The sequence below is a fragment of the Lissotriton vulgaris genome, chromosome 7, assembly GCF_964263255.1.
Source record: "Lissotriton vulgaris chromosome 7, aLisVul1.2, whole genome shotgun sequence".
Taxonomy (NCBI): domain Eukaryota; kingdom Metazoa; phylum Chordata; class Amphibia; order Caudata; family Salamandridae; genus Lissotriton; species Lissotriton vulgaris.
Window position 1 is genome coordinate 1,569,679,301 of NC_141695.1, and position 144,179 is coordinate 1,569,823,479.

Consider the following 144,179-nt stretch of genomic DNA (forward strand, 5'->3'; position numbering starts at 1 on the left):
ATGCAGACACCATCCTTCTGACCCACAGGAGCACTGCAGGACTGTAATGCACACACCATCCCTCTGCCCCACAGGATCACTGCAGGACTGTAATGCACACACCATCCCTCTGCCCCACAGGAACACTGCAGGACTGTAATACACACATCATCCCTCTGCCCCACAGGAGCACTGCAGGACTGTAATACACACACCATCCCTCTGCCCCACAGGAGCACTGCAGGACTGTAATACACACACCATCCCTCTGCCCCACAGGAGCACTGCAGGACTGTAATGCACACACCATCCCTCTGCCCCACAGGAGCAATGCAGGACTGTAATACACACACCATCACTCTGCCCCAAAGGAGCACTGCAGGACTGTAATGCACACAGCATCCCTCTGCCCCACAGGAGCACTGCAAGACTGTAAAGCACATACCATCCCACTGCCCCACAGGAGCACTGTGGGACTGTAATGCACACACCATCCGTCTGCCCCACAGAAGAACTGCAGGACTGTAATGCACACACCATCCCACTGCCCCACAGGAGCACTGCGTGACTGTAATGCACACACCATCCCTGTGCCCCACAGGAGCACTGCAGGACTGTAATGCCCACACCATCCCTCTGCCCCACAGGAGCACTGCAGGACTGTAATGCACACACCATCCCTGTGCCCCACAGGAGCACTGCAGGACTGTAATGCACACACCATCCCTCTGCCCCACAGGAGCACTGCAGGACTGTAATGCACACACCATCCCTCTGCCCCAAAGGAGCACTGCAGGACTGTAATGCACACACCATCGCTCAGCCCCACAGGAGCACTATGGGGCAGTAATGCACACAGATCCCTCAGCCCCACAGGAGCGCTGCAAGACTGTAATGCACACACCATCCCTCAGCCCCACAGGAGCACTGCGGGACTGTAATGCACACACCATCCCTCAGCCCCACAGGAGCACTGCAGGACTGTAATGCGCACACCATCCCTCTGCCCCACAGGAGCACTGCAAGACTGTAATGGACACATCATCCCTCAGCCCCACAGGAGCACTGTGGGACTGTAATGCACACACCATCCCTCTGCCCCACAGGAGCACTGCAGGACTGTAATGCACACACCATCCCTCTGCCCCAAAGGAGCACTGCAGGACTGTAATGCACACACCATCGCTCAGCCCCACAGGAGCACTATGGGGCAGTAATGCACACAGATCCCTCAGCCCCACAGGAGCACTGCAAGACTGTAATGCACACACCATCCCTCAGCCCCACAGGAGCACTGCGGGACTGTAATGCACACACCATCCCTCAGCCCCACAGGAGCACTGCAGGACTGTAATGCGCACACCATCCCTCTGCCCCACAGGAGCACTGCAAGACTGTAATGGACACATCATCCCTCAGCCCCACAGGAGCACTGTGGGACTGTAATGCACACACCATCTCTCTGCCCCACAGGAGCACTGCAGGACTGTAATGCACACACCATCACTCTGCCCCACAGGAGCACTGCGGGACTGTAATGCACACACCATCCCTCAGCCCCACAGGAGCACTGCAGGACTGTAATAAACAAACCATCTTTTTGCCCCACAGGAGCACTGCGGGACTGTAATGGACACACCATCCCTCAGCCCCACAGGAGCACTGCAGGACTGTAATGCACACACCATCCGTCTGCCCCACAGGAGCTCTGCGGGACTGTATTGCACACACCATCCCTCAGCCCCACAGGAGCACTGCAGGACTGTAATGCACACACCATCCGTCTGCCCCACAGGAGCACTGCAGGACTGTAGTGCACACACCATCCCTCCGCCCCACAGGAGCACTGTGGGACTGTAATGCACACACCATCCCTCAGCCCCAGAGGAGCACTGCAAGACTGTAATGCACACACAATCTCCCTGACCCACAGGAGCACTGTGGGACTGTAATGGACACACCATCCCTCAGCCCCACAGGAGCACTGCAGGACTGTAATGCACACACCATCCCTCAGCCCCACAGGAGCACTGCAGGACTGTAATGGAAACACCATCCCTCAGCCCCACAGGAGCACTGAAGGACTGTAATGCACACACCATCCCTCTGCCCCACAGGAGCACTGCTGGACCGTAATGCACACACCATCCCTCAGCCCCACAGGAGCACTGCAGGACTGTAATGGACACACCATCCCTCAGCCCCACAGGAGCACTGCAGGACTGTAATGCACACACCATCCCTCTGCCCCACAGGAGCACTGTGGGACTGTAATGCACACACCATCCGTCTCCCTCACAGGAACACTGCGGGACTGTCATACACTCACCATCCCTCTGCCCCACAGGAGCACTGAGGGACTGTAATACACACACCATCACTCTGCACCACATGAGCACTGAGGGACTGTAATACACACACCATCACTCTGCCCCACAGAAGCACTGCGGGACTGTACTGCACACATCATCCTTATGCCCCACAGGAGCACTGCGGGACTGTAATGCACACACCATCGCTCTGCCCGCAGAAGCACTGCAGGACTGTAATGTACAAACCATCCATCTGCCCCACAGGAGCACTGCAGGACTGTAATGCACACACCATCCATCTGCCCCACAGGAGCACTGCGGGACTGTAATGCACACACCATCCATCTGCCCCACAGGAGCACTGCAGGACTGTAATGCACACACCATTGCTCTGCCGCACAGGAGCACTGCAGGACTGTAATGCACACACCATCCCTCTGCCCCACAGGAGCACTGCAGGACTGTAATACACACACCATCACTCTGCCCCACATGAGCACTGCAGGACTGTAATGCACACAGCATCCCTCTGCCCCACAGGAGCACTGCAGGACTGTAGTGCACACACAATCCCACTGCCCCACAGGAGCACTGCAGGACTGTAATGCACACAGCATCCCTCTGCCCCACAGGAGCACTGCGGGACTGTAATGCACACACCATCTGTCTGCCCCACAGAAGCACTGCGGGACTGTAATGCACACACCATCCCACTGCCCCACAGGAGCACTGCGGTACTGTAATGCACACACCATCCCTGTGCCCGACAGGAGCACTGCAGGACTGTAATGCACACACCATCCCTCTGCCCCACAGAAGCACTGCAGGACTGTAATACACACACCATCCCTCTGACCCACAGGAGCACTGCAGGACTGTAATGCACACACCATCCTTCTGCCCCAGAGGAGCACTGAGGGTCTGTAATACACAAACCATCCCTCAGCCCCACAGAAGCACTGCAGGACTGTAATGCACACAGCATCCCTCTGCCCCACAGGATTACTGCGGGACTGTAATGCACACACCATCGCTCAGCCCCACAGGAGCACTATGGGGCAGTAATGCACACAACATCCCTCAGCCCCACAGGAGCACTGCAAGACTGTAATGCACACACCATCCCTCAGCCCCACAGGAGCACTGCGGGACTGTAATGCACACACCATCCCTCTGCCCCAATGGAGCACTGCAAGACTGTAATGGACACATCATCCCTCAGCCCCACAGGAGCACTGCAGGACTGTAATGCACACACCATCCCTCAGCCCCACAGGAGCACTGTGGGACTTTAATGCACACACCATCGCTCTGCCCCACAGGAGCACAGCAGGGCTGTAATGCACACACCATCCCTCAGCCCCACAGGAGCACTGCAGGACTGTAATGCACACACCATCCATCTGCGCCACAGGAGCACTGCAGGACTGTAATGCACACACCATTCCTCTGCCCCACAGGAGCACTGCAGGACTGTAATGCAAACACCATCCCTCCGCCCCACAGGAGCACTGTGGGACTGTAATGCACACACCATCCCTCTGCCCCACAGGAGCACAGCCGGACTGTAATGCACACACCATCCCTCAGCCCCACAGGAGCACTGCAAGACTGTAATGCACACACAATCTCTCTGCCCCACAGGAGAACTGTGGGACTGTAATGCACACACCATCCCTCAGCCCCACAGGAGCACTGCAGGACTGTAATGCACACACCATCCCTCTGCCCCACAGGAGCACTGCAGGACTGTAATGCACACACCATCCCTCTGCCCCAAAGGAGCACTGCAGGACTGTAATGCACACACCATCGCTCAGCCCCACAGGAGCACTATGGGGCAGTAATGCACACACATCCCTCAGCCCCACAGGAGCACTGCAAGACTGTAATGCACACACCATCCCTCAGCCCCACAGGAGCACTGCGGGACTGTAATGCACACACCATCCCTCAGCCCCACAGGAGCACTGCAGGACTGTAATGCGCACACCATCCCTCTGCCCCACAGGAGCACTGCAAGACTGTAATGGACACATCATCCCTCAGCCCCACAGGAGCACTGTGGGACTGTAATGCACACACCATCTCTCTGCCCCACAGGAGCACTGCAGGACTGTAATGCACACACCATCACTCTGCCCCACAGGAGCACTGCGGGACTGTAATGCACACACCATCCCTCAGCCCCACAGGAGCACTGCAGGACTGTAATAAACAAACCATCTCTCTGCCCCACAGGAGCACTGCGGGACTGTAATGGACACACCATCCCTCAGCCCCACAGGAGCACTGCAGGACTGTAATGCACACACCATCCGTCTGCCCCACAGGAGCTCTGCGGGACTGTATTGCACACACCATCCCTCAGCCCCACAGGAGCACTGCAGGACTGTAATGCACACACCATCCGTCTGCCCCACAGGAGCACTGCAGGACTGTAGTGCACACACCATCCCTCCGCCCCACAGGAGCACTGTGGGACTGTAATGCACACACCATCCCTCAGCCCCAGAGGAGCACTGCAAGACTGTAATGCACACACAATCTCCCTGACCCACAGGAGCACTGTGGGACTGTAATGGACACACCATCCCTCAGCCCCACAGGAGCACTGCAGGACTGTAATGCACACACCATCCCTCAGCCCCACAGGAGCACTGCAGGACTGTAATGGAAACACCATCCCTCAGCCCCACAGGAGCACTGAAGGACTGTAATGCACACACCATCCCTCTGCCCCACAGGAGCACTGCTGGACCGTAATGCACACACCATCCCTCAGCCCCACAGGAGCACTGCAGGACTGTAATGGACACACCATCCCTCAGCCCCACAGGAGCACTGCAGGACTGTAATGCACACACCATCCCTCTGCCCCACAGGAGCACTGTGGGACTGTAATGCACACACCATCCGTCTCCCTCACAGGAACACTGCGGGACTGTCATACACTCACCATCCCTCTGCCCCACAGGAGCACTGAGGAACTGTAATACACACGCCATCACTCTGCACCACATGAGCACTGAGGGACTGTAATACACACACCATCACTCTGCCCCACAGAAGCACTGCGGGACTGTACTGTACACATCATCCTTATGCCCCACAGTAGCACTGCAGGACTGTAATGCACACACCATCGCTCTACCCGCAGAAGCACTGCAGGACTGTAATGCACACACCATCTATCTGCCCCACAGGAGCACTGCGGGACTGTAATGCACACACCATCGCTCTGCCCGCAGAAGCACTGCAGGACTGTAATGTACAAACCATCCATCTGCCCCACAGGAGCACTGCAGGACTGTAATGCACACACCATCCATCTGCCCCACAGGAGCACTGCGGGACTGTAATGCACACACCATCCATCTGCCCCACAGGAGCACTGCAGGACTGTAATGCACACACCATTGCTCTGCCCCACAGGAGCACTGCAGGACTGTAATGCACACACCATCCCTCTGCCCCACAGGAGCACTGCAGGACTGTAATACACACACCATCACTCTGCCCCACATGAGCACTGCAGGACTGTAATGCACACAGCATCCCTCTGCCCCACAGGAGCACTGCAGGACTGTAGTGCACACACAATCCCACTGCCCCACAGGAGCACTGCAGGACTGTAATGCACACAGCATCCCTCTGCCCCACAGGAGCACTGCGGGACTGTAATGCACACACCATCTGTCTGCCCCACATAAGCACTGCGGGACTGTAATGCACACACCATCCCACTGCCCCACAGGAGCACTGCGGTACTGTAATGCACACACCATCCCTGTGCCCGACAGGAGCACTGCAGGACTGTAATGCACACACCATCCCTCTGCCCCACAGGAGCACTGCAGGACTGTAATACACACACCATCCCTCTGACCCACAGGAGCACTGCAGGACTGTAATGCACACACCATCCTTCTGCCCCAGAGGAGCACTGAGGGTCTGTAATACACAAACCATCCCTCAGCCCCACAGAAGCACTGCAGGACTGTAATGCACACAGCATCCCTCTGCCCCACAGGATTACTGCGGGACTGTAATGCACACACCATCGCTCAGCCCCACAGGAGCACTATGGGGCAGTAATGCACACAACATCCCTCAGCCCCACAGGAGCACTGCAAGACTGTAATGCACACACCATCCCTCTGCCCCAATGGAGCACTGCAAGACTGTAATGGACACATCATCCCTCAGCCCCACAGGAGCACTGCAGGACTGTAATGCACACACCATCCCTCTGCCCCACATGAGCACTGCGGGACTGTAATGCACACACCATCCCTCTGCCCCACAGGAGCACTGCAGGACTGTAATGCACACACCATCATTCTGCCCCACAGGAGCACTGCAGGACTGTAATGCACACACCATCCCTCTGCCCCACAGGAGCACTGCGGGACTGTAATGCACACACCATCATTCTGCCCCACAGGAGCACTGCAGGACTGTAATGCACACACCATCCATCTGCCCCACAGGAGCACTGCGGGACTGTAATGCAAACACCATCGCTCTGCCCCACAGAAGCACTGCAGGACTGTAATGCACACACCATCACTCTGCCCCACCGGAGCACTGCAGGACTGTAATGCACACACCATCCATCTGCCCCGCAGGAGCACTGCGGGACTGTAATGCACACACCATCGCTCTGCGCCACAGGAGCACTGCAGGACTGTAATGCACACACCATCCATCTGCCCCACAGGAGCACTGCGGGACTGTAATGCACACACCATCGCTCTGCCCCACAGAAGCAATGCAGGACTGTAATGCACACACCATCCCTCTGACCCACAGGAGCACTGCAGGACTGTAATGCACACACCATCCCTCTGCCACACAGGAGCACTGCGGGACTGTAATGCAGACACCATCCCTCTGCCCCACAGGAGCACTGCAGGACGGTAATGCAGACACCATCCCTCTGCCCCACAGAAGCACTGCGGGACCGTAATGCAGACACCATCCTTCTGACCCACAGGAGCACTGCAGGACTGTAATGCACACACCATCCCTCTGCCCCACAGGAGCACTGCAGGACTGTAATGCACACACCATCCCTCTGCCCCACAGGAACACTGCAGGACTGTAATACACACATCATCCCTCTGCCCCACAGGAGCACTGCAGGACTGTAATACACACACCATCCCTCTGCCCCACAGGAGCACTGCAGGACTGTAATACACACACCATCCCTCTGCCCCACAGGAGCACTGCAGGACTGTAATGCACACACCATCCCTCTGCCCCACAGGAGCAATGCAGGACTGTAATACACACACCATCACTCTGCCCCAAAGGAGCACTGCAGGACTGTAATGCACACAGCATCCCTCTGCCCCACAGGAGCACTGCAAGACTGTAAAGCACATACCATCCCACTGCCCCACAGGAGCACTGTGGGACTGTAATGCACACACCATCCGTCTGCCCCACAGAAGAACTGCAGGACTGTAATGCACACACCATCCTTCTGCCCCAGAGGAGCACTGAGGGTCTGTAATACACAAACCATCCCTCAGCCCCACAGAAGCACTGCAGGACTGTAATGCACACAGCATCCCTCTGCCCCACAGGATTACTGCGGGACTGTAATGCACACACCATCGCTCAGCCCCACAGGAGCACTATGGGGCAGTAATGCACACAACATCCCTCAGCCCCACAGGAGCACTGCAAGACTGTAATGCACACACCATCCCTCTGCCCCAATGGAGCACTGCAAGACTGTAATGGACACATCATCCCTCAGCCCCACAGGAGCACTGCAGGACTGTAATGCACACACCATCCCTCTGCCCCACATGAGCACTGCGGGACTGTAATGCACACACCATCCCTCTGCCCCACAGGAGCACTGCAGGACTGTAATGCACACACCATCATTCTGCCCCACAGGAGCACTGCAGGACTGTAATGCACACACCATCCCTCTGCCCCACAGGAGCACTGCGGGACTGTAATGCACACACCATCATTCTGCCCCACAGGAGCACTGCAGGACTGTAATGCACACACCATCCATCTGCCCCACAGGAGCACTGCGGGACTGTAATGCAAACACCATCGCTCTGCCCCACAGAAGCACTGCAGGACTGTAATGCACACACCATCACTCTGCCCCACCGGAGCACTGCAGGACTGTAATGCACACACCATCCATCTGCCCCGCAGGAGCACTGCGGGACTGTAATGCACACACCATCGCTCTGCGCCACAGGAGCACTGCAGGACTGTAATGCACACACCATCCATCTGCCCCACAGGAGCACTGCGGGACTGTAATGCACACACCATCGCTCTGCCCCACAGAAGCAATGCAGGACTGTAATGCACACACCATCCCTCTGACCCACAGGAGCACTGCAGGACTGTAATGCACACACCATCCCTCTGCCACACAGGAGCACTGCGGGACTGTAATGCAGACACCATCCCTCTGCCCCACAGGAGCACTGCAGGACGGTAATGCAGACACCATCCCTCTGCCCCACAGAAGCACTGCGGGACCGTAATGCAGACACCATCCTTCTGACCCACAGGAGCACTGCAGGACTGTAATGCACACACCATCCCTCTGCCCCACAGGAGCACTGCAGGACTGTAATGCACACACCATCCCTCTGCCCCACAGGAACACTGCAGGACTGTAATACACACATCATCCCTCTGCCCCACAGGAGCACTGCAGGACTGTAATACACACACCATCCCTCTGCCCCACAGGAGCACTGCAGGACTGTAATACACACACCATCCCTCTGCCCCACAGGAGCACTGCAGGACTGTAATGCACACACCATCCCTCTGCCCCACAGGAGCAATGCAGGACTGTAATACACACACCATCACTCTGCCCCAAAGGAGCACTGCAGGACTGTAATGCACACAGCATCCCTCTGCCCCACAGGAGCACTGCAAGACTGTAAAGCACATACCATCCCACTGCCCCACAGGAGCACTGTGGGACTGTAATGCACACACCATCCGTCTGCCCCACAGAAGAACTGCAGGACTGTAATGCACACACCATCCCACTGCCCCACAGGAGCACTGCGTGACTGTAATGCACACACCATCCCTGTGCCCCACAGGAGCACTGCAGGACTGTAATGCCCACACCATCCCTCTGCCCCACAGGAGCACTGCAGGACTGTAATGCACACACCATCCCTGTGCCCCACAGGAGCACTGCAGGACTGTAATGCACACACCATCCCTCTGCCCCACAGGAGCACTGCAGGACTGTAATGCACACACCATCCCTCTGCCCCAAAGGAGCACTGCAGGACTGTAATGCACACACCATCGCTCAGCCCCACAGGAGCACTATGGGGCAGTAATGCACACAGATCCCTCAGCCCCACAGGAGCGCTGCAAGACTGTAATGCACACACCATCCCTCAGCCCCACAGGAGCACTGCGGGACTGTAATGCACACACCATCCCTCAGCCCCACAGGAGCACTGCAGGACTGTAATGCGCACACCATCCCTCTGCCCCACAGGAGCACTGCAAGACTGTAATGGACACATCATCCCTCAGCCCCACAGGAGCACTGTGGGACTGTAATGCACACACCATCTCTCTGCCCCACAGGAGCACTGCAGGACTGTAATGCACACAGCATCACTCTGCCCCACAGGAGCACTGCGGGACTGTAATGCACACACCATCCCTCAGCCCCACAGGAGCACTGCAGGACTGTAATAAACAAACCATCTTTTTGCCCCACAGGAGCACTGCGGGACTGTAATGGACACACCATCCCTCAGCCCCACAGGAGCACTGCAGGACTGTAATGCACACACCATCCGTCTGCCCCACAGGAGCTCTGCGGGACTGTATTGCACACACCATCCCTCAGCCCCACAGGAGCACTGCAGGACTGTAATGCACACACCATCCGTCTGCCCCACAGGAGCACTGCAGGACTGTAGTGCACACACCATCCCTCCGCCCCACAGGAGCACTGTGGGACTGTAATGCACACACCATCCCTCAGCCCCAGAGGAGCACTGCAAGACTGTAATGCACACACAATCTCCCTGACCCACAGGAGCACTGTGGGACTGTAATGGACACACCATCCCTCAGCCCCACAGGAGCACTGCAGGACTGTAATGCACACACCATCCCTCAGCCCCACAGGAGCACTGCAGGACTGTAATGGAAACACCATCCCTCAGCCCCACAGGAGCACTGAAGGACTGTAATGCACACACCATCCCTCTGCCCCACAGGAGCACTGCTGGACCGTAATGCACACACCATCCCTCAGCCCCACAGGAGCACTGCAGGACTGTAATGGACACACCATCCCTCAGCCCCACAGGAGCACTGCAGGACTGTAATGCACACACCATCCCTCTGCCCCACAGGAGCACTGTGGGACTGTAATGCACACACCATCCGTCTCCCTCACAGGAACACTGCGGGACTGTCATACACTCACCATCCCTCTGCCCCACAGGAGCACTGAGGGACTGTAATACACACACCATCACTCTGCACCACATGAGCACTGAGGGACTGTAATACACACACCATCACTCTGCCCCACAGAAGCACTGCGGGACTGTACTGCACACATCATCCTTATGCCCCACAGGAGCACTGCGGGACTGTAATGCACACACCATCGCTCTGCCCGCAGAAGCACTGCAGGACTGTAATGTACAAACCATCCATCTGCCCCACAGGAGCACTGCAGGACTGTAATGCACACACCATCCATCTGCCCCACAGGAGCACTGCGGGACTGTAATGCACACACCATCCATCTGCCCCACAGGAGCACTGCAGGACTGTAATGCACACACCATTGCTCTGCCGCACAGGAGCACTGCAGGACTGTAATGCACACACCATCCCTCTGCCCCACAGGAGCACTGCAGGACTGTAATACACACACCATCACTCTGCCCCACATGAGCACTGCAGGACTGTAATGCACACAGCATCCCTCTGCCCCACAGGAGCACTGCAGGACTGTAGTGCACACACAATCCCACTGCCCCACAGGAGCACTGCAGGACTGTAATGCACACAGCATCCCTCTGCCCCACAGGAGCACTGCGGGACTGTAATGCACACACCATCTGTCTGCCCCACAGAAGCACTGCGGGACTGTAATGCACACACCATCCCACTGCCCCACAGGAGCACTGCGGTACTGTAATGCACACACCATCCCTGTGCCCGACAGGAGCACTGCAGGACTGTAATGCACACACCATCCCTCTGCCCCACAGAAGCACTGCAGGACTGTAATACACACACCATCCCTCTGACCCACAGGAGCACTGCAGGACTGTAATGCACACACCATCCTTCTGCCCCAGAGGAGCACTGAGGGTCTGTAATACACAAACCATCCCTCAGCCCCACAGAAGCACTGCAGGACTGTAATGCACACAGCATCCCTCTGCCCCACAGGATTACTGCGGGACTGTAATGCACACACCATCCCTCAGCCCCACAGGAGCACTGCGGGACTGTAATGCACACACCATCCCTCTGCCCCAATGGAGCACTGCAAGACTGTAATGGACACATCATCCCTCAGCCCCACAGGAGCACTGCAGGACTGTAATGCACACACCATCCCTCTGCCCCACAGAAGCACTGCGGGACCGTAATGCAGACACCATCCTTCTGACCCACAGGAGCACTGCAGGACGGTAATGCAGACACCATCCCTCTGCCCCACAGAAGCACTGCGGGACCGTAATGCAGACACCATCCTTCTGACCCACAGGAGCACTGCAGGACTGCAATGCACACACCATCCCTCTGCCCCACAGGAGCACTGCAGGACTGTAATGCACACACCATCCCTCTGCCCCACAGGAACACTGCAGGACTGTAATACACACATCATCCCTCTGCCCCACAGGAGCACTGCAGGACTGTAATACACACACCATCCCTCTGCCCCACAGGAGCACTGCAGGACTGTAATACACACACCATCCCTCTGCCCCACAGGAGCACTGCAGGACTGTAATGCACACACCATCCCTCTGCCCCACAGGAGCAATGCAGGACTGTAATACACACACCATCACTCTGCCCCAAAGGAGCACTGCAGGACTGTAATGCACACAGCATCCCTCTGCCCCACAGGAGCACTGCAAGACTGTAAAGCACATACCATCCCACTGCCCCACAGGAGCACTGTGGGACTGTAATGCACACACCATCCGTCTGCCCCACAGAAGAACTGCAGGACTGTAATGCACACACCATCCTTCTGCCCCAGAGGAGCACTGAGGGTCTGTAATACACAAACCATCCCTCAGCCCCACAGAAGCACTGCAGGACTGTAATGCACACAGCATCCCTCTGCCCCACAGGATTACTGCGGGACTGTAATGCACACACCATCGCTCAGCCCCACAGGAGCACTATGGGGCAGTAATGCACACAACATCCCTCAGCCCCACAGGAGCACTGCAAGACTGTAATGCACACACCATCCCTCTGCCCCAATGGAGCACTGCAAGACTGTAATGGACACATCATCCCTCAGCCCCACAGGAGCACTGCAGGACTGTAATGCACACACCATCCCTCTGCCCCACATGAGCACTGCGGGACTGTAATGCACACACCATCCCGCTGCCCCACAGGAGCACTGCAGGACTGTAATGCACACACCATCATTCTGCCCCACAGGAGCACTGCAGGACTGTAATGCACACACCATCCCTCTGCCCCACAGGAGCACTGCGGGACTGTAATGCACACACCATCATTCTGCCCCACAGGAGCACTGCAGGACTGTAATGCACACACCATCCATCTGCCCCACAGGAGCACTGCGGGACTGTAATGCAAACACCATCGCTCTGCCCCACAGAAGCACTGCAGGACTGTAATGCACACACCATCACTCTGCCCCACCGGAGCACTGCAGGACTGTAATGCACACACCATCCATCTGCCCCGCAGGAGCACTGCGGGACTGTAATGCACACACCATCGCTCTGCGCCACAGGAGCACTGCAGGACTGTAATGCACACACCATCCATCTGCCCCACAGGAGCACTGCGGGACTGTAATGCACACACCATCGCTCTGCCCCACAGAAGCAATGCAGGACTGTAATGCACACACCATCCCTCTGACCCACAGGAGCACTGCAGGACTGTAATGCACACACCATCCCTCTGCCACACAGGAGCACTGCGGGACTGTAATGCAGACACCATCCCTCTGCCCCACAGGAGCACTGCAGGACGGTAATGCAGACACCATCCCTCTGCCCCACAGAAGCACTGCGGGACCGTAATGCAGACACCATCCTTCTGACCCACAGGAGCACTGCAGGACTGTAATGCACACACCATCCCTCTGCCCCACAGGAGCACTGCAGGACTGTAATGCACACACCATCCCTCTGCCCCACAGGAACACTGCAGGACTGTAATACACACATCATCCCTCTGCCCCACAGGAGCACTGCAGGACTGTAATACACACACCATCCCTCTGCCCCACAGGAGCACTGCAGGACTGTAATACACACACCATCCCTCTGCCCCACAGGAGCACTGCAGGACTGTAATGCACACACCATCCCTCTGCCCCACAGGAGCAATGCAGGACTGTAATACACACACCATCACTCTGCCCCAAAGGAGCACTGCAGGACTGTAATGCACACAGCATCCCTCTGCCCCACAGGAGCACTGCAAGACTGTAAAGCACATACCATCCCACTGCCCCACAGGAGCACTGTGGGACTGTAATGCACACACCATCCGTCTGCCCCACAGAAGAACTGCAGGACTGTAATGCACACACCATCCCACTGCCCCACAGGAGCACTGCGTGACTGTAATGCACACACCATCCCTGTGCCCCACAGGAGCACTGCAGGACTGTAATGCCCACACCATCCCTCTGCCCCACAGGAGCACTGCAGGACTGTAATGCACACACCATCCCTGTGCCCCACAGGAGCACTGCAGGACTGTAATGCACACACCATCCCTCTGCCCCACAGGAGCACTGCAGGACTGTAATGCACACACCATCCCTCTGCCCCAAAGGAGCACTGCAGGACTGTAATGCACACACCATCGCTCAGCCCCACAGGAGCACTATGGGGCAGTAATGCACACAGATCCCTCAGCCCCACAGGAGCGCTGCAAGACTGTAATGCACACACCATCCCTCAGCCCCACAGGAGCACTGCGGGACTGTAATGCACACACCATCCCTCAGCCCCACAGGAGCACTGCAGGACTGTAATGCGCACACCATCCCTCTGCCCCACAGGAGCACTGCAAGACTGTAATGGACACATCATCCCTCAGCCCCACAGGAGCACTGTGGGACTGTAATGCACACACCATCTCTCTGCCCCACAGGAGCACTGCAGGACTGTAATGCACACAGCATCACTCTGCCCCACAGGAGCACTGCGGGACTGTAATGCACACACCATCCCTCAGCCCCACAGGAGCACTGCAGGACTGTAATAAACAAACCATCTTTTTGCCCCACAGGAGCACTGCGGGACTGTAATGGACACACCATCCCTCAGCCCCACAGGAGCACTGCAGGACTGTAATGCACACACCATCCGTCTGCCCCACAGGAGCTCTGCGGGACTGTATTGCACACACCATCCCTCAGCCCCACAGGAGCACTGCAGGACTGTAATGCACACACCATCCGTCTGCCCCACAGGAGCACTGCAGGACTGTAGTGCACACACCATCCCTCCGCCCCACAGGAGCACTGTGGGACTGTAATGCACACACCATCCCTCAGCCCCAGAGGAGCACTGCAAGACTGTAATGCACACACAATCTCCCTGACCCACAGGAGCACTGTGGGACTGTAATGGACACACCATCCCTCAGCCCCACAGGAGCACTGCAGGACTGTAATGCACACACCATCCCTCAGCCCCACAGGAGCACTGCAGGACTGTAATGGAAACACCATCCCTCAGCCCCACAGGAGCACTGAAGGACTGTAATGCACACACCATCCCTCTGCCCCACAGGAGCACTGCTGGACCGTAATGCACACACCATCCCTCAGCCCCACAGGAGCACTGCAGGACTGTAATGGACACACCATCCCTCAGCCCCACAGGAGCACTGCAGGACTGTAATGCACACACCATCCCTCTGCCCCACAGGAGCACTGTGGGACTGTAATGCACACACCATCCGTCTCCCTCATAGGAACACTGCGGGACTGTCATACACTCACCATCCCTCTGCCCCACAGGAGCACTGAGGGACTGTAATACACACACCATCACTCTGCACCACATGAGCACTGAGGGACTGTAATACACACACCATCACTCTGCCCCACAGAAGCACTGCGGGACTGTACTGCACACATCATCCTTATGCCCCACAGGAGCACTGCGGGACTGTAATGCACACACCATCGCTCTGCCCGCAGAAGCACTGCAGGACTGTAATGTACAAACCATCCATCTGCCCCACAGGAGCACTGCAGGACTGTAATGCACACACCATCCATCTGCCCCACAGGAGCACTGCGGGACTGTAATGCACACACCATCCATCTGCCCCACAGGAGCACTGCAGGACTGTAATGCACACACCATTGCTCTGCCGCACAGGAGCACTGCAGGACTGTAATGCACACACCATCCCTCTGCCCCACAGGAGCACTGCAGGACTGTAATACACACACCATCACTCTGCCCCACATGAGCACTGCAGGACTGTAATGCACACAGCATCCCTCTGCCCCACAGGAGCACTGCAGGACTGTAGTGCACACACAATCCCACTGCCCCACAGGAGCACTGCAGGACTGTAATGCACACAGCATCCCTCTGCCCCACAGGAGCACTGCGGGACTGTAATGCACACACCATCTGTCTGCCCCACAGAAGCACTGCGGGACTGTAATGCACACACCATCCCACTGCCCCACAGGAGCACTGCGGTACTGTAATGCACACACCATCCCTGTGCCCGACAGGAGCACTGCAGGACTGTAATGCACACACCATCCCTCTGCCCCACAGAAGCACTGCAGGACTGTAATACACACACCATCCCTCTGACCCACAGGAGCACTGCAGGACTGTAATGCACACACCATCCTTCTGCCCCAGAGGAGCACTGAGGGTCTGTAATACACAAACCATCCCTCAGCCCCACAGAAGCACTGCAGGACTGTAATGCACACAGCATCCCTCTGCCCCACAGGATTACTGCGGGACTGTAATGCACACACCATCGCTCAGCCCCACAGGAGCACTATGGGGCAGTAATGCACACAACATCCCTCAGCCCCACAGGAGCACTGCAAGACTGTAATGCACACACCATCCCTCAGCCCCACAGGAGCACTGCGGGACTGTAATGCACACACCATCCCTCTGCCCCAATGGAGCACTGCAAGACTGTAATGGACACATCATCCCTCAGCCCCACAGGAGCACTGCAGGACTGTAATGCACACACCATCCCTCAGCCCCACAGGAGCACTGTGGGACTTTAATGCACACACCATCGCTCTGCCCCACAGGAGCACAGCAGGGCTGTAATGCACACACCATCCCTCAGCCCCACAGGAGCACTGCAGGACTGTAATGCACACACCATCCATCTGCGCCACAGGAGCACTGCAGGACTGTAATGCACACACCATTCCTCTGCCCCACAGGAGCACTGCAGGACTGTAATGCAAACACCATCCCTCCGCCCCACAGGAGCACTGTGGGACTGTAATGCACACACCATCCCTCTGCCCCACAGGAGCACAGCCGGACTGTAATGCACACACCATCCCTCAGCCCCACAGGAGCACTGCAAGACTGTAATGCACACACAATCTCTCTGCCCCACAGGAGAACTGTGGGACTGTAATGCACACACCATCCCTCAGCCCCACAGGAGCACTGCAGGACTGTAATGCACACACCATCCCTCTGCCCCACAGGAGCACTGCAGGACTGTAATGCACACACCATCCCTCTGCCCCAAAGGAGCACTGCAGGACTGTAATGCACACACCATCGCTCAGCCCCACAGGAGCACTATGGGGCAGTAATGCACACACATCCCTCAGCCCCACAGGAGCACTGCAAGACTGTAATGCACACACCATCCCTCAGCCCCACAGGAGCACTGCGGGACTGTAATGCACACACCATCCCTCAGCCCCACAGGAGCACTGCAGGACTGTAATGCGCACACCATCCCTCTGCCCCACAGGAGCACTGCAAGACTGTAATGGACACATCATCCCTCAGCCCCACAGGAGCACTGTGGGACTGTAATGCACACACCATCTCTCTGCCCCACAGGAGCACTGCAGGACTGTAATGCACACACCATCACTCTGCCCCACAGGAGCACTGCGGGACTGTAATGCACACACCATCCCTCAGCCCCACAGGAGCACTGCAGGACTGTAATAAACAAACCATCTCTCTGCCCCACAGGAGCACTGCGGGACTGTAATGGACACACCATCCCTCAGCCCCACAGGAGCACTGCAGGACTGTAATGCACACACCATCCGTCTGCCCCACAGGAGCTCTGCGGGACTGTATTGCACACACCATCCCTCAGCCCCACAGGAGCACTGCAGGACTGTAATGCACACACCATCCGTCTGCCCCACAGGAGCACTGCAGGACTGTAGTGCACACACCATCCCTCCGCCCCACAGGAGCACTGTGGGACTGTAATGCACACACCATCCCTCAGCCCCAGAGGAGCACTGCAAGACTGTAATGCACACACAATCTCCCTGACCCACAGGAGCACTGTGGGACTGTAATGGACACACCATCCCTCAGCCCCACAGGAGCACTGCAGGACTGTAATGCACACACCATCCCTCAGCCCCACAGGAGCACTGCAGGACTGTAATGGAAACACCATCCCTCAGCCCCACAGGAGCACTGAAGGACTGTAATGCACACACCATCCCTCTGCCCCACAGGAGCACTGCTGGACCGTAATGCACACACCATCCCTCAGCCCCACAGGAGCACTGCAGGACTGTAATGGACACACCATCCCTCAGCCCCACAGGAGCACTGCAGGACTGTAATGCACACACCATCCCTCTGCCCCACAGGAGCACTGTGGGACTGTAATGCACACACCATCCGTCTCCCTCACAGGAACACTGCGGGACTGTCATACACTCACCATCCCTCTGCCCCACAGGAGCACTGAGGAACTGTAATACACACGCCATCACTCTGCACCACATGAGCACTGAGGGACTGTAATACACACACCATCACTCTGCCCCACAGAAGCACTGCGGGACTGTACTGTACACATCATCCTTATGCCCCACAGTAGCACTGCAGGACTGTAATGCACACACCATCGCTCTACCCGCAGAAGCACTGCAGGACTGTAATGCACACACCATCTATCTGCCCCACAGGAGCACTGCGGGACTGTAATGCACACACCATCGCTCTGCCCGCAGAAGCACTGCAGGACTGTAATGTACAAACCATCCATCTGCCCCACAGGAGCACTGCAGGACTGTAATGCACACACCATCCATCTGCCCCACAGGAGCACTGCGGGACTGTAATGCACACACCATCCATCTGCCCCACAGGAGCACTGCAGGACTGTAATGCACACACCATTGCTCTGCCCCACAGGAGCACTGCAGGACTGTAATGCACACACCATCCCTCTGCCCCACAGGAGCACTGCAGGACTGTAATACACACACCATCACTCTGCCCCACATGAGCACTGCAGGACTGTAATGCACACAGCATCCCTCTGCCCCACAGGAGCACTGCAGGACTGTAGTGCACACACAATCCCACTGCCCCACAGGAGCACTGCAGGACTGTAATGCACACAGCATCCCTCTGCCCCACAGGAGCACTGCGGGACTGTAATGCACACACCATCTGTCTGCCCCACATAAGCACTGCGGGACTGTAATGCACACACCATCCCACTGCCCCACAGGAGCACTGCGGTACTGTAATGCACACACCATCCCTGTGCCCGACAGGAGCACTGCAGGACTGTAATGCACACACCATCCCTCTGCCCCACAGGAGCACTGCAGGACTGTAATACACACACCATCCCTCTGACCCACAGGAGCACTGCAGGACTGTAATGCACACACCATCCTTCTGCCCCAGAGGAGCACTGAGGGTCTGTAATACACAAACCATCCCTCAGCCCCACAGAAGCACTGCAGGACTGTAATGCACACAGCATCCCTCTGCCCCACAGGATTACTGCGGGACTGTAATGCACACACCATCGCTCAGCCCCACAGGAGCACTATGGGGCAGTAATGCACACAACATCCCTCAGCCCCACAGGAGCACTGCAAGACTGTAATGCACACACCATCCCTCTGCCCCAATGGAGCACTGCAAGACTGTAATGGACACATCATCCCTCAGCCCCACAGGAGCACTGCAGGACTGTAATGCACACACCATCCCTCAGCTCCACAGGAGCACTGTGGGACTGTAATGCACACACCATCGCTCTGCCCCACAGGAGCACAGCAGGGCTGTAATGCACACACCATCCCTCAGCCCCACAGGAGCACTGCAGGACTGTAATGCACACACCATCCATCTGCGCCACAGGAGCACTGCAGGACTGTAATGCACACACCATTCCTCTGCCCCACAGGAGCACTGCAGGACTGTAATGCAAACACCATCCCTCCGCCCCACAGGAGCACTGTGGGACTGTAATGCACACACCATCCCTCTGCCCCACAGGAGCACAGCCGGACTGTAATGCACACACCATCCCTCAGCCCCACAGGAGCACTGCAAGACTGTAATGCACACACAATCTCTCTGCCCCACAGGAGAACTGTGGGACTGTAATGCACACACCATCCCTCAGCCCCACAGGAGCACTGCAGGACTGTAATGGACACACCATCCCTCAGCCCCACAGGAGCACTGTGGGACTGTAATAAACACCCCATACCTCAGCCCACAGGAGCACTGAGGGACTTTAATACACACACCATCCCTCTGCACCACAGGAGCACTGCAGGATTGTAATGCACACACCACCCCTCTGCCCCACTGGAGCACTGCAGGACTGTAATGCACACACCATCCGTCTCCCTCACAGGAGCACTCCGTGACTGTAATACACACACCGTCCCTCTGCCCCACAGGAGCACTGAGGGACTGTAATACACACACCCTCACTCTGCCTCACAGGAGCACTGAGGGACTGTAATACACACACCATCACTCTGCCCCACAGAAGCACAGCGGGACTGTACTGTACACATCATCCTTATGCCCCACAGTAGCACTGCGGGACTGTAATGCACACACCATCGCTCTGCCCGCAGAAGCACTGCGGGACTGTTATTCACAAACCATCCCTCAGCCCCAGAGGAGCACTGCAGGACTGTAATGCACACACAATCCCACTGCCCTACAGGATCAATGCAGGGCAGTAATGCACACAACATCCCATTTCACCACAGGAGCACTATGGGGCAGTAATGCACACACCATCCCTCAGCCCCACAGGAGCACTGCAGGACTGTAATACACAAACCATCCCTCTGCCCCACAGGAGCACTGCGGGACTGTAATGCACACACCATCCCTCTGCCCCACAGGAGCACTGCGGGACTGTAATGGACACACCATCCCTCAGCCCCACAGGAGCACTGCAGGACTGTAATGCACACACCATCCGTCTGCCCCACAGGAGTTCTGCGGGACTGTATTGCACACACCATCCCTTAGCCCCACAGGAGCACTGCAGGACTGTAATGCACACACCATCCGTCTGCCCCACAGGAGCACTGCAGGACTGTAGTGCACACACTATCCCTCCGCCCCACAGGAGCACTGTGGGACTGTAATGCACACACCATCCCTCAGCCCCAGAGGAGCACTGCAAGACTGTAATGCACACACAATCTCCCTGACCCACAGGAGCACTGTGGGACTGTAATGGACAAACCATCCCTCAGCCCCACAGGAGCACTGCAGGACTGTAATGCACACACCATCCCTCAGCCCCACAGGAGCACTGCAGGACTGTAATGGAAACACCATCCCTCAGCCCCACAGGAGCACTGCAGGACTGTAATGCACACACCATCCCTCAGCCCCACAGGAGCACTGCAGGACTGTAATGGAAACACCATCCCTCAGCCCCACAGGAGCACTGCAGGACTGTAATGCCCACACCATACCTCTGCCCCACAGGAGCACTGCAGGACCGTAATGCACACACCATCCCTCAGCCCCACAGGAGCACTGCAGGACTGTTATGTTATGTTATGTTATGTTATGTTATGTTATGTGGTTTTTATTTGGCGCACAGATGCTCCAGCTAAGGAGCGTCCTGGCGCCCGACAAGGCAGCTACACAACACAACTAAATAAAACAGCACAAGCAAATGACTAAGGGAATAAAAATGTTTTCACAGCGCGACGAAAAGAAAGCAAATCGCTCATAGCGCGAACTGCCGGGGGTAAGGAGTTCCACAAAGCAGCGGCCCGCACTCGAAATGAGCGTCCGCCGGCCCTGCTTCGCTTAAAGCGTGGTACCACGGCCAATTCGAGGTCTGCCGATCTTAAGGGTCGTGCTGGGATATAATTGGCCATGAGGGTCGTAAGGATCGTTGCCGGGGACCCCTTCAAGATCTTATAGGCGACGCAGAGGACCTTAAACTGAATCCGCTGCGCCACCGGAAGCCAGTGCAGCGCTCGTATGGTGCTAGAGGTAGGACAGAATCTTGGAAGGCCTACCACCGCTCTCGCTGCGGCGTTCTGGATCCGTTGCAGGCGCCCGATCTCAGCTACGTTCAACCCGGCCAGCAAAGAGCTCGCATAATCCAGCCTGGAGATGACGGTAGCTTGGATCATGAGTTGCCGAGTAGGGGCGTCGAAGAACTTTAGCACAGGACGGAGCCCACGCAAGATGCCGAAGCAACATGCAGCTGTGCGTTTAGTGTGGCATGCAAACGTGAGGGAAGGGTCCAACCAGACCCCGAGGTTCTTAAGCTCGGCGACTGGGATGGGAGCAGACCCCAACTCCTCCGGCCACCATCTCTCTCCCCACAATTCCGGTTGTCTACCAAATACCATCACCTCGGTCTTACTAGCGTTTAGCTGGAGACAATTGAGCGTCATCCAGCTAGCGACCGCCCTCAGTCCTTGTTGAAACCTCGGAGCGTCGACTTCAGCATCCCCGCTGATCGTGACCGCCAGCTGGGTGTCATCGGCATATGACACCATGGTCATACCCCATTGTTTGACAACCTCAGCTAGCGGCCTTACGTACAGATTGAACAGCGTAGGACTCAGCGAGGAGCCTTGGGGGACGCCCAGGTTCAACGGATGGAATTTTGACTGATAAGGTGGGACGGTCACGCTAAAGGCCCGGTTGGTTAAGAACGACCGGAACCAGTCGAGAGCAGTGCCGGTAACACCAGCCTCCTCTAACCGTTGCAGAAGGATAGGGTGCGAGACGGTGTCAAAGGCAGCGCTTAGATCTAATAGCACCAGCGCTGCCGTTTGTCCCGCGTCAAGCACGGAGCGAAGGTGCTCCACCATATAAAGCAGAGCCGTCTCCGTGCTATGACCTGCCCTAAACCCATTCTGCGTGGCGTCGAGTATATCAGCTCGACGAAGATGTTCCGAGAGAGCGGCATTTACGTGTGCCTCCATCACCTTAGCCGGCCACGGCAAGAGTGAAATAGGCCGATAGCTCTCCGGCTTGCTCCCATCCAGGCTAGGTTTCTTCAGGATCGGACGAACCATGGCTCGCTTCCACTTCAGTGGAACTACGCCAGCTGTAAGTGACGCATTGACCAAGGAACAAAGCGGCGAGATGTCATGTGCCGCCAGGTCCTTGAACACTTCAGGGCAAAGTGGATCCTCAGGGGACCCAGACTTCACTCTGCGGGCCAAAGTGCCTAGGCTATCAGAGTTTAACAAAGGTAGAGAACATAGTCCCTCAGATGGTAGTGGCTTAGAAGATGGATTCGCCGAGGGAACGACCACAGGAAAGGCTCGATAGATGGCATTCACCTTTTCCAGGAAAAACTCTGCCAACTTTTCACAGTGCTCCACAGAGCTCTGATGTGATGTTGTAATTTTTTTGGCAGTGAGGTCTTTCAATACCTTAAAGATAGCCTTTGCCGGGTTCGAGCTGTTCCTGAATTGTGTCGCATAAAAAGCGGCACGAGTTCTACACACCGCCCGATGGTACACCTTCACTGTTGACCGATATAGGACTTTCTTAGAGCTGGAATAGGCTTTGCGCCATGCCCGCTCTGCGCGCCTGCAAGAAACCTTCAGAGCCCGCAGAGAGTCGTCGTACCAGGGGCTGGCCTTGCCAGATCCAGTTTTACAGGTCACCAAAGGGATGAGGCTGTAATGGACACACCATCCCTTAGCCCCACAGGAGCACTGCAGCACTGTAATGCACACACCATCCCACTGCCCCACAGGAGTACTGTGGGACTGTAATGCACACACCATCCGTCTCCCTCACAGGAACACTACGGGACTGCCATACACTCACCATCCCTCTGCCCCACAGGAGCACTGAGGGACTGTAATACACACACCATCACTCTGCACCACAGGAGCACTGAGGGACTGTAATACACACACCATCACTCTGCCCCACAGAAGCACTGCGGGACTGTACTGTACACATCATCCTTATGCCCCACAGTAGCACTGCGGGACTGTAATGCACACACCATCGCTCTACCCGCAGAAGCACTGCAGGACTGTAATGCACACACCATCCATCTGCCCCACAGGAGCACTGCGGGACTGTAATGCACACACCATCGCTCTGCCCGCAGAAGCACTGCAGGACTGTAATGTACAAACCATCCATCTGCCCCACAGGAGCACTGCAGAACTGTAATGCACACACCATCCATCTGCCCCACAGGAGCACTGCAGGACTGTAATGCACACACCATCCATCTGCCCCACAGGAGCACTGTAGGACTGTAATGCACACACCATCGCTCTGCCCCACAGGAGCACTGCAGGACTGTAATGCACACATCATCCCTCTGCCCCACAGGAGCACTGCAGGACTGTAATACACACACCATCACTCTGCCCCACAGGAGCACTGCAGGACTGTAATGCACACAGCATCCCTCTGCCCCACAGGAGCACTGCAGGACTGTAGTGCACACACAATCCCACTGCCCCACAGGAGCACTGCTGGACTGTAATGCACACAGCATCCCTCTGCCCCACAGGAGCACTGCGGGACTGTAATGCACACACCATCTGTCTGCCCCACAGAAGCACTGCGGGACTGTAATGCACACACCATCCCACTGCCCCACAGGAGCACTGCGGTACTGTAATGCACACACCATCCCTGTGCCCCACAGGAGCACTGCAGGACTGTAATGCACACACCATCCCTCTGCCCCACAGGAGCACTGCAGGACTGTAATGCACACACCATCCGTCTGCCCCACAGGAGCACTGCAGGACTGTAGTGCACACACCATCCCTCCGCCCCACAGGAGCACTGTGGGACTGTAATGCACACACCATCCCTCAGCCCCAGAGGAGCACTGCAAGACTGTAATGCACACACAATCTCCCTGACCCACAGGAGCACTGTGGGACTGTAATGGACACACCATCCCTCAGCCCCACAGGAGCACTGCAGGACTGTAATGCACACACCATCCCTCAGCCCCACAGGAGCACTGCAGGACTGTAATGGAAACACCATCCCTCAGCCCCACAGGAGCACTGAAGGACTGTAATGCACACACCATCCCTCTGCCCCACAGGAGCACTGCTGGACCGTAATGCACACACCATCCCTCAGCCCCACAGGAGCACTGCAGGACTGTAATGGACACACCATCCCTCAGCCCCACAGGAGCACTGCAGGACTGTAATGCACACACCATCCCTCTGCCCCACAGGAGCACTGTGGGACTGTAATGCACACACCATCCGTCTCCCTCACAGGAACACTGCGGGACTGTCATACACTCACCATCCCTCTGCCCCACAGGAGCACTGAGGGACTGTAATACACACACCATCACTCTGCACCACATGAGCACTGAGGGACTGTAATACACACACCATCACTCTGCCCCACAGAAGCACTGCGGGACTGTACTGTACACATCATCCTTATGCCCCACAGTAGCACTGCAGGACTGTAATGCACACACCATCGCTCTACCCGCAGAAGCACTGCAGGACTGTAATGCACACACCATCCATCTGCCCCACAGGAGCACTGCGGGACTGTAATGCACACACCATCGCTCTGCCCGCAGAAGCACTGCAGGACTGTAATGTACAAACCATCCATCTGCCCCACAGGAGCACTGCAGGACTGTAATGCACACACCATCCATCTGCCCCACAGGAGCACTGCGGGACTGTAATGCACACACCATCCATCTGCCCCACAGGAGCACTGCAGGACTGTAATGCACACACCATTGCTCTGCCCCACAGGAGCACTGCAGGACTGTAATGCACACACCATCCCTCTGCCCCACAGGAGCACTGCAGGACTGTAATACACACACCATCACTCTGCCCCACATGAGCACTGCAGGACTGTAATGCACACAGCATCCCTCTGCCCCACAGGAGCACTGCAGGACTGTAGTGCACACACAATCCCACTGCCCCACAGGAGCACTGCAGGACTGTAATGCACACAGCATCCCTCTGCCCCACAGGAGCACTGCGGGACTGTAATGCACACACCATCTGTCTGCCCCACAGAAGCACTGCGGGACTGTAATGCACACACCATCCCACTGCCCCACAGGAGCACTGCGGTACTGTAATGCACACACCATCCCTGTGCCCGACAGGAGCACTGCAGGACTGTAATGCACACACCATCCCTCTGCCCCACAGAAGCACTGCAGGACTGTAATACACACACCATCCCTCTGACCCACAGGAGCACTGCAGGACTGTAATGCACACACCATCCTTCTGCCCCAGAGGAGCACTGAGGGTCTGTAATACACAAACCATCCCTCAGCCCCACAAAAGCACTGCAGGACTGTAATGCACACAGCATCCCTCTGCCCCACAGGATTACTGCGGGACTGTAATGCACACACCATCGCTCAGCCCCACAGGAGCACTATGGGGCAGTAATGCACACAACATCCCTCAGCCCCACAGGAGCACTGCAAGACTGTAATGCACACACCATCCCTCAGCCCCACAGGAGCACTGCGGGACTGTAATGCACACACCATCCCTCTGCCCCAATGGAGCACTGCAAGACTGTAATGGACACATCATCCCTCAGCCCCACAGGAGCACTGCAGGACTGTAATGCACACACCATCCCTCAGCCCCACAGGAGCACTGTGGGACTTTAATGCACACACCATCGCTCTGCCCCACAGGAGCACAGCAGGGCTGTAATGCACACACCATCCCTCAGCCCCACAGGAGCACTGCAGGACTGTAATGCACACACCATCCATCTGCGCCACAGGAGCACTGCAGGACTGTAATGCACACACCATTCCTCTGCCCCACAGGAGCACTGCAGGACTGTAATGCAAACACCATCCCTCCGCCCCACAGGAGCACTGTGGGACTGTAATGCACACACCATCCCTCTGCCCCACAGGAGCACAGCCGGACTGTAATGCACACACCATCCCTCAGCCCCACAGGAGCACTGCAAGACTGTAATGCACACACAATCTCTCTGCCCCACAGGAGAACTGTGGGACTGTAATGCACACACCATCCCTCAGCCCCACAGGAGCACTGCAGGACTGTAATGCACACACCATCCCTCTGCCCCACAGGAGCACTGCAGGACTGTAATGCACACACCATCCCTCTGCCCCAAAGGAGCACTGCAGGACTGTAATGCACACACCATCGCTCAGCCCCACAGGAGCACTATGGGGCAGTAATGCACACACATCCCTCAGCCCCACAGGAGCACTGCAAGACTGTAATGCACACACCATCCCTCAGCCCCACAGGAGCACTGCGGGACTGTAATGCACACACCATCCCTCAGCCCCACAGGAGCACTGCAGGACTGTAATGCGCACACCATCCCTCTGCCCCACAGGAGCACTGCAAGACTGTAATGGACACATCATCCCTCAGCCCCACAGGAGCACTGTGGGACTGTAATGCACACACCATCTCTCTGCCCCACAGGAGCACTGCAGGACTGTAATGCACACACCATCACTCTGCCCCACAGGAGCACTGCGGGACTGTAATGCACACACCATCCCTCAGCCCCACAGGAGCACTGCAGGACTGTAATAAACAAACCATCTCTCTGCCCCACAGGAGCACTGCGGGACTGTAATGGACACACCATCCCTCAGCCCCACAGGAGCACTGCAGGACTGTAATGCACACACCATCCGTCTGCCCCACAGGAGCTCTGCGGGACTGTATTGCACACACCATCCCTCAGCCCCACAGGAGCACTGCAGGACTGTAATGCACACACCATCCGTCTGCCCCACAGGAGCACTGCAGGACTGTAATGCACACACCATCCCTCTGCCCCACAGGAGCACTGCTGGACCGTAATGCACACACCATCCCTCAGCCCCACAGGAGCACTGCAGGACTGTAATGGACACACCATCCCTCAGCCCCACAGGAGCACTGCAGGACTGTAATGCACACACCATCCCTCTGCCCCACAGGAGCACTGTGGGACTGTAATGCACACACCATCCGTCTCCCTCACAGGAACACTGCGGGACTGTCATACACTCACCATCCCTCTGCCCCACAGGAGCACTGAGGGACTGTAATACACACACCATCACTCTGCACCACATGAGCACTGAGGGACTGTAATACACACACCATCACTCTGCCCCACAGAAGCACTGCGGGACTGTACTGTACACATCATCCTTATGCCCCACAGTAGCACTGCAGGACTGTAATGCACACACCATCGCTCTACCCGCAGAAGCACTGCAGGACTGTAATGCACACACCATCCATCTGCCCCACAGGAGCACTGCGGGACTGTAATGCACACACCATCGCTCTGCCCGCAGAAGCACTGCAGGACTGTAATGTACAAACCATCCATCTGCCCCACAGGAGCACTGCAGGACTGTAATGCACACACCATCCATCTGCCCCACAGGAGCACTGCGGGACTGTAATGCACACACCATCCATCTGCCCCACAGGAGCACTGCAGGACTGTAATGCACACACCATTGCTCTGCCCCACAGGAGCACTGCAGGACTGTAATGCACACACCATCCCTCTGCCCCACAGGAGCACTGCAGGACTGTAATACACACACCATCACTCTGCCCCACATGAGCACTGCAGGACTGTAATGCACACAGCATCCCTCTGCCCCACAGGAGCACTGCAGGACTGTAGTGCACACACAATCCCACTGCCCCACAGGAGCACTGCAGGACTGTAATGCACACAGCATCCCTCTGCCCCACAGGAGCACTGCGGGACTGTAATGCACACACCATCTGTCTGCCCCACAGAAGCACTGCGGGACTGTAATGCACACACCATCCCACTGCCCCACAGGAGCACTGCGGTACTGTAATGCACACACCATCCCTGTGCCCGACAGGAGCACTGCAGGACTGTAATGCACACACCATCCCTCTGCCCCACAGAAGCACTGCAGGACTGTAATACACACACCATCCCTCTGACCCACAGGAGCACTGCAGGACTGTAATGCACACACCATCCTTCTGCCCCAGAGGAGCACTGAGGGTCTGTAATACACAAACCATCCCTCAGCCCCACAAAAGCACTGCAGGACTGTAATGCACACAGCATCCCTCTGCCCCACAGGATTACTGCGGGACTGTAATGCACACACCATCGCTCAGCCCCACAGGAGCACTATGGGGCAGTAATGCACACAACATCCCTCAGCCCCACAGGAGCACTGCAAGACTGTAATGCACACACCATCCCTCAGCCCCACAGGAGCACTGCGGGACTGTAATGCACACACCATCCCTCTGCCCCAATGGAGCACTGCAAGACTGTAATGGACACATCATCCCTCAGCCCCACAGGAGCACTGCAGGACTGTAATGCACACACCATCCCTCAGCCCCACAGGAGCACTGTGGGACTTTAATGCACACACCATCGCTCTGCCCCACAGGAGCACAGCAGGGCTGTAATGCACACACCATCCCTCAGCCCCACAGGAGCACTGCAGGACTGTAATGCACACACCATCCATCTGCGCCACAGGAGCACTGCAGGACTGTAATGCACACACCATTCCTCTGCCCCACAGGAGCACTGCAGGACTGTAATGCAAACACCATCCCTCCGCCCCACAGGAGCACTGTGGGACTGTAATGCACACACCATCCCTCTGCCCCACAGGAGCACAGCCGGACTGTAATGCACACACCATCCCTCAGCCCCACAGGAGCACTGCAAGACTGTAATGCACACACAATCTCTCTGCCCCACAGGAGAACTGTGGGACTGTAATGCACACACCATCCCTCAGCCCCACAGGAGCACTGCAGGACTGTAATGCACACACCATCCCTCTGCCCCACAGGAGCACTGCAGGACTGTAATGCACACACCATCCCTCTGCCCCAAAGGAGCACTGCAGGACTGTAATGCACACACCATCGCTCAGCCCCACAGGAGCACTATGGGGCAGTAATGCACACACATCCCTCAGCCCCACAGGAGCACTGCAAGACTGTAATGCACACACCATCCCTCAGCCCCACAGGAGCACTGCGGGACTGTAATGCACACACCATCCCTCAGCCCCACAGGAGCACTGCAGGACTGTAATGCGCACACCATCCCTCTGCCCCACAGGAGCACTGCAAGACTGTAATGGACACATCATCCCTCAGCCCCACAGGAGCACTGTGGGACTGTAATGCACACACCATCTCTCTGCCCCACAGGAGCACTGCAGGACTGTAATGCACACACCATCACTCTGCCCCACAGGAGCACTGCGGGACTGTAATGCACACACCATCCCTCAGCCCCACAGGAGCACTGCAGGACTGTAATAAACAAACCATCTCTCTGCCCCACAGGAGCACTGCGGGACTGTAATGGACACACCATCCCTCAGCCCCACAGGAGCACTGCAGGACTGTAATGCACACACCATCCGTCTGCCCCACAGGAGCTCTGCGGGACTGTATTGCACACACCATCCCTCAGCCCCACAGGAGCACTGCAGGACTGTAATGCACACACCATCCGTCTGCCCCACAGGAGCACTGCAGGACTGTAGTGCACACACCATCCCTCCGCCCCACAGGAGCACTGTGGGACTGTAATGCACACACCATCCCTCAGCCCCAGAGGAGCACTGCAAGACTGTAATGCACACACAATCTCCCTGACCCACAGGAGCACTGTGGGACTGTAATGGACACACCATCCCTCAGCCCCACAGGAGCACTGCAGGACTGTAATGCACACACCATCCCTCAGCCCCACAGGAGCACTGCAGGACTGTAATGGAAACACCATCCCTCAGCCCCACAGGAGCACTGAAGGACTGTAATGCACACACCATCCCTCTGCCCCACAGGAGCACTGCTGGACCGTAATGCACACACCATCCCTCAGCCCCACAGGAGCACTGCAGGACTGTAATGGACACACCATCCCTCAGCCCCACAGGAGCACTGCAGGACTGTAATGCACACACCATCCCTCTGCCCCACAGGAGCACTGTGGGACTGTAATGCACACACCATCCGTCTCCCTCACAGGAACACTGCGGGACTGTCATACACTCACCATCCCTCTGCCCCACAGGAGCACTGAGGAACTGTAATACACACACCATCACTCTGCACCACATGAGCACTGAGGGACTGTAATACACACACCATCACTCTGCCCCACAGAAGCACTGCGGGACTGTACTGTACACATCATCCTTATGCCCCACAGTAGCACTGCAGGACTGTAATGCACACACCATCGCTCTACCCGCAGAAGCACTGCAGGACTGTAATGCACACACCATCTATCTGCCCCACAGGAGCACTGCGGGACTGTAATGCACACACCATCGCTCTGCCCGCAGAAGCACTGCAGGACTGTAATGTACAAACCATCCATCTGCCCCACAGGAGCACTGCAGGACTGTAATGCACACACCATCCATCTGCGCCACAGGAGCACTGCAGGACTGTAATGCACACACCATTCCTCTGCCCCACAGGAGCACTGCAGGACTGTAATGCAAACACCATCCCTCCGCCCCACAGGAGCACTGTGGGACTGTAATGCACACACCATCCCTCTGCCCCACAGGAGCACAGCCGGACTGTAATGCACACACCATCCCTCAGCCCCACAGGAGCACTGCAAGACTGTAATGCACACACAATCTCTCTGCCCCACAGGAGAACTGTGGGACTGTAATGCACACACCATCCCTCAGCCCCACAGGAGCACTGCAGGACTGTAATGCACACACCATCCCTCTGCCCCACAGGAGCACTGCAGGACTGTAATGCACACACCATCCCTCTGCCCCAAAGGAGCACTGCAGGACTGTAATGCACACACCATCGCTCAGCCCCACAGGAGCACTATGGGGCATTAATGCACACACATCCCTCAGCCCCACAGGAGCACTGCAAGACTGTAATGCACACACCATCCCTCAGCCCCACAGGAGCACTGCGGGACTGTAATGCACACACCATCCCTCAGCCCCACAGGAGCACTGCAGGACTGTAATGCGCACACCATCCCTCTGCCCCACAGGAGCACTGCAAGACTGTAATGGACACATCATCCCTCAGCCCCACAGGAGCACTGTGGGACTGTAATGCACACACCATCTCTCTGCCCCACAGGAGCACTGCAGGACTGTAATGCACACACCATCACTCTGCCCCACAGGAGCACTGCGGGACTGTAATGCACACACCATCCCTCAGCCCCACAGGAGCACTGCAGGACTGTAATAAACAAACCATCTCTCTGCCCCACAGGAGCACTGCGGGACTGTAATGGACACACCATCCCTCAGCCCCACAGGAGCACTGCAGGACTGTAATGCACACACCATCCGTCTGCCCCACAGGAGCTCTGCGGGACTGTATTGCACACACCATCCCTCAGCCCCACAGGAGCACTGCAGGACTGTAATGCACACACCATCCGTCTGCCCCACAGGAGCACTGCAGGACTGTAGTGCACACACCATCCCTCCGCCCCACAGGAGCACTGTGGGACTGTAATGCACACACCATCCCTCAGCCCCAGAGGAGCACTGCAAGACTGTAATGCACACACAATCTCCCTGACCCACAGGAGCACTGTGGGACTGTAATGGACACACCATCCCTCAGCCCCACAGGAGCACTGCAGGACTGTAATGCACACACCATCCCTCAGCCCCACAGGAGCACTGCAGGACTGTAATGGAAACACCATCCCTCAGCCCCACAGGAGCACTGAAGGACTGTAATGCACACACCATCCCTCTGCCCCACAGGAGCACTGCTGGACCGTAATGCACACACCATCCCTCAGCCCCACAGGAGCACTGCAGGACTGTAATGGACACACCATCCCTCAGCCCCACAGGAGCACTGCAGGACTGTAATGCACACACCATCCCTCTGCCCCACAGGAGCACTGTGGGACTGTAATGCACACACCATCCGTCTCCCTCACAGGAACACTGCGGGACTGTCATACACTCACCATCCCTCTGCCCCACAGGAGCACTGAGGAACTGTAATACACACACCATCACTCTGCACCACATGAGCACTGAGGGACTGTAATACACACACCATCACTCTGCCCCACAGAAGCACTGCGGGACTGTACTGTACACATCATCCTTATGCCCCACAGTAGCACTGCAGGACTGTAATGCACACACCATCGCTCTACCCGCAGAAGCACTGCAGGACTGTAATGCACACACCATCTATCTGCCCCACAGGAGCACTGCGGGACTGTAATGCACACACCATCGCTCTGCCCGCAGAAGCACTGCAGGACTGTAATGTACAAACCATCCATCTGCCCCACAGGAGCACTGCAGGACTGTAATGCACACACCATCCATCTGCCCCACAGGAGCACTGCGGGACTGTAATGCACACACCATCCATCTGCCCCACAGGAGCACTGCAGGACTGTAATGCACACACCATTGCTCTGCCCCACAGGAGCACTGCAGGACTGTAATGCACACACCATCCCTCTGCCCCACAGGAGCACTGCAGGACTGTAATACACACACCATCACTCTGCCCCACATGAGCACTGCAGGACTGTAATGCACACAGCATCCCTCTGCCCCACAGGAGCACTGCAGGACTGTAGTGCACACACAATCCCACTGCCCCACAGGAGCACTGCAGGACTGTAATGCACACAGCATCCCTCTGCCCCACAGGAGCACTGCGGGACTGTAATGCACACACCATCTGTCTGCCCCACATAAGCACTGCGGGACTGTAATGCACACACCATCCCACTGCCCCACAGGAGCACTGCGGTACTGTAATGCACACACCATCCCTGTGCCCGACAGGAGCACTGCAGGACTGTAATGCACACACCATCCCTCTGCCCCACAGGAGCACTGCAGGACTGTAATACACACACCATCCCTCTGACCCACAGGAGCACTGCAGGACTGTAATGCACACACCATCCTTCTGCCCCAGAGGAGCACTGAGGGTCTGTAATACACAAACCATCCCTCAGCCCCACAGAAGCACTGCAGGACTGTAATGCACACAGCATCCCTCTGCCCCACAGGATTACTGCGGGACTGTAATGCACACACCATCGCTCAGCCCCACAGGAGCACTATGGGGCAGTAATGCACACAACATCCCTCAGCCCCACAGGAGCACTGCAAGACTGTAATGCACACACCATCCCTCTGCCCCAATGGAGCACTGCAAGACTGTAATGGACACATCATCCCTCAGCCCCACAGGAGCACTGCAGGACTGTAATGCACACACCATCCCTCAGCCCCACAGGAGCACTGTGGGACTGTAATGCACACACCATCGCTCTGCCCCACAGGAGCACAGCAGGGCTGTAATGCACACACCATCCCTCAGCCCCACAGGAGCATTGCGGAACTGTAATGCACACACCATCCATCTGCGCCACAGGAGCACTGCAGGACTGTAATGCACACACCATTCCTCTGCCCCACAGGAGCACTGCAGGACTGTAATGCAAACACCATCCCTCCGCCCCACAGGAGCACTGTGGGACTGTAATGCACACACCATCCCTCTGCCCCACAGGAGCACAGCCGGACTGTAATGCACACACCATCCCTCAGCCCCACAGGAGCACTGCAAGACTGTAATGCACACACAATCTCTCTGCCCCACAGGAGAACTGTGGGACTGTAATGCACACACCATCCCTCAGCCCCACAGGAGCACTGCAGGACTGTAATGGACACACCATCCCTCAGCCCCACAGGAGCACTGTGGGACTGTAATAAACACCCCATACCTCAGCCCACAGGAGCACTGAGGGACTGTAATACACACACCATCCCTCTGCACCACAGGAGCACTGCAGGATTGTAATGCACACACCACCCCTCTGCCCCACTGGAGCACTGCAGGACTGTAATGCACACACCATCCGTCTCCCTCACAGGAGCACTCCGTGACTGTAATACACACACCGTCCCTCTGCCCCACAGGAGCACTGAGGGACTGTAATACACACACCCTCACTCTGCCTCACAGGAGCACTGAGGGACTGTAATACACACACCATCACTCTGCCCCACAGAAGCACAGCGGGACTGTACTGTACACATCATCCTTATGCCCCACAGTAGCACTGCGGGACTGTAATGCACACACCATCGCTCTGCCCGCAGAAGCACTGCGGGACTGTTATTCACAAACCATCCCTCAGCCCCAGAGGAGCACTGCAGGACTGTAATGCACACACAATCCCACTGCCCTACAGGATCAATGCAGGGCAGTAATGCACACAACATCCCATTTCACCACAGGAGCACTATGGGGCAGTAATGCACACACCATCCCTCAGCCCCACAGGAGCACTGCAGGACTGTAATACACAAACCATCCCTCTGCCCCACAGGAGCACTGCGGGACTGTAATGCACACACCATCCCTCTGCCCCACAGGAGCACTGCGGGACTGTAATGGACACACCATCCCTCAGCCCCACAGGAGCACTGCAGGACTGTAATGCACACACCATCCGTCTGCTCCACAGGAGTTCTGCGGGACTGTATTGCACACACCATCCCTTAGCCCCACAGGAGCACTGCAGGACTGTAATGCACACACCATCCGTCTGCCCCACAGGAGCACTGCAGGACTGTAGTGCACACACTATCCCTCCGCCCCACAGGAGCACTGTGGGACTGTAATGCACACACCATCCCTCAGCCCCAGAGGAGCACTGCAAGACTGTAATGCACGCACAATCTCCCTGACCCACAGGAGCACTGTGGGACTGTAATGGACAAACCATCCCTCAGCCCCACAGGAGCACTGCAGGACTGTAATGCACACACCATCCCTCAGCCCCACAGGAGCACTGCAGGACTGTAATGGAAACACCATCCCTCAGCCCCACAGGAGCACTGCAGGACTGTAATGCACGCACCATCCCTCAGCCCCACAGGAGCACTGCAGGACTGTAATGGAAACACCATCCCTCAGCCCCACAGGAGCACTGCAGGACTGTAATGCCCACACCATACCTCTGCCCCACAGGAGCACTGCAGGACCGTAATGCACACACCATCCCTCAGCCCCACAGGAGCACTGCAGGACTGTAATGGACACACCATCCCTCAGCCCCACAGGAGCACTGCAGCACTGTAATGCACACACCATCCCTCTGCCCCACAGGAGTACTGTGGGACTGTAATGCACACACCATCCGTCTCCCTCACAGGAACACTACGGGACTGCCATACACTCACCATCCCTCTGCCCCACAGGAGCACTGAGGGACTGTAATACACACACCATCACTCTGCACCACAGGAGCACTGAGGGACTGTAATACACACACCATCACTCTGCCCCACAGAAGCACTGCGGGACTGTACTGTACACATCATCCTTATGCCCCACAGTAGCACTGCGGGACTGTAATGCACACACCATCGCTCTACCCGCAGAAGCACTGCAGGACTGTAATGCACACACCATCCATCTGCCCCACAGGAGCACTGCGGGACTGTAATGCACACACCATCGCTCTGCCCGCAGAAGCACTGCAGGACTGTAATGTACAAACCATCCATCTGCCCCACAGGAGCACTGCAGAACTGTAATGCACACACCATCCATCTGCCCCACAGGAGCACTGCAGGACTGTAATGCACACACCATCCATCTGCCCCACAGGAGCACTGTAGGACTGTAATGCACACACCATCGCTCTGCCCCACAGGAGCACTGCAGGACTGTAATGCACACATCATCCCTCTGCCCCACAGGAGCACTGCAGGACTGTAATACACACACCATCACTCTGCCCCACAGGAGCACTGCAGGACTGTAATGCACACAGCATCCCTCTGCCCCACAGGAGCACTGCAGGACTGTAGTGAACACACAATCCCACTGCCCCACAGGAGCACTGCTGGACTGTAATGCACACAGCATCCCTCTGCCCCACAGGAGCACTGCGGGACTGTAATGCACACACCATCTGTCTGCCCCACAGAAGCACTGCGGGACTGTAATGCACACACCATCCCACTGCCCCACAGGAGCACTGCGGTACTGTAATGCACACACCATCCCTGTGCCCCACAGGAGCACTGCAGGACTGTAATGCACACACCATCCCTCTGCCCCACAGGAGCACTGCAGGACTGTAATGCACACACCATCCGTCTGCCCCACAGGAGCACTGCAGGACTGTAGTGCACACACCATCCCTCCGCCCCACAGGAGCACTGTGGGACTGTAATGCACACACCATCCCTCAGCCCCAGAGGAGCACTGCAAGACTGTAATGCACACACAATCTCCCTGACCCACAGGAGCACTGTGGGACTGTAATGGACACACCATCCCTCAGCCCCACAGGAGCACTGCAGGACTGTAATGCACACACCATCCCTCAGCCCCACAGGAGCACTGCAGGACTGTAATGGAAACACCATCCCTCAGCCCCACAGGAGCACTGAAGGACTGTAATGCACACACCATCCCTCTGCCCCACAGGAGCACTGCTGGACCGTAATGCACACACCATCCCTCAGCCCCACAGGAGCACTGCAGGACTGTAATGGACACACCATCCCTCAGCCCCACAGGAGCACTGCAGGACTGTAATGCACACACCATCCCTCTGCCCCACAGGAGCACTGTGGGACTGTAATGCACACACCATCCGTCTCCCTCACAGGAACACTGCGGGACTGTCATACACTCACCATCCCTCTGCCCCACAGGAGCACTGAGGGACTGTAATACACACACCATCACTCTGCCCCACAGAAGCACTGCGGGACTGTACTGTACACATCATCCTTATGCCCCACAGTAGCACTGCAGGACTGTAATGCACACACCATCGCTCTACCCGCAGAAGCACTGCAGGACTGTAATGCACACACCATCCATCTGCCCCACAGGAGCACTGCGGGACTGTAATGCACACACCATCGCTCTGCCCGCAGAAGCACTGCAGGACTGTAATGTACAAACCATCCATCTGCCCCACAGGAGCACTGCAGGACTGTAATGCACACACCATCCATCTGCCCCACAGGAGCACTGCGGGACTGTAATGCACACACCATCCATCTGCCCCACAGGAGCACTGCAGGACTGTAATGCACACACCATTGCTCTGCCCCACAGGAGCACTGCAGGACTGTAATGCACACACCATCCCTCTGCCCCACAGGAGCACTGCAGGACTGTAATACACACACCATCACTCTGCCCCACATGAGCACTGCAGGACTGTAATGCACACAGCATCCCTCTGCCCCACAGGAGCACTGCAGGACTGTAGTGCACACACAATCCCACTGCCCCACAGGAGCACTGCAGGACTGTAATGCACACAGCATCCCTCTGCCCCACAGGAGCACTGCGGGACTGTAATGCACACACCATCTGTCTGCCCCACAGAAGCACTGCGGGACTGTAATGCACACACCATCCCACTGCCCCACAGGAGCACTGCGGTACTGTAATGCACACACCATCCCTGTGCCCGACAGGAGCACTGCAGGACTGTAATGCACACACCATCCCTCTGCCCCACAGAAGCACTGCAGGACTGTAATACACACACCATCCCTCTGACCCACAGGAGCACTGCAGGACTGTAATGCACACACCATCCTTCTGCCCCAGAGGAGCACTGAGGGTCTGTAATACACAAACCATCCCTCAGCCCCACAGAAGCACTGCAGGACTGTAATGCACACAGCATCCCTCTGCCCCACAGGATTACTGCGGGACTGTAATGCACACACCATCGCTCAGCCCCACAGGAGCACTATGGGGCAGTAATGCACACAACATCCCTCAGCCCCACAGGAGCACTGCAAGACTGTAATGCACACACCATCCCTCAGCCCCACAGGAGCACTGCGGGACTGTAATGCACACACCATCCCTCTGCCCCAATGGAGCACTGCAAGACTGTAATGGACACATCATCCCTCAGCCCCACAGGAGCACTGCAGGACTGTAATGCACACACCATCCCTCAGCCCCACAGGAGCACTGTGGGACTTTAATGCACACACCATCGCTCTGCCCCACAGGAGCACAGCAGGGCTGTAATGCACACACCATCCCTCAGCCCCACAGGAGCACTGCAGGACTGTAATGCACACACCATCCATCTGCGCCACAGGAGCACTGCAGGACTGTAATGCACACACCATTCCTCTGCCCCACAGGAGCACTGCAGGACTGTAATGCAAACACCATCCCTCCGCCCCACAGGAGCACTGTGGGACTGTAATGCACACACCATCCCTCAGCCCCACAGGAGCACTGCAAGACTGTAATGCACACACAATCTCTCTGCCCCACAGGAGAACTGTGGGACTGTAATGCACACACCATCCCTCAGCCCCACAGGAGCACTGCAGGACTGTAATGCACACACCATCCCTCTGCCCCACAGGAGCACTGCAGGACTGTAATGCACACACCATCCCTCTGCCCCAAAGGAGCACTGCAGGACTGTAATGCACACACCATCGCTCAGCCCCACAGGAGCACTATGGGGCAGTAATGCACACACATCCCTCAGCCCCACAGGAGCACTGCAAGACTGTAATGCACACACCATCCCTCAGCCCCACAGGAGCACTGCGGGACTGTAATGCACACACCATCCCTCAGCCCCACAGGAGCACTGCAGGACTGTAATGCGCACACCATCCCTCTGCCCCACAGGAGCACTGCAAGACTGTAATGGACACATCATCCCTCAGCCCCACAGGAGCACTGTGGGACTGTAATGCACACACCATCTCTCTGCCCCACAGGAGCACTGCAGGACTGTAATGCACACACCATCACTCTGCCCCACAGGAGCACTGCGGGACTGTAATGCACACACCATCCCTCAGCCCCACAGGAGCACTGCAGGACTGTAATAAACAAACCATCTCTCTGCCCCACAGGAGCACTGCGGTACTGTAATGGACACACCATCCCTCAGCCCCACAGGAGCACTGCAGGACTGTAATGCACACACCATCCGTCTGCCCCACAGGAGCTCTGCGGGACTGTATTGCACACACCATCCCTCAGCCCCACAGGAGCACTGCAGGACTGTAATGCACACACCATCCGTCTGCCCCACAGGAGCACTGCAGGACTGTAGTGCACACACCATCCCTCCGCCCCACAGGAGCACTGTGGGACTGTAATGCACACACCATCCCTCAGCCCCAGAGGAGCACTGCAAGACTGTAATGCACACACAATCTCCCTGACCCACAGGAGCACTGTGGGACTGTAATGGACACACCATCCCTCAGCCCCACAGGAGCACTGCAGGACTGTAATGCACACACCATCCCTCAGCCCCACAGGAGCACTGCAGGACTGTAATGGAAACACCATCCCTCAGCCCCACAGGAGCACTGAAGGACTGTAATGCACACACCATCCCTCTGCCCCACAGGAGCACTGCTGGACCGTAATGCACACACCATCCCTCAGCCCCACAGGAGCACTGCAGGACTGTAATGGACACACCATCCCTCAGCCCCACAGGAGCACTGCAGGACTGTAATGCACACACCATCCCTCTGCCCCACAGGAGCACTGTGGGACTGTAATGCACACACCATCCGTCTCCCTCACAGGAACACTGCGGGACTGTCATACACTCACCATCCCTCTGCCCCACAGGAGCACTGAGGAACTGTAATACACACACCATCACTCTGCACCACATGAGCACTGAGGGACTGTAATACACACACCATCACTCTGCCCCACAGAAGCACTGCGGGACTGTACTGTACACATCATCCTTATGCCCCACAGTAGCACTGCAGGACTGTAATGCACACACCATCGCTCTACCCGCAGAAGCACTGCAGGACTGTAATGCACACACCATCTATCTGCCCCACAGGAGCACTGCGGGACTGTAATGCACACACCATCGCTCTGCCCGCAGAAGCACTGCAGGACTGTAATGTACAAACCATCCATCTGCCCCACAGGAGCACTGCAGGACTGTAATGCACACACCATCTATCTGCCCCACAGGAGCACTGCGGGACTGTAATGCACACACCATCCATCTGCCCCACAGGAGCACTGCAGGACTGTAATGCACACACCATTGCTCTGCCCCACAGGAGCACTGCAGGACTGTAATGCACACACCATCCCTCTGCCCCACAGGAGCACTGCAGGACTGTAATACACACACCATCACTCTGCCCCACATGAGCACTGCAGGACTGTAATGCACACAGCATCCCTCTGCCCCACAGGAGCACTGCAGGACTGTAGTGCACACACAATCCCACTGCCCCACAGGAGCACTGCAGGACTGTAATGCACACAGCATCCCTCTGCCCCACAGGAGCACTGCGGGACTGTAATGCACACACCATCTGTCTGCCCCACAGAAGCACTGCGGGACTGTAATGCACACACCATCCCACTGCCCCACAGGAGCACTGCGGTACTGTAATGCACACACCATCCCTGTGCCCGACAGGAGCACTGCAGGACTGTAATGCACACACCATCCCTCTGCCCCACAGGAGCACTGCAGGACTGTAATACACACACCATCCCTCTGACCCACAGGAGCACTGCAGGACTGTAATGCACACACCATCCTTCTGCCCCAGAGGAGCACTGAGGGTCTGTAATACACAAACCATCCCTCAGCCCCACAGAAGCACTGCAGGACTGTAATGCACACAGCATCCCTCTGCCCCACAGGATTACTGCGGGACTGTAATGCACACACCATCGCTCAGCCCCACAGGAGCACTATGGGGCAGTAATGCACACAACATCCCTCAGCCCCACAGGAGCACTGCAAGACTGTAATGCACACACCATCCCTCAGCCCCACAGGAGCACTGCGGGACTGTAATGCACACACCATCCCTCTGCCCCAATGGAGCACTGCAAGACTGTAATGGACACATCATCCCTCAGCCCCACAGGAGCACTGCAGGACTGTAATGCACACACCATCCCTCAGCCCCACAGGAGCACTGTGGGACTGTAATGCACACACCATCGCTCTGCCCCACAGGAGCACAGCAGGGCTGTAATGCACACACCATCCCTCAGCCCCACAGGAGCACTGCAGGACTGTAATGCACACACCATCCATCTGCGCCACAGGAGCACTGCAGGACTGTAATGCACACACCATTCCTCTGCCCCACAGGAGCACTGCAGGACTGTAATGCAAACACCATCCCTCCGCCCCACAGGAGCACTGTGGGACTGTAATGCACACACCATCCCTCTGCCCCACAGGAGCACAGCCGGACTGTAATGCACACACCATCCCTCAGCCCCACAGGAGCACTGCAAGACTGTAATGCACACACAATCTCTCTGCCCCACAGGAGAACTGTGGGACTGTAATGCACACACCATCCCTCAGCCCCACAGGAGCACTGCAGGACTATAATGGACACACCATCCCTCAGCCCCACAGGAGCACTGTGGGACTGTAATAAACACCCCATCCCTCGGCCCACAGGAGCACTGAGGGACTGTAATACACACACCATCCCTCTGCACCACAGGAGCACTGCAGGATTGTAATGCACACACCACCCCTCTGCCCCACTGGAGCACTGCAGGACTGTAATGCACACACCATCCGTCTCCCTCACAGGAGCACTCCGTGACTGTAATACACACACCGTCCCTCTGCCCCACAGGAGCACTGAGGGACTGTAATACACACACCCTCACTCTGCCTCACAGGAGCACTGAGGGACTGTAATACACACACCATCACTCTGCCCCACAGAAGCACAGCGGGACTGTACTGTACACATCATCCTTATGCGCCACAGTAGCACTGCGGGACTGTAATGCACACACCATCGCTCTGCCCGCAGAAGCACTGCGGGACTGTTATTCACAAACCATCCCTCAGCCCCAGAGGAGCACTGCAGGACTGTAATGCACACACAATCCCACTGCCCTACAGGATCAATGCAGGGCAGTAATGCACACAACATCCCATTTCACCACAGGAGCACTATGGGGCAGTAATGCACACACCATCCCTCAGCCCCACAGGAGCACTGCAGGACTGTAATACACAAACCATCCCTCTGACCCACAGGAGCACTGCGGGACTGTAATGCACACACCATCCCTCTGCCCCACAGGAGCACTGCGGGACTGTAATGGACACACCATCCCTCAGCCCCACAGGAGCACTGCAGGACTGTAATGCACACACCATCCGTCTGCCCCACAGGAGTTCTGCGGGACTGTATTGCACACACCATCCCTTAGCCCCACAGGAGCACTGCAGGACTGTAATGCACACACCATCCGTCTGCCCCACAGGAGCACTGCAGGACTGTAGTGCACACACTATCCCTCCGCCCCACAGGAGCACTGTGGGACTGTAATGCACACACCATCCCTCAGCCCCAGAGGAGCACTGCAAGACTGTAATGCACACACAATCTCCCTGACCCACAGGAGCACTGTGGGACTGTAATGGACAAACCATCCCTCAGCCCCACAGGAGCACTGCAGGACTGTAATGCACACACCATCCCTCAGCCCCACAGGAGCACTGCAGGACTGTAATGGAAACACCATCCCTCAGCCCCACAGGAGCACTGCAGGACTGTAATGCACACACCATCCCTCAGCCCCACAGGAGCACTGCAGGACTGTAATGGAAACACCATCCCTCAGCCCCACAGGAGCACTGCAGGACTGTAATGCCCACACCATACCTCTGCCCCACAGGAGCACTGCAGGACCGTAATGCACACACCATCCCTCAGCCCCACAGGAGCACTGCAGGACTGTAATGGACACACCATCCCTCAGCCCCACAGGAGCACTGCAGCACTGTAATGCACACACCATCCCTCTGCCCCACAGGAGTACTGTGGGACTGTAATGCACACACCATCCGTCTCCCTCACAGGAACACTACGGGACTGCCATACACTCACCATCCCTCTGCCCCACAGGAGCACTGAGGGACTGTAATACACACACCATCACTCTGCACCACAGGAGCACTGAGGGACTGTAATACACACACCATCACTCTGCCCCACAGAAGCACTGCGGGACTGTACTGTACACATCATCCTTATGCCCCACAGTAGCACTGCGGGACTGTAATGCACACACCATCGCTCTACCCGCAGAAGCACTGCAGGACTGTAATGCACACACCATCCATCTGCCCCACAGGAGCACTGCGGGACTGTAATGCACACACCATCGCTCTGCCCGCAGAAGCACTGCAGGACTGTAATGTACAAACCATCCATCTGCCCCACAGGAGCACTGCAGAACTGTAATGCACACACCATCCATCTGCCCCACAGGAGCACTGCAGGACTGTAATGCACACACCATCCATCTGCCCCACAGGAGCACTGTAGGACTGTAATGCACACACCATCGCTCTGCCCCACAGGAGCACTGCAGGACTGTAATGCACACATCATCCCTCTGCCCCACAGGAGCACTGCAGGACTGTAATACACACACCATCACTCTGCCCCACAGGAGCACTGCAGGACTGTAATGCACACAGCATCCCTCTGCCCCACAGGAGCACTGCAGGACTGTAGTGCACACACAATCCCACTGCCCCACAGGAGCACTGCTGGACTGTAATGCACACAGCATCCCTCTGCCCCACAGGAGCACTGCGGGACTGTAATGCACACACCATCTGTCTGCCCCACAGAAGCACTGCGGGACTGTAATGCACACACCATCCCACTGCCCCACAGGAGCACTGCGGTACTGTAATGCACACACCATCCCTGTGCCCCACAGGAGCACTGCAGGACTGTAATGCACACACCATCCCTCTGCCCCACAGGAGCACTGCAGGACTGTAATACACACACCATCCCTCTGACCCACAGGAGCACTGCAGGACTGTAATGCACACACCATCCTTCTGCCCCACAGGAGCACTGAGGGTCTGTAATACACAAACCATCCCTCAGCCCCACAGGAGCACTGCAGGACTGTAATGCACACAGCATCCCTCTGCCCCACAGGATTACTGCGGGACTGTAATGCACACACCATCGCTCAGCCCCACAGGAGCACTATGGGGCAGTAATGCACACAACATCCCTCAGCCCCACAGGAGCACTGCAAGACTGTAATGCACACACCATCCCTCAGCCCCACAGGAGCACTGCGGGACTGTAATGCACACACCATCCCTCTGCCCCACAGGAGCACTGCAAGACTGCAATGGACACATCATCCCTCAGCCCCACAGGAGCACTGCAGGACTGTAATGCACACACCATCCATCAGCCCCACAGGAGCACTGTGGGACTGTAATGCACACACCATCGCTCTGCCCCACAGGAGCACTGCAGGACTGTAATGCACACACCATCACTCTGCCCCACAGGAGCACTGCAGGACTGTAATGCACACACCATCCCTCAGCCCACCAGGAGCACTGCAGGACTGTAATGCACACACCATCCCTCTGCCCCACAGGAGCACAGCAGGACTGTAATGGACACACCATCCCTCAGCCCCACAGGAGCACTGCAGGACTGTAATGCACACACCATCCCTCTGCCCCAAAGGAGCACAGCAGGACTGTAATGCACACACCATCCCTCAGCCCCACAGGAGCACAGCAGGGCTGTAATGCACACACCATCCCTCAGCCCCACAGGAGCACTGCAGGACTGTAATGCACACACCATCCATCTGCCTCACAGGAGCACTGCAGGACTGTAATGCACACACCATCCCTCTGCACCACAGGAGCACTGCAGGACTGTAATGCACACACCATCCCTCCGCCCCACAGGAGCACTGTGGGACTGTAATGCACACACCATCCCTCTGGCCCACAGGAGCACAGCAGGACTGTAATGCACACACCATCCCTCAGCCCCACAGGAGCACTGCAAGACTGTAATGCACACACTATCTCTCTGCCCCACAGGAGAACTGCGGGACTGTAATGCACACACCATCCCTCAGCCCCACAGGAGCACTGCAGGACTGTAATGCACACACCATCCCTCAGCCCCACAGGAGCACTGCAAGACTGTAATGCACACACTATCTCTCTGCCCCACAGGATTACTGCGGGACTGTAATGCACACACCATCGCTCAGCCCCACAGGAGCACTATGGGGCAGTAATGCACACAACATCCCTCAGCCCCACAGGAGCACTGCAAGACTGTAATGCACACACCATCCCTCAGCCCCACAGGAGCACTGCGGGACTGTAATGCACACACCATCCCTCTGCCCCAATGGAGCACTGCAAGACTGTAATGGACACATCATCCCTCAGCCCCACAGGAGCACTGCAGGACTGTAATGCACACACCATCCCTCAGCCCCACAGGAGCACTGTGGGACTGTAATGCACACACCATCGCTCTGCCCCACAGGAGCACAGCAGGGCTGTAATGCACACACCATCCCTCAGCCCCACAGGAGCACTGCAGGACTGTAATGCACACACCATCCATCTGCGCCACAGGAGCACTGCAGGACTGTAATGCACACACCATTCCTCTGCCCCACAGGAGCACTGCAGGACTGTAATGCAAACACCATCCCTCCGCCCCACAGGAGCACTGTGGGACTGTAATGCACACACCATCCCTCTGCCCCACAGGAGCACAGCCGGACTGTAATGCACACACCATCCCTCAGCCCCACAGGAGCACTGCAAGACTGTAATGCACACACAATCTCTCTGCCCCACAGGAGAACTGTGGGACTGTAATGCACACACCATCCCTCAGCCCCACAGGAGCACTGCAGGACTATAATGGACACACCATCCCTCAGCCCCACAGGAGCACTGTGGGACTGTAATAAACACCCCATCCCTCGGCCCACAGGAGCACTGAGGGACTGTAATACACACACCATCCCTCTGCACCACAGGAGCACTGCAGGATTGTAATGCACACACCACCCCTCTGCCCCACTGGAGCACTGCAGGACTGTAATGCACACACCATCCGTCTCCCTCACAGGAGCACTCCGTGACTGTAATACACACACCGTCCCTCTGCCCCACAGGAGCACTGAGGGACTGTAATACACACACCCTCACTCTGCCTCACAGGAGCACTGAGGGACTGTAATACACACACCATCACTCTGCCCCACAGAAGCACAGCGGGACTGTACTGTACACATCATCCTTATGCGCCACAGTAGCACTGCGGGACTGTAATGCACACACCATCGCTCTGCCCGCAGAAGCACTGCGGGACTGTTATTCACAAACCATCCCTCAGCCCCAGAGGAGCACTGCAGGACTGTAATGCACACACAATCCCACTGCCCTACAGGATCAATGCAGGGCAGTAATGCACACAACATCCCATTTCACCACAGGAGCACTATGGGGCAGTAATGCACACACCATCCCTCAGCCCCACAGGAGCACTGCAGGACTGTAATACACAAACCATCCCTCTGACCCACAGGAGCACTGCGGGACTGTAATGCACACACCATCCCTCTGCCCCACAGGAGCACTGCGGGACTGTAATGGACACACCATCCCTCAGCCCCACAGGAGCACTGCAGGACTGTAATGCACACACCATCCGTCTGCCCCACAGGAGTTCTGCGGGACTGTATTGCACACACCATCCCTTAGCCCCACAGGAGCACTGCAGGACTGTAATGCACACACCATCCGTCTGCCCCACAGGAGCACTGCAGGACTGTAGTGCACACACTATCCCTCCGCCCCACAGGAGCACTGTGGGACTGTAATGCACACACCATCCCTCAGCCCCAGAGGAGCACTGCAAGACTGTAATGCACACACAATCTCCCTGACCCACAGGAGCACTGTGGGACTGTAATGGACAAACCATCCCTCAGCCCCACAGGAGCACTGCAGGACTGTAATGCACACACCATCCCTCAGCCCCACAGGAGCACTGCAGGACTGTAATGGAAACACCATCCCTCAGCCCCACAGGAGCACTGCAGGACTGTAATGCACACACCATCCCTCAGCCCCACAGGAGCACTGCAGGACTGTAATGGAAACACCATCCCTCAGCCCCACAGGAGCACTGCAGGACTGTAATGCCCACACCATACCTCTGCCCCACAGGAGCACTGCAGGACCGTAATGCACACACCATCCCTCAGCCCCACAGGAGCACTGCAGGACTGTAATGGACACACCATCCCTCAGCCCCACAGGAGCACTGCAGCACTGTAATGCACACACCATCCCTCTGCCCCACAGGAGTACTGTGGGACTGTAATGCACACACCATCCGTCTCCCTCACAGGAACACTACGGGACTGCCATACACTCACCATCCCTCTGCCCCACAGGAGCACTGAGGGACTGTAATACACACACCATCACTCTGCACCACAGGAGCACTGAGGGACTGTAATACACACACCATCACTCTGCCCCACAGAAGCACTGCGGGACTGTACTGTACACATCATCCTTATGCCCCACAGTAGCACTGCGGGACTGTAATGCACACACCATCGCTCTACCCGCAGAAGCACTGCAGGACTGTAATGCACACACCATCCATCTGCCCCACAGGAGCACTGCGGGACTGTAATGCACACACCATCGCTCTGCCCGCAGAAGCACTGCAGGACTGTAATGTACAAACCATCCATCTGCCCCACAGGAGCACTGCAGAACTGTAATGCACACACCATCCATCTGCCCCACAGGAGCACTGCAGGACTGTAATGCACACACCATCCATCTGCCCCACAGGAGCACTGTAGGACTGTAATGCACACACCATCGCTCTGCCCCACAGGAGCACTGCAGGACTGTAATGCACACATCATCCCTCTGCCCCACAGGAGCACTGCAGGACTGTAATACACACACCATCACTCTGCCCCACAGGAGCACTGCAGGACTGTAATGCACACAGCATCCCTCTGCCCCACAGGAGCACTGCAGGACTGTAGTGCACACACAATCCCACTGCCCCACAGGAGCACTGCTGGACTGTAATGCACACAGCATCCCTCTGCCCCACAGGAGCACTGCGGGACTGTAATGCACACACCATCTGTCTGCCCCACAGAAGCACTGCGGGACTGTAATGCACACACCATCCCACTGCCCCACAGGAGCACTGCGGTACTGTAATGCACACACCATCCCTGTGCCCCACAGGAGCACTGCAGGACTGTAATGCACACACCATCCCTCTGCCCCACAGGAGCACTGCAGGACTGTAATACACACACCATCCCTCTGACCCACAGGAGCACTGCAGGACTGTAATGCACACACCATCCTTCTGCCCCACAGGAGCACTGAGGGTCTGTAATACACAAACCATCCCTCAGCCCCACAGGAGCACTGCAGGACTGTAATGCACACAGCATCCCTCTACCCCACAGGATTACTGCGGGACTGTAATGCACACACCATCGCTCAGCCCCACAGGAGCACTATGGGGCAGTAATGCACACAACATCCCTCAGCCCCACAGGAGCACTGCAAGACTGTAATGCACACACCATCCCTCAGCCCCACAGGAGCACTGCGGGACTGTAATGCACACACCATCCCTCTGCCCCACAGGAGCACTGCAAGACTGTAATGGACACATCATCCCTCAGCCCCACAGGAGCACTGCAGGACTGTAATGCACACACCATCCATCAGCCCCACAGGAGCACTGTGGGACTGTAATGCACACACCATCGCTCTGCCCCACAGGAGCACTGCAGGACTGTAATGCACACACCATCACTCTGCCCCACAGGAGCACTGCAGGACTGTAATGCACACACCATCCCTCAGCCCACCAGGAGCACTGCAGGACTGTAATGCACACACCATCCCTCTGCCCCACAGGAGCACAGCAGGACTGTAATGGACACACCATCCCTCAGCCCCACAGGAGCACTGCAGGACTGTAATGCACACACCATCCCTCTGCCCCAAAGGAGCACAGCAGGACTGTAATGCACACACCATCCCTCAGCCCCACAGGAGCACAGCAGGGCTGTAATGCACACACCATCCCTCAGCCCCACAGGAGCACTGCAGGACTGTAATGGACACACCATCCCTCAGCCCCACAGGAGCACTGCAGCACTGTAATGCACACACCATCCCTCTGCCCCACAGGAGTACTGTGGGACTGTAATGCACACACCATCCGTCTCCCTCACAGGAACACTACGGGACTGCCATACACTCACCATCCCTCTGCCCCACAGGAGCACTGAGGGACTGTAATACACACACCATCACTCTGCACCACAGGAGCACTGAGGGACTGTAATACACACACCATCACTCTGCCCCACAGAAGCACTGCGGGACTGTACTGTACACATCATCCTTATGCCCCACAGTAGCACTGCGGGACTGTAATGCACACACCATCGCTCTACCCGCAGAAGCACTGCAGGACTGTAATGCACACACCATCCATCTGCCCCACAGGAGCACTGCGGGACTGTAATGCACACACCATCGCTCTGCCCGCAGAAGCACTGCAGGACTGTAATGTACAAACCATCCATCTGCCCCACAGGAGCACTGCAGAACTGTAATGCACACACCATCCATCTGCCCCACAGGAGCACTGCAGGACTGTAATGCACACACCATCCATCTGCCCCACAGGAGCACTGTAGGACTGTAATGCACACATCATCGCTCTGCCCCACAGGAGCACTGCAGGACTGTAATGCACACATCATCCCTCTGCCCCACAGGAGCACTGCAGGACTGTAATACACACACCATCACTCTGCCCCACAGGAGCACTGCAGGACTGTAATGCACACAGCATCCCTCTGCCCCACAGGAGCACTGCAGGACTGTAGTGCACACACAATCCCACTGCCCCACAGGAGCACTGCTGGACTGTAATGCACACAGCATCCCTCTGCCCCACAGGAGCACTGCGGGACTGTAATGCACACACCATCTGTCTGCCCCACAGAAGCACTGCGGGACTGTAATGCACACACCATCCCACTGCCCCACAGGAGCACTGCGGTACTGTAATGCACACACCATCCCTGTGCCCCACAGGAGCACTGCAGGACTGTAATGCACACACCATCCCTCTGCCCCACAGGAGCACTGCAGGACTGTAATACACACACCATCCCTCTGACCCACAGGAGCACTGCAGGACTGTAATGCACACACCATCCTTCTGCCCCACAGGAGCACTGAGGGTCTGTAATACACAAACCATCCCTCAGCCCCACAGGAGCACTGCAGGACTGTAATGCACACAGCATCCCTCTACCCCACAGGATTACTGCGGGACTGTAATGCACACACCATCGCTCAGCCCCACAGGAGCACTATGGGGCAGTAATGCACACAACATCCCTCAGCCCCACAGGAGCACTGCAAGACTGTAATGCACACACCATCCCTCAGCCCCACAGGAGCACTGCGGGACTGTAATGCACACACCATCCCTCTGCCCCACAGGAGCACTGCAAGACTGTAATGGACACATCATCCCTCAGCCCCACAGGAGCACTGCAGGACTGTAATGCACACACCATCCATCAGCCCCACAGGAGCACTGTGGGACTGTAATGCACACACCATCGCTCTGCCCCACAGGAGCACTGCAGGACTGTAATGCACACACCATCACTCTGCCCCACAGGAGCACTGCAGGACTGTAATGCACACACCATCCCTCAGCCCACCAGGAGCACTGCAGGACTGTAATGCACACACCATCCCTCTGCCCCACAGGAGCACAGCAGGACTGTAATGGACACACCATCCCTCAGCCCCACAGGAGCACTGCAGGACTGTAATGCACACACCATCCCTCTGCCCCAAAGGAGCACAGCAGGACTGTAATGCACACACCATCCCTCAGCCCCACAGGAGCACAGCAGGGCTGTAATGCACACACCATCCCTCAGCCCCACAGGAGCACTGCAGGACTGTAATGCACACACCATCCATCTGCCTCACAGGAGCACTGCAGGACTGTAATGCACACACCATCCCTCTGCACCACAGGAGCACTGCAGGACTGTAATGCACACACCATCCCTCCGCCCCACAGGAGCACTGTGGGACTGTAATGCACACACCATCCCTCTGCCCCACAGGAGCACAGCAGGACTGTAATGCACACACCATCCCTCAGCCCCACAGGAGCACTGCAAGACTGTAATGCACACACTATCTCTCTGCCCCACAGGAGAACTGCGGGACTGTAATGCACACACCATCCCTCAGCCCCACAGGAGCGCTGCAGGACTGTAATGGACACACCATCCCTCAGCCCCACAGGAGCACTGTGGGACTGTAATGCACACACCATCCCTCAGCCCCACAGGAGCACTGCGTGACTGTAATACACACACCATCCCTCTGCCCCACAGGAGCACTGAGGGACTGTAATACACACACCATCACTCTGCCCCACAGGAGCACTAAGGGACTGTAATACACACACCATCACTCTGCCCCACAGAAGCACTGCGGGACTGTACTGTACACATCATCCTTATGCCCCACAGTAGCACTGCGGGACTGTAATGCACACACCATCGCTCTGCCCGCAGAAGCACTGCGGGACTGTTATTCACAAACCATCTCTCAGCCCCAGAGGAGCACTGCAGGACTGTAATGCACACACAATCCCACTGCCCTACAGGATCAATGCAGGGCAGTAATGCACACAACATCCCATTTCCCCACAGGAGCACTATGGGGCAGTAATGCACACACCATCCCTCAGCCCCACAGGAGCACTGCAGGACTGTAATACACAAACCATCCCTCTGCCCCACAGGAGCACTGCAGGACTGTAATGCACACACCATCCCTCTGCCCCACAGGAGCACTGCGGGACTGTAATGCACACACCATCCCTCTGCCCCACAGGAGCACTGCTGGACTGTAATGCAGACACCATCCCTCTGCCCCACAGGAGCACTGCAGGACTGTAATGCACACGCCATCCCTCTGCCCCACAGGAGCACTGCGGGACTGTAATTCACACATCATCCTTGTGCCCCACAGGAGCACTGCTGGACTGTAATGCACACACCATTCCTCTGCCCACAGGAGCACTCTGGGACTGTAATGCACACAACGTCCCTCTTCCCCACAGAAGCACTGCTGGACTGTAATGCACACACCATCCCTCAGCCCAACAGGAGCACTGTGGGACTGTAATGCACACACCATCTCTCAGCCCCACAGGAGCACAGCAGGACTGTAATGCACACACCATCCCTCAGCCCCACAGGAGCACTGTGGGACTGTAATGCACACACCATCGCTCTGCACCACAGGAGCACTGCAGGACTGTAATGCACACATTATCCCTCAGCTCCACAGTAGCACTGCAGGACTGTAATGCACAGACTATCTCTCTGCCCCACAGGAACACTGCGGGAATGTAATGCACCCATTATCTCTCAGCCCTACAGAAGCACTGTGGGACTGTAATGCACACACCATCGCTCTGCCCCACAGGAGCAGAGCAGGACTGTAATGCACACACCATCCCTCAGCCCCACAGGAGCACTGTGGGACTGTAATGCACACACCATCGCTCTGCAACACAGGTGCACTGCAAGACTGTAATGCACACATTATCCCTCAGCTCCACAGTAGCACTGCAGGACTGTAATGCACAGACTATCTCTCTGCCCCACAGGAACACTGCAGGACTGTAATGCACACACCATTCCTCTACCCCACAGGAGCACTGCGGGACTGTAATGCACACACCCTCACTCTGCCCACAAGAGCACTGTAGGTCTGTAATGCACACACCATCGCTCTACCTCATGGGAGCACTGCAGGACTGTAATGCACACACCATCGCTCTGCACCGCAGGAGCACTGCAGGACTGTAATACACACACCATCCACTGCCCCACAGGAGCACTGCGGGACTGTAATGCACACACCATCCCTCTGCCCCACAGGAGCACTACGGGTCTGTAATGCACACACCCTCACTCTGCCCACAAGAGCACTGTAGGTCTGTAATGCGCACACCATCGCTCTACCTCACAGGAGCACTGCAGGACTGTAATGCACACACCATCGCTCTGCACCACAGGAGCACTGCAAGACTGTAATTCACACATCATCCCTGTGCCCGAAGGAGCACTGTGGGGCATTAATGTACACACCATCCCTGTGCCCCACAGGAGCACTGTGGGGAATTAATGTACACTATACAAACCACGGTATCCACGGGTCTCACTCATACAAATCACTACATAGATATGTGCTAAAGCCTACAAAGCACCTAAAGCAACCACAACCTATTCACCTCTTGACAGACTTTAGGGAAATAACTTTAAAAAGCACGAATTCCCATCACTCACCATTGGTGACATGCTTTATCATCTGGGTCTCCTCCTAGTGACACACTAGTGTCACTAAGGGCTGCAACCCTTTCAAAGGAAAGGGGAGCTCGCTGATGTTTTTATGTTGTTCAGCTATATATGATCCTACAGATGTGAGCAAACAGTTCTTGTAGGAGTGATAAGTGCAGTGCAGAATACTCAGCGGTAGTGAGTTAAAATTGAGTAGTGAGGTAAAAGAAACTAAGGTTTCCACTCACAGACAGTTATTTGTTGAAAACTGTCATTACACTGTTTTTAAGAATGAGCAAAGAGAGATACCAATTAAAGTTCTTTCCCCTCACTGCTAGCTCCCCTTACCCTTTTGAAAGGGTTGCAGCCCTTAGTGACACTAGTGTAATTTTAATACATTTAATAATAATATTTATATATTAATATTTATTTCATTTATAGTCTATAGTGTTATTTGTGGGAATTAATGTATTAATAATTATTTTTCAGTTGTTTGTTAATTAATATTAATGAATAATTGGTAATTAATTATTTTAACTGTTTAATTTTTTAGGAATGGGTGGTGGGGTTTATAGGGGAATAGGGTGGGAAGTAATTTATTTAAAATTAATTAATAATTAATTTGTAAGTAATGGTAATTAATTAATTAAAAAATAAATATGGCAATTGGGTAATTAAATAATTTGAGATGTGAGTTGTAGGGTTTATAGTGGTAAATAGTGGGAAGCAAATTACTGTCAATTAATTAATACGTTGTTAGTTGATAATAATTTAATAATGTAAAATTAGTTATGGAAATTGTGTAATGATTTTTAAGTGTGTGTTGTGGTATTTTTTGGGGTGGAGGGTGGAAAGTATTTAGATTTTATTAATTAGTAATTAGTTGCTCATTATTATTCATTTCTTAATTGATAAATGTTTATGGTAATTGTTTAATATTATTTTGTGTGTGGATTTTAGTTTTTTAGGGGTAATGTTTTGTGAGTAAATTAATTTTTAACTGTTTTAATTTGTTTTTTAATTACTAATCTTTTTGTATTTGATAACTACTCATGTTAATTGCGGAGGTACACTTTTTTAGAAATGTTGATGTGTTTTGTGAATTATGTGGTGTTATAGGGTAGTAAATAAAAAATATAAATTTTAGGTAGCAGTTAATTTTTTTCATTATAACTCATTTCTATTAAATATAGTTATTTTTGGTGAAACCATTTTTTACATTTTTATAAAATGATGTTTGTAGGTCATTTTATAGATGTTTTTTACCATTATAATATTTTTCAATCTTTTGTTATTTTGTATTATTTTTATATATGTTTAAAAAGAAAACTAATTGTAGTTGATATTTTTTTTGTTTTTAATTTTTAATTTACTTCAGTGTGAATATACATTTTTACCCCTTGACTATCAAACACTTTCCTACTGTTGCACTCACTGGAGTGGGAATAGTAATTCTTGCCCCTCCGCTAACCAACACTTTCCCTACTGTTGCATTCACTGGAGTGAGAATAGTTATTTGTACCCCTCCGCTATCCAACACTTTCCCTACTATTGCACTCACTGGAGTGGGAATAGTAATTTTTATGTTTGTGCTATCCAACACTTTCCCTAATTTAGCACTCACTGGAGTTGGAATAGTAATTTGTACCCCTCTGCTATCCAACAATTTCCATACTGTTGCACTCACTGGAGTGGGAATAGTAATTTGTACCCCTCCGCTATCCAAGACTTTCCCTACTGTGGCATTCACTGGAGTGAGAATAGTTATTTGTACCCCTCCGCTGTCCAACACTTTCCCTACTATTGCACTCACTGGAGTGGGAATAGTAATTTTTACATTTGTGCTATCCAGCACTTTCCCTAATGTAGCACTCACTGGAGTGGGAATAGTAAATTTTACCCCTCCGCTATCCAACAATTTCCTTAATGTTGCACTTACTGGAGTAGGAATAATAATTTTTACATTTGTGCTATCCAACAATTTCCCTACTGTTGTATTCACTGGAGTGGTAATAGTAATTTTTACCTCTCCGCTATCCAACCCTTTCCCTATTGTTGTACTCACTGGAGTGGGAATATTAATTTTACCTCTCTGCTATCCAACACTTTTGCTACTGTTGCATTCACTGGAGTGGGGATAGTAATTTGGACCCCTCCTCTATCCAACACTTTCCTTAATGTTGCAGTAATTGGAATGGGAATAGTAATGTTTACCCCTAAACTATCCAACACTTTCTCTACTGTTGCACTCACTAGAGTGGGAATAGTAATTTTTTCCCCTCCGCTATCCAACACTTTCCCTACTGTTGCAGGTACTGGAGTGGGAATAGCAATTTTTACCCCTACACTATCCAACATTTTCTCTACTGTTGCACTCACTAGAGTGGCAATAGTAATTTTTTCCCCTCCGCTATCCAACACTTTCCCTACTGTTGCAGTCACTGGAGTGGAAATAGTCATTTTTACCCCTACACTGACCAACATTTTCTCTACTGTTGCACTCCATGGAGTGCAACATGTAAGTTTATAAATTATTAAATATTTTAATGTTTTAATTTATAATCTAATGTTTTTATGTTTCTAGGTGTATGTATATATATATATATATATATATATATATATATATATATATATATATATATATATATATATATATATATATTTCACACTATCCCTCCTTGCATAACAAAGAGGCACACCGACTCACGCTGAATTTCTGCATTTCATTTATTCTGCAATAGAATACGGCCTGCAGTGTGTATAAAGAACCACGTGGGTCATTCAAATGTCAGAGACTCCTCCCGTGATCAAGGCTTGTTAAGCAGAAACGTTGGGAAAGGACGCTGTATTGCCTTCGTGCTTATTCCATGAATAAATGAAATGCAGAAATTCAGCGTGAGTCGGTGTGCCTCTTTGTTCTGCAAGGAGGGATAGTGTGAATTATGGACTGGAAGCCTCGTGACAGACACACTGGCCGCCCTTCAAGGTTCTTAAATTGTTAAATAAATTACAATTATTAGTTTATTAATTGTTTTAAAGTAAATATACATTTATGTATTACTTTTTATATATGTATGTTTACATTTTTTAATTAAATGGATGTATTATATTTGTTAAAATGTACATTACATCTACATCATTTGTTTAAAGTTAATTTTATTAGTTTAATTTATATAACATGATTTTTTATGTATAAAAAACCCAATATTTTGTACATCGATATTTTTAACATCGATATTTATTATTTCGATATTTTAGTCATTTACATTATAAAGATAGGATGTGGATATTTTGAGTATCAATATTTTTGTGTCGATTTTTGTGTATGGAGATATTTTGGTAATTGATATTATGTCAGTGACCCGGCACAAGTAGGGTTTGAAGATGTTCAACAGCAATTGTATTCTTTTTTCTTTTTCAAGCAAAGTGCGTCATATATATATATATATATATATATATATATATATATATATATATATATATATATATATATATATTACCTACTGGCGGTCGCCAGTAGGTATATATAGTTAGGATTTTTTTCCTATGGGATTTCTGAAAATTCTATGTCGAATAACTTTGGCGTTTGTGGACGGAATTGGCTGAAATTTTCAGGAAAATGGCACATTTTGTTTCTGAGCAGTCCCTGAAAATTTGGGGGGTTTCGTCAAGGGGGGGGCGAGAAAAAAGGGGGGTCCCAAAACGCATTTTTCCCATTCATTTTTCCATAGGGCGGTTGGAATCACTTTTAGCTCGAACGGCTGAATGGATTTACATGAAACTTGGCAAAATTGTAGATTTGGTATGCCCGACGTGCCTTTGCTATGTCTCAATATATGTGCTCCAGTGGATTTTGAGAAATTACCATTTTAAAAAACAGATATATCTGTGACAGCGTCCCGGTTAGCGCCCCGGTTCGCGTACCTGGCGCGTAACGGAACTTCGCGAGGAGAAGCGGATTGGCTCCCCGGTGACTGTCAACATTCTAAACAGTCCGGAGCGGCCGCCATCTTGTGTCTCGGTAGGATCGAGATACAAGAGGTGGAAAAAACAAAGTGGGAAATGAGCATAAGGGGGCAGAGTACATCCTCCCTGACCCCATAGGTTTGATGAGGGGGCTTTAAAAGGGCCCCGCGGGTCAAAAAAAAAAAAATATTATCGTTTTTTTTGCGGGGGGAGCGCTCGGTACGCGCACCGGGAAGCGGTCCGGGAAGCGTAATATTGGGAAAATGGGATGAAAGAATGTTCAAATATTGTATGTTTATTGGTTGTTCTTTTTGTTGTTTTGTTGTTTTTTTTTTTTAAGTACCAAGATGTAGGTACCAATGCAGAGTCTAAAAATAAAAATACACAGTTTTCTTTGTAAATATCTTGCATGTTGTTTCAGAAGTTATTGTGGTATATGGAATTCATAGCGTAGTCTGTCAGGAAAGCAGAAACACCATGGAGGCAGGAGATGATAAAGAGATGTTAAATACACTTTGGAGATAATATAGTGGAAGAAAGGAAGTAAATATGAGCAAACTTACTATGTAACACAAAAAAGTTGCACAGTATATTTAAAGTCTGATTTTACATTATAATCAATTTGCTACTAGTTTACAAAATACATATAAAAATGAATAATGTCTTAAACAATTTTTGAATTATTAAATAAAAATTTATTTTTCTGATTCGTTTTCAAAATTAAAAAGAACTTCTAATAATTCATTGTCAGATTTTTTTTCATTTTCAATTAGGAAATCTACTGATTCCACACATTGCAGAAGTTCAAAGTCCCGTGATTCATCATAGAATTCAGAGTCAATTTATGTATCTGTGTTGCTTCTTGCAACAATTTCCAAGTTAGGTTTGTTCTCTCCTTCCATTTTTGTGCTGTAAAACGAATTTTTAAAAAATATATCAGTACAGATAGGGCACTGTTGGGTTTAAGTACAGACAGGTAGTTTGTTTTTTTAAACAGTGATTTTATCTTTGGGCAGTGTATGGTATCAGACTGGAAGTAGAAATATAAAACAATGTATGTGATGAGGCCTAAGTTAATTCTTAATTATACAACACAAGCCTAACTCCACCCATAACTGAAACAGAGAAGTCTATCTTATTCTATAACTATTACAGAGGGATAGTATATAACTATCAGAAAATGTTTTCCTAATTAACTTAAAGTACAGAACATACTTCAGTTTTTAAAATATCATCTTACCAATCAAAAAGAAGTTTAAGTTCTCAGTTGAAATGCACTTGATATGTACTTCAGGAAGTAGTAGTCAAAATGGCTGTGTTTCTCTCTCTTTCTTTATATATATTCAGGTACATAACCAATCAAATGTCATAAAATAATAGAAGATATTGAAAGTAGCATTTTGATTGGTTGTCAATTCTAACACTTCATAAGTGTTTTTGTTAGGTAATTTACCTCAGGATATTTAGTCAGGCTTACAGCATAATTTTCTCAATGGAATTCCATCAAATTTCGGTAAATGATAGGGACTGCTATGTAGTAGGCCCTATTCTATATTTGATGAAAGTGTCTGTAGTAGTTTTTCTGTAAATTACTTTCCCACCTTTTTTTATCGAGCGCTTACCGGTGCGCTCCCCTGTATGCGAACCGGCAGCGTTACGGGAGTCCTCCATTTTGTGTATTGGTAGAATTGAGACATAAGATGGAGGACAAACAATGTACGGAATGGGTAGAAGGGGGCACGGTAGACACTTTGTGACCCTCTAGGTTTTCTGAGGGGGGATTAGGACGCTGATATATGCAAAAATAAAAAAATTAAATTTTTGAAAATTTCGCGGGGGGAGCGCCCGGTACGCGCACCGGTAAGCGAACCGGGGAGCGTATTTTGGTGAAGAAAAAAAAAATAGAAAAAGATAAACGTTTTGAATGATCAGAGGTAGGGTAGCTCTGAAAAGAGCTATTGTGTTCTGTGGCTAATTTAGGTACCTACAAGTAGGTTCCAATGCACACTTTTAAATAAAGGACGAATATTCTATTCCCTTCATCGGAGAAGTGCACACCATCTCTTCTGTAGATGTGTTGAATGTTGGAACGCAAGTTATTGTTGTATATTAAACCCATTCCATAGTCTCTCATGTAAGCAGAAACAGATTTATTCACATGTTTCTGTGCTTTCTCAAATTGTGGAAAAAATTGATTGGACCACTTACATTTTTGTATTTGACATATATTGGAATATACCAAGGCAGTTTGGGGAAAAAGTGTCATTTAAAAGAAGAATACATTTTAAAGCTTTTGATATTTGCTATTAAAAAACCATTGAAATTCACTGAAAAAACCATAGGTTATAGACCATATATAGTTAAGAATTAGCATTTACAAAACCTTGAAAATTCACTGAAAAAACCATAGGTTATAGACCATATATAGTTAGGGATTTGCATTTACAAAACCTTATTTTACTCACACAAAACCATTGAAATTCGCATATATAGTTAGTTGCACTAACTATATATCGCGCACCCGCAATCCACTGCTGATGATGTCACATATTACATCATTCATGACATGGTCAGTGACATCACTGATGACATCACTGATGACATTTCAAATGACATCACTGATGACATCACTGATGACATCTCAAATGACATCACTGATGACATCACTGATGACATTTCATTTGACATTACTGATCACATCACTGATGATATCATTTATGTGATAATACAATGAACCTCTTCAGACTCTAATATAACCTTAGATACAATCAGTGTAAACAGACACTTATAGACTGTCACTCATCCATGGAGTTACTCACACACCTAGTCAGTCATGCCAAGAATCAATCACACCGCCATTTCCTCAACTATACAGTTATACACACCTTACTTATTCAAACATATACTAACACATATTTACTCTCTTATACAATCCCTGATACAAGTTCACAATGATCCATACAGCCACTCACACATTCACTGGCTCTTATGCACAGTTATTTATATATGTCAACTCTCACATGTACTGTGTTTTACATATGTACTTACTTTGACATGTAGCACTGAGATATCCATTCACTCACCAATACACTCATGCACACAGTCAACCGCCCATACAGCTGTTTCCACATGCACTTTTGAACCCATACATCTAGTGAATCAACTGCTTACACATCTATGCACAGAGTCATACACCTCCCAGCCACCCACACACACACTCAGTCTGCCACACAAATACTTGGGCAACCAATCAATAACCCATATAGTTACTCATATAGCTATTGATCAACACAAGCAGCTGTTTCCAGAACAACAGACATAATGATGCACAAATTAAGACAGTTTAGTCACTAACCCATGCACTCAGTGAGACACATTTAATCACTCACTCATACAGTCAGTCATGCACCTACTAAATCCTTCATCCATAAACTTATACATCCACTCATTCTTCAATATGTAAGACATATTTTAACTTTACAGAAACATACAGTCACTGGATGTTGTCATCAGTGATGTCATCAGTGATGTCACTGACCATGTCATGAATGATGTAATATGTGACATCATCATCAGTGGATTGCGGGTGCGCGATATATCGTTAGTGCAACTAACTATATATGCGAATTTCAATGGTTTTGTGTGAGTAAAATAAGGTTTTGTAAATGCAAATCCCTAACTATATATGGTCTATAACCTATGGTTTTTTCAGTGAATTTTCAAGGTTTTGTAAATGCTAATTCCTAACTATATATGGTCTATAGCCTATGTTTTTTTCAGTGAATATATATATATATATATATATATATATATATATATATATATATATATATATATATATATATATATATATATATATATATTATACTTAATTTTTATCTATTTGGTGGGAGACCCTCAAACTTCCATACTTACCTTAAATGCGTGGTAAAGGCGCGTGTGGTTAAAGGTTTGTACATGGTAAATCCTTGTGGGGTAATAAATGTGTGCTAAAGGCACAGCGATGTAACAAGTGCGTTGTAAAGACTATTTCCTTTATGTGTGACATTTTAAGGGCCCCAACCTGCTTATGTGTGATATTCCACTGCCTATGCGTGATACCTTGAGGCACACTTTATCACAAGCAAAACCAAGCAGTGAAATCCCTGAAGTCAAATAAATATCAACAAGCATTTACAATGCAATGGTTTTGCCTTTGTTAAAGTTAGAGCTATTGGCATTGCTCTTGACATTATTTTTATTTATGTTTTTTTTAACATAAATAAATGGCATTGTCATTTACAATGCCAATAGCTTAATCTCTCGCAAATGCCACACACAAACACCCACAGAGAGCCCCCCCACACACACACACAGCGCCCCCCCACACAACCACACAGCGCCCTCCACACATACACCCACACAGAGCCCCCCCCACACAGAGCAGAAGTATGCTACATTTAATGCGAGTCACAGGGCTTTAGATGTCATCCACAGAGGATACCAGACCCTTCTGGTGTGCATTAGTTATCATTCTGCGCAGTCTGTATTCGATCCATCAATCTCGGCGTCACTGGAGAGCGCGAGATACCCGGAAAAATAAAGTGCGCGCGCATGACGCAGCCCCCACCTCCCAATCCTGACAGGAGCCGTTCAACACCCCCTTCGTACGCTGCGCTAGCCTCCAATTTTAAAGAGCAGTTTAGCTAAGAAATGGCACTTAAGTGAGGCACACTGATATATCCGCGGTAAACACAAGTACAATAACCGAGAATATGAAAATATATTTTTTTTAAACCCAGCAATAGAAGCTAAAGAATTGAAGCACTGAACATACAAAGTAAACTGTCGTAGTAGGTGAATGCACAACAATACACAGTGGGCAAAACTGGACTGCAAACCACAGGAAGACTGTCACAGATTGGGACGTCCTCCAGGATGTGAACAGGAGATACCACGCCACCAACAGAGATAAGAACACCACTTCGCCGAGGACACAAAGCAAAACGCACTTTAATAAAAAGCTGCCAACAACAACATTACTGTTTAAGCCGGATTTGTTTATTTTTATCTGTGTGCCTGCCAAAAAAGCTGCATTTCTAGCGCGACTACCACGCCCCGGGTAAAATTATTCCCTATTCTGCTTAAAATAACGTTTCCCATTCAGTGAAGTAATTTTCGGGGGGGGGGGGGCGGTGGCCCCTCCACGCTGAATGTGTCCTTTTATCCATTTCAAAATTCTGTCTCCACTCCAGAAAAGGACTGTGCCACAGTCCCCGTGCTGCGAACCGACTGAGCTCATAAGCTACATTTAGTTAAGAGTATGGACATTGTTTGGGGAAAGGAAATGGAGGGGGAGTTGTGGGGGTAATTTCGGACTTGCAATTAATGCACATTGGTTTGGTCCGTTTGCGGAAGAAAACCACTACAAGTTAAAAATGCCTTATGGGGGCTAGATATTTTTTGGGAAGAGCAGTCAGCGGATAATTCACATTGTAATCATCTTGAAAGCAAGAGATTGGACAAGGATTTGGAGGGCCTGTAAGGGAATATATCAACGAAGCCTCCAAAGAAATCTTACCTAAAAGTGCAGATTTTTTAGAAATCATTCAGTAGAAACTGCACATGAGGTCTTTTGTCCGGGATGAAACCCTGCCAATGACTGCCTGTTAGCAATCCAGTTCGCCATTGGATTCAGGCCAATATTGTACAGGTGAGGACGAGGCGAGAGGGCTCGATGAGGAGATACTCATTTTGAAGGATTGTGTTTCAAGGGGTGGCAGGTCGGACAGTCTTGAAATTGCTGCAGGTTTATGAAGAAGTTCTTCATAACTTCTCAGGAGAGGTTAGGTCAAGACTGACGTGTGTCTCACCAGCATACGGACGGAGTAGTTAACACAGGCTCTGACTATGTAGCATCATTCTGATTGCCGGGCAAAGTATTCGGTCAGAAAAGCAACCAAGTAAGGATGAAATGCTGAGACGGCTCACACCTGATTCACAATTGTGTCTGCACTGGGACCACCACCCCACTCACCCCGTGCAGACACGTTATCTTGGCCCACTGCGGCCACTCTACCCGGTCCGTGCCCAGCCCGCCCATCACCCCCAGAACCGGCCCATCTTTAACGCCCGTCACAATTCGTCCTCGGGACTCCAACTTCGACTCAAGAGACGGACATCTTTACCCCCTGACACTGCGCTCCACCCCGTGAGCCTGCACGTCACCCCGTGACCCTGCGCTTCTTTGGTATCAATAGGAAAATTCTATGGTAAAGGGGGCGAGAATAATAACAGAAAATTCCATTTAGAATCATAGCCTACATTTACTAAACCGACCTGGAAAGAACCCAAACTTGAGCAACTTACAAAAGCTTTCAATCCAATTGAATGCATTCGAGCCTTTCCACTGTGTTTGACACATGATGCAGAATTTAATCCAGAATCAGGTGTTACCTTACTATTATGAACTGTAACATTATCACTACGATTTGTACAAAATCATTGTCAGTAGACTGCGTTCTACTTCCAGGAACACGCAAAATACTTTGAGATTTCCAACTGTTACTAACTTTACTTTCATAGACACAGCACGGGTCGTTCTAGAAGTGCTGGGCCCACGTGCATCCCTGGCTCAAATTAAGCACTGACTCATGCGCTCTCCTCGGTCTACTAAGCTATATCTCCTTCACTCGCTCTCTCGCCCCCTTGTTCCTCCCACTCCACCCACGGATTGTTCGTGTTTGGCTCGCCCCCACTCTGTGTGTCCTTATGTCCAGCTGTTCAGAGAAGCCCAGCTGAGGGCCTCTAGGACGTCAAGGGGTTGAACACTCGAGTTGTAATTCTTTGATTACCCCCCGTCGGTCTGGCTCCTGTGTAAGGCGCTTTGCTTCTACTGTAGATCTGGGAGGACACGTGTGAGACTCTGCCCCAGCTCTTCTAGCCTGGCCTGACCCGAAGGAAGCCCGGAGCCCAGGGATGCCTGGAAGACCCCCCTCCCGCTCTTGTCGGTCTGGCTCCTGTGTACGGCGCTTTGTTTCTCCTGTAGCTCTGGGAGCATAAGTGCGAGACTCTGCCCCAGCTTCCAGAGAAAAGAAAGGCAAGCTCTCCCCCTGATCAGCACTGGTGCCATTTCTAAATCTAACACAAACAGCAACCCGAGCAGAGCGGTCCAAGCACTGGAGGACACCACAAACCCTCTGAGTGAACGCTGCACCCAGCACTCCCCATGGCCCACTGCCCACTCCCCACGGCCCTACGCATGGGAGACGCTGCGTGCATTCCACGTGTTCTTTTCGGCCAAGTCATAAAAAAAAAAATCAGTCTCAATATTGTGACGCATGCCCCCGTTACGAGTGCTCGCTTAATTCAGATGGGGCCAGTAACAGCAGGTCCCGGGATCTGCATACTAACGCAAATCCAGCTGTGTATTCGGAGTGCACATTAATTGCTCTGCAATTCACCGAGACAGCACTGGGGCACGTCGTCTAAGCAGTTTTTACAGCTATTATTTCCCGGGCCTTTCCTCCCACGAGCCTCAAAGCCTTGAATGATTGTCCTAGTCTGCTCTGGTACATGCACACGTGCCACCGTTGTGTCGTGTAACGAAACGTTCTTGTGCTAGAGTAACTGCCATGAAATGCAGTGTTATACCTCTAATTGTACTTTGTACGCTCGTGTAACCTGCGCACGTCACTTTCTTCCTCCTGCACCGTATCGACTGCTACCTCTTGACATTTGGTTGCTCTCGATACATGGACAGTCTTCACTATTGCTTCATGTAATGTACCATTTGCTTTAGTAACATGCTCATTTGTGATCTTCTCCTCATGACCATTCCTGTTCCTATTGTGAAGCGCTCTGACCCCTAGGGGTAAAGTCTGCGCTATATAACAAGCGTAAATAAATAAATAAAACAAGAGATGGTGCAAACTCCATCGATGGGGCGTTGTTTTATCGCATTGTTGCCCGGTATGAACCCAGTTTCACTGGCTTTGATGTAGACGGGGCTAACTACTTTTCCCCAAAACTAGGGCCGCAGGGTATTTGCAATGCTAATAAACATCTCCACGAAACTGTTTGAATGGTGCAAGGCCAAACTTTGGAAACCTTCCCAGTAGACAATGACGTTAAATGTGCCCTAGAATAATGGTCATTGTTCACTAGCAGGATCAGAAAACAAGGTGTTAAATATACACAGCGCGATAAATCTCTTCAAAAGCATTAACTGGCTCATTGAATATATGTTCCAATAGTTGTCAGTCTGTTATTCAATTATTGCACAAGTTCTTTGAGGAGTTAGCAAAGATGTGTTAACTTGCAAAACTGAACTATGATAATAAAATACCTTGTAAGAGACGTGTGGGAGAACAGCTGCTAGTTCTTAGAGACCTGTTTCGCTAAGTGGCATATATATATATATATGTACTCGGGTCTAACTTCCAACTGATGCAGAGGTCACGACATTACCAGACCCACCTTCTACCTTTCCGGGGTGACCCAGTGCATGTCCCCCAGCCGGAAGTGAAAGTGAAAAAAGGGGGGCCAGATGTCCGCACCCGCGCCATTGCCCTCATGCGGCGGGCTTCTGTGCATGGCTGCCCACGCCCGAGGCAGTTTTCCCTGATCACCAGTTCACCCGAATACACGAGCAGGTGCCAAGATAAACTTGTATTGTGGCACGAACAGTCTACCCCGCTGCCAGCTTATACTAACCGTTGCGCCTGAGACATATGCAACGAGCTGCACAGAACCTAATTAGTGATATACTGGGGCTGCATTCAGGGACCACCACATGAAAGCAGTGTCTGGCCATCCAAACCACCTCAGCCCTTCATTCCTAGTGCAGTTTAACTGTGTCATCACATAACTGCCTCATCGGCGAAGACCTGGAGCTGCGGTGCTGCAACCGCCAGCCCGCACTGCTACAACTAATCTATTATTCTAACAAGCATACTACTGAGAGGGGGTCGGCGCTGCCTGAATTTATTGCTTTCAGCAATCCAAGACACCACAACGGGCCACGGGGAGGTGGCAATCAGTGTCAGTTGTGAGGGTAAAAGGTGCCGGGCAAGCCAGCAGACACCCGGAGGGACAAACCGCCCGAGGCAGATGTTCCGGGCACCGGGATCGCGGACAAGGGAACCAGTCCCATCCCCGTGCTCTCCCCCCTCCCTTTCAAACATTTGGCATCAGACAACTCAAGGGACCCAGTGACTCGGCTGGGACGCCCCCGGCTTGCCACTGCCCTTGCCGGTGGGGGGTGGGGGGGGGGGGGCAAACACACAAAGTGGAACACACACTGAGACCTGCAGCGCTTTTCCGGGTGATCAAGATGCAGTTGTTAAGGTGCTGCGGGTTTAGGGGCGTCCTTTATTTACAAATGAGTGGGAAGAGACCGCTGCTTCCCGCGGCTGTCCCACGGGGCCCCTGACACAAATTGAACCCCCATTCCCAGCTGCGAACACGTGTATTAAGGAAGTCTCAGAATCCCGTTCTCTCCCGCACGGACGCAGCGCTGGATTTCTACAGTAAAATATCTAGGAGCTTATTTCAGGCCAAAGTCACACACGAGACGGTGGAGGGGAAAGACACTCGCCCTGCGCACGGTGCTTGGAGGGGCGTGAATGATATCATGGCCGTGGGGAGCCCGCACGAAGCGGGCACAGGCACCCCCTGGCCACGTGGCCAGCTAACGGACACCTCCGCATTGCCGGAGCAGTACGGAGAGGTCGGGAGCCCACCCCGCCTCTCTGACCTCGAGATTGAGCAGTTTACATGCCCCTGGGGCTGGCTAGGTCGTGCAGCCAATTTGGATCCCGGACGGGATGGCTGCCGGCCCCGTCACCTGGCAGCAATCCGCTGGGCTCGGCCGTGGGGGAGTTTGCTTATCCCCGCCCGCCTTAACAAAGAATAAGATTGACCCTCTGGAGCCCAAATTGATAAATCACCCGCAGTTGTTGAATTGCTCTTATTCAACAGTTGTTACCCGTTGTTACCTAACAAGGCCTCGGGCGCTTTTCGTGGGCGGCCATGGTAAAGTCACAGCTGTATGGCATTGCGAGCGCCCTGACGCCTTCGGGTAAAGTCTGAGCTATATAACTGCCTAACTGACGTAGCTAGAACCCTGGGATGCTACAGTCCGCCCTATACAACCGCCTAAATGAGGTAACTAGAACCCTTGGATGTTACGTTACTGAACACCCGCCGGTCATCCTAAGCGCCCTGCCGCCTTACGGGTAAAGGCCCAGCTACATATCATTGCGAGCGCTCTGACACCTTCAGTTAAAGACCGCGCTATACAACTTGCCTAAATGCTGTAAATGTAACCTCGGGATGTTACGTCACTGAAGACCCGCGGGTCACCCTACCGTCGTGTTGCTGTAGTTGGCCACACAATGCACGGCCATTGTTGCCCTCATCGCCACGCCTGCTATGGCGCCTAAAGGCCTCAGGACGCCTCCCGTGAGCGGCCATTGTCACCCTGGACCATCGTATTTTCTCGCACAGTGAAACCCGCTCGGGTACTCAGCGGTCCCCGTTGCCCGGTAATGGATGTCGCTGTAGCATTTTCCACCAAGCCCGGCCATTGTTAACCTCATCGCCTTGCCTACTATGGCACCTAAACGGCTTCGGAACGCTTTCCGTAAGGGGGCATTACAAACTTTGCACCATCTGCTTGTCCGTCCCGTTCCCTACAGTGCCGGCAATGCCGGACCAGACTCGGGGGCGTTCCCGGCGTCGCGTGACGTCGGCAAAAGTCAAAGAATGTCGGGAACGCCCCCGTGTCTGGTCCGGCATTGACGGACAGGCCCCTCGTCCAATGGCAAGGCTCCATTTACGGAGCCAGCCAATGAATGAGGAGGGCCGACCCAAAGCACACTACAGTTCTCATCAGGTTTTCGCCTGCGCCGAAAAAGATGCGCAGAGCGCATCTTTTTGGCGAGGCAAAACCTAAAAAGTAACCGGAACGGTACAGAGAGAAATTCTAGACATTGCATTGAAACAGCTGGGCCAGCCCCAATGTGCTTCTGGAAGGCCATTCAATGCAGCTGTTGGGTTCAAAAATCATATTACTCTGAGCCAAGCAACAATTTGTCATCATAGCAGGTATCTAGGTAATGCTGCCATTTTACAATGATGAGGGAAGCAGACACAAGGGCTCAGATTTACGCAAAATTTATAGATGCAGTACAGGAAATAAAGTGTCAGCGCTGTGTTGCATGAAAGGGGGAGAGTAGATCAGTGCCATATCTACTAAGATGTGGTACTGTTTTCCACTCTCCCTACATTGATTGACTTCAGGCTTCCATGTGCCAATGCACATACCCTAGCACTATAGTACAAGAGTTGGTGCGTTCACAAACAAATGTTTTTTTGTATGAGCGCCCCATGCCGTGCTTTCACTTTAATGCAGACCGCACCCCTTTCTTTAGACTCGGCTCACTGTAAGCAGCATCTAAAGAAAGAGGCGTGGCCACCATTAAAGTGAAAGCGCTGTAAAGTTGACTGCGCTGGCAAATAAAAGAAAGAAAGAAGAACAGCAGCTATAATTAAAGTGGACCGGCTGCCATTACTAACAAAAATATAAAAGCGGGCGGCATGATGCGTTGTCGGAAAGCACGTCATGAGTGGAATAGGGGAAAATCATTAAAGAAAATTGTGCTAACATACTGTAGATAAAACAGACAGTGTAACAAGACAAGTAGAAAGTCCAGCCCTCATGGAAGGTTACAAATGCAGACAAGGCGGTACTAAGGAGGGACTACTAAACCGATTCATGAATCAAAAGCAACGATTTAGAAAGGACAGTACCATGAGCAATTGAAAAGATGGGCGAGAAGTGGGCGAAGCTTCAAGCCTATGCCAAAATACAGAATGCCTTACAAAGAAGTGCGTACATTGCCCAGGCACTCTTCCTCTGCTGCATGTGTGCTGTACAAGCAAAAGAAATGTGAAGTAGGAGACATGGGGAGAAAGAACATATTTTTACTTGTTAAGCATGTCTCATGGAGGTGTAATACCCATAGAGCTCCTCCTTGGTGCATAGTACTGCAGAGCAGCACATAGAGTATCTTTGCATTACTTTGGAAAACTAGGAAATGTAAATCCTCTTTGTGATGGATAGTAAATCCCAATATAACAAATTGCATCATGTTTGGGTTAAAAACTCAATGCAAACCCGGAGCAAAGTATTAGTAAATCTGGACAGAGGTGAATAAATTCTAACCTTATTTGGGTACTCAGTGCTTAATTTGTAAAATAGTAAGTGCCAGGGCCCTGACCAGGAGGCCACTGAAGCTTGCACCAACCATTGCCCCACCATCGCTGACAATGACAGTACCAAAACAACTACTAACCTTCTCTTTCACCTGCGAGTGCGACAGTTCACATTATTCCAAGTCGCCAAAGCTAAAGGAATGGCTGGGGAGGCAGGTATTATTATGTTTTAATGTATATTGTATTCATAAACAACCGTTGTTCTGCTCATCTCTAAATTAGATAATCAGCGTCACTTCGTGGCAGAGCATCAATTTGTGTGGTGATGACAATTAAGTACAGGTGCAGAGCCCCAGAAACCCATTAAGTGCCAGTGTTGAGCCCCAGAAACCACTTGGGGTACTGACACAAGAGTTATTAAACTCAGGGGGGCATGGTCGGCTTCACGCTCCATGCAAGACTGTCTCAATGCACGCAACAGATCAAGTGCTGAGAGAATGCGCTGTGCAGAGGACAATTTGGAAGGTATGACTAGGGCTTTGACATAGAGCAGAGTCAAACTAGAACAAGAGAAGTCAGTGACAGCCTAGAATATTCATAAAACAGGCAGCCAGGCTATATGCAACAATTGATACTGTGGGGAAATGTATTTCTTTCACAACAGACATTAATTAATGCACAAATATTTTCTGAAGGCCCGATGACTCATTCATGCTTTAATGTGAACCATAAATTATATAACGCCGACAATCAAAATTAAGAATCTTATGTTATATTAAATAATCATATGCCATAGAGTGCTGCAAAGGATAACAAATGACAATAACTTATATAATAGCACAGGACTGTTAAGGGACATACACAATGAAAAAGCAAAGACTGGAGACATACACAAAAAGTGAAAATACAATCAAATCATGAACTTAAAAGATACACACATTACAATGATACATACTTTATTCATTTTCAGGGTATCCCGTAGGAACAGATGCCTGTCCAAGTCAGTGTCCTATCACTAATTATACGTGGGGCAAGCTTGACAGGTTTGCAGGAATACCAAAGAATATCGTCGACGTTTTGACTCGTTACTGTGTGCGAATCCGAATCATCATGTCAGGTCTTCATCAGGACTGGGCCAGAATAACAGCCTGTAGTGACAACAAGTAGTCGCCTCAATATTTCTTATCAGATTTGCACCTTCAATGAGATGTTGAATAATCCACTGAAGAGGCTGGGAAAAGAATTCTACCAGGGCGTATATAGCTAGCTCATGGAGTAGCTCTTTGATGAATCAATAATTTCCGGAGATCCAGTTAGGATTCTCTAGAAGGGAGAGAATGAATCCGTCCTCCTCCACCGCTGGAGCCTTGGTGGAGGAGGGCGAATTCATTCTCAGATCTGGAGGAGAGGAAAAGAACTGTTTGCAGTTTTTGTCAATCTACCGAAAAAGCACGACCCTCCCTCTCTCTCTGCATGGCTGAGGAATATTGGGAGTCATCATGCAATATTGCAATGCGGGCCCTAAAGTCCAAGAGGAGGCTTGTGGAATTGAATCAGAGAAAGAGGTCCAGGAGTACCTTGCATGTTTCCTAACCTTTTGAGTCTCCAGGGAGGGTGAGAACGAGTGAGTTTGGAGGGTGAGAACGAGTGAGTTTGGAGGGTGTGCGCATTGAACTTTAATGCAGTTGAAAAATGCCATGGCGCTGAGGAAAGCTTTCTGGACAGTGCGGGAGCATATCAATACTTAATTTGAGCCAGTAGTTTCTGGTGCTCGGCACCAGCACTTAATTAGCAACACTGACACTTATGACAGTCAACCACATGGTGGCACTGTTTTCTAATTTAGAGATCAGCATCACAACAGTTGTTTATTAATTCAATATACTTTACAAAATGACTACTACCTGCTGCCCAAACTATTCTTATTACTTTGGGGGTCTGGGATAGTCAGAATAGTCATACTTGTAGGAGTGTGATGGTTAGTAGTTGTGTTGGTACTGTCATTAGCAATGCTGGTAGGGGCAATGGGTGGTGCAAGCAGCAGGGGCTCCTGACCAGGGTCCTGGCACTTATTGTTTTTACAGATTAAGCACTGGAGCAGATCACTTTGAAGTCTACATGATGCATTACATGTGCCAGAAGGGTGAAGGCAAGGCTAAGGGTGGTGAGGTATGACTCGGAACTGTAAACCTGGCTAAGGATTGCGAGCACAAGCCCATCTACTGCACTGACAGCCAACAGGAGGGCACTAAAGCCAGAAACAGTTCCTGGAACAGCTCCTGTTTCAAAATAAGGTGAGCAGTCCAGTGTTGCCCTCTCTGGAGTCAGTATGATGCCATTTTAGTAGCCATAAAGGAACCCAAGGCAAAGGTCAAGTAATTAAGGACATCCTCAGGACTCTACTAGGGGATCAGAGAAGAGGAGGACTCCGCCTCAAGAGAGTGGATCCAAAAAGCTTCATTGAATGACATGGATGCCACCTTCTTGGGTGGGGCATGGGACTGACCACCATGAGTGCATGAAAAGGATCTCTGGCTGCAGTGACATTTTAAAAGGTGAGGAGCGAGAGGGTTGAAACCTGAAGGCTGGATCTGCACGTTACAATGGCCCCTGAGAGCAAAGTACTCTTCCTTAATTCTGCATTTTGCCATGAAGGACCACGGCCACACTGCCATCTTGACCAAAATTCCAGTTGTAGATTGCTGTTACCATCCCTACATTTCTGATAGTGCCCCATGTGCACCAGCACCACATCCCATACAGAACTGCACCCATGTTATCAGCAGAGTGACACAGATAGACCGTGGGTTCAGCAGCTTGGGCTGCTCCTGTGGTTACTATCAATATACATCACCTAACTTGTGTGTGCCGAATAGATATCACAATTGGTGCAAATGCATCAAACAACCCCTAATGTTCTCAGATAATGAAGTTAAGTTGAAAGTGTGATAAATGATGTATTAATGTTATGTAATGTTAACGGGTTTATATAGCGCAACAGCTTCCCCAGCAATGAGGCGTTTCTGGTGCTGAACAGCAGTGAGGTGGCAACACAAAAAAGGGCTAAGGGAGACCTACGCAGTGGGGAAGAGAAAGATTTTTATGGCTTTCCTGAACTCGAGATAATTATTAAGCGCCCGAATGTAGGCTGGCAAGGAATTCCAAAGAATGGCCTCTCTGTTCCGAAAGGAACGACCGCCGGCACAAACCCTCCTAACTCAGGGGACCACCACCCGGTATTATCCCTTGGAGCGAAGCCGGCGGGAGGGGACATAGGGTAGAAGCAGGTCAGTCAGGATTTCTGGAGATGCCAGTTTCAGGGCTTTGAAGGCTATACAGAGAGCCCTAAACTCAATTCGCCTAGCCTCAGGCAGCCAGTGGAGATGGCGAATGGCGCTAGACACTGAGCAGACTCTACGCAGACCGAGGAGAGATATTGCGGCCACATTTTGAACTCTCTGAAGCCTCTGTATTTCAGCCTTGTTAGCACCCAGATACAGTGAACTGGCATAATCAAGTCTTGACATGATCAGGGCCTGGATGATGATCTGCCTGGTAGGGGCATCAAAGAAGCCCAAGATGTATTTGAGTCCTCGCAACAATCCGAAGCAAGTTCCCGCCACCTTTTTAGTTTGAGTCTTAAAGTTAAGCGAGCCATCCATCCAGACCCCATGGTTCTTCACAGCTTGCTTGGGGGCAGGGGCATTTACTAGGCTCTTGGCCCACCAGAGCTCATTCCATAGACCATGGTCCTTTCCCACCAACAAAAACCTCCGACTTGTTGGCATTCAGTTGGAGACAGTTGGCGGTCATCCACTCGGCGACTGCCGCAAGATCACCTTGAAATTTCACGGCGTCCTGCTTAGAGTCGCTCGAGAGAGCCACCACCAACTGTGTGTCATCGGCGTAGGAGACCATGGTCAGCCCTCTGCTCTTGGCTACTCTGGCCAGAGGTTGAACGTATAGGTTGAAAAGCAGAGGGCTCAGGCAAGAGCCCTGTGGTACCCCTTGACTTATGGGAAAGATACTAGAGATAAAGGGGGGAGCTATCACTTGAAACATCCTGTCCACAAAGAAAGAGGCCAGCCACTTCAAGGCTAAGCCAGAAATTCCTGCCTCCTCCAGGCGTCGTAAGAAAATGGCGTGGGTCACTGTGTCGAACGCAGCATTAAGATCCAAAAGGATCAGTGCTGACATCTACCCAGCGTTTAAAGTTTTCCAGAGATGTTCAGTCACGGCCAAGAGCGCTGACTCTGTACTGTGGCCGGGGCGAAAACCATTTTGGGAAGGGAAGAGCCTGTTGTTGGAGTTAAGATGTTCAGTGAGGAGAGAGTTAACGTAGGCTTCCGTGATCTTTGCAGCCCAGGGTAGAAGTGAGATTGGCCGGACGTTTTCTGGCTTTTTAGGGTCTAAGGAAGGCATTTTGAGCAGCAGTATCACCCTGGCCTGCTTCCAAGCTGTAGGTACGACTGCTGCGCTGAGGGACCCATTGATCACCTGTTCCAAAGGGCGGAGGATAGTGGGTAGGATTTTCCAAAATTGGTCGGGCTTCAGAGGATTGACTGAAGAGCCTGATTTGACTTTAGAGCAAAGGGTGATCAATAGATCCAGAGGAAAAGGAGAAAATGCCTCTAGTGTAGCCTTGATGTGATAGCAAGATGCCTCAAGGGTGCCTGGTTGGACCATAGGGAAGCATTTATAAATGTCTTCTACCTTCCTAACAAAGAAGGCAGCAAGCTCTTCACACTGCTGATCGGAGGTGATCGGTGGTCCTTCGGCGTCTTTCAAGGTCTGAGACTATTGAGAAAATGTTCGTCGCCGGGTTAATACTCTTGCTGATTTGCTCAGCATAAAATGCTGCACGCTTAACTTGGATGGCCCTGTGATCTCTTCTAATGGCAGCCCGGTAATACTCCTTAGAGGTCGTATCATAATCCCTTCTCCAGCTTTTTGCAGTTTCTACGCAAGTCAGCTAATTTAGTATTGTACAATGGGTTAACTTTGGAGCGACGATTCATGGACAATTTAGCTGGAATAAGGCTATCCAAGGGCTGGCTGATCCTGTTGGAGAAGACCAAGTTAGCATCATTGGGGTCCGCCGGGAGAGCTGGGGAGGTAGCGGAGAGGTAGGTTTGGAACTGGTCCCAGTTCAGTTTGTGCCAGGGGCGTTTGAGAGAAAACGTTTTCACTAATTTACACACAGGCGTGATATCCAGGATGGACATGGGGACTAGATAATGATTCGACCAACCCATCGCAACAGGGGGTCAGACGGTGAGGGAAGGTATATTAGTTAACACTGGGTCAAATAGGTGGCCAGCTGAGTGCGTTGGGCCTGAGACCTGTTGATTGAGCTGACAGACTGCAAGATCAGCCCAAAAATTTGTCACATCGAGGTCAGAGTGATTATCCAGGTGCAGGTTAAGATCACCAGTAACTGTGAAATTAGAGGCATTGACCGCCAGAGCATTGACGGTCTCGGGAGAGCTTCTCTGAACACTTTAGAGGGACCCGGAGGTTGGTAAATTAGTAAACCTGACAAGTTGTAGTTGGGATTAAGGGTGATTTTAAAATAGGCACATTCGCAACCGGCCACGGATTGCTTCATAAAAGTGCAAACGTAGCCGGTTTTCAAAATAACCGCAATACCCTCGCCTCTCGTTGCCCTGTTGAGGGTATGTATCTTATAGTCTTCCGGAAGTGCGAGCATTTGCTGCGCGACCATGTCCTCCGAGAGCCAGGTCTCTGTAAGAAACAGGATGTCGGGGGACTCAGCTTCCAGGAGATCATGGACATCGGCAAAGTGTTTGGCTAGAGAGCGGCAATTAAGATGGAAAACGGTTGTGGAATTACTCAGAGTGAGGTTGCTGGGCTTTGCCGGGAAGGCAGACATGAAGCCACAGCATATGCAGCCAAAGGAACCCTCTAGACCATACAGATTAGATTGTTTGCACCTGCCCACCCGCATCCTAATTGTAAGCAGCTTATTCCGAGCATAGGTGTACCTCATTTTATCTAAATTGCCAGCATGTCTGGCATCTGGCGACAAATTGGCATGGACGGACGCAGACAGGCTTGCCTTTGGCACGCCCGGGCACCCATGCTGCTTATGTAGTGTCCCCGGAAAGCAAAAATGAGGGGAGGAGGGCGGAGCCACGTCCCTCCACGCAAACAGCATAACGCTGTGTTAGACCGGGGACGGGGGGAAAGTATGAGAAATGTGCAGGTAAGCTTCGGTTTTAAAATCAGTAAAACAGAGAATACAATTCTTAAAACCAAGTTTTAAAAATACAACAGTGCAAATCAAGTTTTAAAATAATGGTGACCTTGCCGAGTGGCGCGCCCATCACACATCTATGTCTTCTTGATGAAATGAATATAGAAACAAAAGTCCCTGGCGGAGTAAACATCTACTACCCCGCTCCAGACTTCACCAGATCCAATGTTCTTGTCATGGTTTCCTGCTCAGGAGACGTGCGTAACGAAGTCCCTCAGAGTTGCTCAACAATGATTTGCATATACTGCTTCCATGCAGGATACTCAACTTATATTGAAATGGGAATCCTACCAAGCAGGTACCCCTTTTAACTTGAGTGACTACTGTTTCCAGGCCATGACAACACTGGTAGATTGGGTCAGCTGATCCTTTGTTTTGTGGTACAATGATTTTTACCTGCACCCCAGGTATAGGAAGTGGCCTACTGGCCTTCCCTATGAGTCCATACAGTCTGTCATGGCTGGAAGCCAACACTTCTCACAGAGCAGTAGATATACGAAATGGCATGATAGACAATGATACAATTCAATTTTGAGGATCCTTGATAGGGCTTGTCCCCAAAATGGTATGTAGCCCCTTCACAAAAGGTTGGTATGTCAGGCAGTCGTAGGCCAATCTGGTTACTTTCTTCCTTTGTCCTACTGCATATCCCAGTACTGTTCAACCTCTTGCCCCTACTGTTCCGTAAATGCCGCCATGTATATTCTGGATCAATAAATCCCACATAGCAGCAGATCGGGGCTTTTTGTGTTTACACCATTGGTTTCAGCACCTCCTAGCAGGACACACTGTGGCCTGCAACACTTTAACAAAAGAAGTAGCCGAGACCATTGCCATTTGCGTCATGCAAAAAATGAAACCTTGAGAAACAAGCATTGGCAAAGCAGCCAATAGGTCTCACCTGCGCAAGAGCTATTGGCTTTGCCAGTGTGTTTCAGCCATATTGTACACCAGCATGGCTGCTGTTCAGCATGGCTAAATGTTAGTGGCATAGAGGAAAGTGGTTTGAAGTGTTGTAGAGTGAAATGGCAAAAAGGCAAAAAGTGGAGCATAGTGCCATAGAGTGGAGTGGCATAGAGAGCCATGTAGTGGAGAGGCATAGAGTGGAATTGCGTAGAGTGGCGTACAATGGAGTGGCGTAGAGTAGAGTAGAGGGACTATTAGGTGCCAGAGTGGGCCACACCTTCTTCAGGGCGGGGGTATATATAGACAGGGAGGGGAAACAAACAAGCAAGTATGTATAGGTAACATGGCATTCACATTTCTCTAGGTCATTCAGAGGAGGTTATCCCAGACGTTGGTTCGATACCAACCTATCGGGTTATACCCCCGCCCTGAAGAAGGTGTGGCCCACTCTGGCACCTAACACCGAAACGCGCGTTGGCGTGAACTCCTTGGACTGCAGCAACATAGTCCCTGTGAACTATATTCTTTCATCTGCCCTGCGTCCATAATTTGCACCCCTGGTCAAACAATCATTATTCCACTCTATGGCAGCCGTGGGTGCCCCTTCCTGTATGTCACCATATGAATGAATGAGAAAGCGAATGAATTAGCTAATCCTGGGTTGTGTGTGAGTTGTCCCTGGGTGCATGGGAGTATGTGAAACCTGTGTATGTATTTTATCTAAATTGTCTATATACTTCACCTGTTGTTCTCTGTTTTATCACTCTCGAAAAATGTATATACATGAAATGTCTTTTATAAAAACCATCTATTTGGTTAAAAAAAACTATATAAAATATGTTAATAAAAGGACTATGTTTCTAAAATATCAGTAAAGTCTATGGCTCAGATGTTTTGTTGATGTCACCCCATATATAACATTGTGGATCCCTAGTGGGACCCTTGATATCTGTTTTGGCAGGGTTGTTGTTGTCTATTTCATTGTGGGAAACTAAGCAAAACAAAGTGATGGTGGACGGAGCACTGAAACTTTTCAGACACTCACCCCGAGTCACAGATCTCGGTTGAATCCATCATCGTTCTTTAGCTCACTTCGCCACCCCAGTTCAGACCCAGCCATATGCAAATCAGTCTGACCCTGTGCCTCATGGGAACAGTCCAACCCGAACTGCCAAGCCAGGTCTTCCCTGGACCGAAAACAAGCATCCTGGGACCGGTTTCGGGGTAACACCACTCATCAGGCAGGTTAGCTTGAATCCAGTGGTTAAGTGAGCAAGGGACCCACATCAGGGCATACCCTGCCAACTTAGTGCGAAGAAAGCAAAGACAAGGACACTCACCCCCAGTCACAGAGCTGGGTAGAACTGAATAGAAACAAGAACTACCCTGCCATGGCTGGTTTCAAGGTCCCAACGGGGGATCCTTACAATCGGATGGGAGGTGACAAAAAATACGTATCAGAGCAGACAATACATCACACAAATTCAATACACCTTTTTTATGAAAATATATATAATTTATTTGTTATTAGTTAGGTTTGAGTTCATATAGTGAATCCATATAAATGCTTTAGAGAAAAGATATATACATTGATTTAGAATCTTGCATAATACATATCATAATTGGAGTTTAAGCAGAATGCATTCATTCAGATCCCACCCACTCCCACAGTCATCCACTAAAGATACATTCACTGTCAATCTCACTCACTACAATAATAATACAATCACACACATAAAATAATAAAGGTACATTAAGGCCTGCAGGTAAAATATCTTGTGGCTGCTAGGACTGAGGTTACAGCATGGAGGCAAGACAATGTGGACAAAGTGATTTAACAAAGACTACACTTGGGGCCATCCATGTGGATCACGCCAACGTGCGTTTCGATGCACCCTACAAATAAACTCAACAAAGCTGAAAGTGGTCTAGGATGCCTGTTTTCTTGTTAAGAGGAAGCTTGGCCTGGTAGTTTTGACTGGACCAACCCTTTTGTAGTGCGCCAAGACTAATATATGTTTGTCTAGTCCTTGTCTATAATAGCAGAATGAGCCAAACATTAAGGAATGGAATGCGGACCTAGGTAACCTCCAGTGGCTGAGATTAATCCAAGCATTCCATCCATAGCTCTTAATGCTCTCTAGTCGGTAACATTTGCAGTGAAAGGATGTTTTAAGGGGCTTCTTGATTCACCCCCATCTTCTAAAATCAGTTCTCAAGTATTTCCGCCTGAGACCAATTATTCTTTCATTCCCTTCTTATGTCTAGGTTTGTGTTCAAGTGTCCCCACTACAATTTATTTTACATAATAATACATGCTCTACAAGCATTTTTCCTTCTTTCCCAGCCTCCATCTTCCCTTTATGCCCAATTCTCCCCTTATACACCCAGGAGTGCAATAATAGCATTGCAATATTAGGCACCAGGTCACCACCAGAAGAGGGTACCAGAAGCATTTAATACAGTCTCATGATATGTTCTCTGTGTCAGGTGAGGGGCAGCAAAATGTCCCTCTGCCTATAATGCTCTGATTACACCCATCTCCCCCTTCCACCCAGTTGTGTGTCTATGTACTCTAGGATACTAATACCTTGGCTTATGAGGCGGGCAACCATGCAGCACCTATGTCACAGGACAACAGGTGCACAGCACTGTACTTCCTGCTTGCATCCTTGCTTTGTATTATAAAGATGTAACTCTTGTCCACCACTAAGTTCCCCATTCCGATTTAGTGGGTATCTGGGTGTGGTAATACCATCAAGAAATACCAATACCACAGTGTGTTATGATTAAAATGTGCTGTAGTACTACATTAGCTGCTATTTTTTACCCACATAACTCAGAGAGGATGAAAAACCAGGCCCCACTGTATCAATATTCCACCACATTAAGAGTTATGCAGGGCCGAATGCGATAATCTGGTAATACAGCATGTTTTAATATTAATGGCATGTTCTACTTAGTGCTTTATGCCACAATTTTTGAGTCACTAAGCGCTGTAAATAACATGTCACTACTATCCATTTTATGATACTCAAATTACCAACCTCAGAAAGATGGACCAGTGAGTTGGCCTTGTTGGGATTCAAACTTCTAAACTTGACATCACTGCATTTTGTCAGCAGTGAGAGTTCAGCTCACTGAGCCCTCCTTCTGACTTTCCCCCGTTTTGGGCCGCAAAGTTCATAGAGCCTGGTTTTATCACATTCTCACGTAACGCAGCACAGCAGCCAAATGTGCTGCGCGGCTTTGCATGAGAAGTAGAGAGCAGGACAGCACCATATTTACAGAGATCATGTACCACTGTTGGAATGCCCCCCTGACGCTAAGTAACGCAAACCATCGCCATGTGCTGCTTTGCATTACGTTTAGGCAACTTTCCAGTGCAAAACAAGTTTCGCGTTGGAAAGTAGATAACCCAAAACAACACTTTGTGCTGGTTGGCGTCACTTTTATGACGGAAACTAAGTGCAAAATGTTAGTAAATCTAATCCATAATCTTATGGTTTTTCTCATACAAATTTGGTGAGGTGTTACCCAATAGCGGCCACTTGTATGGCGAAGTGGTGGGGTGGGGGAGGGTCAACACAAACAAAAAAAATAACTGAATTATTTATAAATAAAGAAAATACAACTTACCTGCTCCGACAGCCTCCCCTTTACTCACGATCCTCGCGCCCCTTCGGGAAACTGCTGCACACTGCGCAGGCTCCCAGCTCCCAATCCCAGCGCTGCTCACATGCCGGGAATACTATTCCCAGCATGTGAGCAGCGCTGGGATTGGTCTGTGCACCTCCGATTGGCACCAGACATATACTGGGAGCCTGTGTTGGTTTCTCCGATTTGCTGCATAACACAGCCAGGTGGAGAAAGGCTAAGTGCGCATGACGGTTTGGCCGGCCCCAGAGGGCCGTCCAAACCGTCATGCGGACTTGGCAGTGCCCACCACTCCCCCCTTCTCCCTGGGGTGGCCCAGTATGGGTGGCCACACCCTTCCCTTGGCTCGCAGCCTGCAGGACTAAACATAAAATTATAATAAAAATGTTTTATCATTTTATTTTTGTCCTAGGTCTCTGCTGGCGTTCAACAGGGGAGGCGAAGCTCCTCCGTGCCATGAAAAACCGCCAGGTCAGAACAAAATGTGCCTATGGCTTGTGGTGCCAAATCAGGCGCAAATCCCCGTTTGTGTGCGAGTCACCACAAACGGCCAACTCGCCTTGAGGATCTAAGGTCTTTACTAATTATAGCAATCAATGATTCATTAGTGGCACCCTCTCTCACGTGGACCAGTCCTTTCCCCCATCACAGGACCAGGCCTCGAGATTTCCACCACATACGGTGCCTGCCTTTGATCTGGCTTTGGAAGCCGCAAGCCAGTACATGTGAAAGCCATTGTGAACTAAATGAATGTAGTCTTAAGAAATCCTCGGGCTCTCGGGAAATGCTCGCTCAGAGAACCTGTGCGAAATTAGGAAGGATTGCTTGTGGGAAAAGGATTTTTTTGGAAGGCGTTCAGCGAATAGTAATTGAGTCAATGAGCCTTCCGCTGAAAATAAGATCATAGCGGAGGCAGTTCCTGACTGCCGCTCTCGCGTTTCCTCACCCGGGCACCCCCCTCAATGGAGACAGGATGGAACAGCCTAACATGTGACAAGTCTGAAGGTGAGAAGAGCTCACTCTGCAACACGGGGGTGTATTTTTCCTCACGTAATACCTGCCTGTCAGCAGGGGAAAGCACTTATAAAACAATTGGAAGTAATAGGCCCCCCTTGCCGGATTTACGTCGTAATCTTGCCCCAGAGGTGCAATTAAAGCGAGATGAAATGAGGGCCGTTAATATCGCGCTGTGAGCTGAGCAACTAGGCCGCATTTCTAGACACCCACGGGTTTGGGAATGTTATAGATTCACCAGGCACCCAGCTTCTATCCAAATATCTCCTTCCTGCACCGAGGCGCGTTTATGTGACCCTGAAGCTTTCTGGGGATGGGAAATATTTACTTAAACCAGAAAGTGGACTGGGTAGCGTGAGACCCTGACCCGAGGCGCCTGTATTGTTGAATCTGCGGCTTCTGCTTTCCAGTCTCTGGGCCTGATGAAGGGGACAAGTGCACGGGTCTCTTTTCTTATCCTAGCTAAGACAGCTCTCATGGAATTTGTTGGTAATAGCATTTTCAAGCTAGAAATATAAAAAGAGTATTAAAAGGGCTAAAACGATCAACAAGTAATACCCCAAGTAAATTAAATTCTGAAGGACGTTTATAATAACCAAAAATACTTATTTGCCAGTCTGCAGAATTTCGTGCATTTTTCAAAATGCTTCTAATCTTTCTTAGCCCCAAAATTGGACTTTAAATGTATCGTTATGAAACGAGGCCAAGTGCTTAATTTTTGCTGGTGCCTGCAGGTAGTGGGAACCAGCACTCATTTTTGGGGAACAGGACTGATTTTTCATCATCAGAGTTAGACAGACAAAGAAAGGAAAACAGTGACAAAAGGATAATGGAGGGATGAAACACACCTGTAAAAGTGAGATAAATAGACACGAAATGCAGGCCTGCAGAAAAAAGAGGTATGAGGGTAAATAAAGGCTAGCAGTCCTTTGTATTCTGCAAGCCACATTTGCCCCAAGTGGCAGTGAATGCCTAAGAAAAACTTTCGCCCGCTGAACTTCTGTTTTGACAAACTAAGCGCTAGAAGCAACCATCACCACAAACCGACCCGCACCGACACTTGTGACTTTTGGTCTCCAGAAGCGAAAAGGTTAATAATTGACCATGTATCTTACTTCACGTGAGATGTAGATCCTTTGTGCAGGCCCACTCGGAGACTGCACAAGCACTTGAGATCGGCCATTGGAGCTTCAGGGATACGGTTGGCAAATTAACTCTGGCTGGAATGGTCCAAATACCAGGATCTAATGTGAATGAGAAAAATCCAGAGTCCAGAAGAGGACCTCACCCTTCTTCTAAGTTCTGGGGTCTAACAATTCCAGACTTGTTTGAAATAGTTTAGTAACTATACTAGACCACGGTATGGTTAAGTCCATTAGCAGTGGGCTAAAGTGACATAACATGTTAGCAAGTTAGGTAAGCCCACATATTTTTTTATTTCCTGGTGTCTCCTGAACCCAATGATGCTGCACATGTATAGGATATATATGGGATATTGCCTCCACCTATCCTTAACTAGTGTAACTGCTCAGAGTCTTTCCATGTACTATATCGTCCCCAGTCCTTTTGTTGTGAAAAAACGCAGAGCTGTAACCAAAGGTAAACCACATTTCAATATTTTATGATTGAGGACATGTTTCTTTCTGATTGGCTGACTAGAAGCCCTGTTGAAAGGATGGTCCCAATGTGTTTGCATGGTATTTTATAAAATCTGTAAAAACCAAGTTGAAAGGCCTATTTTAAACATGCAACGCTGCTGATTACTGAGCGCTGTATTCCAAGTGAAGGGCAATACACTTAGCTGCGTGCAAGTTGCGTGCAAGTGAAGCGCCCCTATTTTAAAAAAATAGTCATACTCCTCTTCAGCCAGAATATGCTCCATGCTGTTGACAATTTATCAAGGATAAAATGAAACATCATTGCAAATTATGTTTCTGATAAATGGTGTCTTTAATTAAGGCTTACATAAGCATGCTCATGAAGTGATTGATACAATCTAAATATTTTGTATAGGACTGCGTGCTTCGTAAAAAGGAGTGCAGCAGGTTTTGAGCCTGGGCATCATTTAAACAGCACCTCACACATCTAGTTTCTTGTATACGTGTTCACTAACCAAATACATAGCGCTCAGTCCACGGTTACGTTGGGCGTTGAGAACTACATATCAAGCCCAGACTTATCACTTCTTCACCTGGGCCTGCTCCAAGTGTGCATGTTAGACAGTTGGCTTATCGCTGCCTTCTCCAAAGCACATCCAATGCATCCAAGCAACTTACTTTTCAAAAGCACTCAGAACAAGTTATCTTTTAAATAGAGCATGCTCACATGCATTTAATAGTGAATTAAAAGCCAACTTCACAGAGACCTCCAGCCCAGAAATGGACAGAGCAGAAGTAAACAAATTGCATAGTCTTTGGCACACACATCCCTACACATCATAGACTACAGATATCTACAACAGGGTCTAGCTTGCCAATATCCTATAAGACTCACCTCTAAATAGTACGAAACATTGTACACAGACCACCTTGACCCCAGCCAATCAGAATCCCAGAAAAGTAATTGAAGTTCAGACTCAGAGAGCATAGCATACCATGATAAGACATGACTTGACACAACATAGCATATGACGGAGACGTTTCGGAAATGTGCATATTTAGGGGGGCTGGTAAAAAAGCATTATGCATAATAATTTATTTCAGTTAATAACTTTATTTTGGCCACTCGGGCCATAAAAGTACATTATTACAATCATAAATCCACAAAAGAAAAAAGAAAAATTAGATAACGACAGACAATACAATCATATTTCTACATTTGTTACAGTATAAAAATATTGGCTAGCCATTATTCTAAAATCGGTTAAAATACAAGTGTACAATTCATTTAAAATGATTAATTCAAAATAATTGGTGGATGGAGCAAATGTCCTCATTGTATAAGCTTTCATAGATTTGTTAGAAAAAGGGCAAAATTATAGTTATCCTCACAATCACTTCAGAAAGCCCCTGCGCTTATGCCACATACCGTTCAGGGAGCACAAAACAGCAAAAACAATAGGGGGGGGGGGTTATTTTGTAATTAGAGCAAGTGTGCCTTATTTTTAGATTTGTTTGTGTTGTGGTTCGCAGTGGGCCCAGCTCACTGGAGAAAAAATGATGGTAAGATGGCAGGCGCTCATGCTTCGACTCTCTTGTCTTATCTGGCTATTATGGCCTAAAGAAACATTCCTCAAAAAAGAGGCTTAGTAGCCAAGTTAAGGTGAAATGACCATCTCAGAAGTAATAGCAATGTGTCTGGGGATCAGAATCTAAACATCCCTCACCTTATGGGTCATGCTAATGATGAATTATATTGTCTATGTGTCTATGAGGCTATAGGTTATATCAGACTGCAATGATGCCAAGGTTTGAGTCTACATCAGGTGGTTGTACAAGGTTGTATCTGGTGCTGCCTTGGTTCTCTGTTCTTTGGAGGCTGGAATAGTGAAGGTGAACTTGGACAGCTCATCAAGGTTACTCTGCTGAGAAGCTGTTCCAAGAAAATCCTGATTCTTTGTAAATATGACCATATATCTGTCAAGCACAACATACATTTGTGTATTGTCAAAATTCTTGCTATACCCTATGTTTGCCCCACACAGCCACACTTCTTCCGTCAAATAACTCACTCGATACCAATGGGGTGGTAAGAGACTGGTTGGATCTCAGAGTGGGCACCTAAAGTGTGCCTAGTTGCTTGTTTTTGTGCCCACCAGAGGAAAGGACCTCACCCGCACGAGAGAAGGAACATGATAGCCTGTGTAATTTATGCTGCACCTTCTATTAAACAAAACCACTACACAACTTGCTGCTTCAGTAATCCAACAGAGATATCAAAAGACAAAGTTATCTTTGATGAATAATCACACAAGACAGACAATATTTTGGTGGAGATGTGTTAGCAGCCAGTATGCAAACTAGTCATTGTGGTAAAGCCAATGTATTTTCATACAAATAGGAATTCATTGCTTACCATTATGCTGTGCCTTGTCTAGTATGGCTTAATATAAATGACTAAATTTGCCAAACAAGTCTGTTGATTACAGAGTTCATGTTCACAAGTTGGAGAGTGAGCACAACTTAAAAAATACAATTATAAAGTTCTACTCTTCTAGGTAGAGAGATTGTTGAGTGGGTGTTGAGTAACTCTACAGAGGCTGATAACTAGGAAAAGACACAATACCCCGGCAAGTTGCAAGCAGAAGTGTAGAATAATGGCATGCCAGCATCAGAGGGGGCTTTGATCACATAACTTAACCCTGAACATGTACTGATTTACCCACATTACACCTCTGAATCAGAAGACATATCATGATGAACTACCCATACAAGAATTCACTAATGAAATAGAAACAAGCATTGACAAAGCCAATAGGTGTCTCCGACGTGAAAACTAGTGGCTATACCAAATTCTTTTAGCCATGCTGTACATCATGGTGGCTGCTGTTCAGCATGGCTAAAAGTTAATGGTGTGACGTGGAGTGGCATGGTGTACAGTGGCATAGAGTAGAATGGCATAGACGAGAGTGACATAGATGAGAGTGGTGTAGAGAAGAGTGGAGTAGAGGTCAGTGGAGTAGACTGGCATCGAATGGAGTAGCGTAGGCTGAAGTGGAGAGGAGTGCCATAGAGTAGCATGGAGTGGAGTGGCATAGAGTAGAGTGGCGTAGAGTGGAATGGCAGAGAACAGATTGGAGTGGCGTAGAGTAGAGTGGCATATAGTAGACTGGTGTGGAGTGGCATACAGTGCAGTGTCATAGAGTGGAGTAGCATAGAGTGGAGTGGCATACAATGGAGTGGACAAGTGTAGAGTGGAGTCTAAAGTGGAATGAAGTGGTGTAGAGTAGTGTGGAGTGGCATAGAGTGGAGTGGTGTAGAGTGGCATAAAGTGGGAAGGTGTGGAGTAGAGTGGCATGGTGTAGCGTAGAGTAGAGTGGATTGGTGTAGAGTAGAGTGGAGAGGTGTAGAGTAGAGGGGGCATAGTAGATTGGTACACAGTAGAGTGGGGTAGAGCCAAGTGGTGCAGAGTTGCATGGAGTGGTACAGAGTGGAGTGGCATAGAGTGGAGAAAAGTGGTGTACAGTAGAGTGGCATAGAGGGGAGTAGAGAGGAATAGCATAGAGTGAAGTGGAATGCAGTGATGTGGAGTGGTGTAGAGTGGCAAAGAGTGGCATGGAGTGGCACAGAATGGAGTGGCATAGAGTAAAATGGCATAGAGTGAGGTGAAATGGCATAGAGCATTCTGAAGTGGTATAGAGTAGACTGGAGTGTCATATTATCGAGTTGCATAGCACAGAGTGGCGCAGAGTTGAGTGGTATAAAATAGAGTGGAGTGGCATGGAGTAGCGTAGAGTAGAGTGAGTTAGAGTGGTATTAAATAGAGTGGTGTAGAGTTGATTAGAGTGTAGTAGAGTAGAGTGTAGTAGAGTGTAGTGGAATATATAGTGGCTTGCAGGGGCATGGTACAGAGTGGAGTAGAGTAGAGTAGACTGGGTAGAGGTGAGTGGAGTGGCATACAGTAGAGTGGCACAGAGTAGAGTGGAATATAGTGGCGTCGAGTGGCGCAGAGCGGAGTGGCAAAGAGTACAGTGGTGCAGAATAAAGTGGGTTGGCAGAGAATAGAGTGCCGTAGAATAGTGTTGAGGGGAGTGGCATAGAGTAGAGTGGAGTTGCATTGAGTGGCATAGAGTGGAGTGGTGTAGGGTGGAGTGGAGTGGTGTGGAGTAGAGCAGCATCGAGTAGAGGAGAGTGGATTGGCACAGAGTGGCATACAGTGGCGTGGAGTAGTATATATTGGCCTAGAGTAGAGTGGAGTGGTGTGATATAGGGTACACAGACAAAATATCGATTTTTAAATATCGATATGCAAAAATATCGAAGTTTAAATATCGAAATACAAAAATATCGAAGGTAAGTAATATCGACAGTCTAAATATCGATATTGGTATGATATCAGTAATATCGAAGTTGTAAATATCGATGTTAATAATATCGAAATTAATAACTTTGATGTTACTAATATCAATTTTTAAATAAATTTAGTGTATATTATATTGTATTTATTATGTTTTATTATTTATTTTTAATGTTATTTTATTAAATATTGTCTTTTACTACTGTAGCGGGTTGTGGGTTTATAGGGGAATAGGGTGGGAAGTAATTTAATTATGTTAAATTAATTATTAATTAGTAGGAATTATTAATTAATTAATTGAGAATTAATTTTTAATTATTTTTAATTAATTTATTAATTGATAAATATGTTCTGTAGCGGGTTATGGGTTTATAGGGGAATAGGGTGGGAAGTAATTTAATAATAATTAATTAATTGATATATGTTTGTACATATTTTAATTAATAATTAATTGGTAATTAATTTCTATTAATTAGTTAATTAATTATTATAATTTTTTTACATATTTATAATTATTAATTAGTTGGTAATTAATTATTATTAATTATTTAATTACATTAATTATAGTAATTTTTGTATATATAATTTATTGTTATTCTTAATTAATTAATTGTGCAAAATAATATTAATTATTAAATTAAATTAATTACAGCAAATGTGCTAATATATTTACTTTATTGTTATTGTTAATTAATAATTAATTAAATAATATTAATTAATTTTGGGTACAGGGGTATTTTTAGGGTTCAGGGTCAGTTTTCAGTTCATGGGTACAGGGGTATTTTTAGGGTTATGGGTCAGTTTTCAGTTTTTGGGTAAAGGGGTATTTTTAGGGTTCAGGGTCAGTTTTCAGTTCATGGGTACAGGGGTATTTTTAGGGTTCAGGGTCAGTTTTCAGTTTTTGGGTAAAGGGGTATTTTTAGGGTTCAGGGTCAGTTTTCAGTTCATGGGTACAGGGGTATTTTTAGGGTTCAGGGTCAGTTTTCAGTTCATGGGTAAAGGGGTATTTTTAGGGTCCAGGGTCAGTTTTCAGTTTTTGGGTAAAGGGGTATTTTTAGGGTTCAGGGTCAGTTTTCAGTTCATGGGTAAAGGGCTATTTTTAGGGTTCAGGGTCAGTTTTCAGTTTTTGGGTAAAGGGGTATTTTTAGGGTTCAGGGTCAGTTTTCAGTTTTTGGGTAAAGGGGTATTTTTAGGGTTTAGGGTCAGTTTTGGGTTTTTGGGGTACAGGGATATTTTTAGGGTTCAGGGTCAGTTTTGGGTTTTTGTGTAAAGGGGTATTTTTAGGGTTCAGGGTCAGTTTTGGGTTTTTGGGGTACAGTCGTACAGGGTAAAAATAAAATAAATTTAAATTAAATCAATTAAATGAAATAAAAAAATATAAAATTACATTAAATTATCAAGTTTTTAATTTATTTTAAATGCATATGTATTAGTTTTAATTTTTTAATTATGTTTTAATATTTTTATTTAATATTTGTAACATTATATGTATTTTATAATTATTTTTACATTATTATTAATACATTTAAAAAAACGATATTTTTAATTTCGATATTTTTGTACTACGATATTATTTTTTCGATATTTTTGTACTTACCATGTTAGGGATAGGATTCCTATATTTTTGACTTCGATATTTTTGTTTCCGATATTTTTGTATTTCGATATTTTTGATTTCGATATTTTGTCAGACATTCGTGATATAGAGTGGTGTAGAGTGAAGTGGAGTAGAGTGGAGTGGTATAGAATAGAGGTCATTGAGTGGAGTGTCGTAGAGTAGAGTGCCGTTGAGTGGAGCTGTGTGGAGTGGAGAGGAGCATAGTGTCATAGAGTAGTAACATATAATGGTGTAGAGTGGAGCAGTATAGATTGGAGTGGAGTGGCGTTGAGTGGAGTGATGTGGAGTGGTGTAGAGTAGAGTGGCATAGAGTGAGTTGTGTAGAGTGAAGTGGTGAAGAATGATATGGCATAGAGTGGAGTGGTGTAAATTGGAATGGCATACACTGACTTCAGTGGTGTTGAGTGGTATATAGTAGAGTGGCATAGCGTTGTGAAATGGTATAGGGTGTTGTGGAGTGGCATAAGGTAGACTAGAGTGTCATAGAGAAGAGTGGCATAAAGTAGAGTGGCGTAGAGTGGCATAGAGTAGAATGAGTGGTGTGAAGTGGCTTGATGTGACATCGTGTGGGGTGAAGTAGAGTGGCATACAGTGGAGTAGAGTGGCTTAGAGTGGAGTGGCACAGAGTAGAATGAAGTAGCATACAGTAGAATGGCATTAAATGGTGCAGAGTGGAGTGGTGTAGAGTGGGGTGGTATATTATGGCGTGGAGTGGCATGGAGTAGAGTGGAGTTGTCTAGCACAGAGTGGCATAGGGTAGAGTGGCGTAGGGTAGAGTGCTATAGAGTAGAGTGTCATAGAGTACAACACAGTGGTGTAGAGTAGAGTGGCATGAGACAGTGTGGAGAGGCATAGAGTGGCGTGGAGTGAACTGATGTAGAGTGGAGTGGCATAGACTGGGTTTGAGTGACATGGAGTAGAGTGGAGAGGCATGGAGTGGAGTACTGTGCAGTGCCATAGAGTGGAGTGGATGGGAGTCGGGAGGCATGGCATAGTCTAAAGTGGCATAGAGTGGCATTGAATGGCATGGAGGGGTGTAGAAGGGAGTGCCGTAGAGAGGAGTGGCATAGAGTGGAGAGGCATAAAGTGATGTAGAATGGAGAGGAGTAGCGTAGACTGGAGTGGCGTAGAGTGGAGTGGTGTAGAGTAGAGTGGAGTGGCATAGAGTGGTGTACAGTAGAATCGAGTGGAATAGAGTGACTTAGAGTAGAGTAAAGTAGAGTGGCATAGATTGTCGTAGAGTAGAGCGGTGTAGAGTAACATATGATGGAATATAGAGTGGTGTGGAGTGGTGTAGAGAAGAGTGGCATAGAGTGGAATAGAGTGGCATAGAGTAGAGTGGAGTAGAGTAGAATTGTGTTAGAGTAGAGAGGTGTAGAGTAGAGAAACGTATAATGAAGTGGTGTAGAGTGTAATGGCATAGAGTGGAAGTGTGTAGTGTACAGTGGCATAGATTAGAGTTTTGTGGGCTGTCGTAGAGTGGAATGGAGTGGAGTGGCATAGAGTGTAGTGACCAATAGTGGAGTGGCATAAAGTGGAGTAGCATAGATTAAAGTGGCATAGAGTGGTTATAGCAATGTAGAATAGAGTGGCACAGAGTGGAGTGGCACATAGTGGAGTGGAGTGGAGTAGAGAAGAGTGGCATAGCATTGTGTAGAGTGGAGTAGTGTAAAGTAAGAGTGGAGTGACATAGAGAAGAGTGGCATAAGTTGGAGTGGTGTAGAGTAGAGTGGCATGTAGAGGAGTGGCCTAGAGTGGCATAGAGTGGTGTGGGGTGGTGTATAGTGCTGTAGAGTAGACTGAAGTGGCATACAGTAGAGAGATCTAGAGCAGAGTGGTTTGGAGTAGCATGGAGTGACATAGAGTAGAGTGGAGTGGAGAAGAGTGGGGGAGAGAAGAGTGGCATAAAGTGGAGTAGGCTAGAGTGCACAAGGTGGTGTGCCCTTGAGTGGTATAGAGTGGAATACAGTAGAGTGATATGGAGTGGGGTGAAGTGGCATAGATTATAGTGGTGAAGAAAGACATAGAGGGGAGTTGTGTAGAGTAGACTTGCGTAGAGTAGACTGACGTAGAGTGGAGTGGCAGGCACTAGAGTGGCATGGCAAGGGGGTGAAGTGCCATAGAGAGATGTGGAGTGGCATGGTGTGGAGTGGCGTGGAGTGGCATAGAGTGGAGTATATATATATTTTTTTATTTGTTGATTAATTAAAATCATTACAAACAAGAATAGATAAAAGCAACCTACATAAACAAACATATACTATGCACAGAATTATAATCATATTAAGATAATCATCTAAAATTCCATTAATGCAGTCAATTCCATAATAATGTTTAAGCGTTTACACACTATTAAAATACAGGTATTAACTAGAGTACAATATATTAGCAGCAATCACTGTTATAGCAGCATTTAACTTAAAGTGACAGTGTTATCAGTAGGAAATACTAGTATAATACATTTTTTGCTGTTTTCTATTTGCTAGCTATAGTAAAGTGGAATATGCATAACTATAGTAAAATAAACTAATAGACCCTTCAACTGGCATACATTTTGTTTTAAACAATTCCTAAAATAAGTTTCTTTTTTTTTTTACTTTGGATCACAATAAACAGTTATTTACTTGTTCTTCGTCTTTGAGTTTCTTCTCAACAATAATAATGAACTTAACAAAGTGGTAGGTAACTTTGATATTGGCCCCACTCAAACAGGTAATAATTGCTTGCCTGCATGTTCTAATTCCTAATTCAATAAAAATTGGTTTTAGGATCAACTTCCGAGCCTCTGCCAAAGCTGGACATAAGGTTACGATGTGTGTTAGTGTTTCCTCCCTTTGACTACAAAGCCTGCAGATGCTCGATTCCCATTGATTTTCCCATTTTGGTATACCATCCTTTGTCGGATATCTTCCCAGCCTTAAATACATACATTTATTCTTAAGCCTAGGTTTTAAATGATAAGACAAGTAAGATTGAGGTGACAGCCTACCGAAAGAGTTAGCAACTGTCCAGAAATGACTTCTTTTTCTTAGTTCCTCCTTGTCCGCTAAAGTTGTTAATAATGCGGCCATTTGATTCATTTCTTTTTTAAAAACTATCCTGCTCCTCAATTCATCAGCCAAATTAGAGCAGTCAAATTTACTTATACATTCATTAAAATACAGCTGCCAATTTTTTTAATATTCCCCTTCTGAGATTTCGAGCCAGCATAACTTTGCCAGTGAGCCTTCCTCTGAACGGACTAATGTTAAAAGAGACTTCAAGAATGTAGATTGACGCGCCAGAGATTGTTTTTTCAAACCAAATTCCAGTCTTATGTTTGCTCGACTAATATATTTGGGGATTTTAAAAACAGTTTTATATATTCTAATCTCTATATCATCGAGCACTTTAGCGTCTTTGCCCCTGAAGATGAATGAGCAATATTCCAAAGATGGCATTAATTTTGCTCGCATCACCTTTATCAGATGGTCGTAATTGGGGCATAATAGTTTGTCTCTTAATTTTCTAAAAGCAAATGCAAGTGAGCAACCCCTAGCTTCAAGACTATTAAAATGCTGTCTAAAAATCAAACCATCGTCAAACATGATTCCAAGGTATTTGTATAATTTCACATTTTCAATTATCATACCGTTAATATTCCACTCTTTAATCCTAGGCTTCCCTTTTCCCATTGTCATTATCTTTGTCTTTTTTATATTAATTGTCAGACCATTTTGTGTAACATAACCATTAAAAGAGTTAATTAACCTTTTTAATCCTATTTCTGTTTGACTCATTAAAATCGTATCGTCTGCATATTGCATATATTTAATTTCCTGGCCATGAATAGAAGGCGAATGCAAATTTATATTTTTAAAATGGGCTGGTAAATCAGCCATAAAAAGATTAAAAAGGCAAGGAGCCAAGACACACCCCTGTTTTAGTCCCACATTTGTAGCTAAACGTTGGGTCATGTGTTTGCCATCGCCTATTTTGATTTGTACCCAGGTGTTGGAGTATAGCAATATAATCATTTTTAATAGAGACTCTGGAATACCCCAATTCTGTAGCTTCCTCCAAAGTCTATTTCGTGGTACAGAATCAAAAGCGGCTTTTAAATCGATAAAACAAACATATAATCTTTGCTTCCTACTTTTGGCTCTCTCACCTAATAACGTTAATAAAATCAAATTCGTATGGGTTGATTCGCCCCTTCTAAACCCTGTTTGAAATTTAGGAATCAGCTCCTCCTGTGAGGCCCAAGTCTCTAACTCTTCCAGCAAGCAACTAGCAAATATTTTTGCCTCTACGTCAGTGAGTGTAATTAAACGGTAATTAGCCGGATTATCCTGCGGGCCACATTTGTAAATCGGCTGTATATACTCCCGTGCCAGGATAACGGAAGAAGACCTGATTTAAGAATTTCATTAAATAAAAGCATTAATAACTCAGGCCAATTACTCAATTCAGCCTTAAATATTGCATTTGGGATACCATTTGGACCCGGTGCTCCGTTGGATTTGATCCTTTTTATCACCTTTTTTACTTTATTGAGCGACCAGGGTTTCGTATCCACTCTACAATGAGGAGGAGAGATGCCACCCCCACTCCCCCTATCTTTTACTTTATGCATGTCATCTAACCTATTATTACTATATTTATCATTATCTAAATATTCTGTATCAATTTTTTCATTAAAAAAGCTCACCCAACTCACTTCATCAACATTAGCACTGCTGCCTCTATTATTACCAGAGTGGAGTAGAATGACTTTGAGTGGAGTATAGTTGCGTAATATGGAGTGGAATGTCATGGAGAGGAGTGTGTAAATTGGAGTGGCATATAGTGAAGTGACGAAGAGTTATGTAGAGAAATGGGGAATGGCATAGAGCGCAGAAGAGTGGCGTTGCATAGAGTAGAGTAGAGTGGCATGGTCTAGAATAGAGAAGAGTGGCTTACAATAGGGTAGAGTGATATAAAGATGAGTGGCATAGTAAGAAGTAGAGAGGAGTAGAGTGGTGTAGAGTAGGATAGCATAGAGTGGCTTGGAGTGACATAGAGAGAGGTGGCGTACTGTGATGTGGCATAGAGTGACATACAGTGGAGTGGTGTAGAGTGGATTGACACAGAGTAGAGTGCAGTGGCGTAGAGTACAGTGGCATGGAGTTGAGTGGTGTAAAGCTGCAGTGAGGGGAGTGGAGTGGCGTAGAGTGGAGTAGAGTGTAATGGCATAGAGTGAAGTGGAGTGGTATAGATTGAAGAGGCATAGTTGAGTGGAGTATCATAGAGAGTAGTGGAGTGGTTTGAAGTTGTGTGGAGTGGCATGGAATGGCATGGAATGACATAGATTAGTGGAGAGTGGTGCAGAGTAGAGTGATACAGAGTGGCATTGAATGGCATAGAGTGGAATCGGGTGGAGTAGAGTAGGGTAGATTGTTGTAGACTGAAGTGACATACAGTGATGTGGCATAGAGTGAAGTGGCATACAATGGAGTGGCTTAGAGTGGAATGGCGTATAGTGCAGTACAGTGGCATAGAGTACAGTTGTGTAGAGTGGAGTGGCGTAGAGTACAGTGGTGTAAAGTGACATGGAGTGGAGTGTTACAGAGGGGAGCAGAGTGGAGTGCCATGGAGTAGAGTGTAGGGGAATTATTTGGAGTGAAGTGCAGCACACATAGAACGAGGAATTGCCATGAGGAGAAGTAAAGATATTTCTGCTCGTTATGCCTCGCTTGGGAAGTCATAGCATTTTTTATGCATTCCAAGGGTTACCACTAATGCTAAATCTGGGAAAGTGTCAAAATCCAAGGGTGGAGGCTTGAGAACACCCCCAATCCGCCCATGGAACACCTCCTTGCCACAGAGCAATGCAACGCAGCGATTTAGGTTACTCTAGATTTATCAAGCCATATAGGGCCTAGCAAGGTAGCCTTGTGTGGCTTGATAAATCCCACCTAGCTTTCCCATAACCTTGGGCCCCTTGCGTGGCACAAGGGAGATGCAAAACCATGATAAATTGGGCTCTGAATGTGTAGCATGCACATTGCAGCAGGCCAGCTTTAGCTCTAGTGCCCCCCGTTGTGACAATTGTTTTTTCACGCCCCCACACCAATGATCTCCTCGGAGGAATCCCTCACTACCACCTTCAAAAGTGCCCATATCTATTCATAGCCCCTCTGTCACATACATTTTATTAATTTAATGTACTGGTTGGGGCTGGATCTTCTAATAAGAATGTATAAATACCCAAATGAACCCTATTTATCAACATGAGGAATAGATAATGAAATATATAACATTCTAACCTATATTATACCGTATTGCACACAGCTCTTTGATGCATTTTCATAAGTCACTTGTCTATATTAGGATTACAACTTATGAACTGATGTAACAAACGGATCACTGACAAAAACAGTAATCTACTGAGCTATTCACATAAAATACAGTACTGGGATCTACATGGTATACGTAGCAGGCATATTAACCCTCTGCGCTTCTTTATGATGAGTCAAACTGCCACTATCCAGAGACCTGTTTGCAGTGGGAGGGGTAGGTGCAGAAAAGCCTGCCTGCAGCGACGTTGGAGGATCCCCTCACGCGCTGCTGGCCCCACCTGGACAGCTCGTGAGGTCCCAGAGTGGATACTGTAAGGTTCCCAGGAGGTCCCCTGTGTGGAACCAATTTGTACGACACCTTCACAGGTCGTATATTGGCGTCCTCTTAACTCAGAGGATCCTAGCAATTTATGAGCACCGAGGTCCTGATGAATCGCCCTTAGGGCGTGAAACATGTTGACCGTTTTTTGCACTTTAAGGGTCGAATAAGGGTTGGTCTCATTGTTTACCACCCCTTAATACCCCTGTAATTTTTAACCGAAGCAGTAAGCCTGACTATTAAAATAATTACCAAACAGGACTTCACTGACTTCTTTTAACTTCACCACCACGCTCACAATTGCACTCCCTTAGGCCCCTCACACACACACACCCGCTGGCCCAGAATAAAAGATCTCCACCAAAAGTGCAGCTTCCATCGCTGCCCGACGGGCATTGCACCGCCAGCCTGCCGAAGGAGCAGGGTACCGATGATGACGCTGGACGACTATCGGCTGGGGCTACAGTTGTAGTTCTGCCGGTAGCCTGTGTGAGGTATCCTTACATTCTGGAATATGGGTCTACATCATGCACTTTAGACCCCCACGTTACCCCCTGTCTAATTGAATGAGAGAGAATATCGGGTGAGCTAGAATTCCTTAGCTCTCCTTGGGGAACTCTGTACATCTATTGTTGTTTATTCAAACTGCCACTAGACAAAACTCTGATCTCTCTCCAGCAGGTATGTTAATCACTAGAGTTATCTTGACATTTTAATTTTTGCCTGAAAACTGTTGGCCACAAAAGAAACTCTGCAGTAGGTACTTTTAAAACCATAAGTTATTTCTAAACACAAAAAACGATAGCTCCACCTCCTCAAGTCAGTGCCAGTAGAGACTGCAGTGCACACCGCACTAAAGCTGACCCTGTATTGCAGGCATGCGCTATGGTGTGGTGTGTCCTGTGCCAGGGTGTGGTGCTGCACTGTGAAATATCTTATAGGAATAAAATCCCTGCTACAGAGTTCCTTTTGTGCCAAGCAATTTTCAAATATTAATAAATATGTCACAATAAGTCTGGTGATTAATGTACCTGCTGGAGAGATGTGAGATGTATCTAATCAATGTTTTGACTCATCCTGAAGTATTGCAGATAGTTAATGTGCCTGCTGATAAGCACGTTTAAGTAACATGCATATCACAGACTTGTATGTTATGGAAATAGCTCAGTGGAAAACTTCTTTTGTTACAGAGATCCTTTTGTTACTTGCAGATCATAAGTTACAACCCTTCTAATATAGCACGGTGAGTTATGAAGTGGTGTAAAAGAGCTGCGTGCGAATTGCAAGGCATAGTTTTAGAATTTTACATTTTTTCCCCAGTCTTTCAATATCCTAACATTGCTAAAAAAAGTGTTAGTTTGGGTAGAACTTAATTCTTCTTAGGAAAGTCAGCCCCAATCATTGTGATAAGTTTTATTTCCTTGGTTTGTGCTTCTCCAGTCCAGGCCCCTGAGGGTAATATGCTGGACCCCGATGACTTGCGATCCGCGGAATGGATCCCAGCGCCCAAGGAGGTAGCAGAATGTCTGTGCCCTACCATGAAGGGCAAGGTCTCTCTCACCTCAGAAATTGATGCCGAGATGACTACTTTCCTAGAGAAATTTGTGAAGAACCCTGAAAAAGGGCAGGACCACTCCTGGGGATCATGCCAGGATGAGTTGTTGAACGTGGTTGGCCCTCTTTCCAAAATCTTGGACATGGTGGAAGTCGCCAAATTGTCTAACACCCTAATACCTCCTGAGGCACTATCAAGTTGGGCACAGAGAGCACTCATATTCTTAGGAAATGCCAAATTCACTCCTTATGGAGAGACGCAGATCCCTGTTGATAAAAATTGACCCAAACCTGGGATAGCTGGCGACCTCTGAAGTTGGCCCCATCGCTCAAGACAATCTCTTCAAATACCACTTTATCGGTGAGTTGGGAAAGTTTGTCAATAATTGTATAATTCCCTTGACAAGGCTCAGTCCTCCATCAAATGCATTTTTACCCGCCAGGTTTTTGTCAGCACCGGTCATAGTCGGGGCACACGACCAGCTCCCCTCTTCCAGCAAGCCTTTGCCAAGGGTCCCGTAGTCCAGAGAGGCCAGTGGCAAGACTCCAGCAGGTTCAGTAGCTTTTACCCAACCAGACAGTACCCTTGTCACTGAGGTTCCAGAGGAAACTCAAGGGGCAACAGCTTCTAAAATAATTCTCAAGGTGAGAGTGCTTCCTTCCATAGGGGGAGGGGCTTGGGGCAGATTGAGAGATTTTTTTCATAGTTGGGAGACCCTTACGTCTGTTGTATCTTCAGAAGGTAAGCGGTTTTCATATAGAATTGTACGATTCTCCCTCCCAACCCATTCACCCTGCCCCTCTCTCCTTGTCCCCAATCCAAAGGCAGATGGTAGAGGAGATTGGGCAACTTCCAAACAAATGTGCTATTACAAGGACGTCCCTACACCCTTGTGGTTTCCTCAGCAGCCTTTTCCTGGTGAACAAGACGGATGGTGGTCAGTGTCATGTGATGAACCTGAAGGAATTCAATGATTAGCTGGTCTTTCGCCACTTAAAGATGGAGGGGATCCATCTTTTGAGGGATATACTGCAGGCAAATGATTTGATGGTGCATCTGGATTTAAAGGATTCCTATCTCACATTCTCATTTTGCACCTCACAGTCGATTCCTGCAGTTTCAATGGGGCAACAAGATCTTCGAGTTCCCCTCCCTTCCTTTCATCTATCTTCTGCTCCTTGATGTTTCATCAAGGTACTGAAACCAGTAGTGGAGCATCTTGTGGTCCAGAGAATCTGTCCAATAATGTATCTGGACAATATCCTCATCATGGATCAGTGCCTGAGTCGACCTTCCTGCCACCTACAACAGGCCCTCGATCTACTGGAGTCCCTAGGCTTTGTGATCAACAAACCAAAGTTGGTCCTGATGCCTTCAAGGTCCCTGTAGTTTCTAAGCTTTGTGGTGGATTCTACAAAAGCCACGTTGAATCTTCCATCTCGGAAATTGACCAAAATCAAGCATGAGTTGTGGAAAACTGGCCAAACCCTTTGCTTGTCTTCGACACCTCACCCGCATAGAGAGCCTCCTGTCCTTGTCCATACAGGCCATCTTCCCAGGCCCCCTCCACTATCAGGCATTACAACGCCTCAGAATCGTGGACCTCCAGCGAATTCTGAAGTAATCCCAATTAATCCCCCTTTCGGAGGAGGCAAAGGAGGAATTACAGTGGTGGTTCACACACATGGAAGCTGGAATGGCCTGGAACGGCCTGACCTGATAATAGAATCAGATGCCAGCGGTTCGGGTTGGGGAGCCCAATGCAGAAAATTCTCCACAGGAGGTAAATGGTCATCAGCCAAAAGGGCTTCAACATAAATTGTCTAGTGCTTATGGCAGGTTCTTTCGCAATGAAGTGTTGGACCAAGGACAAAGTCCAATGTTGGGTCCTGATCAAAATTGACAATGTGGCGGCAGTCCTCTAATTCAAATCATTTAGTGGGAACCCGCTCGAAAGTCCTCGCAGAACTGATGAGAACCTTTTGGATGTATTATCTGGACTGCCAAATCTCTGTCTCGGCAGAACACCTTCCCAGGGCATCCAACAAGGTGGCGGGTTGGTACTCTTGCCACTGTAAGGATGCCAGTCTCTGTCAGTTACACTCAAGAGTATTTCTGGTCCAACAGTGCAGGTGGGGCCCCTAACCATGGACCTGTTTGCTACCTGACTGGATCACCAACTGGACAGGTTATGCAGCTGGTGCCCAGACCCGGAAGCAGTAACAACCAATGCCTTCCTCCAGGACTGGATCAATGAGAGTGGGCATGCGTTCCCCCCTTTTCCATCACAATGCGAATATCAACGCAGATTCAAAGGCAACAGACGGATCTGGTACTGATTATGCCAATATCGAGATCTCAAGCATGGTTTCAAGTTCTGATGGAAATTTCCTAGGTTTTTAGCCCTGTTACCGGATCTCCTCCTTGATCCCTGCGGGAATCCCCATCACCTGGTCCTAGCAGGGTCCCTTTGTCTCATGGCTTGCCGAATTACAGGGAGTGCTGGCAAGTCCCAGGAATTTCACAAGAGGCTGCCACCTTACTCACCAAATCTTGGTTGGACAGCACGACTAAATGATACCGCTCAGCCTGGTCCATGTTAGATTTGAAATTACATTTCTCTGTTGCTTAGGTCTGGAATGCTCCTCCCTTGCACTTATAAGCTGTGTACTTCCTTATGTTAGCATTGATGGTGCCATTTTTATTCGTGCATACTATACTTTGACTGAACATTGAGTTCTCTGTTTCATGGTGCTTGCCTCAACGGAGCCGCAGCTCCTGCCCGCCCTCCTTCCACCATGTGTTCTGAAGGCTGAAATCTTGCTGCCCTAGTGAATGTATTATCTGTTTTGCATACCTTTGCTGTTGGATATGTTCGTTCCCACATCTTAGAATGGTAGGCCCCAGCCGAGTGGCCTTGGGGTCGAGATAGCCTATACCCGGCTCTGCAATATGACTCGTCCTTGTGTGCCTTCTTTGTTCATCCTGGCCTGAACTGGGATTTTCCTGCTTGGGCGGACCCTTGAAGGTGCAAGTTTGGTATAACTGTTAGCCCCCAGTTGGGAGGAGTCAGTCCCTTGGCTGTCCTCCCAGGTTGCAGGTCATACTGGGCTCCATTGCAACGCGATTACTAATAAATATGTGGTTTGTATTCTCCTCTGTCTGACCGACTCTTCATTTCTGGGAAGGCATAGAGGTGATCCGAGTGACCCAAATGACCCATTTTTCGGGACATTTTCTTCATCCAGATGATTGAGTTTGGTATAATCAATTAGAAGTGCATCCTGTGGGGCGCAGAAGTTTTACACAATCTGACTTTCCTTGCCTCCTTGGCTTCAGAAGGGCTGGCTTACAGGTCTATTAACACTTTTTGGTCAGCTATCTCAGCCGGTCTATTCCAGTAGAGGGATGGCCTGTGAGGGAGCACCCCTTAGTTTGCAAACTCCTAAGAGGTATCAGGTTATTCGTCCCTCCTGAACCCAGGTATTCAAACTTATGGGATGTTAACAAAGTTCTGGGCCTCTTTAAATCATGGCCCTCCAATAAATACTTGTCTGACATGCGAGCACTGGATTTAACAGGTAGAGTGTTTACACTGGAAGGAGTTACCTTTTTTTATCTCCAGACGAATTACTTTAGGACTCTTAAATGCCTTCTATGAATACCGAAAGTCTTGAAGTCAGGATGTTTCTCAATTTAGTGGTGGTAAAGTTAGGACTCCTAACATTAGGACTCCTAAATGCCTTCTGTGAATACCGAAAGTCTTAAAATTAGGATTTTTCTCAATTTAGTAGTAGTAAAGTTAGGACTCCTAACTTTTGGACTCCTAAATGCCTTCTGCGAATACTGAAGGTCTTAAAATTAGGGTTTTTCTCAGTTTAGTAGTAGTGATTTGTTATCCCTTAAATTATTTGTTAAATAATGTTTGAGATGATTGTCTTAGATGGTAGGAACAAGAAAAGTCATCTCAACTGTGCTACAGTGTGTGGTACCCTCACCGTTGCTTCTTTTGAGTACTTGTTGCATTTTTTAACCCTTCGAGTTCTAAGGATGAGATGGTCTTGTACTCAGCACCATTGGAGCTGGCAGTGCTGAGGACGTGAACATCTTGTTCTTAGCACTTAAGTGCCTTCGCGTGCACTTCACGGACTTAGCCCATGACAATTGCAACGTAGAAGCAGAAAACACATAATCAAACTCCCACAGAGATTATGGTTCATTAAATCAACCCTTGTTTTGGTCCGCAGAGCACAAACGCAATCTCAAGGGCTACTACTCTCTTCTCATTACAGAATAACAATTGCTTGCTTGGAGGGAAATGATGGTGGTCCTTTGCCCATTCTGTTACTAGCTCTTGGTGCTGCTTCACACTCGCAAACCTAAGGGGTTGGCCATTGTTGGTGTACTGGGACCACATGTCTATGGACATATCACAGCATTACACCCTCATTGTTTCAAATCTTGCTGGACTGTTGTTGCATTTTGTATTTTTATGAGGGGATGTCTCGCTGAAGTCCCCTAAGAGGCAAATTAGATGTCTGCTGGAAATGTTGGTCATATAGAATCAAGAAAAAAAAACTTTAAATAAAATAAAAAATAACAAAATGCCAAGGGGAAGAGCAAATTGAATAAGGAAGAGGGCATGTGCTGTGTCTTCTGTCATTTCCAACACCCCTTTTCCTGAAGGTTTTGATCTTCCATTCAAGGCATCAACCACTTATGGAAAAATTGCTCACAGCACCTAACGGCATTACTAGGAACAAAAGCAGCTGCTTCCCGTCTCTCCTTTCCTGTGCTCCTTCCAACTTGCTGTAGAGACTGCACTATTCAACTTAGCTGTTGTTCCTTTGAACAGGGAAACAACCATTACAACATAGCTGTTTCCACGCATGCCATTTCAACGCATGTGTTACAATGCATGCACCATTACAATGCATAGCCTTTACTATGCATTTTTTACTATTTATATGCTTTTACCACGCATGCCTTTACAACGAATTTCATGGTAAAGGTATGTATGACAAAGGCATATGTGTAGTAGTTTGGGCATATGCGTGGAAACAGCCGCTTTTGTAGGCCACCCATGTCGTTAGAGGAAAAGGAGAGAATCTTCCGCTTCTGCACAACAACATGCACCTCCCTCAAGGCAAGCTGCCTGCACGAGTAAAGAGATAAGGGGGCATGGGCCTGGGGCGAGGGGCCCACAATTTTAGGGGGTTTGGTTAAAGAAGGACTGGGGGACGGAGGGGGACATGCGGGTAGAGTTTTAGAGTTTAGGGAAGGGCTAGAGGCCGAGGGGAGGGGTCATGCAGGGGTAGGTTTTTAGAGTTTAGGGCGTTGGGTATTTCTTTAGAAGGGTTGCGGGCAGGGGACGGGGCACACCAAGGAAAGGGATTAGGGTTTAGGGTAAGGGTCAAGGAAACCTTTGCCACGCATATGCCTTTAACATACATGCTTTTACAGCTAAATTTGTTGTAAAGGCATGCGTGGTAAAGGCATATTGATTGAAATCACATGCGTGGTAAATGTTTGTGTCGTAATGGCATTTGCGTTGTAATGCATGTGTGGTAAAGGTATACATCCCTTGTAACGAGACTCGCCAGAAGCTTTTGCATTGTCATTTAGGGGCATATTAGCATGAACCTCGTTAAAATTATCGCCATTTTAGCGGCAGGAAACTGCCGCTAAAACGGCGATAATGGTCTTGCTAATATGCATTATAAAATTCCAATAGAAGCCCAGGTTAGATGTCCTGCACATCTAACCTGGGCTTCCATTGGAATTCTATAACGCATATTAGCAAGCCCATTATCGTTGTTTTAGCAGCATTTTCCTGCCGCAAAATAAGGCGATAATTTTAATGAGGTTCTTGCCAAAATGCCCCTAAGTTTTGTCTCTACAGAGAGGAAGGCAGCATGTCTATAGCTCTCACACTCGCCATGTGGTGAGGATTCTGCTCCTACGCTTCCCAGCGTTTCATGGCGACGTGGCTCCTCCCTGGAATCAGGCTTCTCTATGCACAGGGAAGAGCAGACTAGCAGAATCCAAGATTATGGAGGAGCAAGGACATCAAATAGTAAAACGTAAGCATGTAAAACATATTGGGGCATATTACCAAGGGGGGGCAATAGGCAATATGTATATCGCCCTATTAGCAAGCTGTCGCTAACTGATGTTAGCGACAGCTTTTAGGCGATAGCGAGCGGTTTGGGGCCCGCTTTGCATGTCAGCGATGTTTATCGCTAATGACATGCAAAGTGGGCGTACCCAACCAGTTCGCGACTGAAAGCAGTCGCTAACGTCGCTATCGCCTATTAGCAAGGCAGGCGTAGCGTTGGAAATATTCGCGCTAAGCGCGAATATCTCCAAATACCAACACCTGCCCAGACCAGTTCTTAGCCATGTTATCCAATGGGAGGTGGATAACATGGCTAAGAGCATTTTGTCGCTAATGCGTGAATATCGCTGTATTCTTCTAGGGGATGGCTGCATTGGAGCAATACAAGGGCTATGTAGGGAACCAACAGTCCGTATTAGGATTAACAAAGGCCTGACCACACAGGTATAAATTTGGAGGAGAACTAGGCAGGGATGTCCATCGTCACCCCTGCTGTTTGCATTGTACATGGATCCTTTTCTGCGTAAATTAGAAGGGAATCCGAATATTTCAGCGGTAAGCGTTAACAGCAGACAGTTTAAAATACTCGCCTATGCGGACGACGTGGCAATAGTTTCTCCCAACCCCACCCTAGCTATTAATGAGATAGAATTAGAGGCCCATAGGTTTGGTGAAATTGCAGGCTATAGGCTTAATAGCAATAAGACCCAAATTGTTAAAAATTCCTATGTTGTGTGTAATGGTTCTCGGGTAGTTAGTGCTGCAGTGTATCTGGGGGTGGAGATTTCGGCGGATTTAAATAGGATAGTGGAGAGAAATATGTCACCTCTCATGTCAAAGGTTAGTATAGATTTGGTGAGGATGAATAATCTTCATCTCTCTTTGGTAGGTTGCACGAACGTGATTAAAATGCTGATTCTCCCGAAGTTTTTATATTTGTTTAGGGCCATCCCTCTGATATTTGAGAGTATTTGGTTTAATAAATTGGAGGCGCTCTTGAATAGGTTCATATGGGCACACAGGAAAACCAGGAGAGCGTATAGATTTATGTCTTTACCTAGGGCTAGAGTAGGGTGGGGAGCTCCAGATTTCAGATTCTATTATTGGGCATCAGCGTTACAGTTCATGCAGGGGCTGGTGGGAGGTGGGGGGGGGAGGGGTAGACGCTAAAATAACATCAACCTCTACTGAAGTTTATGCAACTATCCTTGGCTCAGATAAAGAGAATTGTTTTCTTAGCTGTACCGATTATTCCTATTTTAAAAGCACAAGGTTCAAGACTATCCATGCCGCGTATAATATTTGGTCTGCCTTTTCAAGAAAATTTGACCTGGGAAGGTTCAATAGGTATACTAGGATGTATAAGAATAGAACCCTACCGGCATTGATCTTTGCTGATACAACTATGGCAGAGTGGGCATCTAAGGGGATTGTGAAAATTGGGGATCTGCTTTGTCCAGATGGGGGTCTGCAACAATTTTCAACACTGAAGGCTAAATTTCATATAAATAGGAGTTGTTTTTTTAAATATCTCCAGGTACGCAGTTTTTTAAATAAGAGGAAAGGGGGGGCTATAGGGTTTAATAAAAATAACATTCTGGAGGCTATTGAAAGATGGAGGAGTGCTCAGTTTGTAGTTTTTATGCAGCTCTGGCAGCTACCAAGCTGGATGACTTGGGAAAACATGAAGATAAATGGGCAAATAAGTTAGAGATTGAGGCAGACTTATTTCATAATTCTTTAGACCTGGGGGCGTTCAGTATTGTGCTCCGCTTCACTTCAATCTCAGCATTATAAAACACTTTTTTCGCTATATTTTACTCCGGCTCGAATAGCACAGTGGGAAGGGACCTCCGGGATAGCATGTCCGCGGTGTAACACTTTAGAGGGAGATAGTATACACATTTTTGCTACCTGCCCCCTGCTTCATACACTCATTAAGGGTATTGAAGACTTTCTGTCTGGTACGCTTGGGCTTGACACTATACTTACCCCTCCCTTGATATTACTTGGAGTTAGTGCAGAGGGTGATAGTTTATACGAGGAATTTGTGTTTGTGTCTATGGCAGTCTATAGACTCGTGATAGCGAGAGCATGGTTGGATAAAATACCTCCAGTGATGCAACACTGGCTGGCCACTCTTCTCGCTGTTTATAACCTAGAAAAAGACATTTATGCTAGAAAGGGCAGTAGAGCGAGGGAATTAGGAAAGAAATGATAGAAGCCAATTGTGGCCTGGAAAGAGGGTATTGTTAGTGATTGGTTGTATGAATATGATTTTGTGTAAACATTCTGTTGTATCGTTGTTAGGTATCGTAATATTGTGCTATGGTTGTTTTGTTTCTGTGCTAATGCTAATGTATTATTTTTCTTGCTTTTTTTGTATTGTGCTGTGCGTATATCTAAAAAAAACAATAAATATATTTTTTTTTAAAAGAATATCGCTGTATTCTCAGCGATATTCACGCATTTCGCCGCTATCGCTGGATATTTTAGCACAAGGAGAAAAACGTTGCTAATAGCATGTTTTCTCCGCTAACATATCCAGCGATAGGCAGCGATAAAAAAATCGCCGCTAAGCCTATTTAGCGATAAATATCGCTACTTGTTGGTAATATGACCCCTTATTTCTTAAAATTGCCATTTCTTGAAAATGCTAATTCTCCTGAAGAAATATGTGTGCCTAGCCCTGAATCCATTCCTTTTCAAAATGATTAGCTTCATAGTATTTGTTGTTGGAGTTTTCAAGTCCAAAATGGTGCCAAACATTTTGCCTGTGATGGCACTTCCTGCCTAAGCCATAAATAGGGAGGCCTCAGTAGAAAAAGAATACATTGCACAACCTCAGTATCCCAATTTTTTTTTTGCATTCTTTGAGGAATTAGAGGCTTATTGTCCCTGATTTTTTTGCCTTTTTATTTTATTTTTTTGTAGTTTTAAATTGTACAAACTTGACCCAATGGCATTAGAGCACTTTACATGAGCACCAGATTACACTGAACTAGGTTCGATTATAAAAAAAAGTTTTTAGGCACGGGGAGATTAGATGATCTGCCCGAAATCAGAGGATGTTGAAGCTGATGCCTTTAACCCTGCTTCTCGAGATTTAAAGGCAGCAGCTCAAGCAATAGGCTACATCATCTCTTTTTCTGCAGCAGTATTTTTTGGGGGTTCTCTAGGCTGGAAGGCTGTATATTGGACTATTCCTCAACTATGTATCATTTGTTACCTGCAATCAAGAACTATTGTCACAGAGTTTATTTCTCCCATTTGTGGCTTTTATCTCCTAAATGGAACCCTCTTAAAGAGACACTTGAAAAGCTTCATGTGTGTATTACTTGTAGGAAGTAAAGTAGCTACCAGGCGAAGTTCCCATTTCCTTGGGCAATCAAGAAGGACCCTGGAGATACCTTCACAGAGTCCAGTCCTTGACATTAGTACTCACTGTAAAGCAAGTTTATGCATTCAGATATTCCCACTTCATACATTCACCAGAGGGCAAATGTCCGGATACTTACCCCCACTCCACCATAGTCACGGATACTAGCCGGAACCCCTGTTCTTCTCAATGTTATACACTTACATTCCACACATTACCGGTCTGTGCCCGTTCACCAGCGTTTTGCTTTTGAACCTGCTCCGAATTGGCAGCAAATAGCCATTTCTGGTGCTCTGAAAAGCAATTAAAAAATGCAAAAAGTAATTATGGCAGCGACATTCAATTGCAAGTTTAGCAGGCATAACCTCTTGCAGGACTACTATACCTGGGAACCACCCACAGTAATTTCATTGTAATTGGACTGAGTGTGTTTAACACCAGTGTCCTCCTTTTAAGATAAGGCCACTGCAGCACAGCTAGGGAAAGATGCACCGGGGTGGTTACACATGAAGCCATGTGTAGATACGTGTGTGCACATATGCGGAATGTATGTGACTTTAGGCCTTGCTAAAGAACCGAGATAATCACCCTTCTCGTTGCTGACAACGCCCTTCTGTTTTCCAGGTCAGAACACTTCTGGTTGATCCTACTAGACCTCTCCACGGTCTTCGACGCAAAATACCACCAAGAAATAATCCAAACAGTGCTAGCATGTATGGGATTCTCTGAAAGAGGCTTGTAATGGTCGATGTTCTACCTCACCAATCGGGAAGCTCAAGATTCCAGAAACTTCCCTTCTACTGCGTGGTGCCCTAAGTCTCCATCCTGATATCCATCATCTTCAGCCTCTACATGGAGGCCTTTGGAATCCTATTTCCCGACTGCAGCATCAAGTTACAACTCTACCTGAAATTGGCCACTGCTCAAGACATCAATTGACTCAAAACTTGCCTCAGTCGTATTCATAATTAGATTAATTGTCAAGTTTTTTATTTTATGAGATTTTTGACCTACTAGCACTAATCTTGTAATGTTGATGTCATGCATCTCGCACTCGGTCTTGATAATATTGATAACTCCTTGGACCATTTTGCTTGTGGAATTTTAGACCACTCTGCCATCTGATGTGATTCAAGATCTCTTTGATTGTTGAAATGTACTTCCTGGTCCTGCTGAAGGTTAATCGTCTAAAGAATTTCACTCAAAAGTGTCAACATGTTTTAGCTGTGCACTGTTGGTTTCCTTTCAAGGTGAAATCAAGAACATAGCTGATACCTTCTACATTTTTGGGTCTTGGGTTGCACAAAAGGGACTTTTTTATGATTGTTGGACTTTTCAGGATGATATGTTACATTCGTTCCTTTTATTGTTTAATTCATTTCTATATAGATTATTTTGTAAATTAGTCAGATGGATGAATTGTTGAGATTGATTTAAACCACTTTTTAATATTCCCTGTGAGTTGATGTAACTAGTATCTCTTTACAGAATCATTTGTACAAACAAACAGACTAATAAATGATGGAGAACATTGCCAAAGATATTGACGTTGTTTGATGATGAAGTAATTTGGGGGTAAAGATGAGCTCAGTTTTTTCTGTTAATTGGCCCCACCTCTAATCCTGCATCATCTTCAAGATAAGCTGCATCACACAAAAGGCCAGCAGAACTGGCACCCTTTGGCAGAGAAATTAATTACGTCAGTTAGAGAGCACCCACCAGGAGCAAGGAAATCACCAGTGTGGAAACAAAAAACTGAAGAAAAAAAATTAAAAACAGTAGACAAAGCATCTCCGTTAAGCTCCTGGGATCTGCAACAACAACCATATCAAAATCAAACCATCCCCATCTCTTCTCTTTTGCAATCCTGAAAGGAGCTGAAGGCTCACTTCTCCAGAGAATGCTACATCTCCACAAGCTCCTCGGAGCAACAGCTGCGCTTTATAAATTCTACCTAACATAACATAACAAGTTAGGATTTACCATCCGCAAACATCCTGTGTCCTGAATCGTAAATTGAGGCTCCTCCCTTGTTCTGTGGTTCGTTGCTCTCTAGCTGAATTTCACGCTACAAATACATTCACATATATACACATATAACGCTGATGAGTGATTCCTATTTTATATTATTTAGTAGCTGCTTTGTAGTAATCTTTCTAAATTCTTATTTATAGAGAGGAGTACTAAATCTTTACACTGCTTTATAATGCAGTCCTACTATACCTGTCTGCTGGTAACTGCAACTCATCAATCACTCTCTCAAAAAACATGACATTATCATGGTATGGTTACACAACGTTTCCTATCATTTGGTGTTATGGGTTTGTATCTTTGTTATTTAATTCAACTCACATACTTAATGGTACATAACTAATTGTGATAATAATTATGGGTCTGAACTGTCAGTAAACTAATCAGCAGTAGTCTCTGCCAGCCCTCGGCTGGTGCTCAGCCTTGAATAGACGTGAAACGGGTGTAAAATGCCTCACATGAGCAAATGATGGGCTGACATGAACGGGCAGATATGACTCATCTGAAGTTCACAGAATATTCAGGGTAAAAGCATTGGGCATCCTTTTTGACACTACACTGTCAAATTCTGCTATGAAGGTCTGTTAAGCCAGATTTAATTCTTGGAAATCCCTTTATGGACCTGCAGAAGATCAGAAGAGGACTGTATTTGTTGTCCGTAAACTTAGAGGAGCCCTGCAGGACTGGGTTTGCTTCCCCAGAAATCCAAGACAAAGAAGGTAACTTCAAGGGTCAGTTACCTGACCTGACCTTTTGTGTGGCTACAGAGAGAAAACAAGCTACAAGAAGTATTTTTCCATAAACCGGTCCTAGGATGCTTATTTCCGGCCAAGGGAGGACCTGGCTTGTAGTTCGGGCTGGACTGTTCCCATTGGGTGCAGAGTCAAGACTGATTTGCATATGGCTGGTGTTAGACGGACCGGGAGGGTCGGCCGAGGATAAGGGGAGAGGTCTCCGGGGAGAGCCGTCTCCAGCGATCGTACAGACAAGTAACTTCCCCCCCACAGACGGACACCACACCAGGTTAAGGTTTAACGATACTTTATAAGCAATTCTTTAGGTACGGTGAAATGATACAAGGAGGTCTGGACTCAGGGGTCCCCTCGATTCTGGTCTCTGGTTTGGAAAAAGGGGTAGCGGGACAGTCTTGTTACCAATAGATGGAATAGCTCTCAATCCTCGAGCTCGGCGTTCTAGATGGACGGGCCGCGGCGGAGCCAGCAGGTCCCGAGATGGATGAAGGAAGCGACGGTCCGCGGCGGAGCCAGCAGGTCCCGATGAAGATGGTGGTTACAAACGGTCCGCGGCCACGCCAGCAGGTCCCGACGACGATGAAGGTTTACGAAGGTTGCGGCAGCGCCAGCAGGCAGGACGATAGTTCGCAAGGCAGAGCTACGGCAGCGCCAATAGCTCGTCAAGGATGAGTTCTTCTCTGCGTCTCTCGACTCCAGGATACAACTGCCTTCCTGCTCTGGAGCTGCCCCAGTTATAGGGCTGGTGCCCTTTGATGTCCGGACCCTCGCACTTGGAGGTCGGGGGGTCCGGGATGAAGGAGTCCAGACACCCAGCAGGGGGTTGGAGCCAGCGCCCGGGGAGGTTGTGGGCGAGCGGTACCTGGCGGGGGAGAGCCATCGACACCTCTTTCTCCCATTGACCTGCCAAGTAGTCCGCTCACCTCCTGGGTGGATGGTGGTGCCGGGATGTCTGAGGCCTGGCCAGGCCCAGGGTTGGGGTCGCTCGGGAGCCACGCGGCCTCGTGGTGGAGGGCCCAAGATGGCGCCCAGGCTGGGTGCGCGGGCCGGTAGTTGATCGGGCCCACGAGGTCGATATGTTCAGAGGCAAGGGTCCCGGAGGGGACGGAAAACGTGAAGTGGTGGTGTGTGACACTTGAGGGGCCGGGCTCGGGCCTGGTCGGGCAGAGGGGGAGCGGCCCTTCACGTGGCCTGTCCAACATGCGTCCCCCCCAGCTGAAGGCGGGGAGAGTCACCCATCCTCTTGGGGACTCTCCTCGTCGAGGCGGAAAAAGCGGGACAGGCCATCCGCGTTGGCGTGATCTGGCCCAGGCCGGTGTTCAACAGTGAAGTCCATCCCTTGTAGGGAGATGGACCAACGTAGTAGTTTTGGGTTCTCCCCCCGCATCTGCATCAGCCACTGCAGGGGTCGATGGTCGGTCTGCACCCGGAAGTGTGTGCCAAAGAGGTAGGGCCGGAGCTTCTTGAGGGCCCATACCACAGCGAAGGCCTCCCTCTCGATGGTGCTCCAGCGTTGTTCTCGAGGTAGGAGTCGCCGGCTGATGAAGGCCACTGGCTGATCAAGGCCTTCGGTGTTCAATTGAGACAGGACCGCCCCAATGCCGTGGTCGGAGGCATCCGTCTGGACGACGAATTCCCGGCTGTAGTCGGGGGCCTGGAGCACAGGGGCGGAGCACATGGCGGCGTTCAGTTGTTCGAAGGCTGTTTGACAATCTGGGGTCCAGTTGACCTTCTTGGGTTGATTTTTGGACGTGAGTTCTGTGAGGGGCCCCACGATGGTACCATAGTCTTTCACGAACCGTCTGTAATAGCCCGTGAGTCCCAGAAAGGCGCGTACCTCGGTCTGGGTGATGGGGGGCTGCCAGGACTGGATGGCGGCAATCTTGAGCTGCAGAGGGGCCACCAGGCCGCTTCCCACCTGGTGTCCGAGGTAGGTTACGGACCCCTGACCAATTTGGCATTTGCTGGCCTTGATTGTGAGGCCAGCTCGCTGAAGGGCCTGTAGCACCGCTCGGAGGTGGTGGAGGTGGTCGGACCAATGGTGGCTGTACACAGCGATGTCGTCTAGGTAGGCGGCGCTGAATCCTTCGAGCCCGGCCAAGACCTGATTGACGAGCCGCTGAAATGTTGCTGGAGCATTCTTCATGCCGAAGGGCATGACCTTGAAATGATAATGGCCATCAGGAGTGGAAAATGCAGATCGTTCTTGGGCCCGGGGTGTGAGGCCGATCTGCCAATAGCCCGCCGTCAGGTCGAAAATACTGAGGTAGCGGGCAGCTCCCATGCGGTCGATTAGCTCGTCTGCCCGGGGGATGGGGTGTGCATCCGTTTTAGTGACCGCATTCAAGCCCCGGTAGTCGATGCAGAACCGGAGTTCCGGTGTGGTGCCGGGAGGGGCTGCTTTGGGGACCAGTACTACTGGGCTGGCCCAGGGACTGTCTGAGGGCTCAATGACCCCGAGCGTGAGCATCTTGGTTATTTCTTCCTGGATGCAGGCCCGTACCCGATCTGGTACGTGGTAGGCCCGGTGGCGGATAGGGGGGCTGTCCCCCGTGTCCACGTCGTGCACACACCAGGAAGTGACACCTGGGGTGAGGGCAAACAGGCCGGCGAACTGCAACAGAAGGTCTCGACATTCTTGGCGTTGTTCCAGGGTGAGGGCCTCCGAGAGTCGGACCCCATCCACAGAGCCATCTTTCTCCCGAGTCCGTAGGAGGTCAGGGAGGGGTTCGGAGTCTCCTTCGGCTCCATTGTCTGTGGCCATCAGGAGGCTGAGTTCTGAACGTACAAAGTGGGGTTTCAGTCTGTTAGCGTGGAGGACTCGGAGGGGGTTCCGTGAAGATTCCATGTCGATGAGATAGGTGACGGGACCCTTGCGCTCGACTACTTTGAAGGGCCCCGTCCACCTGTCTTGCAAGGCGCAGGGTTCGGTAGGGAACATCACCCATACCTGTTGTCCGGGTTCAAATTCGATGGAGGAGGCATTTTGGTCATACCACTTTTTCATGTCCTCTTGACTGGCCTCCAAGTTTGCTTTTGCCAGCTCTCTGAACCGGCGGGTCTGGTTGCGGAGGGTTAGGAGGTATTTGAAGACATCTGGAGGGTTCTTTAGAGGGGGCATTTCCCAGCCTTCCTTGACCAGGCTGAGCGGCCCCCGTACGGGGTGTCCATACAATAGTTCAAACGGGCTGAAGCCGAGGGACTTCTGGGGGACCTCTCGATATGCGAAGAGGAGGCACGGCAGCAGCACATCCCACTGGCGACGGAGGGGCTCTTCCAACCCCCCAATCATCCCTTTGAGCGTGCGGTTGAACCGCTCAACGAGTCCGTTTCCTTGAGGGTGATAGGGGGTCGTGAATCGGTAGGTGACCCCACACTGTTGCCAGAGGGACTTCATATACTTAGAGATAAAATTTGTGCCTCTGTCGCTGACGACCTCTCGGGGGAAGCCCACACGGGAGAAGATCCCCATCAGGGCCCGGCCGACCACCGGGGCTGTCACAGTTCGCAGGGGAACAGCCTCGGGGTAGCGGGTGGCGTGGTCCACCAGTACCAGGATGAACCGATGTCCTTGTCTTGTACGGGGGTCCAGGGGCCCCACAATGTCTATCCCGACCCTCTCGAACGGGGTGGTGACCACGGGAAATGTTTGCAGGGGGGCTTTTAGTTTGCGGCCGCTCTTTCCACTGGCTTGGCACGTGGGGCAAGATCGGCAATGCTGGAGTACATCATTCCTCATTTTGGGCCAGAAGAAGTGGGTCACTAGGCGGCTGTAGGTTTTATCCTGACCCAGGTGTCCAGCCAGGGGGACATCGTGGGCCAGGTTTAGCAAGAAGTCTCTAAAACGGAGGGGCACCACTAGCACTCGGCTGGCCCCCAGCTCCGCGATCCTTTGCTCACTGTATAGCAGATCATTGTCCCAGTAAATCCAATGTGTTCCGGAGGTATCCCCTGCGCTCTGGGCGAGGGCTTGTTGGCGGAGTCCCTCGAGGGAGGGACAGGTCTTCTGCTCTTGTCGAAACTGCTCCTGAGTGGGCCCCCCCTCTTGATGCCACTGGTCGAGGCCAGCGAGGTCCGGAGGTTGAGCTGGTTCTGGGGGGACGGCACGGTCGGTGTCTTCGACTGGGGCGACTGGGGGAGGAGGCGCCGGCCATTCGGGTTCCTCCGGTCGGGGGTTGGCACGGGCGGCCATGGACCGGGTGGTGACGCACGCCCAGTCCGGGATGCCCAACATCCCCAGGTGTTCTCTTCGTTCTACGGCTGCCCACGGAGAACTTTCAAGGTCATTTCCCAGGAGGCAGTCTACGGGGGCATCATCTCGGACCGTCACTTTCAACATGCCGGAGACCCCTCCCCATTCGAAAGGGACGCAGGCCATCCAACACAGACTTTCCGAGTTATCGGCTGAACGGACAGGGCAGAGAATGTTTGGTAGGAATTGTTCTGGGGTCACCAGGTGACAGCGGACGGCTGTTACACTGGCCCCGGTGTCACGGAGAGCTTCGGCCTGGCGTCCATTGATGCTCACCCATTGGCTGTACTTCCGGGTGTTAGCGGGTAGGGGGACCCGCGGGACCATGTCTTTCTCCCCTAAGCATGCTAGAGCCATGGCGGCTGGCTCCCATTCTTGATGCTCTTGCTCATATTCTTCCTGTTCCTCGGAGATCTGTTCTTCCCCCAGGGCAGCAGCGGCCACCTGGCGGGGTCTTGGGCTCTGGTACTGTGGGCAATTTGGGTCGTTTGCATAGTGGCCGACTCGTTGGCATCGGTGACACGTGACATTGGCTCTGTATCCCGGTCGCGCCGGGGTGCTGCCCCGGTTGGCCGGGGGGGTGGTGCTGGTAGCGGGGGCGACCGGAGCGTTGTCTCTTCCTCGTCCTTGGCCCCCTCCTCCTCCTCGGGGACGGTGCTGACCGTTGTTGTTCCGGTTCTGTTCATAGGATCCATTTCGGCCCACTCTGGTGATTTCCCACCGGTCAGCCTCGGCTGCGAGCTGCCGTGGATCAGTCAATTTGCTGTCGAGGTGGTGCTGCCGGAGCTCAATGAAGCAATTGTTTGATAGATGCTCCCACACCATGAGATTGAATAGTTGTTCGTAAGTTGTGACATTGCTTCCTTTGATCCAGCCCTCGAAGGCTCGGCTAAAATAGTTCACGTAGTCCACCCAAGTTGTACCCGGGATGCGGGTGCAGTCTCGGAACCTCTGACGGTACATCTCGGGTGTGAGCCCATAGCGGGTGAGGAGGGCAGCTTTCATGTGGTCATAGGAGGTCATCTGGTGGTCCGGGAGCTGTAGCAGGGCATCGCGGCCTTCATTGAGGAATCTCCCCCATAGACCGGCTCCCCAGTCGCTTCGATCGATCCGGTGGGCGGTCATAGCGATTTCGTAGGCCTTGAACCATTGCTGGATGTCGTCCTCTCGGAAGTATTCTCGAACGACATCCTTGGGGATGTGTACCTTCTTATCTGTTGGCCCTGGGGTGGGGGGTTGCTCGGGCACTCCTAATTCTTTGTTCTGCTTGCGTAAGTCTATCTCAGCTAACTTGCGCTCGTGTTCATATGCCAGTCTCTTTTCCTCGAGCTCCCTTTGTCTCTGTTTTTCCTCTCTTTCTTCTCGGAGACGCAGGTGCTCTAAGCTCAGTTTTTGTTCGGCCAACTTAAGTTCAACATCCATTTTGAGCCGGGCCATTTCTAGCTCATGTAGCCGTGTTTTTTCTCGTTCCTGGATCTCGTCTTGCGAGAGACCCTTTCTTTGCTCCTCGGGGGCCGTGGTGTGTTTTTTCTACTGCTGCGATGCTTTGGTCGGTGGTTCCGATGGCCCCGGTTTCTGCCCAGGACTCTAGGGCATGCTTGAAATCGTCTTTGGTACTGAGACCGGTGGTAGCGATACCTAGTTCGATGCAGAATTGTTTTAATTCACGATGGCTGTACTCGTCCAATTTCTCCATCTGAAATTTCTCGGTGGATCCGCTTTCTTTGGTTGTCATCGTGATTTCGTCGTGGGGTGAGCTACTTTCTGTACGATTATGCGGTGATTCGGATCGCGCCGCTGGCCACCAATGTTAGACGGACCGGGAGGGTCGGCCGAGGATAAGGGGAGAGGTCTCCGGGGAGAGCCATCTCCAGCGATCGTACAGACAAGTAACTTCCCCCCCACAGACGGACACCACACCAGGTTAAGGTTTAACGATACTTTATAAGCAATTCTTTAGGTACGGTGAAATGATACAAGGAGGTCTGGACTCAGGGGTCCCCTCGATTCTGGTCTCTGGTTTGGGAAAAGGGGTAGCGGGACAGTCTTGTTACCAATAGATGGAATAGCTCTCAATCCTCGAGCTCGGCGTTCTAGATGGACGGGCCGCGGCGGAGCCAGCAGGTCCCGAGATGGATGAAGGAAGCGACGGTCCGCGGCGGAGCCAGCAGGTCCCGATGAAGATGGTGGTTACAAACGGTCCGCGGCCACGCCAGCAGGTCCCGACGACGATGAAGGTTTACGAAGGTTGCGGCAGCGCCAGCAGGCAGGACGATAGTTCGCAAGGCAGAGCTACGGCAGCGCCAATAACTCGTCAAGGATGAGTTCTTCTCTGCGTCTCTCGACTCCAGGATACAACTGCCTTCCTGCTCTGGAGCTGCCCCAGTTATAGGGCTGGTGCCCTTTGATGTCCGGACCCTCGCACTTGGAGGTCGGGGGGTCCGGGATGAAGGAGTCCAGACACCCAGCAGGGGGTTGGAGCCAGCGCCCGGGGAGGTTGTGGGCGAGCGGTACCTGGCGGGGGAGAGCCATCGACACCTCTTTCTCCCATTGACCTGCCAAGTAGTCCGCTCACCTCCTGGGTGGATGGTGGTGCCGGGATGTCTGAGGCCTGGCCAGGCCCAGGGTTGGGGTCGCTCGGGAGCCACGCGGCCTCGTGGTGGAGGGCCCAAGATGGCGCCCAGGCTGGGTGCGCGGGCCGGTAGTGGATCGGGCCCACGAGGTCGATATGTTCAGAGGCAAGGGTCCCGGAGGGGACGGAAAACGTGAAGTGGTGGTGTGTGACACTTGAGGGGCCGGGCTCGGGCCTGGTCGGGCAGAGGGGGAGCGGCCCTTCACGTGGCCTGTCCAACAGCTGGGTTCAAACTGGAAGGGGTATGTTGAGCAAAAAACAATGGATTTAGGCCCAGATCTCTGTACTGGGTGAATGTATGACATTGTTCCGCATTCTGTCCATCAATTGTTCTTTTTGCATTTGTCACCCCGGGTGGGATGGGTATGCCCAGACGCGGGTCCCGTGCTCTCCATGCCACAGTAGTCAAGCTATCCTGGCTGATAAGGGGGGAAACCCCGAAACCGGTCCTTGGGTGCTTGTTTCCTGTCCAGGGAGGACCTGGCTTGGCAGTTCGGGCTGGACTGTTCCCATTGCGTGCATGGTCAAGACTGGTTTGCATATGGCTGGGTCCAAGCTGGGGTGGTGTGGTGAGCAAAAGAATGATGGATTTAACCCAGATCCTTGTGACTGGGGGTAAATGTTTGCATTGTCCAGCATTCCATCCATCAATTGTTTCTTTTGCAAATGTCGCCGTGAGTGGGAAGGGTATACCCAGACGTGGGTCCCATGCTCACCACACCACTGGATTCAAGTTAGCCTTGCTGATGAAGGGTGATGCCCTGATACCGGTCCCAGGATGCTTGTTTCTGGTCCAGTGAGGACTTGGCTTGGCAGTTCAGGATGGACTGTTCCCACAAGGAACAGGGTCAAGTCTGATTTGCATATGGCTGGGTCCAAACTGGGGTGGTGTGGTGAGGAAAAGAATTATGGATTTAACCCAGATCCTTGTGACTGGGGGAAAATGTTTGCATTGTCCAGCATTCCATCCATCAATTGTTTTTTTGCTTATGTCGCCCTAAGTGGGAAGAGTATGCCCAGACGTGGGTCCCGTGCTCACCACACCACTGGATTCAAGCTAGCCTGGCTGATGAAGGGTGATGCCCTGAAACCGGTCCCAGGATGCTTGTTTGTGGTCCAGGGAGGACTTGGCTTGGCAGTTCAGGCTGGCCTGTTCCCAAAAGGATCAGGGTCAAGACTGATTTGCATATGGATGTGTCTAAACTGGGGTGGTGTTGTGAGCAAAAGAATGATGGATTTTGCCCAGATCCATGTGACTGGTGGTGAATGTTTGCAATGTCCAGCATTTCGTCCATCAATTGTTTATTTTGCATATTCCTCCTATTTCACCTTTGTAAATAGGGGACAGCGTCAAATCAATGGGTGTTGCGGTGGACCACCCACCCAAACATCCATTGCCCTCTATTTTCACTCTAAGTGTAGCGTGATATGGTGCCTTATTTACAAGGCAGCATTAAGCCATGTTAGGTGGCTTAACACTGCCTTGCTAATAATGCAACTATTCACTATTAGTGTAGGTTAAGAATGGAGCACAGTTAGCTGGAATATGACCCCCTCTGGCGACTTAGATAGGTAAAAAATGCTTTCAAACGAATGTTCTGTGGATGCTTGCTGGTGGGAGTGTGCATATGTAAGCAACAGTGTGTGCATAAGTGAATTTGTTTCTATGTGTAAATGTGTGTGTACGTTTTAGTGAAAGGCAAAGCTCAAATGACGTGTGATGTCACTTCTGCTACCCCTGACATTTTGGTGAATTGATGTCCATGACAGTTAATAGTTAGAATTAAGCCAATATGCGCAAAACTCCATCCATTTTGGTTTTGCACAATCAAGACAGTATCGAGTGGAAGTCCAAATTTGGGTGCGCTATTCAGAATCGGGTTCAATCAGTGCACTATTAAAGTGGTGGCTGAATGCACAACATCCCAGAATTTTGGGAGATATTTGGGGTTTAGCCCAATGATGGCTATCCGGATGCTGCGGTACTTGCTTCACAAACCCACAGTGCCTTCCAAACTGCTCAGTAGATAATCTTTTTTCCAAAATCCAGGAATTTGAGTATTACTTGGAAACACAAACAAAAACATTGATTTATCTTTTTCTCGTTTAAAGAAATTTAAAAAAACAGGACCCAAAATCAGGAAACATGTTCCCTTGGGCCACAATGAACTAAAATGAGTGTAAATTAGATCTCTATATATTTCTCAAATGTGTTACTTTTTCACTTCCTATTTAATATCAATTGGCACATTCTTGTTCTTCAATGGGAAGCGTTTGTGTTATTTATGTATTTTTTTCTTCTACTTTTTTTTTACTTAATGGCATACCTGGCATAGTGGTGGGACACGGCTTGCCTATGAGTCTGAAACAACTGTTTAAGAACCCATATTGACACTGAGCCCAGAGACGTGTTTTACTGTTACCTAACTATTGAACAAAATAAGTCTGTATTGACTTTGCCACCTTTTTGATGGATGCACCATTTTCAAGATGGCGGCATAAAATGTCCTCCCCGCGTGGCTCCCATGTCGCCTACCTGGGATACTTGTGTGGCATTTTGATTGACTGCATTAAACCCCCTGTAGTCGTTATGGAGCAGTTAACAAAACATGCTGGCTGGCTGGCATCTCATTACCAATGAACTGGAACTGGCAGCCCACGGGTTAATCCTTCCCCTGAACTACAAAAAGAACGTTTCACACTCCTCGATTGCCACCCAAGGTCCTGCGTTTTAGTCATTAGCAGATATGCATCTTGATAGCAAGTCCAGAGCACACACAAATTTGCATTTTATGCCTCTCACGGCGGCGTTTATCAGCATTGCTGACCTCTCGCTGTGCCGAACGAAGGCACTTGATACCTAAAGGTTACTTACATGCAAGCAAACGGTGCCTTCATTAAGATGGCTTCGGTATGGCTGGAAACTGCAACTGATTATTGCGGGAACGACTGCGTTAATTTAACCAGGTTGTGTTGCAGAGTAGAAATAAACCATCTTGGACGCACCTGGCTTAGATGAAGAACATCGCAAGTTTTGTTCACCTCTCAAATGTTTTTTTTCTGGAAAATTCTTTAAATCATAGAATTTCTGTATGTAATATTGTTCCCACTAAACAATTAAATGCATTGAGTAGTTACCATTCCCGACACTTATAAACAGGGGTGGCTCTAGGCTCATGGCGGCCCTGGGCAGGGAGCGTAGGTCGGGGGCCCCGAAGAGGGGGTCCGGGCGGGGCGGAGCGCTGAGGGCAGTGGAGAGGGGGGGGGGAGGGTCAGGATGTTTGGAAGTGGAACAGAGCTGAAGACGCCAAATCCCTGCCAGGGGCCACCACGCAAATATGTATCCATCCTCAGATTATTATTATATTAAGGATATATATTGGCGTGGTGGCCCCTGGGGTTTGGTGGCCCTGTGCAGGTGCACAGCTTGCACATGCCTAAGGCCGCCCCTGCTTATAAAGGATGAGCAGATAACCTGGCTGAGTTTGGTGGCTCAGTGGACTAATGTATCCACAGCCGGGCCTTGTGTTAAACCACATGGCCTCAGGTTCAAATTCCGGCGGGTCTACTCAGCCTTTCATCTTTTCTGAGGTGAATAAAAGGAGTACCATTGAGTTGGGTAAGAATAAACATCTGTTATTCAGTGCCAAGATTCCCCTTTGGGGTGAACGTGTGCTTTACAAATACAGGTTATGTTATATCCCAAAAATAGGGATGTGCTACTGAAACAGAAGTAAGACTACAATTCGACTGTTAGAGGGACCCATAATAGTCTAAAAAAAACCTCATTAACATAGAAAATGGACTAAAAAGAAGCATTATTGTCTCCAGTGGTACTTTTGTTGTAATAACACAGGGAAATTAAATGCAAATTTGACACTTAGTATTATCTATGTAACTTAAATCGCTTACTAATGAGTGCAGCTAAATAAGCCTGTATGAGTACAAATAGGAGATCTCCTCCCTCTCAGAATCTGACTCAGACGCCAATGGCCAGAGCAATGAGGCGCAGCTCAGCGGGGTTGAGCAGAGGTGCAGCCATTGCCAAAGTGGGAGATTCCTAGTGACCAGATTGCAAGAAGTGGGACTTCTTAGCCCACTCCTTCTAGATTTCTCAGATGCTGGGACAGATACCGTTGATCATGAGTTGATCATGAGTCGCGTATGCACATCTGTCTGTGCTCATCTTCAGAGGGGGCCTGGAGCAGGACCGGAATACCTTGTTACTATCACCTTGAAACCTCAATCCGTTCACAGAACACTTGGGTTCACCAGGGGTCTGTACTATCCCCTATTCAAACTTTTCACAGGGACACTGGGCCATCCACTCCCAGACATGATCTTCCCCAAGACACAGACATCTTACAGCTGTATCGGAGGGTCTTCTCAGACATTGAAAGGCTATTTGGATATTTGCAGGACACAAAAAGAATATATAGTCGCTAATATTCTGAAACATTGCACCTCCAAAATAGTGTACCTAGTGCAGTCGTGCTTGCCCTACAAAAGAACTCCACAATAACAGAACGTGAAGCCTTGGGGAGAGGAGTTGGCCTAAAGTCTAGGGCGGTCGACCTCAAATTTGGGAAACCAGGTTCGAGTCTCAAGCAAGGATGCGCAACAGCCTGTGATTCTGGGCAAATCACAAGGGGCCAGATGTATCAAGGCTTTTGCGACTCGCAAAGGCCGAAATTCGGCCTTTTAGCATTTTTTCATATGCAAGAAAAAATTGCAATTTAAGGAATCACAATAATTTGCGATTCCTTATTTGCCATAGCATTTAAGGAATCCCAAATTTTGCGATTCCTTAAATGATATGTATGTAACTTTTTGAAATTGCGATTTTTCAAAATGCCCTATTTGGCATTTGTAAGGGTGGCATGTGAGGCACATACATGCCCATAGGACATGTATGTGCGCCACATGCACACACATGTAAATTTCAGGGGTGCAGCAGGGTGTCTTTGAGACACCCCTGCACTCTTGAAATAATTCTCAAATTGCAATTAGCAAATTGCGAATTCGCAATTTGAGAATTATTGCACTATCATTCCTATGGGCCTCCTGGCCCATAGGAATGCATTGGAAATTATGCGAATTCGCAAAATGCGAATTCGCAAATAAAGAATATTAAGGAATCGCTAAAAAATTGCGATTTTGTACATACATTCCATTTTGAGAATTCTAAATAGCGATTCGCAAAAAAACGCTATTTAGAATTCGCAAATCGGAATCTTGATATATCTGCCCCTTAATCTCCCTGTGCCTAACAAAAATGAATGTGCCCTCGTGTAACGCAGCTGGTGCTCGTGTAAAACGTTCTGATACCCGATATCTTCAGGTCAAGTTTACGCTATATAAAACTCTGTAAAATAAAAGCCAGAACCTCAGCAAATTTCTATCAGAAGTTCAACCGTGAGGTGTTGTAGGCACTTACTTTCCTGGTGCGGAAGCCGCAACAGGTCCTCTGAAAGTCCTATCTCAGGCTTGTAGCTGACAGCCATATCCATCATACACTTTCATGAATCACGCTGCTCCTGGTAGACCACTACAAAAGTCTCCTAGCTTTACTGCATGATGTGCAAAGCAACAGAGCCCACCCCCTTCATTAGTTTGACCTGCCACTTTCACCATGCCATACCAAACTTCCTAGACCCCATCCACTCTAGTGCTGCACTGTATGTACTTAATCTATCTCCCTCTGATCCCTACAGCGCTGGTGGTCTAATTTGTGTGGCAGGGATACACAATCGTCTATTGCGATAGGTCTTTGATGCACAATTTAATCTATGCCACTGGAGGTCCTTGAGCTCAGACATGCCTGCCATCTTGGACGCAATAATTCAGTGACTCAAGGAATCAAATGCTGGAGGAAAGTCCAGAAAGTCAAACAGTACTGCCCCTTCCTGATACACCATGCCTGAAGACGTCCTAGAGGCCAATTATTCCCACCACTATGCACTGCTTCGGTACCCTGAGTAAAATTGGCGGTGGATGAGGTGGTTGTATATGTTGATATATTGGTGGTGAAAAGTGTTGACTATCCACAACAGTCTGTGTGATGCCTGGACCTTAGGTCGGTGTCCTGGAGGAGTTGGATTCATGCCACATTCAGGAGAGCGGAGCAGGTGGTCTGATGGGGAGATTTGTCACCTTGAGTGGGAGCGGAGCTGGGCTAAGCCATATTGATTGTTATTAGCGGGACATTGGCTCACTCGACCTCTGTCTAGGATACTGTAAATGCATATGCACTTGATGGAAAGATCAGGCTGTATTCTTCAGTGAGGCCCAAAATGACTGAGCACAATTTGTTGTCAATAAATGTGTCTATCAGGGAGCACTACCCAGTCATGCCTGGGGATGTCCTTCCTGTGGACGGAAATCCCTTCCAACTCTTCTAACTATGAGGTGGCAGGGGAGGAAGGCAATGAATAGGTTTTGTGACCCCCGCAGCTGCAAAATCCAAATGCAGCAGGTAGTAGGGTGGTAAGGAAGAGAGTAGGAATTTCAGAAAGTGGTGCTCAATGCAAAGGCACCAGTAAAATATGTGAGTTCTCTTCCAGGGGACACTCATCAATAGTCATAATCACAGAATAGTCCCGCCTTATGACTTAGATGAGTATACCCCTGGATCAGAACTAGGATTACAGGTAAGTAGCTTATCCTTATGCATTCATACCTTCATCTTCTCTCTATTGAGCGCTGAATGGATGACCAACTAGACAGGTAATCAACTCTGTTCAATGGAGAGGTGTAGATTCAGTTAGTGGGGGTTCCCAAGCCCCATAATATGTACCTCTGAGACAAATATAGGGGGGCATATTTACGTCTTCTGGCGCATCTCTGCAAATCAGCAGGGATGCGCCAGAACAGATGCGTCATATAATCCCCCCCTTGCGCCACCACAGATGCGTCACATTTACAATGCGGTGCACCATGGTGCAAGGAGGGGCAGATGCGTGACGCATCTTGAGGCGCACGGGCGGCGCATTGCTGGAGTCGCGTCGCAAGCGCGACGCAACTCCTGCAATGCACAGGGGCCGCCCATACTCAACATGGTGCCTCACTCCTTACGCCTGCTTCAAGCAGGCGTAAGGATTTGACACAGCAGCGTCGTAAAACGGACTCAGTGAAATCTTGTAAATTTCACTGCGTCAGTTTTACGTGGCTTTCCTGCGAGGGAACGACCACCCTGCGACAGAACGCCCACATGAAACCTGACGCGGGTTTCATGTGGCGCAGGGCTTTACAACGTGACGCATCTGCCTAGATGCGTCACGTTGTAAATAAGTCATAACGTGGCATATGGTTTACGCCGCCGCTGCGTCACAAAAGTGACGCAGCGGCGGCGTAAAAGTGTCGCAAGGGGCTTGTAAATCTGCCCCCAAAAGCATTACAAAACGTACCTTCCCTTAAAAGGCCTTCTTCACACTGGAGGAAGCGGTAATGCGTCCTAATACCGAATAGAGGCCTTGAATCAAATTACACCTCCTGTCTCCGTCCGAAACCAATGATTTTGACCCTGAGTTACTGATTAATCCAAGTCTGGATTTACCTAACGAGTCATGACATCATCAGACAGTGACTAGTTTCAACAGCGTCTGGCCACGTCTGATGATGTAAGACAATACCTTTGATGTTCATAATGCGAAACTCTGGCCGGAAATGATATATAGTATTTACCTTAACTGTCGGGGAACATTAAAAGAAAGTGAGACTTGCAAAAAAAAAAAGGCGCGGGGAAGCAAGGAAGTGCATTTTTTTAAAGCAGCACCTGCAACGAATTCCAAAGCCTCTTCAGAGATAGTAGTGGCTATTTAAATCCAATTACACGCGCTGTTTCGTGTGCTACAAGAGCTTGAACAAGGTGATTCGATAGCTCAATGGGTTATTTCACCATTACTCTACTCACCTGTGCTCTGGTTGAATTATTTACGGAAATAATCAGTGAGTGCTTAAAAACGCGTTGAATTCCATCACTAAGTAAGCACTGCCCTTTTCAGGCAGCCATTTTGGTTCACATGCTCCGTGGGGATTTCGGTGTCAACCCCTATATTCAGGTCTCCTGCACAGAAGAGCGCCTAGTTGCGCATCATTCGCTGTCATAGGCGCTATATCTCTCAATCTGTCCCTGTTGTAGGGAGGGAACTGCAACAAACAATTGCACCGGGCTGCGGGCGGGATGAACAGTTTCGGAATTTCACCGCTGGAAAGTGGTCATCCTTTAAAAAAAAAAAATGAGTACCGGTCTCCGCATGAGGGTCGCGGGAGCAACGAGACAGGGCCTCATTGTCGGATAAAACACCCAGGGACTCTCTTTTTTTTCAGTTTCAGCAAAGAAGAACTAAACTTTCCTCCCTGGAAAAGGCTTTGATAGAGCGCTCTGTCAAACACGGGGGCCGCATAAATCACGGCGTGTTACTGAGAAGCATTAGCGCGCGGTGGCATTCTACCCCACGGATTGATGGGCCCGGGGATGCCAGCTCCGCGGCCTCGGCAGCCACGCTGGAGCCGGCGCACATCTGGAGCGCGGTAAACGTACCCAGGAGCGAGAAAGGGCCCTGTCAGGGTCAGCAGTACAGAGGCGGGCTGCTGACAGGAGGCGCCACCCCACGCCCGCATGCGTTTCCTAAGGTAAACACATGTGGCCGGGGAGGCCACGGCTCTGCAGAGCAGCAGGCCCTCGTAAAGGAGCCAGCAACGCGGGGGGAACAATGTCGCTATTATTGTTCCAGCCCAATTTCACCACAGCGAGTAGCGCTGCTGAGCTATTTACCAAAGGGGGGATTTAAAAGAAGAAAAAAAAGAGAAAGAGAGCGGGGTGAAAGCTGACAATTGGCTTCAGCTTGATGGGGAATAATCGATGATCGCTAAATCAGTTGCAGTTGTATTGGGCGCGTCTAATTATCAGATTAACCTGTGCCTTTCCAGGCTCGGGTTGTTTTGTTTTTTAGCCTCATCTTTGAACTGTGTCAAGCAGATTCTCCTAGCTCCTCGCGCCAGTGAATATTCTTCAATGCGCAGTGGTGTGTTTTGGTTGAAGTTTCACTTTCTTTTAAAGCGCCCTCTCATGCACACACAGTGCTTTAAATGGGCCGGTACTGGCCGGTACGGAGTACCGGCACTGAATTATATTGAGAAGGAGAGTACCAGCAATTCTGAAGAGAAATGTAATACTTTTAATTGGAGAGTACCGGCACCGAGTACCTGCACTTCTATTTTTCCATTGCAAGCACTGCATGCACATATGACGCGTGTGTGTGTGTGGTGAGTGACTCCTAGAGGGTGACAGGGCTTTAGGGAAGATTTTGTCACAGCTCTGTTCATGTGAAGTAACAGTAGGGCTTGGGCAGGGTCGTTTACCAGCTGTCAAGAATCCGGTTCCCTTTCTAACCGTACTGTGATTTACAGGCCCCGGGTTGCTTAGAAAAGTTACATTTATCCAAATGCTGTCCACCTCTGCGTCTCCTCAGCACGTACAGCTTTCCTCTGTTCTGACTGCATCCTGTGTGCGCACAAAGACCACTTCTTTTAAAAGATGTTACCCCCTCAGGGCGCGGAGCTACCCACCGAGTAAAAGACTCTCTCTGTGGCAAGATAATTCACCCCTTTGGAGCGCTGCCCGGCAGGGCATCGTCCCCCACAGTGCCCCATCAATCCTTTAGTACAAAGGCGCTTGTATGGAGAGAGGCCCCAAACAAGTGCAGGTGTATTATTTGTGTCTCACCAGATTTTCTCTTTGCATCGCTCTCTCAGCGGCATGCGTGACACTTGTTAATCAGTGTCACCCGGGGTTGTGTTCTACAAAAAAGGGATGGAGGGTCTGATTAAAAGCTGAGAGCCGGTGTCAGTCCCAGAAAGCGCCCAAGAGCATCGACAACCCCAACATACGCCCAGCTGTCTGTATTTATGAATGTTGAAGAAAACACTTGGAGGCAGATTTACAAGCCCCTTGCGCCCCTTCTACGCCGCCGTTGCATCACTTTTGTGACGCAGTGGCGGCGTAAAAGATGCGCCATGGTGCGGGGTACTTACAACGTGACACATCTGGGAGATGCGTCACGTTGTAAAGCCCTGCGCCAGAAGGAGGCGTTCCTTCGCAGGGGGAGGCGTTCTGGCGCAGGAACGCCTCCTAAAAGTGGCTGAGTGAAATTTGCAAGATTTCCCTCAGTCACTTTGGGGCCCATGCTGCGTCAAAACCCTGCGCCTGCTTGAAGCAGGCGTAAGGATTGACGCAGCATTAACAAGATAGGGCCCCCCAGAGCCTTGCTGGAGCCGCGTCGCGCTTGCGACGCAACTCCAGCAATGCGCCGCCTTTACGGCAGAGATGCGTGACGCATCTGTGCCGTTTTTGCCCATTGGTGCGCCGCATTGTAAATGCGGCGCATCAATGGTGGCGGAGGCATGGCGCACAATAAGTGGCGCATCCCTGCTAATATGCAGGAATGCGCCACTTATTGTAAATCTGCCCCCTTGGGATCTTATTTACAAGCCCCTTGTGCCGCTGGAACATCAATTTTTCCCATGCTAAAATTGACACACCGGTGGCGGAAGGACCTTGTAAATAAGCCCCCTCTGTGGTTGGTGGCGCGCATGTGCTTTACCGCTCGCGCATTTTATCTCTGTTCCCGAGGCTCCGGTTAGCTTCCTGGAACTTCTGAACGGCGGGTTTGGCACCGGCCGCTCACTTGGCCATTTTTACTTCAGCTCGAAAGTGAACACAGCCCAGGCGCCAAGACAAGAGCGCTGCCAGAATCTGAAGGCCAGGCAGGCGTCAGTCGAGAACGGAGGCCGAAGCTGGTGTAAGTCTGTCATCATTCAGGACCAGTTGAAAGAGGCTGTGCGGTGGGCTCTTTCATGTTCAATGAGGGGGTGGCCCATACATCCACCTGTCAGTCACAAGATGGGGGACACTCTTTAATGGGAAATGTCACAGAGACAGCTTTCATGCTGACAACAGTCTGTGTGCTGATGCAAAGGGTGCTTCACAATCATTGTCCCTCTGTATAGTCTTATGTGCAAAAACAACTTACTCACTTTGAAGAGATTCAGCCCTCTCAGGACCCACAACATGGTTCCCTTGCTTCTAATGGAAACATGGCCGGAAGAATGCCCTTGACATCTACTCCAACGTGCCACAGACAATCTGCGGACCAATATCCTACTACCTGCCAAATTAGGTGTAATTCAGTTGAACAGCTTTTGCTGGAGCCTTGTCTATGGAAAATGCATGGGATTTTGCATTTTGGGACCCCCCTTTTTTCTCACCCCAAAACGTTTTGGGAAGAAGCTGAGGTGGATGGACTTTTTTTGGGAGGAAAGTTTTGTGAAGATTCGCAAAAAACGGGACCAAAGTTATTAGCAAACCTAAAAACGCTCTTTCTGATCAAAGTCAACACATTGCTCTGAAAAGGTTTTGAGATCTGTGTACGATTCAGAAGAAGGACAACTTGTGTTCTCTGCTTCATCCAGCCGGGGACTGTCCTCAGATCCTGTCACTTTATGTTATTGGCCTATTTTAATCTGTGGTTCAATGAAGATTCAGAAGCAACTATGCAAGATCTCCCAGCTAACATGATTACACTCTGTTTCAGCAATCTAATCCTCACTCCGATCTGCAATGATTGGCACTCTCATGACCAATCTGGGTAGATCTCTCTAATGCTCCATAATGGAAACACACACAAAACCTGGCAAGAGTTACCTGTTTTGAATAGGTCAAGGTCCAAAGCAGAGCAAGTAACTGCCAATAAAAAAAAAACACGTTCGGTGATGCAGAGGACACATATATGGCACTACAGAAATGGCATTCTGTGTTACTAAACGTTGGACCTCAACGCAATGCTGTTTGCTCAGCGGTCAGATTATTTAAAATAAGGATCACAATGTTTGGTAGTCATTGAATCGTCTCATTATTCTCCCCCAAAAGTGTCCCAGAATCTCTCAAGAAAGACCCATCAAATCAAAAGTCAAGCCTGGTACACGTCACACACATTACATGATTCTTGCTCCATATCTACACGTTTTTATTGTCAAACAATTGAACATTGTTTCAAACATTAGTCCACCTGCTGCCTAATTGACCACACTGGTAGATCCAGCCTGCATCGGAGAGTTTGTGCTCAAGACCACAGCGCACACCACCCGCTACTGGATTGTACCCTATCTGGGCTTGCCTACTACGCAAGTGATTATCTGTATGCATGTCTCCAGCGAAGCCTTCCTGCTTCTAGATTGGACCCAGCGTGGGAATGCCCAGTTTGCCAGAGTTATTCTCCTGTTCTACACATATTGAAACTCACCTCATGCCACTGTGATGCCACATCGAGACAATCTCAGCCTGTAGCAACTGTCTCGCCTGTGACCTCCACAAAGATATCGAGTTGACGTCCGGTAACAGGTTCATATTGTCCTAAATGTTCTCAACATACCTGCAGCATCGGGTCCAGGAAACCTTGGAAGTTAAACTTAACCCCTTAAGTGCTGCCGTCGCCCAACGGTCGTTGCGAGCACTACCTTGCCAGTGCTGCGCACGACCGTTGGCCGACGGGCCAGCATTCGTTCTTCGAACGTTCAGCACTGGGCGCTGAACGTTCGACGCTCTTATGAGGTTAAATGCAGTGCATAATAGGAGGCTTGTCAGAATGTAATCATTTCTTCCCTCCCATGAAACTGAGGCTGGAAGAGAAGGTTGGACTATTACAACTATTTTCTAGAAGTCTTTAGAGGGGTTCACAGGACCAGTTCTTTAAAAGGGCCGGTACTGTCTGGTACCTGCACTTTTTTATTTTGAGAGGGAGAGTACCAGCACCTCTCAAGAGTGACGTAATACTTTTAATTGGAGAGTACCGGCACTTCTCAGAAACAAGCAGGTACTCTGGAACAGAGTACCTGCACTTATATTTTTCCATTTCAAGCACTGCACAGGACACAATCTCTTTCACGTTCAGTAGCGGCCCGTCCCCTGCCAAATAGGCTCGGGAGGTGAGAGGTTTAGGGGATAAAAAAAAAGAATAAAGAATAAAACTTACCTTCACGCTGCCGCCGCATTACGCTATTCCTGGGCACAGGCTCCCAGAATGCACTGGGGCCAATCCTAATGCCGCAGAAAAGCAGCATCATGATTGGCCTGAGCGCCTGCAACTTGCGCTCCCAGGCAAACTGGGAGCCTGTGCCTGCTCTCTCATGCCCCAGCAACACAGCTGGGGCTGGAGAGCTTCACTGCGCATGAGGTGTTTGGGCCAGCCTGAGATGGTCGACCAAACCATCAAGCGCAGTGAAGGGAGTGCCCACAACTCCTCCACCAGCAGTCATCCCTTGGACCTGCCCCCAAGACTTGACAGAGTCCTGGGGGTGGGTCCAGGGAATTAAAATAAAACGACACTAAGGCAGGTTTAAAACCTGTTTTATTAACGTTTTACTTGCTGTTGGTGGCATAGGGGCGGCGCTTCTCTGCTCCATTGGAGTGGCCGCCGATGTCCACATAATATATATCACGAAAAACCCTACATCTGCATCTCGAAAACCCCTCTGCTAACGAAAAACAGCATTGGCAAAGCCATTGAGTCTAGGTTTAATGTGCCAACATATGCAGTGTTAGCACGTTAGAGGGAGAAACATGGGAGGGGGACAGTAAGAGCGAACAGAGAGTGCTACTGTTGTAAAAGATCTATCGTAAATCCAGGACTAACCCTTTAGGAAACTGGGGCACTTATAGGATGAAAAGCACAGGTCAGTGGGAGCAGCTACTCGAGCTTCAGGAGTTCCTTCATGCAGACCTGCATCTCCATCTATTCAGCAGCCACCCTATAAAGGAGGGGTTTTCCATATTCTGAGCCAGATATCTTGTTTTTTACATTTCATATGTTTGAACTCAGTGCTCTCACAGTCACCAATTTCATAGTGACCTCCATAAGTGTCGAGTTTGCCAGCACGGTACACTGGGCCACTGCTCATCTACTTGTCTGTGATGTAGCAGGATTTGAAAATGGTACAGACCTGAATAAGAGGCATGGGCAAGTCAATCTGGATTAAGGAGATATGGTTGCATGCCTTCACCTCTTTTATGAACCTGGCAGTGGGGTGAACAATGCTCTTTGGCGTCACTAGAAGTGATCCGGCACGCTGGTTATGGTGGCGTTGTCACCACCCATGTTGGATATGACACAGGCTTGAATTGTGTTTCTGAAATCTCCTACCAGGATCCTCCTTCTGGATGAGTGAAGGCTTGCCTCACTCTGTTTGAGTTTTCTTGGCAATTGAAGGAGCGAAGGAGAGGTCCCTGTAGAGGATGTAGCTGAGTAATTTGACATCTGAGGCCAACTGTGGATTAAAAAAATAGATTCCTATCTTAGAGCTGTTTGCTGATCTGAGCTTTCTTGGATATGTAAAGATAAAAAACAATTGGCGACTGTTGTGATGAATAACAAATAATAATCAGATCAACTTGTTTTTTATAACCCTTACTAGCACAGACCTGTGGTTTCAGATGGCCGAAGATAACAATTTTAACGGCTCGAGTCGGGGTACTACGCGGGCGGATGGCGTCCCCCCTCTTATTTTACCGGGGGGGGGGACGCCGTTTCCCCTGCCAAACAGCTGGATTTCACTCTTTGGCCTCTCTTGGACGAGAAGAAGATGATTCTCTTGACAAATTGATATAAGAAAATAAATACGAAAATAAATAAAGACGTCTTACTTGGAACAGGACTCTGAGAAACCGGAATAGACCGTATTACATTTGAGTGGTGCCTAAAAACCTGGTGATAATTACTTTGGACTCGTCTTTCACGTGTGGTGCCCTTGGACAGAGGGCATCAGTTTTTTGGCACACTGAACCTACTTGTGAAATAATTATTACTTTTGGTGAGATTGGTGCTATATCTTGGTGCTTATATCCACTGTCCACTTTCTGGTCCCCCAAAAAAAAGCTTGGCACCTTTTGTGACGTCACTTCCTGTCATGACGTCACTTCCGGTGACAGCGTCCCCCCACTTCTTTTTTACGACTTGTGCCCTGATTATTAAGTATTACCAACCTTAGTGGTTTTCGTGCTGCCCGGATTTGAACCTGCGCCCTGCAGGTTGTACAATTCTACAGCAGGGGTGTTAACTCACTTATCTTATTCTTACTACCCACACTCAGGAGATATGCTCTTTCAAAAAGAGGTAATGTTGGCTATGATCCACGCTTTATTCTCTGAAGCGTTAAAAAAATTCCATACAGAATAATGAATAAACATTGGACATGAAACTGGATGCATTGTTAAAATCCCCGTGTTATCTTTGCTTTTGTCTCCTTCAACAGCGATTTTTCAAGTACCTCTAATTATAAAAGCCCTGTAATTATTGCTGCATGTTGTCAAGTGAACAGCTATAACATCGACGAGTTGTGGTGAATTCCAGACCTCCTCGCCCAAGTGACGCTCAGTGGGCCCTGTGATTTATGTACATGTAAGTCTCTGTGGTACATTTGTTATTTCCAGGCAATTAGTGATACTTAGAGGGGGCCTTTGCTGCAGCCAGCCCTCTGTCCTCGAGAGCTCTCAAGTCTGCTTCTATTACATAGGTCTTTTCGTCTGCCTAAGGGAAAATATATCAGGGAAAGTATGTTCCAGGAAACAGAGCTAGCGCACAATTAGAGTTCACTATATTTTGAGCATGGACAGTGACGTCAGGTAGGGGTAGCGGGCGCTACCCCATTGGCCTGCCATTTGGTAGGCTTGGCAGTGACTGAACTAACCCTTGTATCAGAGACTATGACGTGAGGTACAGGCCCAGGAAGTAAAGAGGGTGCTGAGTGTTGTTTACATTCTGTAGCTTCCACTCCTGGTCCCGCCTCTAGCACCTAGACAGCAAATAGAAGGCTTTTGATGGGCTAGGGGTGGGAGGATGAGTAACCCTATCATTGCATTTGGGCGGGTCAGGGTGAGTGATGCCATTTCTGCTAACCAACTGAGGGGCATGTTACCAACAACTACCGATAATTATCGCTATGTTGGCTTAGCGGGAATATTCCTATCGCCGCCCTTCACCTGTTTTTATTGCTGAGATACCTTGCTATTATCAAGGTTTATCTCAGAAGCGATAAAAAACGGGCGAAATGCGTGAAGATCGCTGTCAATAGAGCGATATTCAGGCATTACCGTGACAATGCTCTTAGCCATGTTATCCACCTCTCATTGGATAACATGGCTAAGAACTGGTCAGGGCAGGCGTTAGCTTTTGGAGATATTCGCGCTTAGCGCAAATATTTCCAAAACTACGCCTGTGTTGATCATAGGCGATAGCGATTGCAGCGACTTTTTTCAGTTGCTGACATTTTGGCACGCCCACTTTGCATGTCATTAGCGATAATTATCGCTGACATGCAAAGCGGGCCACAAAATGCCCGCTATCGCCTACGAGCTGTTGCTAACTGGTGTTAGCGACAGCTTGGTAATAGGGCGATAAAATTATAACCGCTTTAGCGGGAAAAAGTCCCGCTAAAGCGGCGATAATCGCCCTTGGTAATATGCCCCAAAGTTTGGTGAATTGACATTTGTGTAATTGGATGCTCAAACTTTTTGTTCAAAAGCCAATCTTAAGTAAGCACTTCATTGTTTTGTCAAGGTTATGAAGCGCTATACACATCCCACAACACAAGTTTGAGAAGCTAGGAAATTTACAAAGTTATCTCAAGTCCCAACGTAAAGGGACAGACAAGAGGGAGATTTAGAAAAGGAATTTCCAATGCCCAATAACTTGCATTGAAGTGGATGAAGTTGATAACAGGATATAGCTATAAAAAAAAAAACATGTTTGGATAAAAAGAAGGAAAGTTTCCACCAGTCGGAGTGTTGGTGAGTATATGTAACAGGCATATCCCCTCCCCTCCACCAGGGCTCTTGGCCGACAAAGCCTTGTTAAGCATGAGGTTATCATTAGTCTCCTCCGCACCGGACAATGGACTACTTGCATTCCATTACACCTGCAGGAGGCCAGCGGATGAGCAGTGCCTGTCTGCAGCAGTGAGCTGCCCTATTGATGTCAATCCTGTCCTTGCTGGTGACTGGTATTTTGTGCATCAGGAATGTCCTGTGGGTGTTTGTGTGTTGTCCACCTGCTTCTGGTGAGCCTTCCATTTCACAGGTATTGTCATTTGTTTGTTCTCTGGTGGCCCTGCAGAGGAAAGAAGGGAACCCTAAAGTCCCCGATAGCACCTGACAGCAAGCGCAAATTGTCTAAATATCTACCAAAACAACAACAGAAGAAAACACGCTCTTCATCATTAAATAAGAAGGCGAGGCTTAAGAAACTCTGTGCATCAGACTGATATTGTAAATTCAAAGTGATTTTCCTTTTTTTCCACTTGGGCTCTAAGACAGTGGTGTGCTCATTTTTGGTCACAGATCCAAGTTTGAAAAATACATCATAACAGGAGAACTCTGGTTCCAACTGAACAGAAATCTTTTTGGCTGGAAGAAGGCGAGCAACGGCGGACCGCAGTAGCCGCTCTTCTCTGCTGTATTCCCCTTGTAGGTTATCAAGAGGTAGTTCAAGTCGGTGTGCACATACAACTCCTGCACCTGTCGTTGTTGGGTGCCAGCTGCCAGCTGCCAGGCAGAGAGAAAACTAAACCAAAGATGGAGTGGTGTACTACCCAAGTGATGTTCTCAATAAATCATGTTGACTTGTTTTGTTGTATCAAATAAATCCTTTATTTTCAATGTCATCCGTCAAAAAAAAAGTTCCAGCCAACGTGTTTCGTTCATTAAACAATGAACTTCTTCAGGACATTGGTGAGTGTGTGAACGGTGGGGAGAAAGTATCCTTAGGTCCCCATGTGTTGTAATAGGCAGGATGCAAGCTTGTCAGTCTGACCCGAACAGAACTGGCCTAGGCGTACTGTACCACAGAACTACGGTTCCTGGCTCTTATCAAGGAGGCCTCATCAGCTGCATTAATTTGCACCTGCAAGACAGATGCCTTCTGTAACAACAACTACGAGCCTTCTTGAGCAAGCTTATCATTGATTAGTGTTGTCTCTTTTTCTATATTTTCTGTCATCATGGATGTCAGAATCACCAAAATGCCAGAGGCAGCAGAATGACATCGCAAAATCCTTTGACCCCTTGATGATATCATTGGGTTGATCCTATGTACCAACTTTAACAGCAAATAGGAGGCTGTTGCAGGAAGAAGGTAAGGGAAATGACAGGAAGTTCCAGAATTTAACAGAGCTAGTAGAACTGCGATTACTTTAGCATCCTGCTCCTTCTATCTTGAAACATGGACCACTGGAATTATTTCGCATTGGACGACCGAGTTATGAGGAATGGCTGACTAAATTATGCGTCAAGAAAAGGCAGGTTATGCTGTTTATTCCAGCCCATTCAGTGGTAGTATTATATTTCACTGTTTAGTCTTTTTAACACATTATTACTGTCCAAAATTTTCACCTCATGGGCACCAATTTAACCCCTAAATGCATCAATCAAAAAGTGTAAGGGCAGCACTTAACCTCTGCAAAGGGACTGTCACTGTGTGGCACCATGCAAGATGCTTAACCAGCAACTTTTGATCCGTTTAGGCTAGACACATATTTTTGTTGAAATCTGTAAATTTTGCAGCAGAAGGTGGTAAATCTATAATCATTAAAAACCACCTAATTTCAGTGGACAAGTCCATGCCTAGTGTCTAGAGCACTAGGGGTACCAATTTGAAGTCAGCGTAGGAGATGGTACCCTATGCTGCCTCAATTGGCCTCCATGCATATTACTTACTCCCATCATGAAACATATGCTCACAATGTTTGCCGGTGCTCAGGCATTGTACCTACACACAGTGATAATTATTATAAATTCCTATTTGAAAAGCGCTAACATATCACCCTTTAAGGTTTCAAGGTGATGGGGGCCATCGGGGAGATTAAGGAAGCTATTGCCCAGAGTCACATGGTGCTGAGCTGAGCTGCCACTGGCGCTGGGGATCGAACAGTAAGCCCGCCCTACAGAGTCAGCTGCTCAGGCCACTGCACCACATCTCTCCCTGATGAGCTTTATCTCTCTTAGGGCCTCAATACGATGGCGGACGGACTTCAGTCCGTCCGCCATCGTTACGGATTTGGACCAAGTCCGTCCACCATCGTTACGGATTTGGGACTGTCCGCCTATGAGGTGGCCTCCCCACTATCCGAATTACAATGCGAGCGCCACCACGGGGGTCGCATCACCTATATTTTGAACTGTAGCGGGGATGCGGTCAGCAGTCCCTGCTGCAATTCAAAATATAGGGTGCAGACACATCCCTGCACTACATGTCAGGCACCATGTGGTGCCTGCCACATGGTGCAGGGATTTGTAGGGGGGCACAATAGGAGCCCCCCAGGGTACATGTCCCTGCACCTGGGATTAAGGGGGCCCCCAAATCCGTTTCCGCCAGCCGGTCTGAGGCGGATTGACCGCCACAGTACGACCAGAGGAAAGGGATGTCATAAGCCCTACGGCGGTGCCTGGCAGGCACCGCCGCAATTCAGGGCTTTGCATTTGGTCCGACGGGCGGTCGGATTCAATCCGCCACTCTGTACCATGGCGGTTGGATTTTCTGACCGCCACGGTTCCCCCGCCATCATAATATGGCGGGGAAAATTGCATTGCGATGGCGGAGGGACAGCCACTGACAGGCTATCGGTGGCAGTCCCTCCGCCATTGTAATGAGGCCCTAAGTCACAAGGCAGAATTGTGACTGGACTTAATAGCATTTCAGCCCTTACAAAGTCACAAAAGGGCACTAAGCTACACTTCCTAAAGCACAGTCAGTGGCAGAGCACATCTCACTTTTCTGTGGGAGGAGAGCTGAGGCAGGATTGTTGGTCAGCATAAAACTTTCCTGTGCCAAAAAGAGATCCTTAATTCTTCCAGGTCTTACAGCATTCCAAACCATTAATGAAAATGGGGCAACCCAAAAGGATACGGACCTGGGTATGATATGATAAGGATAACCAATGGTCCAGAACCTATTTCTTTATGAGCTGATTCAATCAGTACATGTTCATTCATTTATATGTTAATGGGCGTTCCTCCCAAATATGTTCCAACCCATATATGAACTGAGTTACTATAAACAAAAAAGTATCACTACAACAACAATATATCAAAAAAGAGAATACAATATTTTAATTAATTGTCTCTAATCAAAAGGTTGATGATCAAAGTTTTCTCAATATTTTCTCAATATTTTTAGAATTATTGTTGTTGTGATACTTTTTTGTTTATAGTAACTCAGGTCATATATGGGTTGGAGCGTATTTGGGAGGAACGCCCATTAACATATAAAAGCATGAACATGTACTGATTGAATCAGCTCATAAAGAAATAGGTTCTGGACCATTGTTTATCCTTATCATTACAGCATTCCAAGCCCTGATCCCTGTGGGTAATCACAAAGTAGTAGGAAATGCTGCCTATGTGAATAATGTGCAATGTGCAGTAGAACATGAAAATGTTAAGGCATACTGGCGCAAAAGCAAGCTTTATCCTACGTGTGTCTTCCTTATTGCATGTTATGCTACACTGCTTAATTTGTGAAAAAAGAAAATAGTCTAAGGGGTCTATTTATTTTTTTAGAAGCCCGTGGCTGGTGCTTTTCGATTTTGGGATTTCTGAAAATCGCTTCGCTGCTTATATAGTCCTCTTTCTTCCACCACCCTACTCTTCCTTTCTCTTTATCTCACTCTTCTATGTTTTTTCTCATACCGGCTTTCTCCCTTGTTATTTACAGTTTTTCTGTCTTTCTCTTCCTTTTACTTTTTACTTTTTTCTGCCTTTCTCTCTCTTGCTTTGGGTCAAAGTCTGATGATGAAAAATACATCCCGGTCACCAAAAACGAGTGCTGGTGCCCACCACCTGCAACCAGTACTGGCACAACGTAACCACTGGGAATATCCTGAAACGTCGATAATGCCTCTCAAAGTCTAGTAGAATTGCTGTAAAGTAGGTGCACGTCAAACGCCAAAATAAAATTACTTTGCCCCAGCCTCTACAGAGTTATTGGATATTCACCACCTCTCATGATTCCTATACTGAAGCCTCTTGTCCCCATTTCAAGGAAAATTGAGTGTGGAGGTGGTGAGGACTAATGAACTCAATTGAAAGGATCATACACACAACAGTTTCAACAAGACTGTCTATAAAGCTGGCTGTGCTGCCTTTTCTCCACTTGCAAAGCTCAACCCTGATTTTGCTGGAGTGAGTTGTTAAGCAAATCTGATCCACATCAGCATTGAGAACTATTTATTACTGATCATTTGCATGTAATTGAACAACAGAACATTTGCACCAGTCGCTCAAAATTAGGAGCTTGCTAAAGTCACATAATTTGCTTTCGCATAATAGCTACATATTCGGGTAATATTACATTATAGGCAAATCCGTCATTTTAGTGCTGCATTTTAGTGCGAGAAACCCAATTGCCTTGATCAACAGCCGCTCTTGTTCTGTTTTATGGGATTTTCCCCATGCAATAATTTTGCAGCGAAAACGACTAATTACAGAAAGAGACGCAAAGTTTCCAAAATGGCACAAATTATGCTGGCATTATTTAAATTTCACCGGGGCCTAATCAAAATGTCACCTAATTTCCCAAACGGTCAAATTTTTGCTCAAGTCTTAACCTAACAATTGGTTAGTTCTGATTTAACGTTGCGGGCTGGATTCCAAAGCATCTGAAAACCTTAGGCCTGGATTTGGGCGACCTTATCTCCAGACTTTAAAGCTCTTTTCCAGAAGCTCAGCTGGGCACCCACTGTTGGCTCTCTTTGATAACGCCACAGACCAGGCCTTTGTATGAGCCGCCTTGCACTTAACACACATTGGTAGCATCTGTGCTAACTCCAATTTTTGACTCATTTGGGGTCTTTTTACTGGGAAGCTTATCTTATCTTCAGCAGCAAGGAATGACGTGCTGGCTTAACAGTAAAACAAAACGCTTCAACATGGCCGCCGCACGGTCGACTCCTTGGGGACTGTTAGCGCACCAGCGGCTGATGGCTTCCAAGAAGGACATTCAGAGGCACCTTTGAAACTCCTGGAGGAGTGATTGATTTTGATAAAGCGTGTTCTCTTTGTGCTGACCCTTGCCACAAGGTGAGTAGGAAAGCATATGTTTAATGTAATGTTTTTGGCCCGGCCTGTGTTTGGAGAAGCGGTTTCCAAGTTTTTCCTATGTGCCACCCACTCAAGGGTTATGACAAATTCACAAACCACATGCCTCAGCTCTCCCTGTACCTCAGGAGAATACATTCAAAATACACAAAACGAAAGAGACTTTCTGGCATGTTCGACAGCAGTCAACACTGATTACAAGTTATTGTCCACACTAGGTTGGGCCGGTGCCAAATGTCTGCAACGACCAATGAATTCTCAATGGGCACGTCTGATAGCAAATGCCATTCAAGGTTAAGTGCTGGTGCCCTGGTTTGGAAGTCTCAGCAGAGAGGCCAAGATTAGAATGAACAGTGACTCTGAAATTACTTTACCTTCGAAGTAAGCCGGTCTGAGCATATTGCTAAAACAGTGTTGAGAGCCTGCTTTACTGCTTCTTTTGCAGCTTTTGTGTTCTAGGTCAATTTTTTAACTTATTTTTTGCTTTGGTATAAAACATGCAAGGCCTTCAAGCGGCTTCATAAACCTTTGGCAGAAGGGAAGGGGAGATGAGATCTAAAATAGTGTAAACAAAGGTTGTGTATGGAAGTCACGTGAGATGATGCTGAATCCACAGTGCTGGTTGTTAGTCGGAGGACCCTTGTCCAGTACTCTGTGCTATCTTGCTCCCTATGTTATTCTACCTGATCCAGCATCAATCAATCAAACAGAACTTGCATAACACAGCTAATCACCCATGAGGGTATCCAAGTGGTGGGCTTCTGGGCGAAGTCCATCAGTGAGGGTGATGTTCGAAGGTTGTGAGGGAGGGCGTTCCAGGACTTGGCGGTGAGGTGAAAGAAGGAGCAGCCTCCTCTGTGGCTGCGGTGTACGCATGGTGTTCATGCAAGGGTGAGGGAGGCGGAGTGAAGGTTTCTGGATAGTTGGTGGAAGTTCAGTCGGTGGTTCATGTATGCTGGTCCTTGGTCGTGGAGGGCTTTATAGGCTTGGGTCACTAGTTTGAATTGGCATCTTTTCTGGACAGGGATCCAGTGGAGGTTCCTCAGGTGTTGGGTGATGTGAGTCAGTTTGGGCAGGTAGAGGATCAATCCAGGCTGCTACGTTCTTCATGCAGTTGTGGAAGTTGGTCTTGGTGGTGGTGGGGTCTGCTGAGAGTGAGAGGATGAGCTGGGTGTCGTCAACATAGAATATGATGTTGACATTGTGTGTTCTGATGATCTCGGCTAGAGGCATCATATAGGTGTTGAAGATTGTGGGGCAAGGGATGAGCCTTGAGGGACACCGCAGATGGTGATCATGGGTTCAGAGGTGAAGTGGGGAGGCGTGCTCCTTGTGAGGAATAATGCAATGTATCTGAGTGTCTCTCCCTTGATTCGTATCCGGTTCATACTCTTGATAACTGTATGGTGGGAGACGGAGTTGAAGGCTGTGGAGAGATTGATAAGAATCAGGGTAGTGGATTCTCCTCTGTCGAGTAGTGTGCAGATGTCCGCGGCGGTGATCACAACGGTCTCGGTGCAGTGGTTGCAGGGCCGGACTGGGAACCAAAACCGGCCCTGGCAAACTTCTCGGCCGCCCCCCCACCCCTCACCACCTCCCCGGGGGTTGGGGGTGCCGCCGAGCTCTGCCAGGGCCGGTTTTCGGCCGATTTTGTTCCAGGGCCGATTTTGCAGCTATGCTGCAAAAACAGCCCTGTAACAAAATCGGTACAAAAGGGGGTGGTGATGGACGGAGCATCTGAATCAAACAAACATTCACACCCGGTCAAAAGATCTGGTTTTAATCCATCACCGTTCTTTAGCCCACTCTGCCACCCCAGTTCAGACATGGCTATATGCAAATCAGTCTGACCCTGTGCCTCATGGGAACAGTCCAGCCCGAACTGCCAAGCCATGTCTTCCCTGGACCGGAAACAAGCTTCCGAGGACCGGTTTCTGGCATTCCAGCCATCTTCAGCTCGGCTTGCTTGAATCCAGTGGCAAAGTGAGCAAGGGATTCACGTCTGAGCATACCCTGCCACACTTATGGCGGCCAAAAGCGGTACAAAAGGGGGTGGTGATGGACGGAGCATCTGAATCAATCAAACACTCACACCCAGTCAAAAGATCTGGGTTTAATCCATCACCGTTCTTTAGCCCACTCTGCCACCCCAGTTCAGACATGGCTATATGCAAATCAGTCTTACCCTGTGCCTAATGGGAACAGTCCAGCCCGAACTGCCAAGCCATGTCTTCCCTGGACCGGAAACAAGCTTCCGAGGACCGGTTTCTGGCATTCCAGCCGTCTTCAGCCCGGCTTGCTTGAATCCAGTGGCAAAGTGAGCAAGGGACTCACGTCTGAGCATACCCTGCCACACTTATGGCGGCCAAAAGCGGTACAAAAGGGGGTGGTGATGGACGGAGCATCTGAATCAATCAAACATTCACACCCAGTCAAAAGATCTGGGTTTAATCCATCACCGCTCTTTAGCCCACTCTGCCACCTCAGTTCAGACATGGCTATATGCAAATCAGTGTGACCCTGTGCCTCATGGGAACAGTCCAGCCCGAACTGCCAAGCCATGTCTTCCCTGGACCGGAAACAAGCTTCCGAGGACCGGTTTCTGGCATTCCAGCCGTCTTCAGCCCGGCTTGCTTGAATCCAGTGGCAAAGTGAGCAAGGGACTCATGTCTGAGCACACCCTGCCACACTTATGGCGGCCAAAAGCGGTACAAAAGGGGGTGGTGATGGACGGAGCATCTGAATCAATCAAACACTCACACCTAGTCAAAAGATCTGGGTTTAATCCATCACCGTTCTTTAGCCCACTCTGCCACCCCAGTTCAGACATGGCTATATGCAAATCAGTCTGACCCTGTGCCTCATGGGAACAGTCCACCCCGAACTGCCAAGCCATGTCTTCCCTGGACCGGAAACAAGCTTCCGAGGACCGGTTTCTGGCATTCCAGCCGTCTTCAGCCCGGCTTGCTTGAATCCAGTGGCAAAGTGAGCAAGGGACTCACGTCTGAGCGTACCCTGCCACACTTATGGCGGCCAAAAGCGGTACAAAAGGGGGTGGTGATGGACGGAGCATCTGAATCAATCAAACACTCAGACCCAGTCAAAAGATCTGGGTTTAATCCATCACTGTTCTTTAGCCCACTCTGCCACCCCAGTTCAGACATGGCTATATGCAAATCAGTCTGACTCTGTGCCTCATGGGAACAGTCCAGCCCGAACTGCCAAGCCATGTCTTCCCTGGACCGGAAACAAGCTTCCGAGGACCGGTTTCTGGCATTCCAGAAGGCTTCAGCCCGGCTTGCTTGAATCCAGTGGCAAAGTGAGCAAGGGACTCACGTCTGAGCATATCCTGCCACACTTATGGCGGCCAAAAGCGGTACAAAAGGGGGTGGTGATGGACGGAGCATCTGAATCAATCAAACACTCACACCCAGTCAAAAGATCTGGGTTTAATCCATCACCGTTCTTTAGCCCACTCTGCCACCCCAGTTCAGACATGGCTATATGCAAATCAGTCTGGCCCTGTGCCTCATGGGAACAGTCCAGCCCGAACTGCCAAGCCATGTCTTCCCTGGACCGTAAACAAGCTTCCGAGTACCGGTTTCTGGCATTTCAGCCTTCTTCAGCCCGGCTTGCTTGAATCCAGTGGCAAAGTGAGCAAGGGGCTCACGTCTGAGCATACCCTGCCACACTTATGGCGGCCAAAAGCGGTACAAAAGGGGGTGGTGATGGACGGAGCATCTGAATCAATCAAACACTCACACCCAGTCAAAAGATCTGGGTTTAATCCATCACCGCTCTTTAGCCCACTCTGCCACCCCAGTTCAGACATGGCTATATGCAAATCAGTCTGAATCTGTGCCTCATGGGAACAGTCCAGCCCAAACTGCCAAGCCATGTCTTCCCTGGACCGGAAACAAGCTTCCGAGGATCGGTTTCTGGCATTCCAGCCGTGTTCAGCCCGGCTTGCTTTAATCCAGTGGCAAAGTGAGCAAGGGACTCACGTCTGAGCATACCCTGTCACACTTATGGCGGCCAAAAGCGGTACAAAAGGGGGTGGTGATGGACAGAGCATCTGAATCAATCAAACACTCACACCCAGTCAAAAGATCTGGGTTTAATCCATCACCGTTCTTTAGCCCACTCTGCCACCCCAGTTCAGACATGGCTATATGCAAATCAGTCTGACCCTGTGCCTCATGGGAACAGTCCAGCCCGAACTGCCAAGCCATGTCTTCCATGGACCGGAAACAAGCTTCCGAGGACCGGTTTCTGGCATTCCAGCCATCTTCAGCCTGGCTTGCTTGAATCCAGTGGCAAAGTGAGCAAGGGACTCACGTCTGAGCATACACTGCCACACTTATGGTGGCCAAAAGCGGTACAAAAGGGGGTGGTGATGGACAGAGCATCTGAATCAATCAAATACTCACACCCAGTCAAAGGTCTGGGTTTAATCCATCACCGTTCTTTAGCCCACTCAGCCACCCCAGTTCAGACATAGCTATATGCAAATCAGTCTGACCCTGCGCCTCATGGGAACAGTCCAGCCCGAACTGCCAAGCCATGTCTTCCCTTGACCGGAAACAAGCTTCCGAGTACCGGTTTCTGGCATTCCTGCCGTCCTCAGCCCGGCTTGCTTGAATCCAGTGGCAAAGTGAGCAAGGTA